This window comes from Bufo gargarizans, chromosome 1 (assembly GCF_014858855.1).
Source record: "Bufo gargarizans isolate SCDJY-AF-19 chromosome 1, ASM1485885v1, whole genome shotgun sequence".
NCBI classification, from domain to species: Eukaryota; Metazoa; Chordata; class Amphibia; order Anura; family Bufonidae; genus Bufo; species Bufo gargarizans.
In genome coordinates, this window is record NC_058080.1 from 700,332,045 (window position 1) to 700,476,223 (window position 144,179).

Genomic DNA, 144,179 nt, shown 5'->3' on the forward strand with positions numbered 1-144,179 from the left:
CCATCTTTATGTGGACAATTTCTACACAAGTGTGGCCCTCTTCAGGCATTTGTTCCTAGAACAGATTGGCTGCTGTGGCACCGCGCAAACTAGTCGCGCGGGCTTCCCCCAACGGCTCGTTACCACCCGTCTTGCAAGGAGATTTGTATAATAAAAAGGAAAAAGTTGTCTTTTGCCGAGATATTTCTCTCAACCAGCATGGGTATATGTAAAATGACACCCCAAAACACATTCCCCAACTTCTCCTGAGTGCAGTGATACCACATGTGTGACATTTTTTTTGCAGCCTAGGTGGGCAAATGGGCCCACATTCCAAAGAGCACCTTTCGGATTTCACAGGGCATTTTTTACAGATTTTGATTTCAAACTACTTCTCACGCATCTGGGCCCCTAAAATGCCAGGGCAGTATAACTACCCCACAAGTGACCTCATTTTGGAAAGAAGACACCCCAAGGTATTTCGTGATGGGCATAGTGAGTTCATGGAAGTTTTTATTTTTTGTTCCTTACTTTTCCATAATCATTCCGACTTTTTTAACATAAACTCCCCATTCTGGGACCCCCACAATATCCTGCTTTCTCTCTTTGCTATAACTTGACCACTGTGCTCCACAGCACCCCCAAATACTGTATTCCAGAAACATGTAGTTTCCCTGAAAATACTAGTGCCACACAAAAAGTGCTCCCACACAGTGCCCTCAAAAATAATTACCCAGGCAAATCGTGCCCCTGGCAGTAATAGTGCCACAAACATAATGGCATTTGAATGTGGATTAAAAGTACTTTTTCTCCAGCAGAAATGAGATCAGTAGTTGAGAGGTATCATTAGATTCAGCTGAGCTTCCGCCCTACAAGGCACTGTGCCTGGTGTGACAGTCAATTTCCTGGTGACTGACTCCCTCTAATGTTTGCCATGCATACTATTATACAGTACATGATCATGAGTCACCAGGGATCTTCTGCTATATCTAATAGTATGGAGTGATAGTCACATGGAGTAAAACATCACATGGAGTTGTATTGATTTTTTGGTTTAAGAAACAATAACTTGTCTGGTTTCAAACCATATAGCCAGGTGCCTCTACCCCAAAAGCATTTCTAGAATCCTTTATTTTCTCAACTTTAATTTAACAAAACTGCTAGTGCATGTCTTCATCTCCCACCCAGACTACTGCAACATCCTTATCTGTGGGAGATGCTGCCTGATACAAATACCTGTGTGTGGACTATAGTGAGGGTAAGAAGGCCATCCATGACCTGTCCACTCCATATACCTCTGGTCCAATCTCCCCTCCTCAACACATTATCTTCTGTTTCCCTACTGATTTCTCATTGAATCCCCTTGGGCTCATCTACCCCAGCACTTCAGACTATTCTCTACCATCTGAACCTTCGAAAGCAACCTGAAAACCCACCTCCAGAAAGTCTTTAACCTACAATAACCCTGCTGTCACTACGCACTCATCTGAGCAGCTTATACCCTCAGGCGTGGCCTCTCTCCCTTTGTACCTACAGTACCTGTCAGTAAGCACTTGTTTATTGTACTAGTTCCATTTGTTGTCTCATGTTAGGTACTGAAACCCTTTTTCGTATGTACACAACCCTGGGATTAAAGGGGTTGTCTCATCACATTCAATGGGGGCCTATCGCTAGGATATGCCCCCATTGTCTTATAGGTAGGTAGGACCACTGGTACCCGCACCTATATCGAGAATGGATGACGCAGCCTCCATCCATTCATTTTCTATGAGGCTGCTAGCTCGGTTATTTCTGTCGAGCCCTGTGGGGATTTTCTCTGGTAGACAGGCTTGTGGGCGCAGTATAGAGGCAACGACAACTTCTTTAACTGAAACAGTTTGGTGTTTAGTCACACATAAGGATAAGCAAAACAAAAAGTCAGTTTAAACGAAAACATTCACCTTGAGTCTGGTGTTTGTTCACACCATGCAGCAATGCAGAAGTCCTTGGACATAGCAGAAACCACCTGCTCTCACGCCAACAAGGTAGCAGGCCTTTACCCAGGCCCAAACTCCCAGGTTCCAACACAGAGACTTACAGAGCTTCACTGTCAGAGAGGAGTAAATTCCCACCACCTGACAGTGCTGCCTGTGTTTTATAGCCCAAACCAAGACCCGGCCTGGGACGTGGGGAGAAGCCACCCACCCTGCACTTTGGCTGCTCCCAGTAAGAGCTGCCGGATCGGCTTTACAGCCATAGTAAATAGCAAAACCATGTCACCCAGCTCTAACTGTTGCTGACACAGGAACTGTTTTCACTCAAGGCCAGAAGATGTCATGTTAGATTATGTATAAAATGTGCTCTTTCAAAAATTGTAAGACATTTTTTACCCTTTTATAGAATTTCCTTTGATCCATCTCTATTGGGGTTTTAAGGGTTTCTTGCAATCGATGAAGGTTTAACCCCTTCAGAACCCTGCCATTTTTCACCTTAAGGAGCAGGCCATTTTTTGCTAATCTGATGTGTGTCACTTTGTGTGGTGATAACTTTAAAATGCTTTTACTTATCCAGGCCATTCTGAGATAGTTTTCTCGTCACGTATAGTACTTCATGACAGTGGTGAAATTGAGTCAAAAAAAGTAATTAAAATTTTTTTTTCATTCCAAATTTACCCAAAAATTTCCAAATTTCCAAATTTCTATTTCTCTACTTTTATAATAGATAGTAATACCTCCAAAAATAGTTATTACTTTATATTCCCTATATGTCTACTTCATGTTTAGATCATTTTGTAAATGCCACTTTATTTTTTGGGGACATTAGAAGTTTAGAAGCAAAACTTTAGAAGCAGAAACCCACTTTTTCAGGACCAGTTCAGGTCTGAAGTCACTTTGTGAGGCTTACATAATAGAAACCACCCAAAAATGACCCTATTTTACAAACTAAACCCCTCAAGATATTCAAAACTGATTTTACAAACTTTGTTAACTCTTTAGGTGTTCTACAAGAATTAATGGAAAATAGAGATAACATTTCAAAATTTCACTTTTTTGGCAGATTTTCCATTTGAATCCATTTTTTCCAGTTACAAAGCAAGGGTTAATAGCCAAACAAAACTCAATATTTATGGCCCTGATTCTGTAGTTTACAGAAACACCCCATATGTGTTCATAAACTGCTGTATGGGCACACGGCAGGGCACAGAAGGAAGGAACTGCCATACGGTTTTTGGAAGGCAGATTTTGCAGTTTTTTTGACACCATGTCCCATTTGAAGACCCCCTGATGCACCTCTAGAGTAGAAACTTCAAAAAAGTGACCCTATTTTAGAAACTACACCCCTTAAGGTATACAAAACCAGGGTGGATTTGATTTAAATCAAACAGATTTAAATCACGATTTAAATCACTAGTCAGTAAGGCTTGATTTAAATCATAGTTTTCTACATAAAACTAATTATTGCTGGTATAATTTATTATATGCAAGTAGATGAAGATTTTTAGAATAACAACTTTTCATATTAGTTTGATTAGGTTGATTCTGTATTCATAGGTTTGAAGAAGTTAGGATTAAGTCTTTTTCTCAACTCTGTTCATGTTATAACATTTTTGCTGTGAAGAAAAGGCATGTGATCTCTGCTGAGTCAAATTCAGTTTTGAGAACTGCAAAAGTAAACCAAGCATCTGTGATAATATCTTGTAGGCAGAGAAACTGTCCAATAATCTTACAAAAACCTCTGGAAGAGGATGGATTAATGAATGGATTAATGGAATTTATTAATGAATGGATTAATGGAATTTATTTACCCAAAAAATTAAACATATATACAGCCTTATTCTACATAATTAAAAAACTAATCTTTATTTAATGATGGAATAACCTTTGGTTGGTAATATATTTTCCTCAAAAGGCATTTTATATAAAAAAAATCAGATTATTTTTTATTTTTAAAAAAATTATTGATTTCTATCCACCCTGTTTAAAACTGATTTTACTAACTTTGTTAACCCTTTAGGTGTTCCACAATAATTAATGGAAAATAGAGAGGAAATTTCAGAATGTCACTTTTTGGGCAGATTTTCCATTTTAATACATTTTTTCCAGTTACAAAGCAAGGGTTAACAGCCAAATAATACTCAATATTTATGGCCCTGATTCTCTAGTTTACAGAAACACCCCATATGTGGTCGTAAACTGCTGTACGGACACACAGCATTGCGCAGAAGGAAAGGAACGCCATATAGTTTTTTGGAAAGCAGGTTTCACTGGGATAATTTTAAAGGGGTTGTCCAAGTTATATTTATTGATGACCTATCCTCAGGATAGGTCATCAATACCAGATTGGCTGGGGTCTGACACCTGGCATCAGCTGTTTGAAGAGAAGGCACGCGCTGTGCCAGCGCCGCCTCCTCTTCAATGTTTACCTTCTCGCCATTGCATCTGCAGCGGTGAGCAGGTGTAATTACACCTAACCGTCCCATTCATTTCAATGGTACGGATCGCTGCTTGACACTTGTATAGGAGCGATCTGTCCCATTGAAATGATTGGGATGGCTTTGGTGTAATTACACCTGCTTACCGCTGCAGATGCAACAGCGAGAAGGTAAACAATGAAGAGGAGACAGCACTGGCACGGTGCGCGCCTTCTCTTCAAACAGCTGATCGGCGGGGGTGCCGGGTGTTGGACCCCAGCTGATCTGTTATTGATGATCTATCCTGAGGATAGGTCATCAATAAATTTGACTTGGACAACCCCTTTAAGCTGCCATGTCACATTTGAAGACCCCCTGATTCACCCCTAGAGTAGAAACTCCAAAACTGTGACCCCATTTTAGAAACTACACCCAGCAAGGTATACCAAACTGATTTTACAAACTTTGTTAACCCTTTAGGTGTTCCACAAGAATTAATGGAAAATAAAGATGAAATTTCAGAATTTCACTTTTTTGCAGATTTTTCATTTTAATCCATTTTTTACAATTACAAAGCAAGGGTTAACAGCCAAACAAAACTCAATATTTATGACCCTGATTCTGTAGTTTACAGAAACACCCCATATGTAGTCGTAAACTGCTGTACGGGGACACGGCACTGCGCAGGAGGAAAGAAACGCCATGCGTTTTTAGGGACAGATTTTGCTGGACTGGTTTGTTGACACCATGTCCCATTTGAAGCCCCCTTGATGCACCCCTAGAGTAGAACCTCCAAAAAAGTGACCCCATTTTGGAAACTACGGGATAAGGTGGTAGTTTTGTTGGTACTATTTTAGGGTACATATGATTTTTGGTTGCTCTATATTACACTTTTTGTGAGGCAAGGTAACAAGAAATAGATGTTAAGGCACCGTTTTTATTTTTTGTTATTTACAACTGACAGGTTAGATCATGTGGTATTTTTATAGAGCAGGTTGTCACGGACGTGACATTACCAAATATGACAACTTTTTTGGGTTGTTTAACCAGCTTCCGACCGCCTACGCAGGGATGCGTCCTGCGGACGGTCGGTCTGTTCCTCGAGACGCGAGATTTCCTGTGAACGCGCTCTCACAGGAGCGCACGTTCACAGGATCGGAAGGTAAACGAGCTGATCTACAGCCTGCCAGCGGCGATCATTCGCTGGCAGGCTGTAGATGCGATTTTTTTAACCCTTGAAAGGTATATCAGACGCTGTTTTGTTAATAGCGTCTGATATATCTGCTACCTGGTCCTCTGGTGGTCCCTTTTGCTTGGATCGACCACCAGAGGACACAGGCAGCTCTGTAAGTAGCACCAAGCACCACACTGCACTACACTACACCCCCCCGTCACTTATTAACCCCTTATTAACCCCTGATCACCCCACATAGACTCCCTGATCAACCCCCTGTCATTGATCACCCCCCTGTAAGGCTCCATTCAGACGTCTGTATGTGTTTTGCGGATCCGCGGATCCGCAAAACACGGACACCCCGGATCTGCAAAACACGGACACCGGCAATGTGCTCTCCGCATTTTGCGGATCCGCACATTGTCAGAACTATATAGAAAATGCCTTTTCTTGTCCGCAATTGCGGACAAGAATAGAACATGTTCTATAGGCTCTACAAAAAACGCAGTGTTCGCCCGATCAGGCCTGATCTTGTGCGCACACTTGCGTTCAGTCCGCCCCACCGCAGTGACAGAATTTTTTTTTTCTGATCACTGCAAAAACACAGTAAAATCGCTTTGGCGCTATAAAGATCACTTTTGAGGGGCATGATGAGTTCATAAAAGATTTTTTTTTCTGGGCACAAGTTAGCGGAAATTGATTTGTTTTTTCTTACAAAGTCTCATATTACACTAACTTGTGACAAAAAATAAAATCTTACATAAACGCACCATACCCCTCACGGAATCCAAATGCGTAATTTTTTTTTGACATTTATATTCCAGACTTCTCACGCTTTAGGTCCCCTAAAATGCCAGGGCAGTATTAATACCCCACAAGTGACCCTATTTTGGAAAGAAGACACCCCAAAGTATTTTGTGAGGGGCATGGCGAGTTCATGTAACATTCTATTTTTTGTCACAAGTTAGTGGAATATGAGACTATGAGAAAAAATAAATAAAATCATTTTCCACTAACTTGTGCAAAAATAATAATAATCTAGGAACTCGCCATGCCCCTCACGGAATACCTTGGGGTGTCTTCTTTCCAAAATGGGGTCACTTGTGGGGTATTTATACTGCCCTGGTATTTTAGGGGCCCTAAAGCATGAGAAGTAGTTTGGAATCCAAATGCGTAAAAAATGCCCTGTGAAATCCTAAAAGTACTCATTGGAATTTGGGCCCCTTTACACACCTAGGCTGCAAAAAAGTGTCACACATGGGGTATCGCCGTACTCAAGAAAAGTAGGGCAATGTGTTTTGGGGTGTATTTTTACATATACCCATACTGTGTGTGAGAATTTTTTTACGCATTTGGATTACAAACTACTTCTCACGCTTTAGGTCCCCTAAAATGCCAGGGCAGTATAAATACCCCACAAGTGACCCTATTTTGGAAAGAAGACACCCCAAGGTATTTCGTGAGGGGTATGGTGAGTTCATGTAAAATTTAATTTTTTGTCACAAGTTAGTGGATTATGAGACTTTGTAAGAAAAAAAAAGAAAAAAAATAAATAAATCGTTCCGCTAACTTGTGAAAAAAAATAAAAACTTCCATGAACTCACTATGCCCATCAGCGAATACCTTAGGGTGTCTGCTTTCCAAAATGGGGTCATTTGTGGGGTGTTTCTACTGTCTGGGCAGTGTAGAACCTCAGGAAACATGACAGGTGCTCAGAAAGTCAGTGTGTAAATTCACATTTTCGCACCATAGTTTGTAAACGCTATAGCTTTTACCCAAACCAATAAATATACACTTATTGCATTTTTTTTTATTAAAGACATGTAGAACAATAAATTTTGAGAAAAATTATATAGAAATGTAGTTTTAATTGAAACATTTTACAACAGAAAGTGAAAAATGTCATTTTTTTGCAAAAATTTCAGTCAATTTTGATTAATATCAAAAAAAGTAAAAATGTCAGCAGCCATGAAATACCACTAAATGAAAGCTCTATTAGTGAGAAGAAAAGTAGGTAAAATTCATTTGGGTGGTAAGTTGTATGACCGAGCAATAAACCGTGAAAGTAGTGTAGTGCAGAATTGTAAAAAGTGGTCTGGTCATTAAGGGGGTTTAAGCTAGGGTAGCTGAGCTGGTTAAGCTTTACATAACAAGGCATTTTTGAAAAAAAATATTTTTTTGTGTCTCCACTTTCTGAAAGCCATAGTTTTATAAATTTTTGGGGTGACTGTCTTGTGTAGGAGGGGCTAATTTTTTATCATGATGAGATGACGGTTTGATTGGTACTATTATAGGGTGCATATGACTTTTTGTTCGCTTGCTATCACACTTTTTGTGATGTAAGGTGACAAAAAATTGCTTTTTTTTTACAACTTTTTTTTTAATGGTATTCACCTGAGGGGTTAGGACATGTGATATTTTTTATAGAGCAGGTTATTACGGATGTAAGTTTTACACAAGGATTTCATTTGTGAAACAATTATTTTTTTCAGTTTTTGGGCGATTATCTTAGTTAGGGTATGATTTTTGTGGGATGAGATGACTGTTTGATTGGCACTATTTTGGGCTGCGTATGACTTTTTGATCACTTGCTATTACACTTTTTGTGATGTAAGGTACCCCAAAATTGCTCTTTTTAATTTTTTATTTTTTTTTACGGTGTTCACCTGAGAGGTTAGGTCATGTGCTATTTTTATAGAGACGGTCGTAACGGACAAGTTTTACACAATAATATAATTTTAGAAACAAAAAAAAAAATCATGTTTTAGTGTCTCCATATTTTGAGAGCCATAGGGCCAGATTTATCATTAGCTCAAGTCAGAATAATGGAGTGAAAAAGTCGCAAATTTTTGCGCCATCGCTTAAACTGCGCAAAAATGTGCGACTTTTTTCTGCTCTACACTATGCTCGCTAGTTTTCTGAAAGTGGGCGTGTTTTCTTATGTAAATGAATCTCTAGACAGATTTACTATTGGGACTATTTAAAAAGTCTCAAAAAAAGTCGCAATTTCACTCCAGTGAGGACCATGCTTATCTTATGAGACTTTTTAATAGAACATGCGACTTTTTCATAAAAACGTGCAACTTTTTCGTAAAGATGTGCGACTTTTGTAAAGCTGCTTACTGACGGATAAGCTGCTACTGTCAAACCACATTTATTACAGTCTTAAAGGGCCTATCATAAATTTGACTTGGCTAAAACTGACTTTAGCCATATGTTAAAGTGGAATGAGCTGTCAGAGTCGTGATAAATCTGGCCCATAGTTTTTTTTTCAGTTTTTGGGCGATTATCTTTGGTAGGGTACCATTTTCGCAGGATGAGATGACGGTTTGTTTGGCACTATTTTGGGGTGCATATGACTTTTTGATCGCTTGCTATTACACTTTTTTATACAAAGTTGGCACTTGACCAAGATATTTATCTCACCCAGCATGGGTATATGTAAAATGACACCCCATAACACATTGCCCAACTTCTCCTGAGTACGGCGATACCACATGTGTGACACTTTTTTGCAGTCTAGGTGGGCAAAGGGGCCCAAATTCCTTTTATGAGGGCATTTTTAGACATTTGGATCCCAGACTTCTTCTCACGCTTTCGGACCCCTAAAATGCCAGGGCAGTATAAATACCCCACATGTGACCCCATTTTGGAAAGAAGACACCCCAAGGTATTCAATGAGGGGCATGGCGAGTTCATAGAATTTTTTTTTTTTTTTGGCACAAGTTAGCGGAAATTGATTTTTTCTTTGTATTTTCTCACAAAGTCTCCCTTTCTGCTAACTTGGGACAAAAATTTCAATCTTTCATGGATTTAATATGCCCCTCACGGAATACCTTGGGGTGTCTTCTTTCCGAAAAGGGGTCACATGTGGGGTATTTATACTGCCCTGGCATTTTAGGGGCCCTAAAGCGTGAGAAGAAGTCTGGAATATAAATGTCTAAAAATTTTTACGCATTTGGATTCCGTGAAGGGTATGGTGAGTTCATGTGAGATTTTATTTTTTGACACAAGTTAGTGGAATATGAGACTTTGTAAGAAAAAAAAAATATATATATATATTTCCGCTAACTTGGGCCAAAGAAATGTCTGAATGGAGCCTGACAGGGGGGTGATCAGGGAGTCTATATGGGTGACCCCCCTGTCATTGATCACCCCCCTGTAAGGCTCCATTCAGACGTCCGTATGTGTTTTGCGGATCCGATCCATGTATTCGTGGATCCACAAAAATCATACAGATGTCTGAATGGAGCCTTACAGGGGGGTGATCAATGACAGGGGGGTGATCAGGGAGTCTATATGGGTGATCACCCCCCTGTCATTGATCACCCCCCGGTAAGGCTCCATTCAGACGTCCGTATGTGTTTTGCGGATCCGATCCATGTATCCGTGGATCCGTAAAAATCATACGGACGTCTGAATGGAGCCTTACAGGGGGGTGATCAATGACAGGGGGGTGATCAATGACAGGGGGGTGATCAGGGAGTCTATATGGGGTGATCACCCCCCTGTCATTGATCACCCCCCTGTAAGGCTCCATTCAGACGTCCGTATGTGTTTTGCGGATCCGATCCATGTATCCGTGGATCCGTAAAAATCATACGGATGTCTGAATGGAGCCTTACAGGGGGGTGATTAATGACAGGGGGGTGATCAATGACAGGGGGGGAGATCAGGGAGTCTATATGGGATGATCAGGGGTTAATAAGTGACAGGGGGGGGTGTAGTGTAGTGGTGTTTGGTGCTACTTATTACTGAGCTGCCTGTGTCCTCTGGTGGTCGATCCAAGCAAAAGGGACCACCAGAGGACCAGGTAGCAGGTATATTAGACGCTGTTATCAAAACAGCATCTAATATACCTGTTAGGGGTTAAAAAAATCGCATCTTCAGCCTGCCAGCGAACGATCGCCGCTGGCAGGCTGGAGATCCACTCGCTTACCTTCAGTTCCTGTGAACGCGCGCGCCTGTGTGCGCGCGTTCACAGGAAATCTTGCGTCTCGCGAGATGACGCATATATGCGTGACTGTGCGCAGAGCTCCGCCTCCGGACGGCGATCCTTCGTTAGGCGGTCCGGAGGCGGTTAAGTTTTACACAATAACAGCATTTTTAAAACAAAAAAAAAACTATGTTTTAGTGTCTCCATATTCTGAGCCATATTTATTTATTTTTTTGCGTGATTTTCCAAGGTAGGGGCTCATTTTTTGCGGGATGAGGTGACGGTTAGATTTGTACTATTTTGGTGGGAATACGCCTTTTTGATCGTTTGGTGTTGTACTTTTAGTGCTGTAAGGTGACAAAAAATGGTTTATTTAGCACAGGTTTTTTTTAAAGTGTTCATCTGAGGGGTTAGTTCATGTGATATGTTTATAGAGCCGGTCGATACGGACGCAGTGATACCTAATATATGTAATTTTCTTTCTTTTTTTTCCTATTTTTTACACTTTTTTTAACTTTATTTGGGGAAAATTCAAATTTTTATTTTTTACTTGAAACTTTTAATTTTTTGGGGGGAAAACTTTATTTTTTCAACTTTCTATTCACTAAAAATTTTTTCCCCACTTTGGGACTTCAACTTTTGGGGGTCTGATCCCCTTTACAATGCATTCCAATACTTCTGTATTGGAATGCATTGGCTCTATGAGTAATACAGTGTGTATTACTCATACAGGTTCCTGCCTGTGAGATACAGGGGGCTGGATCTCACAGGCTTTCCACTGGAAGGTAGCCTCGATGCCTAAGGAAGGCATCGGGCTGCCTTCCATGCCATCGGGTCCCTGTCACAGCAGCACAGGGACCCGATGGCAGCTCCGATCCCGGACCGAAATCGCACGTGCCGCTGTCAGCGCTGACCGCGGCACATGAAGGGTTAATGCGCAGAAGTCCGGCTATCAGTGACTGCCAGACCCCTTCTGCGGATCGGGCGGGAGCAGCTTCTGCACCAGCCTGATCCCCATAAAGTAAATGTACTTCATGGGTCTTTAAAGGGTTAAAGGGATTGTAAGCTATAGATATTGATGACCTAACCTCCAAAAATGCCATCAGTATCAGATAGGTGGGTGTTCCATACCAGACACTCCCCACTGATTAGCTCTTTCGGGTAGCCCCTGTGTCGGAAAATATACAGTATACAGAAGTGGAAACAGACTGCTCCGTACACTGTGTAGTGGTCATGTTGGGGTACTGCAGCTCAGCTCCCTTTCAAGTGAATCCAGAAACTACACAGTGTATGGAGCCTTCTGCTTCCACTCTGTACAATGTACATTTGATGGCAGCTACCTCAAACAGCTGATCGGTGGGGGTGTCGGGCCCGACTGATCTGATAAAGAAGATCGATCCTGAGGATAGGTTATCAATATCAACATCCTGGACAACCTCTTAGGCTCATCTTTAAACAAAAGGGTCAGATTAAGATTGGAAGTGGTCGCAAGCAAAACATAAAAACTTCTTAGAAATAACAACCCCTTTAATGTTCTCTTCACATTTCAGTTTTTTTCTTCCATCAGAGAGATATGTCAGGAATAGTTTAAGATGTATACTCCCGCCAGATACCTGTGGATATGTTTGAGCCTTCCCTCGGCACAAACAGAGTATGTGGTAAAAATGAGATATAAACGGTCACCGCCAAACAATGCTTAGAATTCTTTGGTGCATGACGGAAGAATTTGGAGTTCTTGTTAATCTTCAGTTGTGAGTCACTGAGAACAACGTTCAAATTAAAATATGATAGAGATCAGAGATACTGAGCTGAGGAAGCAGAGATACAGAGACATCCTGATGACTGTTGTGTCTTATGTTCTAACAGAGCAAGACCCAAGATGCCGCTGCCTCCTCCTCGTTTTGGTCTCATCGTTGTTGGTTCCAATCTTCCAGGTGAGAAACTTTTTTCCTGTTTTTGCCTCCCAGAAAATTTTATAATATCTCATTGTGGAGTCTTGGGTGACTTTTATTGTCGTCATGATCAAGGTTTATCCAACCATACTTTTATGGAATATTCATAGTGTAATGCAGTGATGCCCAACCTGTGAACCTCCAGCTGTTCTAAAACTACAATTCCCAGCATCCCTGGACAGCTTACAACTATCAGCCTACAGCAGGGCATGGTGGGAGTTATAGTTTTACAACAGCTGGAGGGCCAGAGGTTAGGCATCACTGGTGTAATGGATTAGGGTTGCACCGTATATCGAACTATCAATACCAAATCGATACCTTTAGACCAGTACCAATTCGATACCGGGTTTTAATATTTTCCGATACTAGACTGCGCTACGGCACAGCCTAGTATCAGTTCGAGAACATGGCACGTGTCGCTCTAAGCACGCGCCATGTTCTCCTTAGCAGCACAGTGGAGAAGGAGGCAGTCGCTCCCCCCCCCCCCCCCCCACTGTGCCGCTGCTGCCACTGCCACCAATGAGAAGACAGGGGAGGAGTAGGGGAGGGGCTGTGGCCACTGCACCACCACTGAAGATAATTAACCTATTAATAGAAATGTAGGATGCGGGTGCCAGCGGTATAACATACCCGGCACCCGTCCTCTATGACAAGGCGCTGTAACCGCGGCACCTGAGGTGTTAATTGACGGGGATTGCAGCACCTTGTCGTAGAGTGCCTTGTCATCCTATATTTGTATTAACAGGTTAATTATCTTCAGTGGTGGCGCAGTGGGCCCTCCCAGTATTATAGTTATTGATGGCAGCGGCCACAGGGTCCCCTCCTCCCCTCCTCATTTGTGGCAATGGTAGCTTCTGATTGGAGCCCCAGCAGTGAAGTCGAAGTCGTGGGGCTCCGGTCGGTTGCCATGGCGGCCAGGACGCTACTGAAGCCCTGGCTGCCATGGTAAGCCCCCTGCGGCTGTGTGCACAAAGCACAGGGCAGCAGGGAGAGTGTGAAGTCCTATTCACCCTAATAACGCATCGAATCCGCACTTGCTTCCGGATGGAATGCATTTTTCACTGAAGCCCCATTCACTTCTATGGGGCCAGGGCTGCTCAGCCCCATTGAAATGAATGGGTCCAGATTCCATGCCTAAGGCCCCTTTAACACAAGTGAGTTTTCCGCGGGGGTGCAATGCGTGATGTGAACGCATAGCACCTGCACTTAATCCTGACCCATTCATTTCAATGGGTCTGTGTACATGAGCGTTTTTTTTCACGCATCAGTTCTGCGTTGCGTAAAAAACACAGCATGTTCTATATTCTGCGTTTTTCACGCAGCCCTGGCCCCATAGAAGTGAATGGGGCTTCAGTGAAAAACGCATTTCATCCGGAAGCAAGTGCGGATGCAAAGCGTTTTTCACTGATGGTTGCTAAGAGATGTTGTTTGTAAACATTAAGTTTTTTATCACGCGCGTGAAAAATGCATCAAAATGCATTGGAAAAAACTGAACAACTGAACGCAATCGCAGGCAAAACTGACTGAACTTGCTTGCAAAATGGTGCGAGTTTCACTAAACGCACCCTAATCCGTCACGCTCGTGTGAAAGAGGCCTTAGGTCTCTTTCACACGGGCGTCACGGATTTGCTCCAGGTGCACTGTGGCAAACCCGCACGAGTAGGCATGCAATTGCAGTCAGTATTGAGTGCGATTGCGTTCCGATGTTCAGTTTTTTCCACGCGTGTGCAATGCGTTTTGCACACGTGTGAGAAAAAACTGAATGTGGTACCCAGACCCGAACCCGGACTTCCTCACTGAAGTTCAGGTTAGGGTTAGGGTTTCTATTCATTTTATTTTTTTCCCTTATAACATGGTTATAAGGGAAAATAATAGCATTCTTAATATAGAATTCTCACTAAAATGTGGCTTGAGGGGTTAAAAAATAAAAAAAAATTAACTCACCTCACATTAACCAATGACATAATCACAAGTTCTGGTCTGTCAGGTGAATGCCTAATTTTTGGGGCCTGCACTGGCCTACAGTAAAATTTTTATCTAGTGACCAATAAAAGCACACAGAGCTATGGGGACTGGGTATTGTGGATGTGCTAGCGGCCATCTAGCAGCCAGTGTCCTCAGGTCTATACACACAATCCCGGTGACAGGTTCCCTTTAAATTCTTAGAAATTGTAAATAAAGTTTTACAGGAGATTCTCCGTCCGTATACTATGAGGATACTTGGATGTCACAGACCTGGAAGCTACCCCCTCTGTTATCCAGATTGGGATTGTTTTCTGCGCAATGAACCAATTCTAGTCTTGAGAAATATCATCTTACCAAGGTTAAACCAATGCTACTTTAGTCTTGCATACTGTAGAAGATGCTCCACTTTTTCAGCAGCAATATTTTACAAAGAAATATAGGCCCATGTTTATCAACCAATTTCAACCAGATTTTGGCATAAATCTGTACCCAAAAAGTTGTCATTTGCAACTTTTCCTTCCCCACTCATCAGCTTTGAAGATTTGCCAGAAAAGTGGGCATGGTTTACTATGAGAAGGCATGGTCTACAACTTTCAGACAGATTTATTAATACTAAACTCAAATTTTGGCTCAAATCTACACCTGACCGTATTGTATCAATCAGTAGTTTGAAGAGGTCGTGGTGCTCCAGTGAGTGCTGCAGCCCCTTCCTAGACCAGTGATGTCGCATTCATCTGTCACATAGTCTTAGGTGCAGCTCATTCCATTCCAGTGAATCGGCCTTGAATGAAATACAAAGCACAGCTGCTATACAGCGTACGGTACCAGGGGCATAGCTAAAGCCTCATGGACACTGGTGCAAGAGTTCAGTTTGGGGCCCCCTTCCCTCAGTGCTTTGTGGACAGGGGCAGGAAAGCACGTGGCCATTATGCTGCCTGAGGCAAAAATTGAAATGGCACCTCCCCCCCTCCATGCCAAATTCTTGATCTAACCCCTTCCCTCCAGCCACAGGTATAACTTGCCCAGCATGCACTTTCTATAATATCAATGTCGTCTTATGCTCCACAAGGGTCTTTGGGCCTCCTCAGGCTCCTGGGCCTGGTAGCGACTGCTACCTCTGCACCCCCTATAGCTACACCCCTGTACAGAACTGTGCTTGGTACACATGTAGCAGGGGTAACACTCAAACACTTAACTCACATTTCATTATCTCATTGTGTTATCTTGAAACAAAAGCCATTGAAAAGCAATTGCTTAACGTATTTAGGTAACTTTAGTTTAGTTAACACATCTCATAAAACATACGTCATGGATTTAATTCGCTATTCCAGCGCCGCGGGGGTTAATCGGAACAGGATGCCGGCTGAAATCATTCAGCCGGCATCCCGTAACAACGGAGGGGGATCAATCGACCCCCCCCCCCCCCCCCCCTGTATCGGCGATCGCATTAAACCGCAGGTCAATTCAGACCTGCGGTTTTCTGCGTTCCCGGTCCATTCGGGTGTCCTGTGACCCGATGAACCGGAAAAAGACTGCGATCGGTGGCGTGATTACACACAACCAATCGCAGTACGAAGATTTGAAGAGGCGGTGCTGGCCCTGGTGCTGAACACCGCTGTCCAGGGTGCTGATTGGTGCAGGGGAGAGAGGCGCGAGATTCAAACTTCCTCAGCTCCTCTCTCCCCTCCTCTTCCTGTCCAGCACCGTTCATCACCAGCTCCTGCGTCCCCCTAATCGTTATCCATCACCCTCCTGCACCCATCGCCACCCAGGTAGGTTAGGGTCAGTGAGGGAGAGGCACCATTAGGAAAGGAAAGAAGGGAAAAGTTAGTTAGGAAAAAAAAAAGAACTTTTACCCTAAACTTTCTTTGATCCATCTATCAGACCCCAGACCCCCACCTGCCACTTGCAACCCCCCCCCCCCCCCCCCCACACACACACGCCCTGGAATCCTGGAATCCAGATTCCCACAGTGTGGTTTACTGAAATTGACTATTTTAGTTTTTTTTTTAAGTAACCCACTGGTGAATCTGATGGTGGAGCAGACGAATCTGTACGCCCAACAGTTCGTTGCTCAAAACCCAGGCTCATTTTTGGCTAGACCCGGTGGCTGGACGCCGGTCAGTGCAGCCGAGATGAGGACATTTTGGGGCCTCATGCTGCATATGTGTCTAGTCCAAAAACCCAGTGTCAGGCAATACTGGAGTGGGGAAGTCCTATACCAGACCCCACTGTACAGTATGGCCATGACACGTCCCCGGTTTGAGGCCATCCGGAAATGTCTGCATTATTCCGATAATGCAGCATGTCCCCCCCGAGGTGATCCTGCCTATGACCGTCTGTATAAGATACGGCCGGTCATCGATCACTTTGGGGCCAAATTTGAACAGGCCTACGCACCTGGAAGGGAGGTCGCGGTTGATGAGTCTCTCGTTGCGTTCAAGGGGAGACTCAGTTTCCGCCAATATAGTCCCACAAAGCGGGCGAGGTATGCCGTGAAGCTATACAAGATTTGTGAGAGTACCTCAGGGTACACTTACAAATTTCGTGTGTACGAGGGGCGAGATTCCCGTATTCAACCCCCAGAATGTCCCCCCACTCTGGGTGTTAGCGGGAAACTCGTGTGGGACCTTATGTACCCACTGCTGGAAAACGGTTACCACTTGTACGTGGCCAACTTTTATACCAGCATTCCCTTGTTCAGGTCCCTTGCCGCCCGATCCACGTTCGCTTGTAGGACCGTGCGGAAAAATCAACGCGGCCTCCCTGCCCACCCCCTCCAGGTACCTATCCCCAGGGGTGAGACCCGTGCACTTACCAGTGGAAACCTGTTGCTGGTCAGGTATAAGGACAAGAGGGATGTCCTTATGCTGTCCACAATCCACGGTAACAGCACCACCCCTATCCCTGTGCGAGGTACCGTGGCAACGGTCCTCAAGCCCGATTGTATCGTCGACTACAATCGGTATATGGGAGGAGTTGATCTCTCTGATCAAGTCCTCAAGCCATATAATGCCATGAGCAAAACCCGGGCATGGTACAAAGAAGTTGCCGTCTACTTGGTACAGGTTGCCATGTACAACTCTTTTGTACTATCCCGAAGCGCTGGCAGCACAGGGACATTCCTCCAGTTCTATGAGGCAGTCCTCAAAGACCTGATTTTTTCGGACTGGGAAAGAGCAGGCCAGAGTACCTCGGGAACTGGAGGCACCCGGATCGTCCCTGGCCAACACTTTCCAGGTGTGGTCCCCCATACTGGAAAGGAGGGACGAACCCAAAAAAGATGCAGAGTGTGTCACAAGAGGGGGATACGGAAGGACACCACCACTCAGTGTGACACGTGCCCCGATCATCCGGGCCTCTGCGTTATCGATTGCTTCAGGGAGTATCACACTTCCATGGAGTACTAAATTTTTATAATCCCCAACAGTCCACTAGAGAACATAAAAAACTATGGCTCTCAGACTTTGGAGACACGGAAAAAAAAAAATTCCCCAAAAAAATATTAGTTTTAGTGCAGGCATCCTCAAACTGCGGCCCTCCAGATGTTGTAAAACTATTTTCCCAGCATGCCCAGACAACCTACAGCCATCAGCAGGGCATGGTGGGAATTGTAGTTTTACAACATCTGGAGGGCCGCAGTTTTAGGATGCCTGCTTAGTGTCTCCAAAGTCTGAGAGCCATACATATTGGGCATCGTCGCGTGCGTAAAAGTCGTTGCTATAAAAATAACTTTTGACAAAATGCCTCGGATGAACGGTGTTAAAAATATAAAATAAAAACGGTGCCAAAACACCCATTTTTGGGCAAAATGTCCATTTGAATCCTTTTTTCCGGTATTAAAGCAAGGGTTAACAGCCAAACAAAACTAAATATTTATTGCCCCGATTCTGTAGTTTGCAGAAACACCCCATATGTGGTCGTAAATGGCTATATAGCCGCACGGCAGGGCATAGAACGAAGGGAACTCCATACGGTTTCTGGAAGGCAGATTTTGATGGACAGTTTTTTTTTTTTACACCATGTCCCATTAGAAGCCCCCCCTGATGTAGCCTAGACTAGAAACTCCAAAAAGTGACCCCATCTATGAAACTACACTCCTCAAGGTATTCAAAAGTTACTTTACAAACTATGTTAACCCTTTAGGTGTTCCACAAAACTAAATAGCGAATGTAGAAACAATTTTAGAATTTAAATTTTTTGTTACATTGCCTCAAAAAAGAGTAATATAGAGCAACCAAAAATCATATTTGCCCCTAAAATAGTCCCAAAACAACAACCACCTTATCCCTTAGTTTCCTAGATGGAGTCACTTTTATGGAGTTTCTACTCTAGGGGTGCATCAGGGGGCTTGAAAGGGTACATGGTGTAAATAAACCAGTCCAGCAAAATCTGCCTTCTAAAAACCATATGACGTTCCCCTTCTTCTATGTCCTGCCGTTTAGCCAAATAGTAGTTTACGACCACATATGGGGTGTTTCTGCAAACTACAGAATCAGGGCAACCCATTTTGAGTTTTGTTTGGCTGTTACCCATTTTTTCCAGTAATAAATTAAGGGTTAAAATGGAAAATTTTCCAAAAAATAGAAATTTCAAAATTGTTTCTCCATCTGCCATTAACTCTTGTGGAACACCTAAAGGGTTAACAAAGTTTGTAAACCCAGTTTTGAATACCTTGAGGGGTGTAATTTCTTAGATGGAGTCACTTTTTTGAAATTTCTATTCTAGGGGTGCAACAGGGGGCTTCAAATGGGACATGGTATAAACAAAACCAGTCTTGCAAAATCTGCCTTCCAAAACCCATATGGTGTTCCCCTCCTTCTATGTGCTCCCGTTTGGCCAAACAGTAGTTTACAACCACATATGGGGTGTTTTTGCAAACTACAGAATCAGGGCAACCCATATTGAGTTTTTTGTTGCAGTTAACCCTTGTTTTACTCCTTAAAAAATAGATTATATTGAAAAATTTTCATAAAAAATGAAATTTCTAAATAGTTTCTCCATCTGCCATTAACTCTTGTGGAAGACCTAAAGGGTTAATAAAGTTTTAAAAAACAGTTTTAAATACCTTGATGGGTGTAGTTTCTAGAATGGGGTCTGGGAGGTTTCTATTATCTAAGCCTCACAATATGACTTCAAACCTGAACTGGTCCATAAAAAGGGATTTTGAAGATTTCTGAAAAATTTCAAAATTTGCTTCTAAACTTCTAAGCCTTGTAACATCCCCAAAAAATAAAATATAATTCCCAAAATGCTACAAACATGAAGTAGACATATGGGGAATGTAAAGGCATCACAATTTTTGGGGGTATTACTATGTATTACAGAAGTAGAGAAACTGAAACTTTGAAATTTGCTAATTTTTCTAAATTTTGGGTAAAAATTGTATTTTTTTATGCAAAGAAATTACTTTTTTGACCCAATTTTAGCAGTGTAATGAAGTACAATATGTGACGAAAAAACAATCTCAGAACGGCCTGGGTAAGTCAAAGCGTTTTAAAGTTATGAGTACTTAAAGTGACACTGGTCAGATTTGCAAAAAATGGCCAAGTCCTTAAGGTGAAATAGGGCTGAGTCCTTAAGGGGTTAAAACAGCTGATCGTCAGGGGTGCCGGGAGTGGGAGCCCCACCAATCAAATATTGATGACCTATCCTAAGGAAAGGCCATTAGTATAGTACTTCTGGAAAACTCTGAAAACTCATGATCAAATGTAATATTGGGGAAACTAAAAGACCAGAATAGTGCACATAATCAGTTGAGTCCAGCCATATTTTGGGCTGTTTTTGCAGAGCCAGACACAATGTCGTGCGCTATGTGGACATGTTTAACATCTACAGACTGATGGCACCAAACAGAAAAGCGTAGCAGGCAGTTTGTTTTTATCTGGCGCAATTTGACATCACAGCTGATGCGCCAGAAGAAAATGAATGATCATCAATTCTAACTTCAATTTTCCCTTCGTGTTTTCTGCACCAAGCCGAAGAGAAACTGAGCCAGATTACCAGACGTCCAGTATGTGAAGAAGCCATTAAATACAACCCTAATGAACAAAACTATTAGATACTCTTCCCAAATAGCTGCAATAACAAAAGGCTTTTATAAGTACAGATGGGTCTTTCCTTACATTTTTTACATTATTTTCTTAACATGAGATGAGTCATGCGAGATGACCGGTTTTGAAAAACAAAAAAACTATTTGCGTTACATTGCAAATAACACAAATATCTATTTTTTTTAAACCTCACTCCTCGCGTAATATCTCAAGAAAGAGAAAAGGTAAGAGGGGCACAACAAAAATGTACAAAACTAAAAATAAATCTGAAATAATACAATGCAGAGTTTTATTTTGATGGCCTATTCTCAGGATAAATCATCAATGGGAGATCACGGGGGTCCGACTCCCAGCACCCCCGCTGATCAGCTGTTTGAGCACCACCGCACTCAATGGAGCTTCAGAGGACGCCTCCTTACAGCTTACCAAGCACAGTGCAGTCCTTGATAGCGGTTATGCTTGGTATCGCAGCTCATCCCTATTCACTTGTATAGTACTGAGCTGCGCCTATACAATGTCACCAATGAACATAACGCCACATGGCCTAGGAAGAGTTTCACACGGGCGTTTCACACGGGCGAGATTTCCACGTGGGTGCAATGCGTGAGGTGAACATATTGCACCCGCACTGAATCCGGACCTATTCATTTCTATGGGGCTGTGCACATGAGCGGTGATTTTCACGCATCACTTGTGCGTTGCGTGAAAATTGCAGCATGCTCTATTTTGTGCGTTTTTTACGCAATGCAGGCCCCATAGATGTGAATGGGGCTGCGTGAAAATCGCATTCATCCGCAAGCAAGTGCGGATGCAGTGCGATTTTCACGCATGGTTGCTAGGAGATGATCAGGATAGGGACCCGTTCATTATTATTTTCCCTTATAACATGGTTATAAGGGAAAATACTAGCATTCTTAATACAGAATGCTTAGTAAAATGTGGCTGGAGGGGTTAAAAAAATAAATTAAAATTTAACTCACCATAATCCACTTGTTCGCGCAGCCCAGCTTCTCTTTCTTCTTCTTTGCTTTGCAGGAGGAAAAGGACCTGTGGTGATGTTACTGCGCTCATCACATGGTCCGTCACATGATCCAACACCGTGGTGATGGATCATGTGATGAGCGCATTGATGTCATCAAAGGTCCTTTACCCAGGTCAAGAAGAAAGAAGAGAAGCTGGGCTGTGCGAACAAGTGGATTAAGGGGAGTTACGTTTTTTATTTTATTTTTTAACCCCTCCAGCCCTATTTTACTAAGAATTCTGTATTCAGAATGCTATTATTTTCCCTTATAACCATGTTATAAGGGAAAATAATACAATCTACACAACACCGATCCCAAACCCGAACTTCTGTGAAGAAGTTCGGGTCTGGGTACCACATTCAGTTTTTTATCACGCGCTTGCAAAACGCATTGCAGCCGCGCAAAAAAAACTGAACAACGGAACGCAATCGCAGTCAAAACTGACTGAAATTGCGTACCTACTCGCGCGGGTTTGCCGCAATGCACCTGTGCCGCATCCTGAGCCAAAACGAGTCGCCCGTGTGAAAGAGGCCTAAGTGTTCTGTAAGCACCATGTCCTCTTTGAACAGCTGATCAGTGTGGCTACCAGAAGTCGGACCCACACCAAACTGATATGGATGACCTGATCCTATGAAAATACAGGAAAACCCCTTTTATAAATTAAATAAGTAAACACAAAAGACTAAACCATTGCTGGGGTCTCATTCAGGCTACAAAGTCATAGTAGTGCCCTGTGCCCCTGCCTAACTCACCTTTGCCTTGACTAGTATGGGACATGGTATATGTTATTTACGTTATATTAGGCACTCAATCCTATCAAGAACATTACAGGTGGTTGATGCACATATTACTTCTTCAATTTCTTTGGGTCATTCAGTTCCTCTCAAGGGGATCTCTGTTGACGTCCAGGTGAAAGGCTTTGTGGCTGATGTGTCTGCTACGCTCAAGTACAAGAATGAGGAGGAGAAGGCTGTGGAGGCCATCTTTGTATTCCCCATGGATAAAGACTCAGCTGTCTACAGCTTTGAGGCCAAAGTAGAGGGAAAGACCATTGTAGCCGATCTCCAGGAGAAGAAACAGGTAATTTGTTGGTGCTTTTGAGGATATAATGAAAAGTGTAACAGTGGCAACTAATGGTACCCATACAAATTAGAGCAAAGTCTAAGGACACTAATTGCAGCTAAAGACACAGATTGCAGCAATTCTAACAATAATCTGATGTGTATGGGGTGCTCCAGAACTCTCCAGGACAGGTGATATCATTGGGAAAGAAGCATCAAGCATGCTAAATTTCAATATGTCCAATCCTTTGTTCTCAAAGAGCATAAAGTCCCCTTTACAAGGGCCGAGAATCTGCCATATAATTGCTAACAAGCATTCATAGGAACTTTCATTTAGCAATTATTTGGAAATGTAAAGGTCCCATTTAGACGGGACGATACAGCCGGCGATTGTCGGGAGGGAAGTGTTCCCTCCCTGGAAGCACCTGCTTTTCAGCAGAGGGGACCGCCACATTTACATGCAGCGATCTCCTCCATGGTATGGGGAAGAGCGATCGCTAATGCCATGGCTCGTCCCCATACAGACTTGTTGTTTGCTGACAGCAGAGCCGGTTTACACAACACAATCTGGCAAATGACAATTCTTGTGTCCACATGAATGATCTATTACCCGAGTAATTGGCGGTACTTTTACACCGCCAGATAGTCGATCATAAGAGTTCCTATGAACGCTCGTTAGCGATTTATCTGGTGGTCTCTCGGCCCTGTAGGGATTCGCTCTGGTAGGCAGGTTAAGCGGACGCAGTACAGAGGCAACAACACGGTAGTAAAGCAAAAGTCTGTGTTTATTCACACAACAAGGAAAAAAAATAACTCAAACACTTGGCTGAGTCCTGGTGTTAATTCACACCATAGAAATTCCTCGTGTTATTTTCACACTGCCAAAGTCCACAGAACTCAAACCAACCACGTCACCTGAATATCCACAGCAGGCTTTAGGGTGCCTGGCTTCCAGCTGGTGTCTCTCATGCAGCTCCCACAGACACAGAGCCTTCACAGCTCCACTCTCACTTGGAGGAACATGCCCCACCCAGCTGAGCTGCTGGCTGGGTTTTTAAACCCCAGCCCAAAACCTGGCCTGGACGCGGGGAACAGCCACCCACCCTGCTCTTTGGCTGCTCCCAATAAGAACCGGCCGGGATCGGCTTTTCAGCCACACTAAGAATAAACAGTGTCAGCGAGCACTAGCTGCGGCTCACACATAAAATAACCGGTTCTTATCTCACCGAGGCCAGGAACCTCGGTGACACGTACCTTCCGTCAATGACGGACCCTTGCACCTTCCTACAGCCCGTATAAAGATCCCTTAGGCTATCTCAGAGGTGTCTGGCAGAGGCTTAATCCCCTCCCTCATTGAAAACATGCACACATGGCCAAACCAAGCATGCATGTGTTTGAGGAGTTAAGAGGAATAGCTGCAGCCACTTAAAGGATTTTTCCAGGATTTTCATATTGATGGCCTATCGGTTCAATGGGCCATCAATATTAGACTAGCAGTGGTCCAACACCCAGGACCACCGACAGTCAGCTGTTTTGTTGTAACTCTGGCGCTGGAAGTGGATGTCGGAATTACAGAGCTCTCTCCATTGTATAGTGGATGGAGCTGGTTACTGTAGTGCTTCTCCCATTGAAGCGAATGTGCAATTACAATCTCCTTCAACTACACAATGGACAGAGCTGTGTAGTTCCAGCATTTCTGGCACGTAGAGCTGTGACAGGAAGTGAAGAGCAGAAGTGACCAGAATGGCATCGTCTAGGTTATTGGAAATTCAACATTTCCAATTCTTCCTTTCTATGATATACTGTAGCTAAAGAAATGTTGGTCAAACGTAAAATATTGAAATAGTCTAGTGTTTGTGGCCACTGTTAGTCTTCTTTCAAGGTGACTCCTGGGAGCAAGATATTCTATACCCAAAACAAACCTTAAAATTGACTTGCCTAGCAATTCTGCTTTGCTTAGACCTCCTATATGATACTATCATGTAGAGGAAACCTCTACTCTCTGCTGAACTGTGTGCCATAAACGTGAACATTGTCCTATATCTCATTCAGTTGATTGAGTACAACCTGGGGTCAGTACTGTGTATGTAGAGCCATATTAATATACTGTGCATCCTACCATGCAAATCGACAAAGCATGTTCTGTGCAGTCACTGTCCTAGCAGGGAATGAGGGAAAGTAAGCACTTAGTAGCTATGGAATAGTGAATAGTGTATAAGCTTTATTTATCAGAACAAGTAGCGTATTTGCAAAGTTGCTAAACTTTATGTTAATGTAAGCATGATATTCAAATATGAAAAAATAGTGCCAAAGTTAGAACTGATTTCAGCAAATAAAATGTTAAAAAGCCCCGAATATTCTGTTCTATCCCGTTAGGCTAAAGCAATGTGAACAAAAACAAATATGCTACATACCTTGATATATGTGTAATCGACTGCATTACATGCAATGCTGGAAGTGATCTCCGTTTTCTGCCAGACACATTTCAACTCAGCGCTCCATGTTCCTGATTGTATCAGCAGGCATATCGGAGGGGAATAACAGCAACCTCATGTTTTCCTTCAAATGTTCCACAGTGCCAAGCATGTTCTGAAAGACTTTTCCTTTCGACGGTGTTGGCCAAAGTTCCTTTGAAATTGCCCTGTCGCTGAAAAAGGACTTAAAGCGGTTGTCCGGGTTCAGAGCTGAGCTTGGACATATCCCCATCCTCACCTCTCCGGCCTCTCTTGCCCTGTGCTGAATCGCTCAGGGCAAAGTCTTTTTTTGGGAGTACCGGTAACAGTACCAGGCTCTCCATAAGGACTGCTAGCTGGAGGCTTCCGCCCAGCAGTGAGCCCGGGGAAGGAGCATGGCAGCACTAAAGTCCACCCATTAGAGCTGGTGACAGTCACCGGGAAGCCTCTGCCCAGCAGTGTGCCGATGTAAACATTTCTGCCATGCTCCTTTCCTATGTGTGACACGTTGCTCCATCTTGCTGGAAGTAACGCTCCTGTTAACTCACTACCATCTAGTCCAATGATTCACAAACTGTTCAAAAATATTCAGGTGCGCATTTTCCATGAAGATACACTGCTCGATACAGTAGACCACCATCCTGATGATAAGTCGAGTGACTAAGTGAAGAGGTACAGGGGTGTGCACCAGGAAGTCAAGCATCACTATGGCACCTACCTAATCGCTGTGACGCTGGGGCATCCCTACTTGTTCGTGGAGCACTTGTTCGAGGAGCACATTGCCTGTTGTTTAGTCAGATTGCTTAGTCCTAGCGACAGTTATTACAGAATATTTATATTTGGCCTTTTTTGAGTGAATCTTCCTGTAGAAAGATATTAAACATTATATTAGAAAAACATTCTCTGGTGGTATGATGCTTTACTGAGAAAGTGAGTCAAGGAGTTAAAAACAATAGTTCCCATAATGTAAATCTTAAATCAAGCTCTGTGCAGACCCTGAACCAGCAGAAATTACTGGAAAAATTAATTTGTGAAGTCTGTAAACTATATACCGTATAATATACCCAGCTAGCCGGATCTTGATGAGGTATAGCATAGCCCTCTTCTCCTTCCTCTTCCTCCAGGCTCATAGGACCTACGATGAGGCCATCAGCCAAGGCCGGCAGGCTTTTCTTCTGGAAGAAGACAGAAGCTCTGCTGATGTTTTCAGCTGCAATGTTGGGAACCTGCCACCTGGTCAGGAGGCTGAAGTGACATTAAAATATGTGCGGGAGCTTCCAGTCGAGGCTGACGGTGCCGTCCGATTTGTGCTTCCTGCTGTCCTAAACCCCAGATATACCCCAAAAGGTAAGGCAGTCAAGCTGACCCTCAAAAAATGTTCATTCTCTTATAAAGTAATTCACATGCATGCCTGCCATGTATGCACCATCCCAGCATGTGATATGGGTTCAACTGCAAGGGGTTTATCTTTTTCTACTCAGTCTTGCGCTCACCTTCAACTTAGGTTGCAAATTGAGCACAAATCACACCCCAAAACAGTCCATGCACCTAAAATATACGCTGTTGCTACGTTTACATTACAATGAGATGCCACTCTGTTAACACACACAAGTATATCCTTCTCTAAAGTATCAAACATTTAATTCTCGCATTGAAGGGCTATGGATTCTTAGAGCATACAAGGAGGAAACATTTAAGTTTCAAGCTTTAATACCAACAGGTGCAGTGCTAACAAAACACTGTACAGAAGGAGACAAAATGACATACAAACTGTTATAAAATAATTGGATAAAAACAGCTAAAGGCCTAAACCTGCAATCTTTAATCTCTTATGTTTCCTTGTGGGGAGGAGATGTAACAGATCCACATCTAGGTATCCAGTCCGGCCTCAGTCGTGTGAACCCCTTTATATTGAACCAGTCATGGTTTATCGTTTGAGGCCTTAGTTCGGGTTTCAGAACTATCCTTCTGATTCAATCTCCAAACCCCTTATACAGACGTGGACAAAATTGTTGGTACCCTTTGGTCAATGAAAGAAAAAGTCACAATGGTCACAGAAATAACTTTAATCTGACAAAAGTAATAATAAATTAAAATTCTATAAATGTTAACCAATGAAAGTCAGACATTGTTTTTCAACCATGCTTCAACAGAATTATGTAAAAAAATAAACTCATGAAACAGGCATGGACAAAAATGATGGTACCCCTAGAAAACACAGAACATAATGTGACCAAAGGGACATGTTAATTCAAGGTGTGTCCACTAATTAGCATCACAGGTGTCTACAACCTTGTAATCAGCCATTGGGCCTATATATATGGCTCCAGGTAATCACTGTGTTGTTTGGTGATATGGTGTGTACCACACTCGACATGGACCAGAGGAAGCAAAGGAAAGAGCTGTCTCAAGAGATCAGAAAGAAAATTATAGACAAGCATGTTAAAGGTAAAGGCTATAAGACCATCTCCAAGCAACTAGATGTTCCTGTGAGTACAGTTGCACATATTATTCATAAGTTTAAGATCCATGGGACTGTAGCCAACCTCCCTGGACGTGGCCGCAGGAGGAAAATTGATGACAAATCTAAGAGACGGATAATCCGAATGGTAACAAAAGAGCCTAGAAAGACTTCTAAAGAGATTCAAGGTGAACTTCATGCTCAAGGAACATCAGTGTCAGATCGCACCATCCGTCGTTGTTTGAGCCAAAGTGGACTACATGGGAGACGACCAAGGAGGACACCATTGTTGAAAACGAATCATAAAAAAGCAAGACTGGAATATGCCAAACTACATGTTGACAAGCCACAAAGCTTCTGGGAGAATGTCCTGTGGACAGATGAGACAAAAATCGAAGTTTTTGCCAAGGCACATCAGCTGTATGTTCACAGACGAAAAAATGAAGCATATCAAGAAAAGAACACTGTCCCTACTGTGAAACATGGAGGAGGCTCTGTTATGTTCTGGGGCTGCTTTGCTGCGTCTGGCACAGGGTGTCTTGAATCTGTGCAGGGTACAATGAAATCTCAAGACTATCAAGGAATTCTAGAGAGAAATGTACTAGCCAGTGTCAGAAAGCTTGGTCTCAGTCGCAGGTCATGGGTCTTGCAACAGGACAATGACCCAAAACACACCGCTAAAAACACCCAAGAATGGCTAAGAGGAAAAAATTGGACTATTCTAAAGTGGCCTTCTATGAGCCCTGACCTCAATCCTATTGAGCATCTTTGGAAGGAGCTGAAACATGCAGTCTGGAAAAGGCACCCTTCAAACCGGACACAACTGGAGCAGTTTGCTCATGAGGAGTGGGCCAAAATACCTGCTGAGAGGTGCAGATGTCTCATTGACAGTTACAGGAAGCGTTTGATTGCAGTGATTGCCTCAAAAGGTTGCGCAACAAAATATTAAGTTAGGGGTACCATCATTTTTGTCCATGCCTGTTTCATGAGTTTATTTTTTTACATAATTCTGTTGAAGCATGGTTGAAAAACAATGTCTGACTTTCATTGGTTAACATTTATAGAATTTTAATTTATTATTACTTTTGTCAGATTAAAGTTATTTCTGTGACCATTGTGACTTTTTCTTTCATTGACCAAAGGGTACCAACAATTTTGTCCACGTCTGTATGTGACTGGAAAGTATATTATATAAGGGGGTAAGTATTGTGAATATTGAATTGGCACTGTCACTTGATTCACCTCACTATATGTGTTTAGGGGGATAAACAGATGTCCTGTTAACCCTTGAATCTTGTAGAAGCCAGGGTGAAGTGTCAAAAGTCTCACTTTATTTTCCTCAAGAAAGCTCTGGGTCCTTTATCGCCATCTGCCAATAAGAATGCCCTAGGCAGTCCAAAATAGATTTATTCTCTTTGTAAAAATAACCCTTTAGATGCCACATATGTACAGACACGTTCCTTTTCATTACAATGCCAATACAAGTCAAAACATTTAAGTGAACCCTTTGAGTTGTTCTTGAAAATTGTGACAATATGTCATGGGTGAGATGAGTGATTGATGGTGAGGATTATGAAGCATGGTGAGACTTGATGAGGGTGAATGATAACAAGAATAATGAAGAATGACTGGACGGGGAAAATAATAGAGAATTAAGGTGATTGATGTCAACAATGGTGGATCAAGGGGATGATGGTAAATAATGGGGTATGAATGTGAATGGATGATTAGAAATGATGAAAAAGGGAATTATGAGGATGAATAGGAGCAGATGATGATACAACAGAAAATAATCGATTACAATGATAGTGGATGAAGAGGATGATGGTGATGGAGTAGATTATGATAAAGGGGTGTCCATAGATGATTAGGATGATGACAATATGGGATTATCCTGGATGAAAAGGATGACATAGACTGGATAATGATTTTGGATAATGTTCATGATGAATGATTTCAGGGTTAATGCATGAAGAGCTGATAATATACATATACTGTAGATGTCATACTGAATCACGAATGATACATAACAGTAGTCACATCCTGTTGTGATCTACAATGCATTCAGGAAGTCTTAGGCTACATGCACACGTTCAGGATTCATGTGCGGAGAATCCGCACTGAAATCCGCAGGTGTTCACAGGCAAATCCGTGCGGTCAATCCGCATTAATTGGTGCGGATTTGCATGCGGATTTGGTGCGGATTTTCCGCATGCAGATTTCACTAAGTGAATTAAGAAAATCCGGTCAGGAAAAATTTATTGACATGTCGCGGATTTTAAAATCCGCACTGCAGGTCAAAATCCGCGCGGAAAAAATCAGCATCGTGTGCATTGAGAATTTCAAATTCTCATAGAATACAATGTACATGACCTACGGTGCGGATTTTCCGCACGCAAATCCGCGCGGAAAATCCGCACGCAATCCTGATCGTGTGCAGGGGGCCTTATGACCCTTCTACTTTTTTCACATTTTGTTATGTTGTGGCCTTGTGCTAAAATAAAAAAAAATCAAGTTTTCCCCCATCATTCTGCACTCAATACTCCATAATGAGAAAGTGATAAAGTAATTTCTGTATTTTCTCCCATTCTTCTCTGCAGATCCTCAGTCAGGTTGGATGGGGACTGTCGGTGGACAGCCATTTTCAGGTCTATCTAGAGATGTTCGCTTGGGTCCAAGTCAGGGATCTAGCTGGGCCACTCAAAGAGATTCACAGAGTTGTCCCTAAGACACTCCTGTGTTGTATTAGCTTTGTGTGTAGATCATTGTCTTGTTTGAAGGTGAACCTTCCTCCCAGTCTGAGGTCCAGAGCACTCTGGATAAGGTTTTCATTAAGACTATCTCTGTACTTTGCTCCATTCAGCTTTCCCTCAATCTTGACCAATCTTTCTGTCCGAGCCGCTGAAAAACATTCCCATAGCATGATGCTGACACCATCATGCTTCAATGTAGGGATGGCATTAGTCAGGTGATAAGCAAATGCCTGGTTTCCCTCAGACATGACCCTTAGAATTGAGACCAAAAAGGTCAATCTTGTTTCATCAGACCAGATAATCTTGTTTCTCACAGTCAGAGACTCCTTTAGGTGCTTTTTTGCAAACTCCATGCAGCTTTCATGTGTCTTTTACTAAGCAGAGGCTTCTTTCTGGCCACTCTGCCATAAAGCCCAGATTGGTGTGGCGCTGCAGTGATGGGTGAACTTCTAGAAGTTTCTCCTATCTGCACACAGGGTTAGGAGCCCAGCCAGAGTGACCATTGGGTTTTTGGTCACCTCACTTACAAGACCCTTCTCCTCTGATTACTTTGTTTGGTGGGGCGGCCAGCTCTAGGAAGAGTCCTGGTTGTTCCAAACTTGTCATGAGTGGGAAAAACTTGACAGTTTTTTTTTTTGTTTTTGTTTTTCACTAAAGGCTGCAATATAACAAATGTGAAAGGGTCTGAAGACTTTTCATAATGCATTGTATCAAGCTTATTTTCTTTTCCTGCTTTTCTCCTTGTTCATCGTCCCCAATTCCCCATTCTAGACCAACCTGTGAGTGTGACTGCCACACGCCCACATGTGCCTATAGGAGAGATCCCGTACACCCTGAGTCTGAGCGCACACTTCCAGTCTGCATTCGGCATTGTCAAGATAGTATCCAACTGTGATATCAGCCCTGTGGAGTACACTAATGAGGACAAGACCGCAGCCAAGGTGAGGGGATAACAGAGCTGTGCGGACTGCATAAATCCATAGTAAATGTCCGACATAATGCATGTTTTTTTCCAGGTATCGCTGGCTGAGGGACACAACTTTGAGAGAGACGTGGAGCTCCTTGCTTATTACTCAGAGGTGAACAAACCGAGTGTGACTGTGGAGGCTGATGCTGCCAAGGAGCCAAAGTCATCAGGTGACTCAGATGCTCAATACGTTGACCATACCTGCTCTATGCACACGTCAAGTACATCCTCTAAGGAACTGTAGAGCTTTTCAATACTGACTCAAGAACCTCTCCATAGCATCCAAGAAGTTCATGAGCAGATGCATAGAAAAAAAACACTTCTAAACACTCTGTATAAATAAAATGCTAACCGTTTTCCATAGTACAATACCTATTAACTTAAAGAGGACCTGTCACCGCTCCTGACATGCCTGCTTTACTAACTACCTGCATTTCCCATGTAATAACAATACTGGAGCATCTATTCTTATGACTCTACACTCACCTAAAGAATTATTAGGAACACCTGTTCTATTTCTCATTAATGCGATTATCTAGTCAACCAATCACATGGAAGTTGCTTCAATGCATGTAGGGTTGTGGTCCTGGTCAAGACAATCTCCTGAACGCCAAACTGAATGTCATAATGGGAAAGAAAGGTGATTTAAAGAGGACCTTTCACCAGAATAAAACTTCTAAACTAACTATATAGACATGTAGAGCGGCGCCCAGGGATCCCCCTGCACTTACTGTTATCCCTGGGTGCCGCTCCGTTCTCCCGGTATAGCCTCCGGTATCTTCATAGTTAGGCTCCACCCAGGGGAACCTGCCGGCCTCTCATTCTCCCATGCTGTAGCGCTGGCCAATCACAGCGCTCAGCTCATAGCCTGAGAGGCTTTTTTCTCTCTCAAGCTATGAGCTGAGCGCTGCGATTGGCCAGCGCTACAGCATGGGAGAATGAGACGACGGCAGGTTCCCCTGGGTGGAGCCTAACTATGAAGATATCGGAGGCTATACCGGGAGAACGGAGCGGCGCCCAGGTATAACAGTAAGTGCAGGGAGATGCCTGGATGCCGCTCTACATGTCTGTATAGTTCGTTTAGATGTTTTATTCTGGTGAAAGGTCCTCTTTAAGCTATTTTGAGCGTGGCATGGTTGTTGGTGCCAGACTGGCCGGTCTGAGTATTTCACGATCTGCTCAGTTACTGGGATTTTCACGCACAACCATTTCTAGGGTTTACAAAGAATGGTGTGAAAAGGGAAAAACATCCAGTATGCGGCAGTCCTGTGGGCGAAAATGCCTTGTTGATGCTAGAGGTCAGAGGAGAATGGGCCGACTGATTCAAGCTGATAGAAGAGCAACGTTGACTGAAATAACCACTCGTTAAAACCGAGGTATGCAGCAAAGCATTTGTGAAGCCACAACACGCACAACCTTGAGGCAGATGGGCTACAACAGCAGAAGACCCCACCGGGTACCACTCATCTCCACTACAAATAGGAAAAAGAGGCTACAATTTGCACGAGCTCGCCAAAATTGGACTGTTGAAGACTGGAAAATGTTGCCTGGTCTGACGAGTCTCGATTTCTGTTGAGACATTCAAATGGTAGAGTCTGAATTTGGCGTAAACAGAATGAGAATATGTATCCATCATGCCTTGTTACCACTGTGCAGGCTGGTGGTGGTGGTGTAATGGTGTGGGAGATGTTTTCTGGGCACACTTTAGGCCCCTTAGTGCCAATTGGCCATCGTTTAAATGCCACGGGCTACCTGAGCATTGTTTCTGACCATGTCCATCCCTTCATGACCACCATGTACCCATCCTCTGATGGCTACTTCCAGCAGGATAATGCACCATGTCACAAAGCTCGAATCATTTCAAATTGGTTTCTTGAACATGACAATGAGTTCACTGTACTAAAATGGCCCCCACAGTCACCAGATCTCAACCCAATAGAGCATCTTTGGGATGTGGTGGAACGGGAGCTTCGTGCCCTGGATGTGCATACCTCAAATCTCCATCAACTGCAAGATGCTCTCGTATCAATATGGGCCAACATTTCTAAAGAATGCTATCAGCACCTTGTTGAATCAATGCCACGTAGAATTAAGGCAGTTCTGAAGGCAAAAAGGGGTCCAACACCGTATTAGTATGGTGTTCCTAATAATTCTTTAGGTGAGTGTATGTTGTGCCATTCCTTTATTATTCCTGCTAGAAGTTATGAATGAATTGCTAGCAGTCTGCAGTAAGGTTATAGAGGGGTCGTAACCAGTTGGGGGTGAGTACCTGCACTGTCTCACAATGGCAGCACTGACTGGATAGAGTGATACTGTGCAGAGACACCCCCCAACTGGTTACCTCCCCTCTGTACCCTTACTGCAGACTGCTAGCCATTCATTCATAACTTCTAGTAGAAATAATAAGGGAATGGCACAACATGGAGCCATAAGAATAGATGCTCCAGAATTGTTATTACATGGGGAATACATTAAAACAGGCATGTCAGGAGCAGGTGAAAGGTCCTCCTTAAAGTGGATCCATCAGATCCTGTATCAGAGAACAGCATAATATACTGTATATATGTATAAACTGAGCTTGGGAATATATAGTCTTCTAAGATTGGAATTAATATTTTCATGTGAAAAGTGGTTTAAAGAGAACCTGTCATTATGAAAATGCAGTTTTATGTACAGGCAGAATGTTATAGAGCAGGAGGAGCAGAGGAAATTGATGTATAGTTTTATGGGAAAAGATTCAGCAACTCTTGTAATTTAACTCCTTACAGACCGGGCCAATTCAGTTTTACATAATTTTTCCTCCCCACGTTCCAATAGCAATAACTTTTTTATTTTTCCATTTACATGGCCATATGAGGCTTAGAGGGCTCTTGCAGGACAAGCTGCATTTTTTAATGCCACCATTTAATTTACCATGTCTTGGGAAACAGGAAACAAATTCTGTGTAGAGTAAAATTGAAAAAACAAACAAACACAATTTTGCCAAGTTTTTTGGGGTTTTGACATCGCATTGTTCACTTTGCACTACGAATAACATGGCGGCCTTATTCTGTGGCTTCAATACGATTGCTGCAATAGCAAACTTGTATAGCTTTTATTTTAACTACTTTAAAAAAAAAAAAAAAATGGAAAAAAAAAATAAATTGTATGATACAGCCAGCACCCGCCACGTATGGAGCAGGACTCGCCACAGCAGTCTGCTCTATACAGATGCGGGCGCATAATGTCAGTCACCACCCACGTGACTCCTAAAATGAGCAGAGGATTAATTCAATATAATTAACCCTAAATGTCCCAGTGCATACAAACAGTATTCACCAACTTTAAACTATGCTGGACATAACATTAACTAATGGAATGAAAATTAATTTAAGTAAATACTATTGAAAAAGACAAAGACTAAATTCATATTATCATAAAAAACTACCGTAAACCACATAGGACCAATAAACAAGGACAGTGAGACATCTGGTGGTTGAAGTATGTATTGGCAGCCGGACAAATGATACTTAAAGGGATTCTGTCACCAGGTTTCACCCCTTTAAGATAAAAATATGCTTATGTTCAGGGTGCCTTCACGACTCCTAATGTGATCTTATAAATGTAATCTGTAGGCTCATTTTGCTAAAAAAACGCTATTACTAACCTGTCAGTCAAAAAAATAAGGTGCCCAAAGGGATGTAAATGGATCCAAGCTGTCGGCCGCACCCGCCACCGTTCATGCCCAGCGCCGCCTCATAATCTTCTGTGACGCCTCCCGCTCTCCCTCCCTCCCCCCTCTTCCTGCTGTAACATCGCTGTGACGCCTCTCGCTCTCCCTCCCTTCCTCCCCCCTCCTCCTGCTGTAACATCGCTGTGATGCCTCCCGCTCTCCCTCCCCCTCCTCCTCCTGCTGTAACATTGCGATGTTACAGCAGGAGGGGGGGGAGGGAGGGAGAGCGGGAGGCGTCACAGAAGATTATGAGGTGGCGCTGGGCACGAACGGCGGTGGGTGCGGCCGGCAGCTTGGATCCATTTACATCCCCTTGGGCACCTTCTTTTTTTGACTGACAAACAAACAAACATCATAATACAGTAGACTAAAAACAGAGAAGCCATAAGGAAACCAGGATGCCATGCACCATGTATGGTACTGCATGAGGAGTATGGTCAATAGGCCAAGAAATATAGTCAAGAATTCTTTAGAAGATGCAATGGGTCCTCTACAAAAAAAAAAAAAAGTCACTGCACGGAGGATGAGAATATCAAAATCTGTTGAGTGTTGTAATGTTGGCTTCTCTTGAAGCAACCACAGGATCCCTAGAGAAAGTATCACCAAAGAGTACAAAAGCAAAACCTGCATCAGCCAAGGCCATGCTTGAACTTATTTTGCCACGACGGTCATACCTTCAGGCTTTCTGATCTTCACCCGCAGAAGTCGCTTCTTTCTCAGGTCCCTGGAGCAGCGCATCATCCTGCCCAGCCTGGAGCTACAGTGGAGTCAGTGGTACTTTGCTGCAACTAGCAGGAAAACCTACCATACTCCTCCTATCATCAACTGGTACAACATTTTAACACATATCTAATATTTGGACACATATCTAAGGTTGTTGTGGTGACATTTCCTTCAAGCCAAAACTGAAGAAAGGGGCTGAGCCTTTAGGGTGGTTTGAACCCCTGCGGGTGCTGTGCTGCACCCAGTGGAGAACTACTTAAGAGGTCACCATGAAGTAACAGTTTGGATTATACAGTTTGATCAAACCTGATACAAACCTATACATTTTGCTTCGCACTATATGGGTGACTTAAGTGCTGAAGAATTCTGGTGGTAGGGAGGATGCATCCCCAATAACTCAGCAGACTTCTGACACCTCCTGTTTCCATATGGGCATCTCTTCCCAGTCTCCAACAGCCAGTCTCCAATGGATCCTTTCTGCCACTTACCCCAGAGCATCGTTTAGGCTAAATTCACATGACCGTATATGTTTTGTGGTCCGCAAAATGCTTTACATTTTTAGTGATTTTTTTAGTTTTCTTCTCTATGAACTCTTTTGACATGCCATTTACATATGGGTGAAATTATGGTCCTTCCAGATCGCATTTTACATGACAGGAATTCAGCAGGTATTTGTGGACAGCCAACATCCAGACAGAAAATAAGAAATTTAGACCCCCTCCTTGTCAAAAAGAGTGCAGTTGCTGCAACTTCTGATTCTACTACCAATCCAATAGGACAAAAGAACACACGAAAATAAATTATAGAAACTTGTTTTTCATCTTATGCAAATGGATTTACCATTATTCACCGGAATGCCAGTGAGAACAAGTTTAGCTTTTTTCTAATTACTACCTGGTTTCATTCCCTTCTAGTTTCCCACAAGTTATGGACTCTAGTTCAGCAAAAATTCAGCTCAAAACCTCACATTAGACTAAGTCATTTTGGGATAACTCAGGCTTATGTGATTTGATTATAGTACGGTAGATATGTTATAATAACTGGGTCATGTTGACCAGTCGAGGAGGTGACAGAGTTGCATACCAGATTTTTGCTGAGGTTGTCTCCCTTCCTGATGAGCTCTTCTCCAGTAGCTTTGCCGTGGTCATCAATCCATAAGTCAACTTCTGTCCAATAGTTTTTTATCTCATGGTCGTAGCATGAGGCTTTTTTTGGTTCTGGCTGGGTACATACATTTCGTTTATGGTTCAGCCCAAATCATGCCAACATGGACATCTGCATGGTTTCAACTGTATCATGGCTGCAACGTGTGAACTCTGACTTATTGTTCCTGGTTCTGGGCTCTGATACATTCTCCTGGGTTGTTTCTGATGATCTTATTAAGACCTGCCTATGTAAACCCAGCCAGGTTCCTCACTCAGTTCAACCCTTTTTCAGTTCAACCCTTTTTCGGTTCTGTCCTGGACTCTGTGCTAATGGCCCTTATATCCTTGTTCCTGGGATCTGGTTCCTGGCCTTGACCTAAACTGCCTTCACATGCTACTTCTCATACAATGATCCTGATTCTGGTCCTCCTTGCTCTGGCTCACACCTCCGTCCGACCATGGTCCATTCCTTTTTGGATTCGACCGATCTAACTTTGGCTCTATCTAACTACACTTCAGTTTTTTCCTCATTGATCCAATCCTTGGCTCCATCCCTGACTTCTCTCCAGACCATTGGGACCATTGGCCTGTCAGAGCCTCTCCACTCTTCTTGGCTTTGTTGTCCAAGTATACTCATCCTGAACTGTTACATGGGGTATCTCAATGGAAGACCTGTCCTGCAAACAGAGCATAGATTTGAATCGACACTGTAATCCTTAGTTTCCCCTGTAGGGTTTCTGTAGGAAATTTGAACACTGCCTGGTTTCCATATAAATTAAGGATAATATAAAGTGGAAAATCCCCTTAAAACATTCATAGTTCTACTGGCAGGAGATGCCTAATACACATGAAATTCTTCTTACTTCGCCATCTTTTGTGATTTCTAACTGATTTCTTTTCTTATTTTTTAGGATCTTTGATGACCGAGACTGTCGCCATGTTGAACTTCTATCCCAGTTTCCCAGCCATGCAGGAACATTCAAACTGTGGAGAATTTATATTTGTGGTGGACCGGTCCGGGAGTATGCAACGGGCAATGAATTCAGAGCCAAATGCTCTACGACGTATTGACAGCGCGAAGGTCCGTGAAATCATTCCAGTCCACCATTAAAAATGACCATCTATATAGCAGCCATTTGTAGTGATTTGAGAAATAGTCCATATGAGTGAGGACGTGGCTATAATCTATTGCTTTTTTTACTCTCTTATGCAGGAGACACTCATCCTTCTATTGAAGAGTTTGCCTCTTGGGTGTTACTTTAATATTTTGGGATTTGGTTCCCATTTTGAGTCTTTCTTCACGTGAGTTTAATGTGCTTTGCTTTGGTACTGTATGTAGACACATTTGTACTTTTTGGGGCCTGATAAAGGTTAGGTTGTGCTTTTTATTTCTTTTATACAGTAACACTAACCTTGTTTCTCTAATCAATCGTGTATCTGCAGCGAACCGGACCGCAGGGGCAACACATGAGGCACAGTGGGACGATGGGGGTAGTAATTGTTTGTATTCACGGGTAGCAGAGCCTCCCTGGGCTGGCGTGCAGTGATTGGGAAGACAGCACTAAATCCTCAGGGGCACTCTCTAGTACAGGGATCACCAGCCAGACGGTATTTTTCCTTTTTATTTTTACCCCAAAGTCCTCTGTCCTCCCCCGCCCCCCACCCCATAGGCAAGTGGGGAGAGAGAGGAATAGGAGAGAAGAGAGAGAGAGAAAGAGAAAAAAATGATAAAAATTAATAAGGTGAGAGGAAGAGGAGAGGGAGCCTATCAGAGCCTCCAAACTTCCTAGATCTTATTCCATTCTTCCAAGCGGGCCTCTATGCTTATACAGGATCCGTTCATAGTTTTTGATCTTAGTAACCAGATTTATCCAGTTGCTTATTTTCGGGGGGTCACGTGCAAACCAATTTCGACTGATCAATAATCTAGCTAGCAATAGTACTCTACCTAATAGAATCTTCAAATCGTTAAGTAGAAACAGCTGTGGGTCAAGAGAACATATGCAGATAATCCGCTCCTATATTATCACAACGGGGGCACTTAGAAGTATCTCTTAATCCACATCTGCTCAACCAAACGGGGGTAACATAAAGTCTGTGATAAATATAGAACTGTGTTAAAACATGATTGAAATGGTGAGAGAGTACGTCCGGGTTAGTAAAGATACTTCCCCATCCCACCAACTTTATATTTGGACAATCCACCTCCCAAGCCCTTTGACCTGGTGATTGTGTATCAGCAAAACGTGCCTTAATCAATAATTTGTATATATTTGAAATCTTCATTGTTAGTGGTGTCTTCCCTAACCATTGATTTAATGGTGACAAAATATCTATTTCCAGTCGTGCTTTATCTTCCAAACTAGAAAGTGCCAAACGAAGCTGAAGATACCTAAACCATGAGAAGTTCTGTACACTATGTGATAGTTCCGCAAATGTCTTAATTTCTTTATTCGTAACAACCTGTGCCAAATAAAAAATCCCCTTCTTTTGCCAAAATTGATCAGATGCTATGCTATCTAAGGACTTTAGGTGTTTATTATGCGAGAGAGGCGTGAAATGAAGTGATCCCTTAACCCCCAGCCATCCTCTAACGATAGCCCACATTTTGAAAAGTGCTTTTGTGATTTCTTTATAACCCCGATCCCCATCAAGCATTAACCCAGATTCTAGCCAGATGGTAGTTGAGGTGCCCTTGATGGTATAGGTGTTTAGGGTGCTTTGGTGGCTGGGACCCCGGTTGTTTGTGACGCCAGCACAATTAGGTGCACATGAATTTGGTAGAAAGAATGAGGAGTCAATTGTTATAAACAATATAACTTTTACTTGATCACTTGTCTTCAGGTAGTCAGTACAGTTCATGTAGATAGCAAAGCCATCATATAAATATGGATTCAGTTGTATTCCCTATAACAGGCTTGGTAATTGTAATCTGAGGAGTTTTCCTTCTTTCTCTTTATCTTTCTATACTTTGTCCACACTCTAGCACTCAGGTACTGAATATAATATCTCTTACTGGTCAGTAGCAATCCACAGGGCAACTCCCTAATGGCAGGCATCAGTCTTCTGCTCCATCCAAGTACTTTTAGGTTCCTCCTGGTCACTGTTACTTGTGAAGTCCATTGGCTAAACTAGCTCCAAACTTCACTAGACTTTCTCTATATCCAGACGTAGACTCACTGGTCTGTGCTATGCTGCTGGCTCACTGTTCTATATGCTCCCTTAGCTTGATCAGGACCAAGGGGATAAAATGGCAGCTACATTGTGGACTATGCCTTTTCTGCTCCTCCATTAAGTTACTCCCTTATCTTCTACTCTCCAAATCTAATCTCCTTCTACTCTCCCATGTAACAAACCCCCACTATTTATATAAGTGATGCCAGCACCACTTAGGGGCAAATAGATGTAATGACAACTAAACAGCCTGATAATAGGAATTACATATTGATATCACATCACATTAATATGACATTTAGCAAAAGTTTAAAGTGCCCACATGTAGCACATAGTGGGACACTGCATATCTATGAGTTCTTGAGACACAAGACAATATGGCATCTCTTACCCATTCTCTTAGCTCACTTATTTGTATTCTTCAGGGAGAGTAAGGAGTATACACAACAATCCATGGAAGAAGCTGTTAAGAAGGTCAATGAGATGAAAGCCAACTTTGGAGGAACAGAAATCTTGAGACCTTTGAAGAAAATCTATGATACCGCTGGAAGGCCAAACCACCCAAGACAGGTAAGTCACTCAAAAAATCTGCAAACCTTTTGTATTACTTACTGTATAATTGATAATCAGGTACCTGTCCACCACATTACATTTACTACGAGATTGTCCCCTAGCAGTGGGCATTTAATAGGTTCAACTCTGTATAGATTCACATGGGGAATAGCAGACATTGAGGCCTCTAGTATCTTGAAACTAGTATACCTCTTGAACACTTAGTTGAGCTAAGCATCCATATGTATGAGGGGTACGTAGAAATAGATGTCGGCTGAATGAGCATTCAGCTGTTAAAGGTGTACGACCAACTTCAGTACACAGCTCTACACCCTCAGTGCAATGCCAAGCTGCTCTGTCATACTCTGTGAGTACAGAGCTATCCTCCACTAAAAGCAATGCTAGAATATGTCCATGCATACGGCATGCAGTGGAGCATGCCATAATTTTTTTTTACATTGAATTCACATGGAGTCTAACAGAATAAAAACCTTTGTGTGGAATCAAAGGCATATGGTGTTAGAATAGTGACTTCATGAGAGCCCCGTTTTGGTTTCATACCAGACAGAGCCCTTAAAGGCTATATACACGTTCAGAGGCAATTTTTTTTAAATGATTGCATGTTACTCATTTTTGGCTAAAAATAAATTTTCAATTGGCCTTTATTAAAAATATTGAGCTGTTCTGTCACAAAGGGTGTTTTTCTAGCTGTGTGACTGGTACTTTCACTTTGTAGCTGTGTGACTGGTACTTTCACTTTCACTTTGTACTAGTAATCTAATAAACCTTATCTCTAAACTACTGAGAAATCATAAACACTTATTTAAGCCTCATTCTTATCAGTAAGATAAGGATTGAGCTTTAATGAGTGTTTTTAATGTAAGAGAGCTGAGATAAGGAGTGTGTCTGCTCCTGGTATGACGGAAAAGACTGAAAATCCAAAGGGTGCTACTAGAGCATGTCGGCTCAGCACAAAAAAAAAGACACCATATTTTTAATAAAGACCAATTTAAAAGTTATTTCTCGTACATTCAATTGGGGGATAGCTTAGAGGTATTACTAGGAGGGACACTATGCAAATACAAAAGAGAGCTTCTCCTCCTCGGGCTATACCCCTAGGCTCCACCAGGAGGAAGTCAGTCTTTGTTTAGTGTCCGGTGAAGGAGGATGACACTTGTGTTGATTTCTACTCCTGTTTTTTAATTTCTAGATGGGGACACAGGTCAGCATAGCGCTTTCCTGGTCCCCCGTGGAGTGCCCGCCGCCGTCTTTACGATGCTGCCTGGCCACCTCCATTTTCCCCCAAGAAGACAAGTGGATCCGGGCTCGACCTGTTAGCTCCGGCATCCCACCAGCTCCTGGGTCACCTGCTGCTGCCGTCCATCCAGAGCACCGGTGAGTCAGATGTAGAGGTGAGCCCTGCTGGTACTGAACAGAGAGAGAAGACTGCAGGAGCAGATAAGTATGGCTGCAATCCCCTCTGCTCCCCCCTCCCCCTTTTCTCCCTGCCTGATACCTATGGGCCGCCTGGGTGAGCTGGGGAATGGGTGTTTCTGTCTGGAGGTACTGGGGGCAACTGGAGGCACTATACTGGGACTTTATGGGGTGGTATCTTCTCTGCTGGGACTTCTCTCTCCCATCGAGGCCTTTTCTATGGGGCACGGCTGTTCTCAGCGCGGCACCGGTGCCGGCACCGCTCCTATTACTCTCCAGCAGCACCCGCCAGTGACAGGGCCCCTCGCTTCATTCGGGGGCCTCCGACACCATGCGTCGCTGTCCAGCCCTTCATTAACCCCCGCTACGCCGCGTTCAGCGCCGGGGGACATTTTTTCATAAAGTGTGCAAGCTATTTTCGTGCTTCTATGACGCGTCCTGGGGCGGAGCGCTTTGCTCTGGCGTCTTCCTCCGCTTGCTGAGAAGCTCATCGCACGCATGGCTGCTCCCCTGCTCCTCTCCGGTGGACTTCTGTGCTGTTGCCTGGGTGGTAGGATGTTTTAGCCTTCTTGCTGCAGCTGGTAGAGATCTTTTTTGTGGTTGCCATCATGCCTAAGCCTGGGGTCCCCCTTAAATCTGCCAAGACCTCTTCTCAGACCCCAAAGGGGTCCTGTAAGGAGTGTCTTCTGCCACTTTCTGTCACTGGTATCTGTGCCTCCTGCCCTGCCCCTGGACAGGATCGTACTTCTCCTCCTTCTCTTGCCCAGCCCAGTTCCCCCCTGTCCCTGCAGAGCCTGCGGTTCCTGCTTGGGCATCTGCCATGTCCAGTGCGGCCGCTGATTTGGCCTTAGTCGCCAAGGCAGTCATGTCCGTTTATGGAACGTATGGCAGTTTCCAATACTGTGGCGCCAACCACTCCATCTCCTCTCAGTGGTTCCTGCAGAGAACGCTTGACCGCTAAGAGGCAGCGTGAGCGGCAGCATCTCTCCTCGGATGACTCTGCTCCCTCCCCTCGTCTAGAGGCGCGTTCGGACGACTCCCTCCCCCCCCCCCAGGGAGCGCAAGTCTGAAGGGGAATTGTCCGGCTCGGACGAGGTCATGGAGCGGGACCCCCCCGCCTAAGCTCTGCACCATGGTGGCTGTCTTAGTGGCGGCTGTCCGTGACACCTTTAATATCCAAGAAGATTCTCTCCTTCCACTAGTCGGGAGTTCGCCCTTTTCCCGCCCAAGAAGCCGGAGGCTGCCGTGTTTCCTGTCCATGGGGAATTTTCCGCGGTCATATCCAGGGCCTGGGACCGTCCTAATCAAAAGTTCTCTGCCACTAAACGCATGGATACGCTTTATCCTTTTCCGGCTGACAGTGTGGAGAAGTGGTCTTCTCCCCCTAAGGTGGATCCCCCGGTGGCCAGGTTAGCCAAAAAACACGGCCCTCCCTGTCTTAGACGGCTCCTCTCTGCAGGACGCTGTGGATAGGCGCCTAGATTCTCTTTCCAAATTCATTTTCTCACTGGCAGGCACGTCCCTGTGGCCTGCTTTTGCCTTGGCATGGGTGGGCAGAGCCCTCTCGGTGTGGTTGCTGCACCACCACCAAGACCTGACGGAACAAGATGCATCTGCTGACACACTGGATTTGGTTCTCCAGATGTCTCAGGCTTTCAAGTTCCTTTGCGAGGCTTCCATGGACATTGGTTCCCTCTTTGCCCGCATTTCAGCACTCTCGGTCATTCAGCGCAGAGAGGTCTGGTTAAAGGTGTGGGACGCCGACGCTTCTTCCAAGCGTTCCCTTGCTAACCTCCCCTTTGAGGGTTCCAGACTTTTTGGGGCTCAGCTGGACGAGTTCATCTCTGCCGCTACAGGGGGCAAGAGCACTCATCTTCCCCAACCCAGGTCCAAGCGCCTTTTTCGGACCAGGTCTTCCGGGTCCCGGTACCAGTCCTTTCTACGCTTCTCTTCTAGCAGGGCGTTGTCTGTTTCCTCCGCTGGGGGGTCTCAGGACTCCCGCAAGAAGCCCTCCTTCAAGCGCCAGCCTTCCTGGCGCCCGATGGCACAGTCGGCCCGCCCTGCTGCTCCCAAGCAGTCTTCCACATGAAGGGACGCCCCCACCCCTCATGGTGGGGGGCTGTCTGCTCTCTTATCAGCAGGTTTGGAGAGCTCATGTTCAGGATGCCTGGGCTCTAGAAATTGTAATGTCGGGTTACAAGAAAGAATTTGCGTCCAGACCGTCGGAACGTTTTTTCCCTTCTCGCATTCTGGGGGATCCGGCCTGAACCTCGGACCTCTTGATGGCAGTTTCTTCCCTTCTTGACCAGGGTGTTATTACCCCAGTTCTCCCAGAGGAACAGGGCACAGGTTTCTATTCAAACCTGTTTGTGGTCCCAAAGAAGGAGGGGTCGGTGTGTGTGATCCTGGACCTGAAGCTGCTCAACAAGTTTCTGCGGGTGCGGAGGTTTCGAATGGAGTCCCTCTGCTCCGTTATTGTTTCTCTTCTTCCAGGGGAGTTCCTCGCATCCCCGGCTCGGATTACCGCTCACTCCACTATGGTGGTGGGAGCTTCCTGGGCAAGGCGCAATCGTTCCTCTGTGTCTCAGCTGTGTAAGGCGGCCACCTGGTCGTCTTTACATACCTTTACAAAGTTTTATCAGTTGCATTTGCTGGCTTCGGCTGATGCTGTCTTTGGCCGCAGGGCTTTGCAGGCTGTGGTTCCTGTTTGACCGTTGGACGTTCCTCCTGTAGGTGCTGAGGTTTTTTACCACCCCATGGACTGCTTTGGGACGTCCCATGGTCTGTGTCCCCCAATGGAATGTATGAGAAAAGGAGATTTTTTTGTGAAACTCACCTGTAAAATCTTTTTCTCGTCTTTTCCATTGGGGGACACAGCTCCCACCCATTCTGCCTGTTGCAGGAGGGGTTCAGTTCAGTTCTGTTTGTGGTTGGGCCTCATGGTTTTTGGTCTGATGGCTTCCATTATTTTTTATTTTCTCCTTCTCCTACTGCTTTTGCAACGCCCGAGGAGGAGGAGCTCTCTTTTGTATTTGCATAGTGTCCCTCCTAGTAATACCTCTAAGCTATACCCATGGTCTGTGTCCCCCAATGGAAAAGACGAGAAAAAGATTTTACAGGTGAGTTTCACAAAAAATCTCCTTTTTTATCTCAAAATGAGTATAATGCAATAATAATAAAAAAAAAAGCCCCAAAGGTGTACATAGCCTTTAAACTCTTTAAAAGATTAGTTATGTTACTATTAAACTCCCTTCCCCACCAAGATTATACTTGGTCTATGTTCACATTACAAATAGTCTTATTTGCTGTACCTGCAGGGCTCCAGATGGCGACCAAAATGGTCGCCAATACGACTTAGAATTGCTAAATGGCGACAAGACTTTGTAGTCTTGTCGCCATTTGCGCCTAGATCCTCCGCTGCTCTGCCTCTCACACACGAGGAACTGACATAGGACGTGCTGCTTTCAGCACGTGCCATGTTCTTCTCAACAGCACAGGGGAGAAGGAGGCAGTCCCTCCCCTTGTGCCGCTGCCACCAATAGGCTGATAGCAGGGAGGGGGAGGAGAGGGGCTGTGGCCACTGCACCACCAATGAATATTGTTTATGCTTAATACAAACACAGGCTGTGCTGCAGGTGTCGGCCATATCCCATACCCGGCACCCAGCCTCTGACTGCGCACAGCGATCCGCCGCTAATAACCCCTCAGGTGCCGCACTAGCGGTGGATTGCAGCGTGCAGTCATAGAAGCTGGGTGCTGGGTATGGGATATGGCCAGCACCCGCAGCGCAGCCTGCATTTGTATTAAGCATAAACTATATTCATTGGTGGCACAGTGCACCGAAACCCCACCACCACCCCAGTATTATAAAGTAGAATCATTGGTGGTGCAGTGTAATCCTGGGGCTCCGATCGGTTACCATGGCAGCCAGGACGCTATTGAAGCCCTGGCTGCCATAGTCGGCTCCCTGCTGCTGTGTGCACAAAGCACAGGGCAGCAGGGAGAGCGTGAGGTCCTATTCACCCTGATAGAGATCTATTAGGGTGAATAGGACAAGGGATGAAAGATCCCAGGTTGTAGCCCATAAGGGGGGAAATAGTTATTTTAAAAAAAGTTAAAAAAAAAACACTAATATTAAGTTTAAATCACCCCCTTGCCCAATTTTACATATAACATATATAAACAATAAAAAAAATACATATCGCCACGCCCAAAAAAGTGCGAACTATTAAAATATTTAAAAATATCTCCCATGCGGTGAACGCTGTAACAGAAAAAAAAAAAAGTACAATTTGCCTTTTTTTTTGTCAAAAAATTAGGTTAGGACTGTTCTATTATGGTCCAGACGTTTCATAAAATCTGGAATGCACACTTTTTTTGTTTTTTTTAAGTAGTATCGAGTATCGCAATACTTTTTTATGGTATCGAAATCGAGTCCAAATTTTGATATTGTGACAACCCTAGGTAAGACGTGTGTTTTTTTTTTTAATTATATGTATTTTAAATTTGGCGAATAAAAATGTAAATTTGGCTCCTAAATTTTTCAGGTTAGGAGCCAATGGCATCTTGATATTTTTTTTAGTCTGGAGCCCTGACCTATGCACAACACTGTACGAGGGTGGGGTAAAGTGAGCTCATCTCTTTTGTTCCCTCTGGCTTTTCATTTTGCATTACTAACAAGTTAGCGTAATCTGTTGTAGAATGTTTTATTTTGAGGGGTAGTTTAATTTAGAATATGTGACGCTTTTAAACTCTTTCAATTTATGGTCTTTTAAGCTTTTTCTCTTCACGGATGGTGAGGTTGGGAACACAAAAGAAGTGATTGATGAAGTCCAGAAAAATTCTAATAATCACAGGTAATATCAACAATCCTGCAGTGTTATTGTGCCAGTCTCAACCCGTTCTATCCCTAATACACTGACATATCCCTAATATTTGTGCCATTGAGTAACCATGGATTTTTTTTAACCAACTCATTGAATCCTTTGGCTTACTCCTACCTCAAATAAGCCTAGTCAGGTAATGGACAAGACATTGCATGTTGCTCGGCCATTCCTGTCTTCTTGCACAGATTTGTTGAATACTTTAGAAAAAAACTAAATAAAGAGCTCCAAAAAATTCCCATAAAAAAATAAATGTATTAAATATACATGATTAAAAATACAAACATTTGTTCCCCCAATAAAGACAATGCTACCTTTTCTATTGCATTAATATGGAGAGCAGTACCCAGTTACCATTATGATATTAATATTAAGACTAGTGTTATCTTTAGTAATTGTTGAATACTTTGCCTGACCTGACACATACCATCATTGAGTAGGCAGAAATCCTAAATTCCTTAGAATAAAAGTCACATCTCTTGTGGCTTCTGTTTTACATTGATTTTCTGACCACGTTCCATGAATCACCAAGGTTTTCTGAAACATGATTGGGAAACATTCTCAGAAAAAATATTCACCTCATTTGTGAGGGCCTGCTGTTGTCACGGAAGGTGTATAGAAAACTAGAAGACACAAAATGAAGATCCGACTGACTGGATCCAAAACTAAGGAACAAAAGGGAGAGCCCTGCAACAGACCTGGCTCTCTCCCTAACTGCTCAGCCTATGCAAAAATCTCAATGGTAGATGATCGCATATCCTCGTACCTCGACTGTATAACACCTGAACACCCTATAATAGTGAGGGGACACGACCACCGGCTCCCTACACTTGATACGGAGGGAGTCAGGGTCACCTGGGATCCAGCAAACAGGAAAACACAAATGAATGAACAAAACTTATCTGTAGAAGACTCAGTAGAAGCATCCAGCATGCATACACTCCAGGAAGTTGTATAAACCGCAAAGTGATGCAGTATGGGAAGGGATTTAAAGGGATGCAATCAGTGCAACTACATGACAGCTGAGAGAGGCTAACGAGATGAGAAAAGGAAAGCAAAACAAAAGGAACCTCAAGGAGGAGGTTCTGAAGGACGTCTGTCAGAGCTTCTCAGATGTCTGGTGGTGACAGCTGTTTATACTTTATCTGCTGGGTCGAGGTCAGCATGACTGGCACCCATTTTTTGGTGTATTCACCATATAGGTCCTAGTATTCAACCCACTACCTTGTGGTGGGAAGGTTTAGTTAACAGTTGATTTATCATGAAGGCCCAATAGTTATATAATGTTTTATCCATGATGGGCCATTTCTGACTTTGTTTCTTCTGTTGTGAATATAAGGAACCATTTTAAGGTCCAGATACCAGTTTTTTAGTACTCAATTTTTGTATGGTTTAATTATGTATGACATATCACATTGTGACCTACATATTCTTGACTTTTGTGTAGATGCTTCACATTTGGGATTGGTGAGGGCGCCTCCACATCCCTCATCAAAGGTATGGCCCGAGCAGGTAGTGGAACATTTGAGTTCATCACCGGCAAAGACAGAATGCAAACCAAGGTGAGTGCTGGCCTTCTTGGTTGGGCTTTTTTCTCGAAGTTCCAAGTAAGGATCATATCTGGGGGAAACATGCATCATTTCAGTGTTCACATTGTACCCCTCTGCTGATGGACATCCTGATGAAGTGCTGAAGTGGATTGTAGATGTTGACCCTCGACAGACTTCCCAGGACCACAATGCTACTAGACTATTGTGCTTCACAAACAAATGCATTGTATAGGGGTTGTCAAGATTTTGATTTTGATGACCTGTCTTCAGGATAGGCAATTAATATCAGATTGGCGGGGTCTGACTGCTTCAATGAATGCCGCAGCCTCTTCGTAGGTCAGGGTCTTCACGTTCATCGATCGCACGGCCTAGGTGCAGCTCAGTCTCATTCAAGTGAATTTGACTGAGCTCCAATACCAAACACAGCCGCTATTGAAGAGCACCGCTGTGCTCGGTAAGCTGCAAGGAGACCATAGCGCTCCACTGAGTGCCGCAGCTTTCTCAAACAGCTGATTGGTAGGGGTCCTGGGTTTCCAACCACTGCTCATCTGATACTGATGACCTATGCTGAGGATGTGTCTGTACTTTTGCAACCAATGCAAAGGTAGAAAGCTGCTATGCAGACCTATGTCTTTATGGTTACAGTTTATAAGTAAATCTGCCCTGTACTTAATTCTGCAGTCATGTCATTGTCATCTGCCCCCTCTACTACTACAAGAACAGAGAGAAATAACGCATGACTGCAGGATCAGACTACACGCAGGTTTGGTACTCTGCAGCTATGGAGCAAGCAGATCTGCAGTGATGAGCGAAGCGAGCTTCGGATCCTAGATCCGAAGTCACTTCGCTGAAAACTTCAGATTAATGCATACGGAGATCTGTCTCCGTACAGCATCAATATGTATGGCCTCCGATGAGGCGAAGTCAGTTATTCCCAAAATCTCTCAAGACTTGGTGAATAACTTTGGTATTTGATTTGGATCCGAGGTACCATTCGGAACCGAAGCAGAGTTCATATCCAAGTTTTAAAGTGGCTTTCCAAATCAAATACCAAAGCTATTCACGGACTTCGCCTCATCGCAGACCATACATTTTAATGTTCTACGGAGACCGATCTCCGTACAGAATTAATCTGAAGTGTTGAGCGAAGCGACTTCGGATCTAGGATCCGAAGCTTGCACACTCATATAGGAACTGTATACACAGAACACCGGGGGATTTTTAATAAAGACCATTAGCATAGTTGCTTCATTGTTTATTTCAGATACATTGGAGGAATACAAAACTGGTTGCAAAAGTCTACATACCCTTTGAGGGAATAGCTCTTAAAAGGGGTATTCCAGCAAATGTTAAGATGAAATATGGTAACTGTGTAATGGATCTTATTGTTAACTAATTATAATAGTATTAGGTTAGGTGTGTTTTACAAGGGTACTTTTATGAGTCAAGTTGATTAAAATAGGTTAAAGCAATTGATTTAATGGGGCAGTAATACAAACAGATACAATAAATCTCAAGTAATAGAGAATACTACTTAGCTTGTGATTTATGAGGAGTCCGTAATTCTGAGCAGCAACTATGAGGAGGAAGGAACAGATGATATGGAATCTCTGTCTGCATCCTTCCGCAATAGATGAGCTCCTACTAACTAAAGCTTAAAGGGGTTGTCTCACCTCAGCAAATGGCATTTATCAAGCCCCTTACTAATGTATTGTTATTATCCATATTGCCTCCTTTGCTGGCTGGATTAATTTTTCCATCACATTATACACTGCTTGTTTCCATGGTTACGACCACCCTGTAATCCATCAGCGGTGGTCGTGCTTGCACACTATAGGAAAAAGTGTTGGCCTCTCTGATAACCAGGACAGTGGGAGCGCCTATAGGCTAGTGATTTTTCCTATAGTGTGCAAGCATGACCATCATTGCTAGATTGCAGGGTGGTCGTAACCATGGAAACATAATATGATAAAAAAAATGAATCCAATATGGATAATAACAATAGATTAGTAAGTGCCATGTATTAACTTTCTCTACATAATAAATGCAATTTGCTGAAGTGAGACAACCCCTTTAATACTGTATCATATATAGTTTCCTAATGACAACCCACCCCTTCTCCCAGTAATGACCGGTTTAAAAAAGAATAATTGATTTTGAAGGATACATCAGCGTGGCTAGCTCAGCTGAATGTAATGATATCTTTCACTTTAGTGATCAGGTCTGCTTAATTCTGGATAAAAAATACTTTTAATCCATATGCTAATGATCAGTTAAGTGCACTGAGGGCGGATCCAAGTCACTCTGTGCACCCTTGCTCCTCCTGCTCCCTCTGCCAATCCCTCCCTTTTCATCCTGATTGACAGAGCGAGGAGAGATGACTATGCAGCTATCATCCCCTCTGTATGGGGACTTGCAGTCAGTACATCTCTGTTCATACCAGGGCAATCTGCTGCTGCTAAAGAATGATTTCTTTACCTTCAAAGTATAAGTCATTAGCTAAGAACATTAAAAAATTAGCACAATTTGACATACAAGCAGGTGAACCCAAGTAACATTTTCAATAAAGAAGTCCAATCATCAGAAAGTTTTTTTGTTTTGTTTTTTGCCTACTAGGTTCTTCGGGCTCTAAAATGTTCCTTACAGCCCACTGTGAAGAATGTCTCCCTGACTTGGTCTCTTCCCTCTGGCATGGAAGCCATTCTCCTGTCTAAGGTCCCCACCGCCATCTTCCAGGGACAAAGGTCCATTGTGTATGCCCAACTGAAAGGAAAGGTAGGTATGATCGGGTCCAAAGCTCTAGATCCCAAACACCCCACTGTCGTATATCTTCTATATAAAAATAATCTTCATATAAAAGAGAGGATCAAAAAAAAAAAATATATATATATATATATATATATATATATGCAAATTATATGTTCTTTTATCGAGTATCTTAATTAGTTTTGTGCAGTGAAACAAAGGGACACTTTTTTATGTAAAAATATATGTAATAATTTATTTATGAATGATTATAAATCCAATACAAATACCGACATAAGATAAATGATGAGTAATAATGTACTATCAACAAACCACCACTAGATGGTGCGGTAACCAAACACTATTACCTCACCAGCACAGTACAACTTAAAGTTACCTATGAAAAAATGCAAATGCTAAACTTTTAACAAGCAGACCAATGATTTATATACCAGGAGAAACTTAGGATCTTCTGTTTAGCAAACAGGACTATAACATGATAAAACACGGATTAATACAGGAAAAATAAATGTTATCCCTGGACTCTGTTTCCCTAGGACCAATCAAAAATATATGACATTAATATGACAAAGTATACAATCAGACTATGGAATATAACTTCCCAAGGGTTTAGTCCTCTTTTCAAATAATGTCAGATCTTCCATTAGCAATATGCATCTTTGCTAAGAGAATAATCATCATTACGGAGGCGCCTACCACTATATAGTCCCACAGTATGGGGACATGTGGCTATATACCGAGAGAAATATCTTATTAATATCACGAGCAATAAGCACAGTATACGTTACCGGGTCAAAGTTAGACAGAGTTTTGGATAGGACCAGTTCTCAAGAACTTTCCTAGTAGTCAAAATATAATCCATGTTTCTTTTGGTATATCTTTCTTGTGGTCAGATTCCTTCGTGAGTTTTTCTTCTGGTGAGAGCCCTTGATGCTCCACACTCGAGTAATTATTCCCCACCTTCTCTAAGAATCATCCCCTTGTGGATTAGGGATGTCCAATCGGGTAAGGTGGGTGTATTCGTATGCTAATAACACAATGATATCAAATTAACCGTTGACATGGTATAAAAAAAATTGTAAAATAATATAATATTGTCCATCTGCCTCCAGATGGCACTGTTGTATAACATATTAACATCAGATTTTTAAGTGAAAACTTATATAACATGGCTTTATTTTATATATGTACCTTTTAACCTTTCTAAACTTATATCAATGAGGAGGGATACTTCTTTGACAATCTGAAGTAATCTTTCCCAGACTTAGAGGGACCTTCATTATTTTTCCAGACTCTTGAATTTATGGGCTTTGATAAGAAATACAATGGGCCTTACACTCGCACCGTGGGTTTGTATAATCTAACTGTCCAAGCTATTGAGTAATGACGCCTGGAATAACATTAGCTTTTCTGAGAAACTTCCATTAGCAGAAAACCTTAGTGCACATGAATATATATAATACTTATGAATATATGAATAGACATCACACACCAGATGTGTCTTAAGGATATAAATTCTTATCTTGTCATGGCTGATCCATGACACAGACATTGTTTCCTTCAGAGAGACATGTCTGGAGAAGCCAGTATATTCCCTATAGATAAACCCATATCTTTTAGCAATAACTGTTAAAATACAATGTTCTCTATATTCACTATGACTCTTTTATAAACTGAACTTGCCATGAACTCATCTTGGCCTCTTCAGCCACATAACAGGACTTTGGTTCAAGCTGATTTCACTCTTAAAGGCAATGAGCATTCATTTTGGCTATAATATCCTCAGATAATATTATACACTCATGAAAATGCACTACACCACTCATAACATTCTCACCATTATTTGTAATAGCTAGCAGAAAAATAAGGCCCCTTGCAGACGAGCGTGTCTGGATGCGTTGCGGATGCGTTCAGTGAAAACTGTGCGATTTCCCAAAGCCATTTAGTTTTTTTTGCGATCGCATTCAGTTTTTACCCCGCGGGTACAATGCGATTTACTGCGTTTTGCACGTGCGTGATAAAAAAGTGAATGTTTACAAACAACATCTCTTAGCAACCATCCGTGAAAATCGTATCCGCACTTGCTTGTGGATGCGATGCGATTTTCACGCAGCCCCATTAACTTCTATGGGGACAGCTTTGCGTGAAAATCGCAGAATATAGAACATGCTGCAGTTTTTCACACAACGCAAAAGTGATGGGTGAAAACTACCACTCATGTACACAGACCCATTTAAATCAATGGGTCCGGATTCCGTGCGGTCGCAATGCGTTCGCATCATGCATTGCACCCACGTGGAATTCTTGCTCGTGTGAAAGGGGCCTAAGAATATACATAACCATTTGCCAATCACGTCTTAAGAGTGAATCCACTCATGACACAAGAAGTGCTTATTTTAGGCAAAATGCCTTTGGTAGGGGTGAGTCTATGCTAATTTCATAATAGAAGCCTCCTCTGCGCACCTTTTATTGGTTGACTACATAGAAAGTATTCAGACCCCTCAACCATTTGACCATGTACATGTACTGTGTAACACCATTGATAAGTCATTTAAGCTTACTTTGGCACTTTCTAGGTGGAGACTGAAGCGGAGGGTGAGGTTTGCCTGCAGTACAACTTTAAGGATGAGCTTTTGAAGAACAACATTCGTTTCCCTCTTAAAGTGGAGAAAGCTGAAAGGTAATTCAAGGATAATTCACTGTCAAACAGAACAAACCCACAGAGTAATGGGGTGACACAAATAATTAAAGCCACCGGTGCATTGTGGGAAAAGATGCTAAAAACAGCCTTCATAAGACGGAATTCAAAATGGAAACCTTTTAGAGGCATTCCATTTTGACCCGTGAGAATAGAGGTCTATGGGCAAGCATAACGGAACCGTCTGGACAGGCAGTGGATACGCACCTCTACATAACTTAGGCACATTCAGTGCAAGGGGTATTAAGGCTCCATTCACACATCCGCAATTTCGTTCTGCATTTTGCGGAACGTAATTGCAGACCCATTCATTCTTATGGGGCAGCAAGATGTGCTGCCTGGACACGGAATTGCGGATCCGCACTTCCGGATCCGCACTTCCGTTCCGCAAAAAAATAGAACATGTCCTATTCTTGTCCGCAATTGCGGACAAGAACAGGCATATTCTATTAGTGCCGGCAATGTGCGGTCCGCAAAATGCGGAACGCACATTGCCGCTTTCCGTGTTTTGCGGATCCGCGGCTCCGTGTATCCGCAAAACACGTTGCGGACGTGTGAATGGAGCCTAAGCCCGGTGTCTAAAATACCAGTCTTAATTACCCTTATTGTTTTTTTTTTTTTTTTAAATGTCCATTTATTACACCAGATCTCTGCTTCTTAGTATAAATATATACAGTATATATGTATGGGTGTGTGTACTTTTTCAGACATTTTGTTATACTTTGCTTCATGAATTACCTAACTTGTTTTGAAAGCTTGTTATGTTAAATTGGTTATATTTTATTAGACATTAAAGGGGTTTTCTGGGAGTTTTATACTGATGACTTATCCTCTAGAAAGGTCATCAGTATCTGATTGGTGGGGGTCAGACATCATCCGATGATCAGCAGTTTGAGAAGGCACCGTCGCTCGCAGTGGTGCCATGGCCTTCTCTCAGCTCATGAACCACAGCACCGTACATTGTATAGCGGCTGTGCTTGGCATCGCAGGTCAGCCTCATTTACTTCTATGGGGCTGAGCTGCACCTAGGCCGATAAACCGATGAACGTAGAGTCACCTGGCCTAGGCAAAGCTGGAGTAGGCCGCGGTGCTACTGCGAGCACCGCTGCCTTTTCAAAAACCTGATCGGCTGGAGTCCCAGGTGTCAGACCTCCACTGATCAGATACTGATGGCCTGAGGATAGTCATCAGTATAAAACCTGGAAAACCCCTTTAAAAGGTATGACACCTGCTATTCCTGGTATGATTATTTTATTCCTCTTAGGCCTTATGCACACGACCGTTGTGTGCATCCGTGGCCGTTGTTCCGTTTTCCGTGATTTTCTGCGGACCCATTGACTTTCATCGGGTCAGTTGAAAACTCGGAAAATGCACCGTTGTTCATCAGCGGCCGTGATCCGTGTTTCCTGTCTGTCAAAAAAATATGACCTGTCCTATTTTTTTGACGGACAACGGTTCACGGACCCATTCAAGTCAATTTGTCTGTGAAAGAAAACGGATGCACACAAGATTGGCATCCGCGTCCGTGTTCCGTGGCAGTAGGTTACTTTCATACAGACAGATCCGAAGATCCGCATAAAAGCACCCGATCTCTTACAGGGGGCTGTGATCCGTACAATTAACCCCTTAGGTGCCGCACCTGAGGGGTTAATTGTGCGTATCATAGCCCTCTGTAAGAGATCAGGGGCTGCCAGGCAGCAGGGGGCAGACCCCCCTCCCTCCCCAGTTTTAATTTCATTGGTGGCCTGTGCGGGCTCCCCCCGACCCCCCCTCCCTCTATTGTATTAATTTCATTGGTGGCCAGTGTGCGGCCCCCCTCCCTCCCTCTATTGCATTAGTTTCATTGGTGGCCAGTGTGCGCCCCCCCCCCCTCCCCGATCATTGGTGGCAGCGGAGAGTTCCGATCGGAGTCCCAGTTTAATCGCTGGGGCTCCGATCGGTAACCATGGCAACCAGGACGCTACTGCAGTCCTGGTTGCCATGGTTACTTAGCAATATTAGAAGCATCATACTTACCTGCTGCGCTGTCTGTGACCGGCCGGGCGCTCCTTCTACTGGTAAGTGACAGATCATTAAGCAATGCGCCGCACATACCTGTAACTTACCAGTAGGAGGAGCTCCCGGCCGGTCACAGACAACGCAGCAGGTAAGTATGATGCTTCTAATATTGCTAAGTAACCATGGCAACCGGGACTGCAGTAGCATCCTGGTTGCCATGGTTACCGATCGGAGCCCCAGCGATTAAACTGGGACTCCGATCAGAACTCTCCGCTGCCACCAATGCTCGAGGGGGGGGAGAGGGGAGGCCGAACACTGGCCACCAATGAAATTAATACAATAGAGGGAGGGGGGGCCGCACACTGGCCACCATTGAAATTAATACAATAAAGGGAGGGAGGGGGGGCCGCACACTGGCTACCAATGAAACTAATACAATAGAGGGAGGGGGGCCGGGGGGGTCCGCACACTGGCCACGGACCTCCTACGGACACCGTTTTTGCGGACGTTAAAAAAAAAAAACGGTTGTGTGCATGAGGCCTTAATGTGATCAATAAAACATGTTTTTCTACGGGCTTAAAGAGTACCAGATTTTTTCTTCTGATTTAACTTCTTATCATATTGCTTTTTGATCTTGAGCATGGATTCTTCTTGAAACCACTGTAAACAATGACCACACTGACAGCAAACCAATCATAGATCTACCCATCTACTAAATCCCATTCTTTTCTCAGACCCACCATCCATAGACTGGCAGCCAAGTCTCTGATCTCGGAGCTGGAATGTGGAAAGGACTCTAGATCCGAGGATGGGAAGAAGAGGATCCTGGAGGTCAGTCTAGAGTCTGGAGTCATCTCCTCACTTACTGCCTTTGTTGCTGTTAATAAAGACACCAAGACTCCAGTGGAAGGTCCTCCAGTACGAAGAGACATCCCTGCTCCAGGTTTTATGCATGGTAAAAATACCAAGTATATGCTTATATTCAAGTACTAGCCATATTAGTACCCCTATATTATAACCATCCATATCAACCTACATATTGTGTAACAAAATCAGTGCTTATATAATAGAACCAGCCATGCCAGGTCTCATGCAATAGAACTGGCCATATTAGTACTTATATAAAAGAACTTGCCATATCAGTGCCTTATATAATAGTACTGGTCATATCAGTTCTCATATAATAGAACTGGTCATATCAGTGCTCATATACACTGCCTGTCTAAAAAACAAGTCGCCACCAAAAAAGAAAAAGTTCAAACACTCTGATATTTAGTTGGACCGCTTTTAGCTTTGATTACGGCACGCATTCGCTGTGGCATTTTTTCGATAAGCTTCTGCAATGTCACAAGATTTATTTCCATCCAGTGTTGAATTAATTTTTCACCAAGATCTTGCATTGATGAAGGTAGAGTCTGACCGCTGCGCAAAGCCTTCTCCAGCACATCTCAAAGATTCTCAATGGGGTTAAGGTCTGGACTGTGGTGGCCAATCCATGTGTGAGAATGATGTCTCATGCTCCCTGAACCACTCTTTCACAATTTGAGCCCGATAATTCCTGGCATTGTCATCTTGGAATTTGCCCGTGCCATCAGGGAAGAACAAACCCATTGATAGAATAACCTGGTCATTCAGTATGTTCAGGTAGTCGGCTGACCTCATTTTTGGAGCACATACTGTTGCTGAGCCTAGACCTGACCAACTTCAGCAACCCCAGATCATAGCACTGCCCCCACAGGCTTGTACAGTAGGCACTAGGCATGATGGGTGCATCACTTCATCTGCCTCTCTTCTTACCCTGATGCGCCCATCACTCTGGAACAGGGTAAATCTGGACTCATCAGACCACATGACCTTCTTCCATTGCTCCAGAGTCCAATCTTTATGCTCCCTAGCAAATTGAAGCCCTTTTTTCTGATTTTCCTCACTGATTAGTAGTTTTCTTACAGCTACACAGCTGATCAGTCCCAATCTCTTGAGTTCCCTTCGCATTGTGCGTGTGGAAATGCTCTTACTTTCACTATTAAACATAGCCCTGAGTTCTACTGTTGTTTTTCTTAGATTTTATTTCACCAAACGTTTAAGTGATCGCCGATCACAATCATTCAGGATTTTTTCCCCCGCCACATTTCTTCCTCGAATGCGATGGGTCCCCAGTTTTTAATAATGCGTTGGACAGTTCTTAACCCAATTTTAGTAGTTTCTGCAATCTTCTTAGATGTTTTCTCTGCTTGATGCATGCCAATGATTTGACCCTTCTCAAACAGACTAACATCTTTTCCACAACCACGAGATGTGTCTTTCGACATGGTTGTTTAAGAAATGAGAAGCAACTCATTGCACCAGTTGGGGTTAAATACCTTATTGCCAGCTGAAAGATAATCGCCAATGCAGTAATTATCCAATAGGAGGCTCATAACTATTTGCTTAGTTGAATCCAGGTGGCAACTTTTTTTTTTGGACAGGCAGTGCAATAGAACTGGTCATATCAGTGCTCATATAATAGAACTGGTCATATCAGTGTTCATATAATAGAACTGGCCATATCAGTGCTCATATAATAGAACTGGTCATATCAGTGCTCATATAATAGTGCTGGTCATATCAGTGCTCATATAATTGAACTGGCCATATCAGTGCTCATATAGTAGAACTGGTCATATCAGTGCTCATATAATAGAACTGGTCATATCAATGCTCATATAATAGAACTGGCCATATCAGTGCTCATATAATAGAACTGACCATATCAGTGCTCATATAATAGAACTGGCCATATCAGTGCTCATATAATAGAACTGGCCATATCAGTGCTCATATAATAGAACTGGCCATATCAGTGCTCATATAATAGAACTGGCCATATCAGTGCTCATATAATAGAACTGGCCATATCAGTGCTCATATAATAGAACTGGCCATATCAGTGCTCATATAATAGAACTGGCCATATCAGTGCTCATATAAAAGAACTGGTCATATCAGTGCTCATATAATAGAACTTTGCAGTGTCCATATAGTAGTGCCTGTCATAAACTTTATCATTTAACATCGCTAACCATGTCGGCAGCACCCTTTTAAGGGTTCCTGCACACGGTGTGGATTACGCGCAGTTCTTCAGCCCAGTGAAAATCAACCCACTGAAATTTGCAGCGTGTAAATTGTTGTGGATTTTACATTTTCCAATGGAAACTGCATAAAACACATCAAAATCGTGATAAATAGTGTGGATTGATGTACAGTACAGACCAAAAGTTTGGACACACCTTCTCATTCAAAGAGTTTTCTTTATTTTCATGACTATGAAAATTGTAGATTCACACTGAAGGCATCAAAACTATGAATTAACACCTGTGGAATTATATACATAACAAAAAAGTGTGAAACAACTGAAAATATGTCATATTCTAGGTTCTTCAAAGTAGCCACCTTTTGCTTTGATTACTGCTTTGCACACTCTTGGCATTCTTTTGATGAGCTTCAAGAGGTAGTCACCTGAAATGGTTTTCACTTCACAAGTGTGCCCTGTCAGGTTTAATAAGTGGGATTTCTTGCCTTATAAATGGGGTTGGGACCATCAGTTGAGTTGTGGAGAAGTCAGGTCTACTAAATAGACTGTTAGAATTTGTATTATGGCAACAAAAAAAAAGCAGCTAAGTAAAGAAAAACGAGTGGCCATCATTACTTTAAGAAATGAAGGTCAGTCAGTCCGAAAATTTGGGAAAACTTTAAAAGTGTCCCCAAGTGCAGTCACAAAAACCATTAAGCGCTACAAAGAAACTGGCTCACATATGAACCGCCCCAGGAAAGGAAGACCAAGAGTCACCTCTGCTGCAGAGGATAAGTTCATCCGAGTCACCAGCCTCAGAAATCGCAGGTTAACAGCAGCGCAGATTAGAGACTAGGTCAATGCCACACAGAGTTCTATCAGCAGACACATCTCTAGAGCAACTGTTAAGAGGAGACTGTGAATCAGTCCTTCATGGTAGAATATCTGTTAGGAAGCACTGCTAAGGACAGGCAACAAGCAGAAGAGACTTGTTTGGGCTACAGAACACAAGGAATGGACATTAGACCAGTGGAAATCTGTGCTTTGGTCTGATGAGTCCAAATTTGAGATCTTAGGTTCCAACCACGTGTCTTTGTGCGACGCAGAAAAGGTGAACGGATGGACTCTACATGCCTGGTTCCCACCGTGAAGCATGGAGGAGGAGGTGTGATGGTGTGGGGGTGCTTTGCTGGTGACACTGTTGGGGATTTATTCAAAATTGAAGGCATACTGAACCAGCATGGCTACCACAGCATCTTGCAGAGGCATGCTATTCCATCCGGTTTGCGTTTAGTTGGGCCATCGTTTATTTTTCAACAGGACAATGACCCCAAACACACCTCCAGGCTGTGTAAGGGCTATTTGACCATGAAGGAGAGTGATGGGGTGCTGCGCCAGATGACCTGGCCTTCACAGTCACCGGACCTGAACCCAATCGAGATGGTTTGGGGTGAGCTGGACCACAGAGTGAAGGAAAAAGGGCCAACAAGTGCTAAGCATCTCTGGGAACTCCTTCAAGACTGTTGGAAGACCATTTCAGGTGACTACCTCTTGAAGCTCATCAAGAGAATGCCAAGAGTGTGCAAAGCAGTAATCAAAGCAAAAGGTGGCTACTTTGAAGAACCTAGAATATGACATTTTCAGTTGTTTCACACTTTTTTGTTATGTATATAATTCCACATGCGTTAATTCATAGTTTTGATGCCTTCAGTGTGAATCTACAATTTTCTTAGTCATGAAAATAAAGAAAACTCTTTGAATGAGAAGGTGTGTCCAAACTTTTGGTCTGTACTGTACGTTTTTTTGGTGAGGTTTTGGTGCAGATTTCTTGCAGCTTTTCTGCACACAAATGTGCACCGTGTGGAGGCACCATAACACTGCCTACCTGTCACGGAAGGTGTACAGAAAACTAGAAGACACAAATGAAGATCCGACTGACTTGATTCAAAACTAAGGAACAGGAGGGTAAGCCCTGTAAGAGCCCTAGCTCTCTCCCTTACTGCTCAGCCTATGCCAGGCATGTCCAAAGTGCGGCCCTCCAGCTGTTGCAAAACTTCAACTCCCAGCATGCCCTAATAGCTGTAAGCTATCCAGGCATGCTGGGAGTTGTAGTTTTGCAACAGCTGGAGGGCCGCACTTTGGACATGCCTGGCCTATGCAAAAATCTCAATGGTAGAAAATTGCATATCCTCGTTCCTCAACTGTATGCACCAGAACACCCTATAATAGTGAGGGGACACGACCACCGGCTCCCTACACTTAATACGGAGGGAGTCAGGGTCACCTAGGATCAAGCCCACAGGCAAACAGAAATAAAGAAAACAGACTTATCTTGTGAATGCAGTAGTAACAGCTTCTAGCATCAGCACAATCCAGGAAGTTGTATAAACCGCAAAGTGATGCAGTATGGGAAGGGATTTAAAGGGATGCAATCAGTGCAACTACATGACAGCTAAGAGAGGCTAACGAGATGAGAAAACAAAAGCAAAACAAAAGGAACCTCAAGTAGGAGGTTCTGAAGAACATCTGTCAGAGCTTCTCAGATGTCTGGTGGTGACAGTACCCCTCCTTCTACGAGTGGACTCCGGACACTCAGAGCCCACCTTCTCAGGATGGGACCTATGGAAAGCCTTGATGAGACGAGTGGCCTTAATGTCCGTCACTAGGACCCACATCCTCTCCTCAGGACCATAACCCTCCCAATGAACGAGGTACTGGAGAGAACCGCGGACAACACGAGAATCCACAATCCTAGAGACCTGAAATTCAAGATTACCATCAACCACAATCGGAGGAGGAGGCAAAGACGATGGTACAATAAGTTGGACATAAGGTTTTAATAAGGACTTATGAAAAACATTATGGATCTTCCAAGTCTCAGGAAGATCAAGACGGTAGGCAACAGGATTGATGACGGACAAGATTTTGTAAGGCCCAATAAACTTAGGACCCAACTTCCAGGAGGGAACCTTCAATTTGATATTCTTAGTAGACAACCACACCAGATCACCAACATTCAGGTCCGGACCAGGCACACGTCTCTTATCCTCCACACGCTTATATCTCTCACTCATGCTCTTTAAATTATCCTGAATCTTTTGCCAAATAGATGACAAAGACGAGGAGAATCTGTCCTCATCAGGTAAACCAGAAGACCCCTCTCCAGAGAATGTCCTAAACTGCGGATGAAACCCATATGCACCAAAAAATGGTGACTTATCAGAGGACTCCTGACGACGGTTATTTAAAGCAAACTCAGCAAGGGACAAAAAAGAACACCAATCCTCCTGATTCTCCACCACAAAACAGCGCAGATATGTCTCCATATTCTGATTGACGCGCTCTGTCTGGCCATTCGACTGCAGGTGGAAAGCAGAAGAGAATGACAACCGAACCCCCAAGCGAGAATAGAAAGCCTTCCAGAATCTGGAAACAAACTGCGTGCCCCTATCAGAGACTATGTCTGAAGGAATACCATGCAATTTCACAATGTGATCAATAAATGCCTGTGCCAGCGTCTTAGCATTGGGCAAGCCAGGAAAAGGAATGAAATGCACCATTTTGCTAAAACGGTCCACCACTACCAGAATCACAGTCTTCCCCGAGGAACGAGGCAGGTCCGTAATGAAGTCCATGGACAGATGTGTCCAAGGACGGGAAGGAATGGGTAACGGAAGAAGAGGACCTGATGGCCGTGAATGAGGGACTTTGGCACAAGCGCAGGTCTCGCAGGCTGCCACAAAACCCTCAACCGACTTACGAAGCGCCGGCCACCAGAATCTCCGAGCGATGAGATCCACTGTGGCTCTTGCCCCCGGGTGCCCAGCAAGGACAGTATCGTGGTGCTCCTTAAAAATCTTGTGTCTTAAAGCGAGAGGTACAAACAACCTCCCAGGAGGACAAAGATCAGGAGCCTCTGACTGGGCTACCTGAACCTCTGCCTCCAATTCAGGATAAAGAGCAGAGACCACCACACCTTCAGCCAAAATGGGACCCGGGTCTTTAAAATTCCCACCTCCCGGAAAATAACGTGACAGGGCATCCGCCTTCACATTCTTAACCCCAGGGCGGAACGTGACAACAAAATTAAACCTTGAAAAGAACAAAGACCATCTGGCCTGTCTCGGGTTCAGACGCTTGGCTGACTCCAAGTAGGCCAGATTCTTATGGTCAGTAAACACGGTAATAGGGTGTCTGGCTCCCTCTAGCCAATGGCGCCATTCCTCAAAATCTAACTTGATGGCCAACAACTCCCTATCTCCCACATCATAAGTTCTCTCTGCGGAGGAGAGTTTCTTCGAGAAAAAGGCACACGGTCGCCATTTGGCAGGAGAGGGATCCTGAGACAAGACCGCACCCACACCCACCTCAGAAGCGTCCACCTCAACTATGAAGGGCAGAGAGATATCAGGTTGTACCAAGATGGGAGCGGAAGCAAAACTCTCCTTGATACTAGAAAAGGCCTTACGTGCCTCTACCGACCAGGAGGAAAAATCTACCCCCTTTCTAGTCATATCAGTGAGTGGTTTAACAGAGGAATAATTCAAAATAAACTTCCTGTAATAATTGGCAAAACCCCAAAAACGCATCAGCGCCTTCTGATTCTCAGGAAGCTCCCACTCAAGCACAGCGCGGACCTTCTCGGGGTCCATGCGAAAACCAGAAGCGGAGAGAAGAAACCCCAGAAATTGAATTTCTGGAACCACAAACACACATTTTTCCAGTTTAGCGTACAATTTATTCTCCCGCAGGATGAGCAAGACCTGACGTAGGTGGTCCTTATGAGTTTTGAAATCAGGAGAAAAAAATCTAAATGTCATCTAGATACACTAATACAAATTTCCCCATTAAATGATAAAAAATGCTGTTCACAAAATGCTGAAAGACGGCTGGAGCATTCATCAAACCAAAAGGCATAACCAAATTCTCAAAATGGCCCTCAGGGGTATTGAAGGCCGTCTTCCATTCGTCTCCTTCTCTGACCCTGACCAGGTTGTATGCCCCTCTTAGATCCAACTTGGAAAAAACTTTAGCCCTAACAATCTGGTTAAACAGGTCTGGGATCAGAGGAAGCGGATAAAATCCAGACATGGTCTTAAAGAACCATCTTTTTTCTTAACAAAGAAAAAAACAGCGGCGACAGGTGACTTCGAGGGTCGTATGTGTCCCTTTCTCAGACTCTCAGAGATATAAGCATGCATAGCGACCCTTTCAGGTTGGGAGAGATTGTATAAACGAGATTTAGGCAGCTTGGCGCCTGGGGTGAGATTAATAGGGAAATCGTACTCCCTGTGAGGCGGCAAGTCCTGAACACCACTCTCAGAAAACACATCCGAAAATTCAGAGAGAAAGATGGTACAGTCTTAGTAGAAACCTCAGAAACAGATGTTGTGAGGCAATTCTCTCTGCAAAAGTCACTCCAACCATTTATTTGCCTCGCGTGCCAATCAATGGTGGGGTTATGTTTAGTGCCCCAGAGTAGCCCCAACACTAGAGGAGTAGGCAATCCGCTTAGGACGAAACATGACACATCCTCAACATGAGTATCTCTCACAATCAAACGGATATTGTGAACTATGCCCTTTAACGATGTCTGAGAAAGTGGAACGGAATCAATAGCAAAAACAGGTATATCCTTTCCCAAAGTGCATACCTGGAAACCATGAGTTATAGCAAATTGATTATCAATGAGATTGACAGCTGCTCCACTATCTACAAAAATCTCACAAAAAATGTTCTTGCTCTCTAGTGCCACCCTGGCAGGTGGCAAACGGAAAAGCTTCAATTTCCGCATCAACCTTGCCAATAGTAACAGATGGAATGTTTTTAGAGGATTTTTTCTTTTTGTTTCTTTATTACTCTCAAAAAACTGCCTGAATCTCCTAGAGGGACAAACATTTGCCAAATGATTTATACCTCCACAACAGAAACAAACCTTCCTATGAGAGCTGAATCCTCTATTGTCAGAGGCAAGCAAACCCAGCTGCATGGGATCCTGCTCAGAGGGGATTGAGAGCGACTGAGACCCCTGTGCACTGAATGAGACCGCCGCACTGTCCTTGGACTGAGTATGACAGGAAGGAGTGATCTCTCCTCTCTCTCTAAGACGCCTGTCAATACGAACGGCCCGAGACATGGCAGAGTCCAAGGATGTAGGTCTCTCATGAAAGGCAAATGTATCTTTCAATCCCTCTGAAAGACCATAGCAAAATTGACTTCGGAATGCAGCATCATTCCAACCAGTATCAGCTGCCCATCTCCGAAATTCTGAACAGTATATCTCTGCGGACTGTTTACCCTGGCATAAAAGACATAGTCTAGACTCAGCCAGAGCAATACGATCCGGATCATCATATATCTGACCCAGGGCTAAAAAAAAAATCATCCACTGAACAGAAGGGCCATGTCCCCAACGGCAGCGAAAAGGCCCAGCACCGAGCGTTATCCCTGAGCAGCGAGATGATGATCCCCACCCTCTGCTCCTCATCACCAGAGGAATGGGGAAGTAGGCGAAAATGGAGTTTGCAAGCCTCTCTAAAACGAACAAAATTCTCACTACCCCCGGAGAACGTATCTGGGAGCGAGATCTTAGGCTCAGAACAAACTCCATGAACGCAAGCTGAATCGGTCACCTGAAACTGAGAAACAGTTTTACGGAGATCTGCTACCTCCAATGAAAGACCCTGCATGTGTTCAGTCAAAAGTGAAACCGGATCCATGCTTGAGACGGTTTTGGCGGTTTATAATGTCACGGAAGGTGTACAGAAAACTAGAAGACACAAATGAAGATCCGACTGACTTGATCCAAAACTAAGGAACAGGAGGGTAAGCCCTGTAAGAGCCCTAGCTCTCTCCCTTACTGCTCAGCCTATGCAGAAATCTCAATGGTAGAAAATTGCGTATCCTCGTTCCTCGACTGTATGCACCTGAACACCCTATAATAGTGAGAGGACACGACCACGGCTCCCTACACTTAATACGGAGGGAGTCAGGGTCACCTAGGATCAAGCCCACAGGCAAACAGAAATGAAGAAAACAGACTTATCTTGTGGATGCATTAGTAACAGCTTCTAGCATCAGCACACTCCAGGAAGTTGAATAAACCGCAAAGTGATGCAGTATGGGAAGGGATTTAAAGGGATGCAATCAGTGCAACTACATGACAGCTAAGAGAGGCTAACGAGATGAGAAAACAAAAGCAAAACAAAAGGAACCTCAAGTAGGAGGTTCTCAGATGTCTGGTGGTGACACTACCCGAATAACCTGAGTCTTTTCTAAGAAATGTCATTGTCAACATAACCAAAGGCTTCAGAGAGCTTTGTGCATTCGATCCTTTGGTTAAATAGGCTGATGCACAACAAGAAGCTTTGGACACTTTCACTCAGTCACACTAAAGATTTTACAGTAAATACCTGAATGCTCTTGAGAAGGAGTTTTGGATGTTGCTAAAGAAGATCTGCTCTCTTCAATAATTCATTGTCTCACAGTGGAAGTTTGAGAAGAGTTTATCTAGAATAGAGGGGTTACACTAAGAAGAGTCTGAGAGAAGCAAATAAATAATGAGAATACGTTCACACATTGCCTCCAGCACAGAGAAGACCACCATAGACCTAGCTCGGGTCTCAAAACATGGGTCTTATAAGCCATTTTTATGTCCAACTTCCATTAGGGCATTCTTCTTACAATTTTCAGGCCAACATTAAGAGTTATCACATTATTATTAACAAGGATTGTGTTGTCTCGAACGCCATTACCGTCTTCAATAAGTTTGACTGTCTTGTCTGGGTATGACCTAGCTGCAATCCTGCATCATGGGGGCAGCAACAGATGTCACACCATGAAATCTTTTCTAGTACAGCAAGATTATGTGAAAACCTTTTGGTACATCAAAAGTAAGTTTTGCTGTGTATTCTGACATTATTAAAGGTCCTTTTGCATGGACTGATATTATAAGCAATTATCTGGAATGATCCATTCTTTCCTGATAATTGCTTGATCATCAGGGAGAAGTGAGCGTCAGTTACATGCAGCAATCACCTCCACTGTATGAGGACTAGCAATCACTACTGCAATTGCTTGTCCCTATACAGAGCAGATCCCTGTCTACATGGAGCGATCTACTGAGACTGTCACCCAATGAATGAGCACCTTTACACAGAGCAATTATCAGCAATGAGCATTTCTACAAATACTAATCCCCATTTATTTGTCCATGTGAAATGACATAACAATCATGTTTTTTTTAAATGTTGTTTTCCTTCATTTATTTCCCCAGGTGTGAGGAATCGCTCGTATGGCTCGTCAATGCCACTAATGGGTAGTGGTGAACCATTACTTATGAGCGGTCATAGTATGTCTCAGCAAGCAGTGTGTGAGTAGTGTTACTTCTTTAAACTTTTTGGGAATGAAAGTTACTTCTGTGCCTTCTAGAATGACCCGCCCACATGACATGTACAGACATCCCAACCTGCAAAAACTAATTTCAGGGAGATGCACTTCTCATTTCCGGGAGGCTTTCTTTTAACCTGTAGACTCATTCGATTCTTAGACTCCCTGTACTGTGTGACTCAGTGCTGCTAGTGCTTGCGTCAGCTTTGATTGGTTGCAGGCCGGGGTGGGCGGGGAGGGGCGGGGCTGGCTTCCACTCTTGGATCAGAATACGCTCCTCCCTGCTGCCAGCGTCTCTCTGCTCTGCTATCTGACTGAGCTGTTCAAACGGATCAGCTCAGTCAGAGGAATCGACTCCTCCGGTTCAGTAAACTGAATAGATTCAAAAGAATGATTCGTTCATGAACTGGACATCACTAGTATCCGGGACATATTGTTTCACATGCTGGCGTCAGGGAGCCGCTATCTAATAGCGGGAGACTCCCTGAACGTCCGGGAGACTTGAGATCCCTACATGTATATATCATTTATCATTGGTATTGCGTCATGGTGTTCAGCAGAGGGATAAGGCATTGAGTGCTACATCTGCAAATCATTATCAAGACGCTGTACGGGTAGCTTGTTTTTCCCTTAGCAGCATGTCTGCTATACATTACAGACCAAAAGTTGGACACACCTTCTCATTCAAAGAGTTTTCTTTATTTTCATGACTATGAAAATTGTAGATTCACACTGAAGGTATCAAAACTATGAATTAACACCTGTGGAATTATATACATAACAAAAAAGTGTGAAACAACTGAAAATATGTCATATTCTAGGTTCTTCAAAGTAGCCACCTTTTGCTTTGATTACTGCTTTGCACACTCTTGGCATTCTCTTGATGAGCTTCAAGAGGTAGTCACCTGAAATGGTTTTCACTTCACAGGTGTGCCCTGTCAGGTTTAATAAGTGGGATTTCTTACCTTATAAATGGGGCTGGGACCATCAGTTGCGTTGTGGAGAAGTCAGGTAGATACACAGCTGATAGTCCTACTGAATAGACTGTTAGAATTTGTATTATGGCAAGAAAAAAAAGCAGCTAAGTAAAGAAAAATGAGTGGCCATCATTACTTTAAGAAATGGAGGTCAGTCAGTCTGAAAAATTTGGAAAACTTTGAAAGTGTCCCCAAGTCCAGTCACAAAAACCATCAAGCACTACAAAGAAACTGGCTCACATGCGGACCGCCCCAGGAAAGGAAGACCAAGAGTCACCTCTGCTGCGAAGGATAAGTTCATCCGAGTCACCAGCCTTAGAAATCACAAGTTAACAGCAGCTCAGATTAGAGACCAGGTCAATGCCACACAGAGTTCTAGCAGCAGACACATCTCTAGAACAACTGTTAAGAGGAGACTGTGTGAATCAGTCCTTCATGGTAGAATATCTGCTAGGAAACCACTGCTAAGGACAGGCAACAAGCAGAAGAGACTTGTTTGGGCTAAAGAACACAAGGAATGAACATTACACCAGTGGAATGAGTCCAAATTTGACATCTTTGGTTCCAACCACCGTGTCTTTGTGTGACGCAAAAAAGGTGAACGGATGGACTCTACATGCCTGGTTCCCACCGTGAAGCATGGAGGAGGAGGTGTGATGGTGTGGGGGTGCGTTGCTGGTGACACTGTTGGGGATTTATTCAAAATTGAAGGCATACTGAACCAGCATGGCTACCACAGCATCTTGCAGCGGCATGCTATTCCATCCGGTTTGCGTTTAGTTGGACCATCATTTATTTTTCAACAGGACAATGACCCCAAACACACCTCCAGGCTGTGTAAAGGCTATTTGACCATGAAGTAGAGTGATGGGGTGCTGCGCCAGATGACCTGGCCTCCACAGTCACCGGACCTGAACCCAATCGAGATGGTTTGGGGTGAGCTGGACCGCAGAGTGAAGGCAAAAGGGCCAACAAGTGCTAAGCATCTCTGGGAACTCCTTCAAGACTGTTGGAAGACAATTTCAGGTGACTACCTCTTGAAGCTCATCAAGAGAATGCCAAGAGTGTACAAAGCAGTAATCAAAGCAAAAAGTGGCTACTTTGAAGAACCTAGAATATGACATATTTTCAGTTGTTTCACACTTTTTTGTTATGTATATAATTCCACATGTGTTAATTCATAGTTTTGATGCCTTCAGTGTGAATCTACAATTTTCATAGTCATGAAAATAAAGAAAACTCTTTGAATGAGAAGGTGTGTCCAAACTTTTGGTCTGTACTGTATATATATATATATATATATATATATATTATACATATACGGGGTGGATTGACAACTCATGGGGACCCCTGACAATAGGAGATTATGGGGACCCGGTGTCCCCGCCCACCCTTAAGCCACACCCACACACAGCCACACCCACATATCGCACAGCCCACATCACCTACAATTGGTACAGAATTTCTCTTCACTATGTTTTTAGGGAATTTTGCCAACAGGGCGAACAATACAAAAGCCCCCCCCCCCCCCCCCCCCCCAATCACGTTTAAAGTGACCTTACTTTCTAATGAAGAGAATAAAACACATTTTAAAAGAATCAGTTACCCAAGGTAAACCCAGTGACTTACAGGAGACGTCTCCACAGATTTCAGTTTGTTCACTTTCCTTTTCTTTTGAATTTGTTTCCAGAAGCTCATGCGCAGACGTCTTCGGCCAGGGGCGCAGCGCCCTCTGTCACATAAAAAGACACCAGTATTAATATATGACACAGGGTAGAGGAGGTCTGTTACAGATTTTGCATTAGGGACCAGGGAATTTAGCTGATACCTTTGACTTTGGCTTGTTGTTTCTGCAGTCCACCCCAACCCTCTATAGCAAATAACCCCCTATATAGCTGCCCCCTTTAACACTGCTACCCTGTAGTGTCCACCAATACTATGCCCCGTGCTGCCCCATGTGCCTACATTAGTTTACTTTCAAACTGCTGAGAACATGATAACATAATAAGTTGTGAAACTTTTTTGATCCCACCACTCACAAAATTGCAGTGGTCTCATGTCTCAGTGGAGGGGGACATAGAAGTACATAGACCAGGATACGGGAAGTAGTGGAAGAAGTGCGTCAGAGATCAGAGATTGATCACTACTTTTTTTTTTTCACATTCAAATCCGTTTTCAAAAATAAATTCCACACGGCTAGATAAACCCTACTTAACACATGAGCCCAAATGAGATCCGCAAATAATGCAGACCTCCAGACCAGATCTCAAAATTAATCCAGATCAGCCCCCAAATTCATACAGACCCCAAATCGGCGCCAATTCCATTCAGACCCGAGAACAACCTCCAAATTCATACAGATCAGCCCCCAAATTTATATAGGCCTCAAATTTATCCAGACCCCTGTCACCCCTAGAACATCCACCTCACTCCCTAGTAAACTAAATGCAGCCCTCAGAGTAGAAAATATATATATATATATATATATATATATATATATATATATACAGTGTATACTCCCCTCTCTGCTTCTCCTCCTCTTAGTTTAGCGATGTGTCCTGGCGCCAGTGCTGCACTATGTCCTGACATCACACAGCGCCAGGCCATTTGCGCAACAGTATTGCCGCCACAGTATCTACCCACATACATTGAGAACCCCCATCCTTCACAGTATCTCCCCTCATACACTAAGCACCCCCATCATCCACAGTATCTCCCCTCATACACTGAGCACCCCCATCCTCCACAGTATCTCCCTCATACACTGAGCACCCCCATCCTCCACACAGTATATCCCCTCATACACTAAGCACCTTCATCATCCACAGTATCTCCCCTCATGTACTGTGCACCCCCATCCTCCACACCATCTCCCCTCATACACTGAGCACCCCCATCCTCCACACAGTATCTCCCCTCATACACTGAGCACCCCCATCCTCCACAGTATCTCCCTCATACACTGAGCACCCCCATCCTCCACACAGTATATCCCCTCATACACTAAGCACCTCCATCCTCCACAGCATCTCCCCTCATGTACTGAGCACCCCCATCCTCCACAGGATTTCCTCTCATATACTGAGCCCCCCAGCATCTCCCCTCATGTACTTAGCACCCCCCTGCCCCAGCATCCTCCCCTCATATATTGAGCACCCCCCCCAGCATCTCCCCTCATATACTGAGCACCCCCCCTGCCCCAGCATCTCCCCTCATATAGTGAGCACCCCCCCAGCATCTCCTCACATCAACTGAGCACCCCCCCCCCCAGGATATCCCCTCATGTACTCAGCACCCCCCTGCCCCAGCATCTCCCCTCATGTAATCAGCACCCCCCTGCCCCAGCATCTCCCCTCATATATTGAGCACCCCCCTGCCCCAGCATCTCCCCTCATATAGTGAGCACCCCCCAGCGTCTCCCCTCATATAGTGAGCACCCCCTTCCCCCCCAGTATCTCCCCTCATACACTGATCATCCCTCATGCACAGGCTCCAGCACATGTACATTATGGTTTGTACTCACTGTGAAGAAAGTTCCTCACAGGTCAGAGCTGCCTAAATCCCCCCTTCCTTCAGCCTCCTCCATGCGGTGGCAGCCCTGGCCCGGCTCTAGAAACGGCCCTGCTGGCAACCAATTTAAGGTACCAGGAGCTTCTCACGGGACCCCTAGTGGCCACGGGCCCTCGGTCCATGCCCGAGTGCCCGATTGGTCAGTCCGACCTTGTATATATATGTAATCAATCCTATTTTTTGCTTTATAAGACACACCCCAGATTTTAGAGGAGGAAAATAAGAAAAAATATATTTTTCATCAAACCTCAGATCAGATCCTCAGATCAGACCCCCATAAATATCAGGACATCACATCAGACCCCCATATCAGGACATCATATCTGACCCCCATATCAGCCTTCTATGTGAGACCCCCCATCAGACCTCAAATTATACCTTTGTTTCTGACCCCCATCAGACCCCAGATCAGAATAAAATAAAAAACTCCTCTTACCTCTCCTGCGCCGCAGCTCCTCTTCATCTCCAGCAGAGAGGGTGAGTACCGGAAGCACCTGCAGCGCTTCTTCCCCACTCCCGGCACCTAATGCATACTAGTGAGTGTTTCCATAATGGAAGCGCTCACTAGTATTCACTTTATAAAACACACGGCCATTTTCCCCCCACTTTGGGGGGGGGGGGAGGTGTTTTATAAATATATATTTAGCCGTATTCCCATCATCACCAGGCAGGAGTGCACCCATCCTTTCTGCAACCTGAAGAGAACAGTAAATTGACAACCCCCACACACTATAGAGTGGACATTGGGCAACATGGTGCCTTGCAGCGCTCAGGTCCTAGGTTCGAATCTGCATGGAGTTTGTATGTTCTCCCCGTGTTTGTATGGGTTTCCTCCGGTTACTCCGATTTCCTCCCACACTCCAAAAACATACTGATAGGGAACTTAGATTGTGAGGCCCATTGGGGGTTCAGAACATCCACAGATAGGGTTATAAAAATCCTGATTACATGCTGTGTAAAATGTGCAGTGTACTTGCATGCAGATAATTTAGATCCCTTCCTACCTGCACTCACAATATTAAACTCATCCATAAGTGTGCGCTGGAAGAAACAAGAATCAGAACCAAGCACATAAATCGGGCACCAGAACAAAGCTTGTTACATCAATGCAGAACCAGAACAGAGCACAATACAGCACATGTTATGTCAGAACCAAGTTCATATCATACATATGGCGGGTTGCTCTCAGTGGCTAATACTCAGGTTGTACCATGCCCTGGAACAATTCCAAAATCCCACCCTATGATTCTTCTTCAGGGAGAGGTGAATGGAGCAGGAGTTGTAGTATATTATCTTATTATAACAAAAAAGTATGTCTCACCTGGGAAGTGCCCCACCGCTGCGGTTTTCCCACTGTGGCTGTCCTGCAGCTATGATGCTGAGACCACCTCACGTGACTGCTGCAGCCAATCAGCTGACACAGACCTGGGCAACCCTTTTAAATATATGGATCCAGGACACTCATGACTAGTTCTTGTAATTCTCATCTGTTTTTGTTTCAGGTGGAGGTCTGGATTTAACATGTTCAGGTATGCTATAGCCTAAAGGAAATGCTGCTCATGTATTTAAAGGGCTTCTCCGAGTTCAGGGCTGAACCGGGATATAAAGCTATTCTTTATTCTTTTACTATATATGAGTGGAGCAGGGTCTAGGCTGTTTTGGAGGCAATGTAGCATAGTACCCACCTGCAAAACTGCCCACGACAGCGCTAAAGACCGTCTGTGCCGGTGACGTCACTGGGCTCACTGAAGGAAGAAGTCTCTGCTCAGCATAGTGATGTAAAGCCCGGTACGTCACCGGCAGTAAACAAAGAGACCTTGCGCTGTGTGATGCAGCACAAGGCAAGGGGGGGCAAGGAAATGTTCCTATGCGCCACTCATATATAGTAAAATAAAAACTTATACCGGGTTCAGCCCTGAACCCGGAGAACTACTTTAATTTTACTTTTAGGACTGTTATGTAAGTCTTTTGAAGAGGAATAATGGAGAAAATTTATACAGCCCAGCGCGACAGAATTCTGGCTTCAAAAAGTCGCAAAAGTGGCCGTGTTTAGCCTGCCGAGATGATTTAAGGCAGAATTATCAATTGAGCCTTTTAAAAAGAGCCAAAAAAATGTTGCGTCCCAGTAAAGGATGGGTTCACATCACGTTTTTGCCATCTGTTTAATGCATACAAAAAAATTATACATTAACGGATGCCATATAGTTCCATACAATTTAGATAACCAATGGCCAAACGCTTTCTAGGCAGTCAGCTCTCCCTTCCAACTCCCCCATATGCATGCACCCTCAAAGAGGACCTGTCACCTCTCCTGACAGTTTTAGGCTAGTTTCACACCAGCGGCAAGGAATTCCGGCAGGCTGTTCCGGCGGGTGTCGTAGTTTTATTCCGGCTGCCTCTCGACACGTTTGCAGTGATGCCGCCGGAACTCCGGCCCGCCCCCATTATAGTCAATATGGCCGGAGCGGTAGTCCGGGGCACGCGTTCACTAGTGTGAAATTAGCCATAGCAACTATTTGCATTCCCCATGTAATAACAATTATGGAGCATCTATTCTTATGACTCTATGCTGTGCCATTCCTTTATTATTCCTGCTAAACGTTTACAAATAAATTGCCAGCAATGTACAGTAAAGGTACTGCTGGGCGTTACCAGTTGCTGGTGTGTCTGACTCTGTCCAATCAGTGCTGCTGGTGTCAGACTTTGCAGAGACACCCCCCAACTGGTAACACCCATCTGTACCTTTACTGCAAGCTGCTGACAATTCATTCATAAACTTCTAGTAAAAATAACAGAGGAATGGTACAACATAGAGCAAGAATTGTTATTAAAGAGGAATTACTACAAGTAGTTACTACAGCGGACATGTCAGAGGAGGTGACTTTTCCTCTTTAACTGAAAGCCACACTGCAAAAAATCTACAAAACACCATGAGGCAGATTATACGAAGGCTGATGTTTCCTACGCCAGTGTTACAACTGTGTTAGTTTGCAACTAAATGAAAAACAATAGCAGCTATGAGGTATCAGATTGTGTTCTGCTCACAAGGAAGAGATCAGAAATTCTCCCCCCACTCACATCAGAAACATACAAGCCTCTAAAAAGCTAAAATCTGCATTAAAATTGCACAAATCAGCACTATTTATCGTGGTTTTGGTGCATCTTTGGGCAGTTTCATGTGTTTTTTGCTGCAGATTTTCAGTTTTTTTTAGCAACCCTATTGAAATCTATGAGAAAAAAAAACACTGTGTATGGGGCGGAATCTCACAATTAATATACAGCGGAGTTTAAAAATGTTAAAATCCTCATGGCAGGTCAATTCCGTTCGTAAAAGATACACAAGTGTACATAAGACTTGTCAAATTCCATCCACTTTGCTGGTACTGTATTATGCTGTGGTTTTTCCGAACAAAAATCCATGTGGAAAAAACAAGTGTAATCCACAAATTTTGTAGGTAATGCAGTAACATCAGTCATTTACAGTATGTAAGTTTCCAACCCAACTGGCCACCAGTGAGTGATAAAGTGAATGTTCCAAGAAGACTGAATAACAAATTAAAGTTTTTTTTCTTAGATTCTGATATTGATGACCTAATCAGGGCTGGCAACCAGAATTTTATTTTTTTCCGGAAAACTTATCCCAAAATCAGACAGCCAACATTTTTTACAGACAAACTGGAAAACCATAATGAATGATAAAGATTCTAAGTAATTCTTTTCTAAAGCTCCATATACTGATAAGAACTTATTACCAGCATTTACTGTGAGCTGTAAAACGATAATTAACACCAAAATAATCTAGTCAAGAACCACCAGCCTCAAAAAAAGTGCAGTGGGGAGAGGAAGTGCAGTGAAGATGGTATAAGGAATCAGGCCAGAAGTAGAAGAATAAAAGTCTGTTTTTACTTAGTGCAAAATTGAAGCTGTAGTACAGGGATGTCAAACTCGTGGCCCTCCAGCTGTTGCAAAACTACAACTCCCATCATGCCTGGGCATACTACAGCTATCAGGGAATGATGGGAGTTGTAGTTTTGCAACATCTGGAGGGCCATGAGTTTGACATCCATGCTGTAGTACATCCAACAGTAGTAGTATACAGTACAATCCCTCTCTCCAGATGATGAGGTATGGTGGCTGGCAGAGGGGCAGATCATGGCACCGCTAGTATGCTATCTTGCGGATATATCTCTCCTAAACTGGCTGGAGGTGTCCACTTGGTGAAATTACAGGCTTTTACGAGTTGGCCTGGCTTGTATGTGATCTAGCTGATGAGTGTCTCAGCTGTAGTCCCTCACCTGCAGCACTGTCAGTATAGCTATCAGTGCTGCTCAATCTGCTGACTGTAAGTGCTGTTTTAAAGATATCTATAGCAATGAACCTTGCAATCTCCCTGGAGTAGTGTTCCTCACAGATAGAGTTGGATCTCTGGACCCTGAAAGAGGACCTTTCATCCGATTTTATTAAGGGAGATATATACCTGTACTTGCGGGGTACCACCCGCTGACGCTGCCACCCTGCTTGGATTTTTTAAATATGCCTCCTATGCCCCGCTGGTTTTCTCCTGCTTAGTATGCTAATACTGAGCATCGGCGCAATGAGGAGGAGACTACAATTTTCTCTGTGGGCGTCTCCTTCTCCCTGGCTGTAGCGCTGTCCAATTACAGTGCAGAGCGTCACAGCCAGGGAGGTTTTTTCTCCTCCTCATTGCTCCGATGCTCAGTATTCGCATACTGTGCGGGGCATAGGAGGCATATTTTAAAAAATCAAGCAAAATGCAGCAAGTACAGGTACTTTATACATCTCCCTTAATAAACTCGCATGAAAGGTCCTCTTGAAGCCCTATGGAGTGGGAGCAGCTAGTCCTCCTCCCTTGCTATTCTAGCTCTCCCCTCTAGTACTGCACTACCTATAATTTTTTGCAATAAATGTAGACAATAAATAATTAGCTAAAATGATTATGATTACACATCATAAATATCATTAGAAAACACTTATTGTAATCTGCACGTCTTCTGCAGCTTCAGACCTCTTGGTACACATGGCACATTAGTCGCCACCCAGGGAGACATACTACAAGCCTGAGTCAGACTCAGGGCCTCAGAGCTGACAATTTAATACCCCAAACCATATGTAATCACCTCAGTCCATATATTATCACCATATGTAAAATGTAATGACAGTCCATTCAGGTCTCTTCAGCCTTATGGGAGCTGTGTGGACGCAGCAATCCGTGCTTACTGCTCAGGCTTTAGTTCTAGGCTAGCCAGGGCCCAGGGGCAGGAGGTGGCGGCACCCTCACAGGCAGGTAGGCGAGTTGGTAGTCACACTGCTCCTACTTCCCCCTTTGGTTGCACCGATGGTGTCCGTCACTGCTGGAGTGTGTGACAGAACTAGTAGTTCCCACTCACTGCTGCTCCGCCAATCAGTATAACACTTAGCACCGCAGTTAGGGTGGCCACATAACTCCCAAAATGAGGACATCCCACCTGAGACAGTGGGGCAGGATACTACAATACACACAATGGAAACCTTGATCTATATAACATATTGTTTTACTCCCCAAACTTGACGCCTACTTGCGATATTTAACTCCTCCTTTCTTTGCTACCGCCAAGAGTTTTCTATTTGACATTACAGGGAAGAGGTATAACCGAAATAATCCTCAACATAAAAGCTTTGTGCATTTGATCCTTTGGTTAAATGGGCTGATGCACAACAAGAAGCTTTGGACACTTTCACTCAGTCACAATAAAGATTATACAGTAAATACCTGAATGCTCTTGAGAAGGAGTTTTGGATGTTGCTGAAGAAGATCTGCTCTCTTCAATAATTCCTTGTCTCACAGTGGAAGTTTGAGAAGAGTTTATCTAGAATAGAGGGGCTACACTAAGAAGAGTCTGAGAGAAGCAAATAAATAATGAGAATACGTGCACACATTGCCCCCCGCACAGAGAAGACCACCAGAGACCTGGCTCGGGTCTCAAAACATGGGTCTTATAAGCCATTTTCATGGCCAACTTCCATTAGGGCATTCTTCTTACAATTTGCAGGCCAACATTAAGAGTTATCACATTATTATTAACAAGGATTGTGTTGTCTCGAACGCCATTACCGTCTCCAATCATTTTGACTGTCTTGTCTGGGTATGACCTAGCTGCCATCCTGCATCATGGGGGCAGCAACAGATGTCACACCATGAAACCCTTTCTAGTACAGCAAGATTATGTGAAAACCTTTTGGTACATCAAAAGTGAGGACTCATACACTGCACAGAATATGATATTGGCAACTGATTATTAGTTTCCTCTAAACAGGGATCTTCTCAGACTTCCTGTGAAATTTTGCTGTGTATTCTGACATTATTAAAGGTCCTTTTGCATGGACTGATATTATAAGCAATTATCTGGAATGATCCATTCTTTCCTGATAATTGCTTGATCATCAGGGAGATGAGAGCGGCAATTACATGCAGCAATCACCTCCACTGTATGAGGACTAGCGATCACTACTGCAATTGCTTGTCCCTATACAGAGCAGATCCCTGTCTACATGGGGCGATCTACTGAGACCATCACCCAATGAATGAGCACCTCTACACAGAGCAATTATCAGCAATGAGCATTTCTACAAATACTAATCCCCATTTATTTGTCCATGTGAAATGACATAACAATCATGTATTTTTTTCATGTTGTTTTCCTTCATTTATTTCCCCAGGTGTGAGGTATCGCTCGCATGGCTCGTCAATGCCACTAATGGGTAGTGGTGAACCATTACTTATGAGCGGTCATAGTATGCCTCAGCAAACAGTGGGTGAGTAGCGTTACTTCTTTAAACTTTTTGGGCATGAAAGTTACTTCTGTGCCTTCTAGAATGACCCGTCCACATGACATGTAAAGACATCCCAACCTGCAAAAACTAATTTCAGGGAGATGCACTTCTCATTTCCGGGAGGCTTTCTTTTAACCTGTAGACTCATTCGATTCTTAGACTCCCTGTACTGTGTGACTCAGTGCTGCTAGTGCTTGCGTCAGCTCTGATTGGTTGCAGGCCGGGGTGGGCGGGGAGGGGCGGGGCTGGCTTCCACTCTAGGATCAGATTACGCTCCTCCCTGCTGCCAGCGTCTCTCTGCTCTGCTATCTGACTGAGCTGTTCAAACGGATCAGCTCAGTCAGAGGAATCGACTCCTCCGGTTCAGTAAACTGAATAGATTCAAAAGAATGATTCGTTCATGAACTGGACACAGGGCCGGACTGGCCTACCGGGATACCGGGAAATTTCCCGGTGGGCCGCTTTAAGATGTGTCTGCACCTCTCTCGGCGGCCGGCAGGCCGAATCTGAAAGCTCTGTAGTGGTGGCCGGTGGGTGGAGCTGAGCAGGCCGGCGGCCGGCCTCCGTGGGAGCGGCACTGCTCCCTCCGACCACCTGGTGTCACTGTGAGCAGCAGCCCGTGATCCTCCTGGCTGGCTGTCCTGTGTGTGGCCGCCCCTCTCTTCCTGCAAGTGGCCTCACCTCCAGATTCAATATGCCAGAAGCAGAGCCCAACCCCTGTGTCTGCCGCCCGCCGTCATGACCGATGCAAACAGCCCTGAGAGGACTTGAGGAGCCGCAAATACTGGGGGTAAGAAGGGCCAGGCTGTGCCTACATGCGACTGTGCAGGCTGTCAGGGTTATGTAGTGTAAATTATTTACATACAGTCTTGTAAATTATAAGAAATGTATGTACACTAATATACACTACATAACCCTGACAGCCTGCACAGTCACATGTGGGCACATCCCTGGCATCCAATATATATCACAGAGAGCTATACTGTGCAGTATAGCTTATAATGCACAGTATAGCTCTCTGTGATATGTATTGGATGCCAGGGCTGTGCCCACATGTTACTGTGCAGGCTGTCAGGGTTATGTAGTGTATACTATTAGTTTACATACAGTCTCCAGTTTATAGTAATCTCCAGGAGTGGCATCGGCTGGGCAAATCAGCTTCTAGGATCTGGGCTCCATGGGCACTCTGTACCCTCACATGCTTCTTTATGCATTACAGCAAGGAGATTGGGGCAGTTGACAGCAGGGCTCTGGCTGGAGGTAGCACTTTGTGAAAGGTTGTCAGGGGCTGGGAGTGGAGAACATCTTGGTGTGTAACCTGGTGTCACTGTGCTGTACAAAGGACCTGCTGGGCATGGTGCCTCCACTGAGGGCAGGGAATCAGATTGACTGAGCAGGGCTTGTACTTTGGAGGAGAATATGTGGCTTCATGTGACAGAGCAGAGGAATCGCACAGAAGAGTGTGTGGATGAGGATACGTCGTGTCTCCAGGAGCTCTGCCGCTGACAACTCCAAGTGACAGACACTGCTGGACCCCCTGGCACCCTGCACACATTATAAATGCACAGTATAGCTTTCCCTGATATGTATTTGATGTCAGGGCCATGCCCACATGTGGCGAGTGGCGGTGCATTATACACAGCAGCACGGTGTCCGGTACTCACAAAGACGTGGTAGACAAATGACCAGCCCTGGGGTCTCTCCAGCACGTTGCACAGGTAGTTATGCAGCCTCCGGTACTTCACGTTCCTCCGGCAGCTCTGGCTGCTGTTGTACGACAGCGGCTTCCCCAATAAGCTCATGCGAGCTCCCTGCTTCCCCCGGCGGCTCTCCTGCAAGCCCCCTCCTGGTCCCACACCGCTGCCCCTGCCAGTGTCACCGGTGCCCAGGAGAAGCAGCCCGTCCCCTCTACTGGAGTTCAACAGCACCCTGTTGCCCCGACTCCACATCTTTCGTGCCGTAGTAACGGTCCCTGCCCCTGCCTTTACCTCCAGAGCTGCTTTTTATCCAGAGCCCAGAGCCTCCCACATCACCTCCCACGCAACTATGGTTGCGGGACATGGCATCACCGGCGTGGGCACAGAGGGCTCTGGGTGCATGCACAGAGCAGACCTGGGGACAGGGTGGCAGTGCTTCCTGGCTTCAGACTGTCAGATCTGATCACAAGTTGGCACCAGCCATACATACAGGAAGGCTCTGTGTGCAGGGTGCCAGGGGGGTCCAGCAGTGTCTGTCACTTGGAGATGTCAGGGGCAGATCTCCTGGAGACACGACGTATCCTCATCCACACACTCTTCTGTGCGATTCCTCTGCTCTGTCACATGAAGCCACATATTCTTCTCCAAAGTACAAGCCCTCCTCAGTAGGGATGAGCGAACTCGAACTGTATAGTTCGGGTTCGTACCGAATTTTGGGGTGTCCGTGACACGGACCCGAACCCGGACATTTTCGTAAAAGTCCGGGTTCGGTGTTCGTCGCTTTCTTGGCGCTTTTGTGACGCTTTCTTGGCGCTTTTTGAAAGGCTGCAAAGCAGCCAATCAACAAGCGTCATACTACTTGCCCCAAGAGGCCGTCACAGCCATGCCTACTATTGGCATGGCTGTGATTGGCCAGAGCACCATGTGACCCAGCCTCTATTTAAGCTGGAGTCACATAGCGCCGCCCGTCACTCTGCTCTGATTAGCGTAGGGAGAGGTTGCGGCTGCGACAGTAGGGCGGGATAAGGCAGATTAACTCCTCCAAAGGACTTGATTAATCGATCGATCTGCAGCTGTGCATCATTGAGCTGCTGAAATTCAATTGCTCACTGTTTTTAGGCTGCCCAGACCGTTTGTCAGTCACTTTTTTCTGGGGTGATCGGCGGCCATTTTGTGTCTTGTGCGGTGCTGCGACCAAGTGCATCCAAGCTGCGACCAAGTGCATTTAACCCTCAATGGTGTGGTTGTTTTTTGGCTAAAGCCTACATCAGGGTGAAGCTGTCACACCAAGTGCATTTAACCAGCAATAGTCTGTTTATTTTTTGGCCATATACTACATCAGGGGCAAGCTGCGCCTGTCACCAAGTGCATTTAACCCTCAATGGTGTGGTTGTTTTTTGGCTAAAGCCTACATCAGGGTGAAGCTGTCACACCAAGTGCATTTAACCAGCAATAGTCTGTTAATTTTTGGGCCATATACTAAATCAGGGGCAAGCTGCGCCCGTCACCAAGTGCATTTAACCCTCAGTAGTGTGGTTGGTCAAGCTGTCACACCAAGTGCATTTAACCAGCAATAGTCTGTTCATTTTTTGGCCATATACTACATCAGGGGCAAGCTGCGCCCGTCACCAAGTGCATTTAACCCTCAATGGTGTGGTTGTTTTTTGGCTAAAGCCTACATCAGGGTGAAGCTGTCACACCAAGTGCATTTAACCAGCAATAGTCTGTTCATTTTTTGGCCATATACTACATCAGGGGCAAGCTGCGCCCGTCACCAAGTGCATTTAACCCTCAGTAGTGTGGTTGGTCAAGCTGTCACACCAAGTGCATTTAACCAGCAATAGTGTGGTTATTTTTTGGCCATATCCCAGTCTAATTCTGTCACTAAATCCATACCGGTCACCCAGCGCCTAAATACTAGGCCTCAAATTTATATCCCGCTAAATCTGTCGTTACCGCTGTACTGTTGTGGCTGGGCAAGTTATTTAGTGTCCGTCAAAGCACATTTTTTGTTCAGGGTTGAAATACAATTCCCAATTTAGCAATTTCATAATTTAGTGGTTTCTGCTATATCAGAGCTATTTGAAATCTATCCCTAAAAGGGTATATAATATTCAAGGTGCACATAGGGTCATTCAGAATAACTTCACACACACGCTACTGTGCATTTCCAAGTCTAATTCTGTCAGTAAATCCATACCGGTCACCCAGCGCCTAAATACTAGGCCTCAAATTTATATCCCGCTAAATCTGTCGTTACCGCTGTACTGTTGTGGCTGGGCAAGTTATTTAGTGTCCGTTAAAGCAAATTTTTTGTTCAGGGTTGAAATACAATTCCCAATTTAGCAATTTCATAATTTAGTGGTTTCTGCTATATCAGAGCTATTTGAAATCTATCCCTAAAAGGGTATATAATATTCAAGGTGCACATAGGGTCATTCAGAATAACTTCACACACACGCTACTGTGCATTTCCAAGTCTAATTCTGTCACTAAATCCATACCGGTCACCCAGCGCCTAAATATATAGGCCTCAAATTTATATCCCGCTAAATCTGTCGTTACCGCTGTCCTGTTGTGGATGGGCAAGTTATTTAGTGTCCGCCAAAGCACATTTTTTGTTCTGGGTTGAAATACAATTCCCAATTTAGCAATTTCATAATTTAGTGGTTTCTGCTATATCAGAGCTATTTGAAATCTATCCCTAAAAGGGTATATAATATTCAAGGTGCACATAGGGTCATTCAGAATAACTTCACACACACGCTACTGTGCATTTCCAAGTCTAATTCTGTTAGTAAATCCATACCGGTCACCCAGCGCCTAAATACTAGGCCTCAAATTTATATTCAGCTGAATTTGAATACAATACATTGGGCCAAATAATATTTTTGTTGTTGTGGTGAACCATAACAATGAGGAAAACATCTAGTAAGGGACGCGGACGTGGACATGGTCGTGGTGGTGTTAGTGGACCCTCTGGTGCTGGGATAGGACGTGGCCGTTCTGCCACATCCACACGTCCTAGTGTACCAACTACCTCAGGTCCCAGTAGCCGCCAGAATTTACAGCGATATATGGTGGGGCCCAATGCCGTTCTAAGGATGGTAAGGCCTGAGCAGGTACAGGCATTAGTCAATTGGGTGGCCGACAGTGGATCCAGCACGTTCACATTATCTCCCACCCAGTCTTCTGCAGAAAGCGCACAGATGGCGCCTGAAAACCAACCCCATCAGTCTGTCACATCACCCCCATGCATACCAGGGAAACTGTCTCAGCCTCAAGTTATGCAGCAGTCTCTTATGCTGTTTGAAGACTCCGCTGGCAGGGTTTCCCAAGGGCATCCACCTAGCCCTTCCCCAGCGGTGAAAGACATAGAATGCACTGACGCACAACCACTTATGTTTCCTGATGATGAGGACATGGGAATACCACCTCAGCATGTCTCTGATGATGACGAAACACAGGTGCCAACTGCTGCGTCTTTCTGCAGTGTGCAGACTGAACAGGAGGTCAGGGATCAAGACTGGGTGGAAGACGATGCAGGGGACGATGAGGTCCTAGACCCCACATGGAATGAAGGTCGTGCCACTGACTTTCACAGTTCGGAGGAAGAGGCAGTGGTGAGACCGAGCCAACAGCGTAGCAAAAGAGGGAAGCAGTGGGCAAAAGCAGAACACCCGCCGCCAAGAGACTCCGCCTGCTACCTGACCGCCGCCATCTGGGACCGAGCACCCCAAAGGCAGCTTCAAGGAGTTCCCTGGCATGGCACTTCTTCAAACAATGTGCTGACGACAAGACCCGAGTGGTTTGCACGCTGTGCCATCAGAGCCTGAAGCGAGGCATTAACGTTCTGAACCTGAGCACAACCTGCATGACCAGGCACCTGCATGCAAAGCATGAACTGCAGTGGAGTAAACACCTTAAAACCAAGGAAGTCACTCAGGCTCCCCCTGCTACCTCTTCTGCTGCTGCCGCCTCGGCCTCTTCTGCTGCTGCCGCCTCGGCCTCTTCCTCCGCCTCTGGAGGAACGTTGGCACCTGCCGCCCAGCAAACAGGGGATGTACCACCAACACCACCACCACCTCCGTCACCAAGCGTCTCAACCATGTCACACTGGCAGCGTTCAGCTCTCCATCTCACAAACATTTGAGAGAAAGCGTAAATTCCCATCTAGCCACCCTCGATCCCTGGCCCTGAATGCCAGCATTTCTAAACTACTGGCCTATGAAATGCTGTCATTTAGGCTAGGTGGACACAGACAGCTTCAAACAGCTCATGTCGCTTGCTGTCCCACAGTATGTTGTTCCCAGCCGCCACTACTTCTCCAAGAGAGCCGTGCCTTCCCTGCACAACCAAGTATCCGATAAAATCAAGTGTGCACTGCGCAACGCCATCTGTAGCAAGGTCCACCTAACCACAGATACGTGGACCAGTAAGCACGGCCAGGGACGCTATATCTCCCTAACTGCACACTGGGTAAATGTAGTGGCAGCTGGGCCCCAGGCGGAGAGCTGTTTGGCGCACGTCCTTCCGCCGCCAAGGATCGCAGGGCAACATTCTTTGCCTCCTGTTGCCACCTCCTCCTTCTCGGCTTCCTCCTCCTCTTCTTCCACCTGCTCATCCAGTCAGCCACACACCTTCACCACCAACTTCAGCACAGCCCGGGGTAAACGTCAGCAGGCCATTCTGAAACTCATATGTTTGGGGGACAGGCCCCACACCGCACAGGAGTTGTGGCGGGGTATAGAACAACAGACCGACGAGTGGTTGCTGCCGGTGAGCCTCAAGCCCGGCCTGGTGGTGTGTGATAATGGGCGAAATCTCGTTGCAGCTCTGGGACTAGCCAATTTGACGCACATCCCTTGCTTGGCGCATGTGCTGAATTTGGTGGTGCAGAAGTTCATACACAACTACCCCGACATGTCAGAGCTGCTGCATAAAGTGCGGGCCGTCTGTTCGCGCTTCCGGCGTTCACATCCTGCTGCTGCTCGCCTGTCTGCGCTACAGCGTAACTTCGGCCTTCCCGCTCACCTCCTCATATGCGACGTGCCCACCAGGTGGAACTCCACCTTGCACATGCTGGACAGACTGTGCGAGCAGCAGCAGGCCATAGTGGAGTTTCAGCTGCAGCACGCACGGGTCAGTCGCACTACAGAACAGCACCACTTCACCACCAATGACTGGGCCTCCATGCGAGACCTGTGTGCCCTGTTGCGCTGTTTCGAGTACTCCACCAACATGGCCAGTGGCGATGACGCCGTTATCAGCGTTACAATACCACTTCTATGTCTCCTTGAGAAAACACTTAGGGCGATGATGGAAGAGGAGGTGGCCCAGGAGGAGGAGGAGGAGGAAGAGGGGTCATTTTTAGCACTTTCAGGCCAGTCTCTTCGAAGTGACTCAGAGGGAGGTTTTTGGCAACAGCAGAGGCCAGGTACAAATGTGGCCAGCCAGGGCCCACTACTGGAGGACGAGGAGGACGAGGATGAGGAGGAGGTGGAGGAGGATGAGGATGAAGCATGGTCACAGCGGGGTGGCACCCAACGCAGCTCGGGTCCATCACTGGTGCGTGGCTGGGGGGAAAGGCAGGACTGATGACGATACGCCTCCCACAGAGGACAGCTTGTCCTTACCCCTGGGCAGCCTGGCACACATGAGCGACTACATGCTGCAGTGCCTGCGCAACGACAGCAGAGTTGCCCACATTTTAACCTGTGCGGACTACTGGGTTGCCACCCTGCTGGATCCACGCTACAAAGACAATGTGCCCACCTTACTTCCTGCACTGGAGCGTGATAGGAAGATGCGCGAGTACAAGCGCACGTTGGTAGACGCGCTACTGAGAGCATTCCCAAATGTCACAGGGGAACAAGTGGAAGCCCAAGGCCAAGGCAGAGGAGGAGCAAGAGGTCGCCAAGGCAGCTGTGTCACGGCCAGCTCCTCTGAGGGCAGGGTTAGCATGGCAGAGATGTGGAAAACTTTTGTCAACACGCCACAGCTAACTGCACCACCACCTGATACGCAACGTGTTAGCAGGAGGCAACATTTCACTAACATGGTGGAACAGTACGTGTGCACACCCCTCCACGTACTGACTGATGGTTCGGCCCCATTCAACTTCTGGGTCTCTAAATTGTCCACGTGGCCAGAGCTAGCCTTTTATGCCTTGGAGGTGCTGGCCTGCCTGGCGGCCAGCGTTTTGTCTGAACGTGTATTCAGCACGGCAGGGGGCGTCATTACAGACAAACGCAGCCGCCTGTCTACAGCCAATGTGGACAAGCTGACGTTCATAAAAATGAACCAGGCATGGATCCCACAGGACCTGTCCGTCCCTTGTCCAGATTAGACATTAACTACCTCCCCTTAACCATATATTATTGGACTCCAGGGCACTTCCTCATTCAATCCTATTTTTATTTTCATTTTACCATTATATTGCGAGGCTACCCAAAGTTGAATGAACCTCTCCTCTGTCTGGGTGCCGGGGCCTAAATATATGCCAATGGACTGTTCCAATGTTGGGTGACGTGAAGCCTGATTCTCTGCTATGACATGCAGACTAATTCTCTGCTGACATGAAGCCAGATCCTCTGTTACGGGACCTCTCTCCTCTGCCTGGGTGCTGGGCCTAAATATCTGACAATGGACTGTTGCAGTGGTGGCTGACGTGAAGCCTGATTTTCTGCTATGACATGCAGACTGATTCTCTGCTGACATGAAGCCAGATCCTCTGTTACGGGACCTCTCTCCTCTGCCTGGGTGCTGGGCCTAAATATATGCCAATGGACTGTTGCAGTGGTGGCTGACGTGAAGCCTCATTCTCTGCTATGACATGCAGACTAATTCTCTGCTGACATGAAGCCAGATTGTCTGTTACGGGACCTCTCTCCTCTGCCTGGGTGCTGGGCCTAAATTTATGAAAATGGACTCTTACAGTGGTGGGTGACGTGAAGCCTGATTCTATGCTATGACATGAAGACTGATTCTCTGCTGACATGAAGCCAGATTGTCTGTTACGGGACCTCTCTCCTCTGCCTGGGTGCTGGGCCTAAATTTATGAAAATGGACTGTTGCAGTGGTGGGTGATGTGAAGCCTGATTCTCTGCTATGACATGAAGACTGATTCTCTGCTGACATGAAGCCAGATTGTCTGTTACGGGACCTCTCTCCTCTGCCTGGGTGCTGGGCCTAAATTTATGAAAATGGACTGTTGCAGTGGTGGCTGACGTGAAGCCTGATTCTCTGCTATGATATGAAGACTGATTCTCTGCTGACATGAAGCCAGATCCTCTGTTACGGGACCTCTCTCCTCTGCCTGGGTGCTGGGCCTAAATATCTGACAATGGACTGTTGCATTGGTGGCTGACGTGAAGCCTGATTCTCTGCTATGACATGCAGACTAATTCTCTGCTGACATGAAGCCAGATTGTCTGTTACGGGACCTCTCTCCTCTGCCTGGGTGCTGGGCCTAAATTTATGAAAATGGACTGTTGCAGTGGTGGGTGACGTGAAGCCTGATTCTCTGCTATGACATGAAGACTGATTCTCTGCTGACATGAAGCCAGATTGTCTGTTACGGGACCTCTCTCCTCTGCCTGGGTGCTGGGCCTAAATTTATGAAAATGGACTCTTACAGTGGTGGGTGACGTGAAGCCTGATTCTCTGCTATGACATGAAGACTGATTCTCTGCTGACATGAAGCCAGATTGTCTGTTACGGGACCTCTCTCCTCTGCCTGGGTGCTGGGCCTAAATTTATGAAAATGGACTGTTGCAGTGGTGGGTGACGTGAAGCCTGATTCTCTGCTATGACATGAAGACTGATTCTCTGCTGACATGAAGCCAGATTGTCTGTTACGGGACCTCTCTCCTCTGCCTGGGTGCTGGGCCTAAATTTATGAAAATGGACTCTTACAGTGGTGGGTGACGTGAAGCCTGATTCTCTGCTATGATATGAAGACTGATTCTCTGCTGACATGAAGCCAGATCCTCTGTTACGGGACCTCTCTCCTCTGCCTGGGTGCTGGGCCTAAATATCTGACAATGGACTGTTGCATTGGTGGCTGACGTGAAGCCTGATTCTCTGCTATGACATGCAGACTAATTCTCTGCTGACATGAAGCCAGATTGTCTGTTACGGGACCTCTCTCCTCTGCCTGGGTGCTGGGCCTAAATTTATGAAAATGGACTGTTGCAGTGGTGGGTGACGTGAAGCCTGATTCTCTGCTATGACATGAAGACTGATTTTCTGCTGACATGAAGCCAGATTGTCTGTTACGGGACCTCTCTCCTCTGCCTGTGTGCTGGGCCTAAATTTATGAAAATGGACTCTTACAGTGGTGGGTGACGTGAAGCCTGATTCTCTGCTATGACATGAAGACTGATTCTTTGCTGACATGAAGCCAGATTGTCTGTTACGGGACCTCTCTCCTCTGCCTGGGTGCTGGGCCTAAATTTATGAAAATGGACTCTTACAGTGGTGGGTGACGTGAAGCCTGATTCTCTGATATGACATGAAGACTGATTCTCTGCTATGACATGCAGACTGATTCTCTGCTGACATGAAGCCAGATCCTCTGTTACGGGACCTCTCTCCTCTGCCTGGGTGCTGGGCCTAAATATCTGACAATGGACTGTTGCATTGGTGGCTGACGTGAAGCCTGATTCTCTGCCATGACATGCAGACTAATTCTCTGCTGACATGAAGCCAGATTGTCTGTTACGGGACCTCTCTCCTCTGCCTGGGTGCTGGGCCTAAATTTATGACAATGGACTGTTGCAGTGGTGGCTGACGTGAAGCCTGATTCTCTGCTATGACATGCAGACTGATTCTCTGCTGACATGAAGCCAGATCCTCTGTTACGGGACCTCTCTCCTCTGCCTGGGTGCTGGGCCTAAATTTATGAAAATGGACTGTTGCAGTGGTGGGTGACGTGAAGCCTGATTCTCTGCTATGATATGAAGACTGATTCTCTGCTGACATGAAGCCAGATTCTCTGTTACGGGACCTCTCTCCTCTGCCTGGGTGCCGGGGCCTAAATATCTGAGAATGGACTGTTCCAGTGGTGGGTGACGGGAAGCCAGATTCTCTGCTATGGGACCTCTCTCCAATTGATTTTGGTTAATTTTTATTTATTTAATTTTTATTTTAATTCATTTCCCTATCCACATTTGTTTGCAGGGGATTTACCTACATGTTGCTGCCTTTTGCAGCCCTCTAGCCCTTTCCTGGGCTGTTTTACAGCCGTTTTAGTGCCGAAAAGTTTGGGTCCCCATTGACTTGGGGTTCGGGTTCGGGACGAAGTTCGGATCGGGTTCGGATCCCGAACCCGAACATTTTCGGGAAGTTCGGCCGAACTTCTCGAACCCGAACATCCAGGTGTTCGCTCAACTCTACTCCTCAGTCAATCTGATTATCTGCCCTCTGTGGAGGCACCATGCCCAGCAGATCCTTTGTACAGCACAGTGACACCAGGTTACACACCAAGATGTTCTCCACTCCCAGCCCCTGACAACCTGTGTGACAACCTTTCACAAAGTGCTACCTCCAGCCAGAGCCCTGCTGTCAACTGCCCCAATCTCCTTGCTGTGATGTATAAAGAAGCATGTGAGGGTTACAGAGTGCCCATGGAGCCCACATCCTAGAAGCGGATCTGCCCAGCCGATGCCACTCCTGGAGAGTCCCTTGCTGCTCTCTGTACAGGAGGGGACAGTGATCACACAGCTCTCTGCATCCAGCAGGCTGCTCAGCCTCCACACAGGCAGCTCCCAGCAGTCTACTGTGCCTTCATACATAGAAGCCTGGAGGTCACTTCCAGGCAGCTGAAACTCCATGCATGATGGTCAGAGTGGCTGTGAGAAGCTTGAAGCCCACCACCTCCAGGCAGCTGCACTTCAACAACTTTTCCAAGAGAATCCAGCAACTCTGTGACAGCAGGAAGGGGTTGCCAGTCACTCACTTGTCCCTGTGCAGCCTGCAGCTCCAGTCCTTCTCCTGGTGCTGCTGCTGACATACATTCAAGGAGGACAGAAGGAGAAGGGGGTGAGGAAGAGGAGGACAGAGGGGGAAGGCCAGGTACTTACAGGAGGACTATATCTGAGTATAAATTAAAGGGGTTGTTCGGGTTCAGAGCTGAACCCGGACATCCCTCCATTTTCACCCAGGCAGGCCTTCTGACTTGAGCATCGGAGCAGTTCATGCTCCGATGCTCTCCTTTGCCCTGCGCTAAATCCCGCAGGGCAAAGGCATTTTTTGAAGATCTGGTGACGTGCCAGGGCTCTCCATGGGGCTGCCAGGAACCCCGGTGACGTCAACGGCACTGATGGCTGGGATTTAGCGCTGCCCTAGCCAGTATAACGGTAATATGAACAATGGGGTTCTACAAAAGAGCTATTGTGGGGCAAAGTTCATATTCGTGTTTACACACGTGTTTTAAAATGAATACTTTCTCCTTTTATAAACAAGTAAATAATGACGCAACGTTGTGGGGCTGGTGTGCAACTTTTTCCAGGGCTGGTTTTTATCCCCAGTCCGGCCCTGACTGGACATCACTAGTATCCGGGACATATTGTTTCACATGCTGGTGTCAGGGAGCCGCTATCTAATAGCGGGAGACTCCCTGAACGTCCGGGAGACTTGAGATCCCTACATGTATATATCATTTATCATTGGTATTGCGTCATGGTGTTCAGCAGAGGGATAAGGCATTGAGTGCTACATCTGCAAATCATTATCAAGACGCTGTACGGGTAGCTTGTTTTTCCCTTAGCAGCATGTCTGCTATACAGTACAGACCAAAAGTTGGACACACCTTCTCATTCAAAGAGTTTTCTTTATTTTCATGACTATGAAAATTGTAGATTCACACTAAAGGCATCAAAACTATGAATTAACACCTGTGGAATTATATACATAACAAAAAAGTGTGAAACAACTGAAAATATGTCATATTCTAGGTTCTTCAAAGTAGCCACCTTTTGCTTTGATTACCGCTTTGCACACTCTTGGCATTCTCTTGATGAGCTTCAAGAGGTAGTCACTTGAAATGGTTTTCACTTCACAGGTGTGCCCTGTCAGGTTTAATAAGTGGGATTTCTTGCCTTATAAATGGGGCTGGGACCATCAGTTGCGTTGTGGAGAAGTCAGGTAGATACACAGCTGATAGTCCTACTGAATTGACTGTTAGAATTTGTATTATGGCAAGAAAAAAGCAGCTAAGTAAAGAAAAACGAGTGGCCATCATTACTTTAAGAAATGAAGGTCAGTCAGTCCGAAAAATTTGGAAAACTTTGAAAGTGGCCCAAAGTCCAGTCACAAAAACCATCAAGCAGTACAAAGAAACTGGCTCACATGCGGACCGCCCCAGGAAAGGAAGACCAAGAGTCACCTCTGCTGCGGAGGATAAGTTCATCCGAGTCACCAGCCTTAGAAATCGCAGGTTAACAGCAGCTCAGATTAGAGACCAGGTCAATGCCACACAGAGTTCTAGCAGCTGACACATCTCTAGAACAACTGTTAAGAGGAGACTGTGTGAATTAGTCCTTCATGGTAGAATATCTGCTAGGAAACCACTGCTAAGGACAGGCAACAAGCAGAAGAGACTTGTTTGGGCTAAAGAACTCAAGGAATGGACATTACACCAGTGGAAATCTGTGCTTTGGTCTGATGAGTCCAAATTTGACATCTTTGGTTCCAACCACCGTGTCATTGTGCAACGCAGAAAAGGTGAACGGATGGACTCTACATGCCTGGTTCCCACCGTGAAGCATGGAGGAGGAGGTGTGATGGTGTGGGGGTGCTTTGCTGGTGACACTGTTGGGGATTTATTCAAAATTGAAGGCATAGTGAACCAGCATGGCTAGCACAGCATCTTGCAGCGACATGCTATTCCATCAGGTTTGCGTTTAGTTGGACCATCATTTATTTTTCAACAGGACAATGACTCCAAACACACCTCCAGGCTGTGTAAGGGCTATTTGACCATGAAGGAGAGTGATGGGGTGCTGCGCCAGATGACCTGGTGTCATGGAACCATGAACCAGACGTACAACAAGAGATGAGTGGAAATAAGAAGGCTTTATTGAAAATAAAGCTGTAAGGCAAAAGTCCAAATGGATGGCTAAACCGAAGCAGGGTCTTGTGAAACCAGAGATCAGGAACCAGAAGGGTAGTCAGATGAAGCCAGGATCAGGAACCAACAGGGTAGTCAGACGAAGCCAGGATCAGGAATCAGCAGGGTAGTCAGACGAAGCCAGGATCAGGAACCAGAAGCAGCAGCAGTCTTAGAAGCATGTGAGCACAGGAGGACCAAGCAGGGAACTGAAGCCACAGACCTCCTATATATATGAGCTAGGCATCCAGCTCCTCCCAGTGGGAAGGAGGAGCCGCAGGGTGGGAGGCTACAAGAAACCCAGAAACCAAGATGGCCGCCAGCACATGTCAAACGAAGGAGAACAGCAAGGAGGTAAGACCATGACAGTACCTCCCCCTCAAGGGCCCCTCCTCCGCGGAGTAAGGAACGGTTTCTGAGGGAAGCGTGCGTGGAAGGCTCGGAGCAAGGCAGGAGCATGGACATCTGCGGAGGGAACCCAGGAACGCTCCTCTGGACCATAACCACGCCAATGGACCAAAAACTGCACCCGGCCGCGGACCAGGCGTGAGTCCAGGATATTGCTCACCTCATACTCCTCACGATTGCCCACTTGGACCGGACGAGGCCGAGGAATCGAGGAAGTGAAACGATTACACACCAGTGGCTTCAAGAGGGAGACATGAAACACGTTGGAGATCCGCATGCCAGGAGGAAGCGCAAGGGCATAGGCTACCGGGTTTACCCTGCGAAGCACTCGGAAGGGACCAACAAAGCGAGGCGCCAGCTTGGGAGTGGGCACTCGAAGGTTGAGGTTGCGGGTGGACAACCATACGCGGTCTCCGACCTGGTAGGAAGGAGCGGGCGCTCGTCTGCGATCAGCCTGGAGTCTCTGGCGCTGCGCAGAGACCTCAAGGGACCTCTGGATCTGTACCCAAGAAGCACGTAGGACGGAAAGGTGATCCTCCACAGCCGGAATATCCTGGGGAGAGAATACCTCCGGTAACACGGCAGGTTGGAACCCATAATTGGCCATGAAGGGAGACGTCCCAGAGGAAGAGTTCACCGCCGTGTTCCTGGCAAACTCAGCCCAAGGCAGGAGGTCAACCCAATTGTCTTGGTGATCGGAGACATAGCAACGAAGGAATTGCTCCAAGGCCTGATTGGATCGTTCTGCGGCCCCATTGGACTGAGGGTGGTAGGCCGATGAGAAAGAGAGATGAATCCCCAACTGGGAGCAAAAGGCGCGCCAGAACCTGGACACAAACTGACTCCCCCGATCCGACACAATCTCCTTGGGCAAACTGTGCAACCGGAAGACCTCCCTGGCAAAAATCGAGGCCAACTCTTGTGCAGAGGGTAACTTCTTGAGAGGTACACAGTGGCACATTTTGGAAAACCGATCCACTATCATGAGAATGACCGTATGGCCTCGGGATGCAGGGAGGTCCACAATGAAATCCATCCCCAGGTGTGACCATGGACGCTCCCCGGTGGCTATGGGTTGCAAAAGGCCCAACGGAAGGTGCCGAGGGGACTTACTCTGGGCACAAACGGAGCATGCCGCTACATATGCGGCGATGTCGGAACGTAGAGAAGGCCACCAGAACAGACGTGAAACAGCCCAGGACAGCTGATTCTTTCCAGGATGCCCCGCGGCCTTGGAGTTATGGTAGGTTCGCAACAACCGAGTGCGCAACTCCTCAGGCACAAAACACCTGCCGTTGGGTCTCCCAGAGGGAGCACTAGATTGAGCCGCCAAAATCTGCTCACCCAGGGGAGAGGTCAGGCTGGTGCGAATGGCGGCCAGGATCTGATTCGGAGGTATGACCGAAGTCGGAATCGACTCCTCCCCGGACAGCTCGGAGTACTGCCGTGATAAGGCATCCGCTCTGATGTTCTTGGAACCGGGTAGGTAGGAGACCACGTAATTAAAACGTGACAAGAACAGAGCCCATCTGGCCTGACGTGGTGTCAATCTCTTGGCCTCAGAGAGGTAGGTCAGATTCTTGTGGTCCGTCAGGATGACAGTTTCCGGGAGTAAAACCCACAAGGAAGCAGAGGACCCTCTGGTGTTCTACGCTGAGACAGGAGGGCGCCTACTCCCGTCTCAGACGCGTCCACCTCAAGGACAAACGGCAACCCAGGGTTGGGATGCGACAGAATCGGAGCCGACACAAAGGCGGACTTTAGAGCCTCAAAAGCTCGGATGGCCTCGGGCGGCCAGACCTGGGGATTACTGCCCTTCCTGGTCAGATCCGTGAGAGGCTTGGCTAGCATGGAAAAGTCTCTGATGAACTTCCGATAATAATTGGCGAAGCCCAAAAAGCGCTGCAGGGCACGAAGACCACTGGGCTGGGGCCACTGTAAGACAGCCGAAACCTTCTCAGGATCCATGGAGAACCCCTCAGCGGAAATGATGTAACCTAAGACGGTTACCTGGGATCGGTGAAATTCGCATTTCTCAAGCTTACCGAACAGCTTGTTCTCTCGTAACCGTTGCAACACTCGTCTGACATCCTGAATGTGGGCCTCCATGGATTCAGAATATACCAAGATGTCATCCAAATAGACCACCACACACTGCTGCAACAGGTCACGGAAAACATTGTTGATGAATTCCTGGAAGACTGCGGGCGCATTGCACAACCCAAAGGGCATAACCAAGGATTCATAATGACCGGTCCTGGTGTTAAACGCGGTCTTCCACTCATCGCCCGCCTTGATCCTTACCAGGTTATATGCCGCCCTCAGGTCGAGTTTGGTAAAGACCGTGGCCCCTTTGAGGCGATCGAACAGCTCGGAAATCAAGGGTATCGGGTAAGCGTTCTTGATCGTGATGCGATTGAGACCCCTGTAATCGATGCAAGGCCTCAACTCACCGCCCTTCTTTTTCACAAAGAAAAATCCAGCCCCTGCCGGAGACGAGGATTTGCGAATGTGTCCGCGTGAAAGCGCCTCCCTCACGTACTCCTCCATGGCCTCATTCTCCGCTACCGACAGTGGATAGACTTTGCCACGAGGAGGAACGGCACCAGATTGTAACTCTACATCTTAGCGAATACATCCCGGTACTCCTCGTATTCAGGAGGCAACAGAGAGTCCGAGGAAGTACACAGCAACTTGACAGGCCCATGGATGCAACTAGCCCCACACTGCGGTGACCACGAGAGGATCTCGGCCGATTTCCAATCGAAAGTCGGATTATGCTTCTGGAGCCAGGGGTACCCCAAGACCACCGAGTAGTGTGGAGACGAAATAACCTGGAGACAGACTGACTCTCTGTGAACGGCACCAATGGCCATCCCCACTGGAAGGGTCTCATGAGTCACGTGTGGCGGCAGAAGGGGTCTGCCGTCTATCGCCTCAAGAGCCAGTGGGGAACCTCGAGGCTGCAGAGGAATGGAATTGGCGGCAGCGAACACACTATCAATGAACAAACCACCAGCACCAGAGTCCACCAACGCCTGGGTCGTCACCGAGCCCCCGACCCAGGAGAGGACAACAGTAATCAGTGGTTTGTCAACACGGGAAACCGGGGACGAGGAGACTCCACCCAAGATCTGCCCCCGACAGGATCTCAGGTGCGAGCGTTTCCCGGACGGTTCGGGCATGCCAACCGAAAATGCCCACCGAGACCACAGTACATGCATCGGCCCTCGCGTCTCCGGAGTACCCTCTCCCCCTCGGACAGGCGAGCAAACCCCAGCTGCATGGGTTCACCCCCAGACAAGTCATCCCCAGGAGGCGTGGGAGGAGAGGGAGGCACGGGTGGGACAGCAAACGTAGGCGCCAATCTGTTAGAAGGCCTCCGCAGGCTCTCCTGAAAGGAAGGTCTCTCCCTGAGTCTGGTGTCAATCAAAATCAGGAAAGAAATAAGAGACTCGAGCTCCACAGGTAGGTCCTTAGCTGCAACCTCATCCTTCAAGGCATCCGAGAGACCATGAGAGAAAGCAGCGACCAGAGCCTCATTATTCCAGCCCACCTCTGCTGCCAGGGTACGAAACTCAATGGCGTATTCAGCTACGGATCGTGAACCCTGTCTGATGGACATAAGGAGCCTCGCAGCAGAGGCAGCACGAGCCGGCACATCGAATACCTTCCGAAGAGAAGCAACAAAACCGGAAAACTCGGCAACCACCGGATTGTTGTTCTCCCATAAAGGGCTGGCCCAGGCCAAGGCCTTGTCCGAGAGCAGCGAGATCAAGAAGCCCACCTTTGATCTCTCAGTAGGAAAGGCATGTGGCAACAACTAGAAGTAAATGCCCACCTGGTTAAGGAAACCTCGGCACTGAGTTGGCTCTCCCCCAAAGCGCTGTGGAAGGGGGGCAGAACCGGTCATACCCCGAAACACCGCAGGCGCAGCAACAGGTGTCGGGGTAGACTCTGGCGCAACAACCGGAGCGGCAGTAGGAGCGGGCCCAGGAGCGACAACCGACCCATCGGCAACGGAAGCTAAATGAGCCGTGCGTTCAAGCAGGGTTTGCAACGCCACAGCGAACCGACCCAACAGGTGATCCTGCTGATCAAGTCTGGCAACCAGCGTAGGTAGCGAGGATGGCCCTGTACCGTCAGAATTCATGGCTTGGTCCTAATGTCATGGAACCATGAACCAGACGTACAACAAGAGATGAGTGGAAATAAGAAGGCTTTATTGAAAATAAAGCTGTAAGGCAAAAGTCCAAACGGATGGCTAAACCGAAGCAGGGTCTTGTGAAACCAGAGATCAGGAACCAGAAGGGTAGTCAGATGAAGCCAGGATCAGGAACCAACAGGGTAGTCAGACGAAGCCAGGATCAGGAATCAGCAGGGTAGTCAGACGAAGCCAGGATCAGGAACCAGAAGCAGCAGCAGTCTTAGAAGCATGTGAGCACAGGAGGACCAAGCAGGGAACTGAAGCCACAGACCTCCTATATATATGAGCTAGGCATCCAGCTCCTCCCAGTGGGAAGGAGGAGCCGCAGGGTGGGAGGCTACAAGAAACCCAGAAACCAAGATGGCCGCCAGCACATGTCAAACGAAGGAGAACAGCAAGGAGGTAAGACCATGACACCTGGCCTCCACAGTCACCAGACCTGAACCCAATCGAGATGGTTTGGGGTGAGCTGGACCGCAGAGTGAAGGCAAAAGGGCCAACAAGTTCTAAGCATCTCTGGGAACTCCTTCAAGACTGTTGGAAGACCATTTCAGGTGACTACCTCTTGAAGCTCATCAAGAGAATGCCAAGAGTGTGCAAAGCAGTAATCAAAGCAAAAGGTGGCTACTTTGAAGAACCTAGAATATGACATATTTTCAGTTGTTTCACACTTTTTTGTTATGTATATAATTCCACATGTGTTAATTCATAGTTTTGATGCCTTCGGTGTGAATCTCCAATTTTCATAGTCATAAAAATAAAGAAAACTCTTTGAATGAGAAGGTGTGTCCAAACTTTTGGTCTGTACTGTATATATATTTATATATACGGGGTGGACTGACAACTCATGGGGACCCCTGACAATAGGAGATTATGGGGGCCCGGTGTCCCAGCCCACCCTTAAGCCACACCCACACACAGCCACACCCACATATCGCACAGCCCACATCACCTACAATTGGTACAGAATTTCTCTTCACTATGTTTTTAGGGAATTTTGCCAACAGGGCGAACAATACAAAAGCCTCCCCCCCCCCCCCCCCCCAATCACGTTTAAAGTGACCTTACTTTCTAATGAAGAGAATAAAACACATTTTAAAAGAATCAGTTATCCAAGGTAAACCCAGTGACTTACAGGAGACGTCTCCACAGATTTCAGTTTGTTTCCTTTTCTTTTGAATTTGTTTCCAGAAGCTCATGCGCAGACGTCTTCCACCAGGGGCGCAGCGCCCTCTGTCACATAAAAAGACACCAGTATTAATATATGACACAGGGTAGAAGAGGTCTGTTACAGATTTTGCATTAGGGACCAGGGAATTCAGCTGATACCTTTGACTTTGGCTTGTTGTTTCTGCAGTCCACCCCAACCCTCTATAGCAAATAACCCCCTATATAGCTGCCCCCTTTAACACTGCTACCCTGTAGTGTCCACCAATACTATGCCCCGTGCTGCCCCATGTGCCTACATTAGTTTACTTTCAAACTCCTGAGAACATGATAACATAATAAGTTGTGAAACTTTTTTGATCCCACCGCTTACAAAATTGCAGTGGTCTCATGTCTCAGTGGAGGGGGACATAGAATTACATAGATCAGGATACGGGAAGTAGTGGAAGAAGTGCGGCAGAAATCAGAGATGGATCACAACTTTTTTTTTTTACATTCGAATCAGTTTTCAAAAGTAAATTCCACACGGCTAGATAAACCCTACTTAACACATGAGCCCAAATGAGATCCCCAAATTAATGCAGACCTCCAGACCAGATCTCAAAATTAATCCAGATTCCAGATCAGCCCCCAAATTCATACAGACCCCAAATCGGCCCCAATTCCATTCAGACCCCAGAACAACCTCCAAATTCATACAGATCAGCCTCCAAATTTATATAGGCCTCAAATTTATCCAGACCCCTGTCACCCCTAGAACATCCACCTCACTCCCTAGTAAACTAAATGCAGCCCTCAGAGTAGAAAAAAAAAATATATATATATATATATATATATACAGTGTATACTCCCCTCTCTGCTTCTCCTCCAGGCGCCATCGCTCTTAGTTTAGCGATGTGTCCTGGCGCCAGTGCTGCACTATGTCCTGACATCACACAGCGCCAGGTCATTTGCGCAGCAGTATTGCCGCCACAGTATCTACCCACATACATTGAGAACCCCCATCCTTCACAGTATCTCCCCTCATACACTAAGCACCCCCATCATCCACAGTATCTCCCCTCATACACTGAGCACCCCCATCCTCCACAGTATCTCCCCTCATACATTGAGAACCCCCATCCTTCACAGTATCTCCCCACATACATTGAGAACCCTTATCCTTCACAGTATCTCCCCTCATACACTGAGCACCCCCATCATCCACAGTATCTCCCTCATACACTGAGCACCCCCATCCTCCACACAGTATATCCCCTCATACACTAAGCACCTCCATCATCCACAGTATCTCCCCTCATGTACTGAGCACCCCCATCCTCCACACATTCTCCCCTCATACACTGAGCACCCCCATCCTCCACACAGTATCTCCCCTCATACACTAAGCACCTCCATCATCCACAGCATCTCCCCTCATGTACTGTGCACCCCCATCCTCCACAGTATTTCCCCTCATATACTGAGCACCCCCCCAGCATCTCCCCTCATGTACTTAGCACCCCCCTGCCCCAGCATCTCCCCTCATATATTGAGCACCCCCCCAGCATCTCCCCTCATATACTGAGCACCCCCTCAGCATCTCCCCTCATGTACTTAGCACCCCCCTGCCCCAGCATCTCCCCTCATACCCCCCTGCCCCAGCATCTCTCCTCATATACTGAGCACCCCCCCGGCATCTCCCCACATCAACTGAGCACCCCCCCGCCCCAGCATTTCCCCTCATGTACTCAGCACCCCCCTGCCCCAGCATTTCCCCTCATGTACTCAGCACCCCCCTGCCCCAGCATCTCCCCTCATATACTGAGCACCCCCCTGCCCCAGCATCTCCCCTTATGTACTCAGCACCCCCCTGCCCCAGCGTCTCCCCTCATATAGTGAGCACCCCCCCCCCAGTATCTCCCCTCATATAGTGAGAACCCCCCCCCAGTATCTCCCCTCATACACTGATCATCCCTCATGCACAGGCTCCAGCACATGTACATTATGGTTTGTACTCACTGTGAAGAAAGTTCCTCACAGGTCAGAGCTGCCTAAATCCCCCCTTCCTTCAGCCTCCTCCATGCGGTGGCAGCCCTGGCCCGGCTCTAGAAACGGCCCTACTGGCAACCAATTTAAAGTACCAGGAGCTTCTCACGGGACCCCTAGTGGCCACGGGCCCTCGGTCCATGCCTGAGTGCCCGATTGGTCAGTCCGACCTTGTATATATATGTAATCAATCGTATTTTTTGCTTTATAAGACACACCCCAGATTTTAGAGGAGGAAAATAAGAAAAAATATATTTTTCATCAAACCTCAGATCAGATCCTCAGATCAGACCCCAATAAATATCAGGACATCACATCAGACCCCAGATCAGAATAAAATAAAAAACTCCTCTTACCTCTCCTGCGCCGCAGCTCCTCTTCATCTCCAGCAGAAGTCAGGCTCCCCGTCTTATCCGGCCCTCGCTGCACTGTCACCTGACAGTGTGTAGCGTTAGGTCTAGTGCACGCACTACGTCCTGAAGCTCTACGGGGTCAGGACAGTGCAGCGCCGGCCCCAGAAAAGAAGACCAGGGAGGGTGAGTACCGGAAGCACCTGCAGCGCTTCTTCCCCACTCCCGGCACCTAATGCATACTAGTGAGTGCTTCCATAATGGAAGCGCTCACTAGTATTCACTTTATAAAACACACGGCCATTTTCCCCCCACTTTGGGGGAGGGTCTTATAAATATATATTTAGCCGTATTCCTATCATCACCAGGCAGGAGTGCACCCATCCTTTCTGCACCCTGAAGAGAACAGTAAATTGACCATAGAGTGGACATTGGGCAACATGGTGCCTTGCAGCGCTCAGGTCCTAGGTTCGAATCTGACCAAGAACATCTGTATGGAGTTTGTATGTTCTCCCTCTGTTTGTCTGGGTTTCCTCCGGTTACTCCGATTTCCTCCCACACTCCAAAAACATACTGATAGGGAACTTAGATTGTGAGGCCCATTGGGGGTTCAGAACATCCACAGATAGGGTTATAAAAATCCTGATTACATGCTGTGTAAAATGTGCAGTGTACTTGCATGCAGATAATTTAGATCCCTTCCTAACTGCACTCACAATATTAAACTCATCCATAAGTGTGCGCTGGAAGAAACAAGAATGGTATCAGAACCAAGCACATAAATCGGGCACCAGAGCAAAGCTTGTTACATCAATGCCGAACCAGAACAAAGCACAATACACCACATGTTATGTCAGAACCAAGTTCATATCATACATATGGCGGGTTGCTCTCAGTGGCTAATACTCAGGTTGTACCATGCCCTGGAACAATTCCAAAATCCCCACCCTATGATTCTTCTTCAGGGAGAGGTGAATGGAGCAGGAGTTGTAGTATATTATCCTATTATAACAAAAAAGTATGTCTCACCTGGGAAGTGCCCCACCGCTGCGGTTTTCCCACTGTGGCTGTCCTGCAGCTATGATGCTGAGACCACTTCACGTGACTGCTGCAGCCAATCAGCTGACACAGATCTGGGCAACCCTTTTAAATATATGGATCCAGGACACTCATGACTAGTTCTTGTAATTCTCATCTGTTTTTGTTTCAGGTGTAGGTCTGGATTCAACATTTTCAGGTATGCTATAGCCTAAAGGAAATGCTGCTCATGTATTTAAAGGGCTTCTCCGAGTTCAGGGCTGAACCGTGATATAAGCTATTCTTTATTCTTTAACTATATATGAGTGGAGCAGGGTCTAGGCTGTTTTGGAGGCAATGTAGCATAGTACCCACCTGCAAAACTGCCCACGACAGCGCTATAGACCTCCCATCTGTGCTGGTGACGTCACTGGGCTCACTGAAGGCGGAAGTCTCTGCTCAGCATAGTGATGTAAAGCCCGGTACGTTCCCGGCAGTAAACAAAGAGACCTTGCGCTGTGTGATGCAGCACAAGGCAAGGGGGAGCAAGGAAATGTTCCTATGCGCCACTCATATATAGTAAAATAAAAACTTATACCGGGTTCAGCCCTGAACCCGGAGAACTACTTTAATTTTACTTTTAGGACTGTTATGTAAGTCTTTTGAAGAGGAATAATGGAGGAAATTTATACAGCCCAGCACGACAGAATTCTGGCTTCAAAAAGTTGCAAAAGTGGCCGTGTTTAGCCTGCCGAGATGATTTAAAGCAGAATTATCAATTGAGCCTTTTAAAAAGAGCCCAAAAAAACTGTTGCATCCCAGTAAAGGATGGGTTCACATCACGTTTTTGCCATCTATTTAATGCATACAAAAAAATTATACATTAACGGATGCCATATAGTTCCATACAATTTAGATAACCGATGGCCAAACGCTTTCTAGGCAGTCAGCTCTCCCTTCCAACTCCCCCATATGCATGCACCCTCAAAGAGGACCTGTCACCTCTCCTGACAGTTTTAGGCTAGTTTCACACTAGCGGCAAGGAATTCCGGCAGGCTGTTCCGGCGGGTGTCGTAGTTTTATTCCGGCTGCCTCTCGACACGTTTGCCGTGATGCCGCCGGAACTCCGGCCCGCCCCCATTATAGTCAATGGGGCCGGAGCGGTAGTCCGGGGCACGCGTTCACTAGTGTGAAATTAGCCATAGCAACTATTTGCATTCCCCATGTAATAACAATTATGGAGCATCTATTCTTATGACTCTATGCTGGGCCATTCCTTTATTATTCCTGCTAAACGTTTACAAATAAATTGCCAGCAATGTACAGTAAAGGTACTGCTGGGCGTTACCAGTTGCTGGTGTGTCTGACTCTGTCCAATCAGTGCTGCTGGTGTCAGACTTTGCAGAGACACCCCCCAACTGGTAACACCCATCTGTACCTTTACTGCAAGCTGCTGACAATTCATTCATAAACTTCTAGTAAAAATAACAGAGGAATGGTACAACATAGAGCAAGAATTGTTATTAAACAGGAATTACTACAAGTAGTTACTACAGCGGACATGTCAGGGGAGGTGACTGCTCCTCTTTAACTAAAAGCCACACTGCAAAAAATCTACAAAACACCATGAGGCAGATTATACGAAGGCTGGCGTTTCCTACGCCAGTGTTACAACTGTGTTAGTTTGCAACTAAATGCAAAACAATAGCAGCTATGAGGTATCAGATTGTGTTCTGCTCACAAGGAAGAGATCAGAAATTCTCCCCCCACTCACATCAGAACCATCCAAGCCTCTAAAAAGCTAAAATCTGCATTAAAATTGCACAAATCAGCACTATTTATCGTGGTTTTGGTGCATCTTTGGGCAGTTTCATGTGTTTTTTTGCTGCAGATTTTCAGTTTTTTTTAGCAACCCTATTGAAATCTATGAGGAAAAAAAACACTGTGTATGGGGCGGAATCTCACAATTAATATACAGCGGAGTTTAAAAATGTTAAAATCCTCACGGCAGGTCAATTCCGTTCGTAAAAAATACACAAAGTGTACATAAGACTTGTCAAATTCCATCCACTTTGCTGGTACTGTATTATGCTGGGGTTTTTCCGAACAAAAATCCATGTGGAAAAAACAAGTGTAATCCACAAATTTTGTAGGTAATGCAGTAACATCAGTCATTTACAGTATGTAAGTTTCCAACCCAACTGGCCACCAGTGAGTGACAAAGTGAATGTCCCAAGAAGACTGAATAACAAATTAAAGTTTTTTTTCTTAGATTCTGATATTGATGACCTAATCAGGGCTGGCAACCAGAATTTTATTTTTTCCCAGACAACTTATCCCAAAATCAGACAGCCAACATTTTTTACAGACAAACTGGAAAACCATAATGAATGATAAAGATTCTAAGTAATTCTTTTCTATGGCTCCATATACTGATAGCCAGCATTTACTGTGAGCTGTAAAACGATAATTACCACCAAAATAATCTAGTCAAGAACCACCAGCCTCAAAAAAAGTGCAGTGGGGAGAGGAAGTGCAGTGAAAAGGTGGTATAAGGAATCAGGCCAGAAGTAGAAGAATAAAAGTCTGTTTTTACTTAGTCCAACAGTAGTAGTATACAGTACAATCTCTCTCTCCAGATGATGAGGTATGGTGGCTGGCAGAGGGGCAGATCATGGCACCGCTAGTATGCTATCTTGCGGATATATCTCTCCTAAACTGGCTGGAGGTGTCCACTTGGTGAAATTACAGGCTTTTACGAGTTGGCCTGGCTTGTATGTGATCTAGCTGATGAGTGTCTGAGCTGTAGTCCCTCACCTGCAGCACTGTCAGTATAGCTATCAGTGCTGCTCAATCTGCTGACTGTAAGTGCTGTAGTTTGAAAGATATCTATAGCAATGGACCTTGCAATCTCCCTGGAGTAGTGTTCCTCACAGATAGAGTTGGATCTCTGGACCCTGAAAGAGGACCTTTTATCCGATTTTGATAAGGGAGATATATACCTGTACTTGCGGGGTACCACCCGCTGACGCTGCCACCCTGCTTGGATTTTTTAAATATGCCTCCTATGCCCCGCTGGTTTTCTCCTGCTCAGTATGCTAATACTGAGCATCGGCGCAATGAGGAGGAGACTACAATTTTCTCTGTGGGCGTCTCCTTCTCCCTGGCTGTAGCGCTGTCCAATTACAGTGCAGAGCGTCACAGCCAGGGAGGTTTTTTCTCCTCCTCATTGCTCCGATGCTCAGTATTCGCATACTGTGCGGGGCATAGGAGGCATATTTTAAAAAATCAAGCAAAATGCAGCAAGTACAGGTACTTTATACATCTCCCTTAATAAACTTGCATGAAAGGTCCTCTTGAAGCCCTATGGAGTGGGAGCAGCTAGTCCTCCTCCCTTGCTATTCTAGCTCTCCCCTCTAGTACTGCACTACCTATAATTTTTTGCAATAAATGTAGACAATAAATAATTAGCTAAAATGATTATGATTACACATCATAAATATCATTAGAAAACACTTCTTGTAATCTGCACGTCTTCTGCAGCTTCAGACCTCTTGGCACACATGGCACATTAGTCGCCACCCAGGGAGACATACTACAAGCCTGAGTCAGACTCAGGGCCTCAGAGCTGACAATTTAATACCCCAAACCATATGTAATCACCTCAGTCCATATATTATCACCATATGTAAAATGTAATGACAGTCCATTCAGGTCTCTTCAGCCTTATGGGAGCTGTGTGGACGCAGCAATCCGTGCTTACTGCTCAGGCTTTAGTTCTAGGCTAGCCAGGGCCCAGGGGCAGGAGGTGGCGGCACCCTCACAGGCAGGTAGGCGAGTTGGTAGTCACACCGCTCCTACTTCCCCCTTTGGTTGCACCGATGGTGTCCATCACTGCTGTCTGACAGAACTAGTAGTTCCCACTCACTGCTGCTCCGCCAATCAGTATAACACTTAGCACCGCAGTTAGGGTGGCCACATAACTCCCAAAATGAGGACATCCCACCTGAGACAGTGGGGCAGGATACTACAATACACACAATGGAAACCTTGATCTATATAACATATTGTTTTACTCCCCAAACTTGATGCCTACTTGCGATATTTAACTCCTCCTTTCTTTGCTACCGCCAAGAGTTTTCTATTTGACATTACAGGGAAGAGGTATAACCGAAATAATCCTCAACAAAAAAGCTTTGTGCATTCGATCCTTTGGTTAAATGGGCTGATGCACAACACAAAGCTTTGGACACTTTCACTCAGTCACACTAAAGATTTTACAGTAAATACCTGAATGCTTTTGAGAAGGAGTTTTGGATGTTGCTGAAGAAGGTCTGCTCTCTTCAATAATTCCTTGTCTCACAGTGGAAGTTTGAGAACAGTTTATCTAGAATAGAGGGGTTACACTAAGAAGAGTCTGAGAGAAGCAAATAAATAATGAGAATACGTGCACACATTGCCCCCCGCACAGAGAAGACCACCAGAGACCTGGCTCGGGTCTCAAAACATGGGTCTTATAAGCCATTTTCATGGCCAACTTCCATTAGGGCATTCTTCTTACAATTTGCAGGCCAACATTAAGAGTTATCACATTATTATTAACAAGGATTGGGTTGTCTCGAACGCCATTACCGTCTCCAATCATTTTGACTGTCTTGTCTGGGTATGACCTAGCTGCCATCCTGCATCATGGGGGCAGCAACAGATGTCACACCATGAAACCCTTTCTAGTACAGCAAGGTTATGTGAAAACCTTTTGGTACATCAAAAGTGAGGACTCATACACTGCACAGAATATGATATTGGCAACTGATTATTAGTTTCCTCTAAACAGGGATCTTCTCAGACTTCCTGTGAAATTTTGCTGTGTATTCTGACATTATTAAAGGTCCTTTTGCATGGACTGATATTATAAGCAATTATCTGGAATGATCCATTCTTTCCTGATAATTGCTTGATCATCAGGGAGATGAGAGCGGCAATTACATGCAGCAATCACTTCCACTGTATGAGGACTAGCGATCACTACTGCAATTGCTTGTCCCTATACAGAGCAGATCCCTGTCTACATGGGGCGATCTACTGAGACCATCACCCAATGAATGAGCACCTCTACACAGAGCAATTATCAGCAATGAGCATTTCTACAAATACTAATCCCCATTTATTTGTCCATGTGAAATGACATAACAATCATGTTTTTTTTTTAAGGTTGTTTTCCTTCATTTATTTCCCCAGGTGTGAGGTATCGCTCGCATGGCTCGTCAATGCCACTAATGGGTAGTGGTGAACCATTACTTATGAGCGGTCATAGCATGCCTCAGCAAACAGTGGGTGAGTAGCGTTACTTCTTTAAACTTTTTGGGCATGAAAGTTACTTCTGTGCCTTCTAGAATGACCCGTCCACATGACATGTACAGACATCCCAACCTGCAAAAACTAATTTCAGGGAGATGCACTTCTCATTTCCGGGAGGCTTTCTTTTAACCTGTAGACTCATTTGATTCTTAGACTCCCTGTACTGTGTGACTCAGTGCTGCTAGTGCTTGCGTCAGCTCTGATTGGTTGCAGGCCGGGGTGGGCGGGGAGGGGCGGGGCTGGCTTCCACTCTAGGATCAGATTACGCTCCTCCCTGCTGCCAGCGTCTCTCTGCTCTGCTATCTGACTGAGCTGTTCAAACGGATCAGCTCAGTCAGAGGAATCGACTCCTCCGGTTCAGTAAACTGAATAGATTCAAAAGAATGATTCGTTCATGAACTGGACATCACTAGTATCCGGGACATATTGTTTCACATGCGGGCGTCAGGGATCCGCTATCTAATAGCGGGAGACTCCCTGAACGTCCGGGAGACTTGAGATCCCTACATGTATATATCATTTATCATTGGTATTGCGTCATGGTGCTCAGCAGAGGGATAAGGCATTGAGTGCTACATCTGCAAATCATTATCAAGACGCTGTACGGGTAGCTTGTTTTTCCCTTAGCAGCATGTCTGCTATACAGTACAGACCAAAAGTTGGACACACCTTCTCATTCAAAGAGTTTTCTTTATTTTCATGACTATGAAAATTGTAGATTCACACTGAAGGCATCAAAACTATGAATTAACACCTGTGGAATTATATACATAACAAAAAAGTGTGAAACAACTGAAAATATGTCATATTCTAGGTTCTTCAAAGTAGCCACCTTTTGCTTTGATTACTGCTTTGCACACTCTTGGCATTCTCTTGGTGAGCTTCAAGAAGTAGTCACCTGAAATGGTTTTCACTTCACAGGTGTGCCCTGTCAGGTTTAATAAGTGGGATTTCTTGCCTTATAAATGGGGCTGGGACCATCAGTTGCGTTGTGGAGAAGTCAGGTAGATACACAGCTGATAGTCCTACTGAATAGACTGTTAGAATTTGTATTATGGCAAGAAAAAAGCAGCTAAGTAAAGAAAAACGAGTGGCCATCATTACTTTAAGAAAAGAAGGTCAGTCAGTCCGAAAAATTTGGAAAACTTTGAAAGTGTCCCAAAGTCCAGTCACAAAAACCATCAAGCACTACAAAGAAACTGACTCACATGCGGACCGCCCCAGGAAAGGAAGACCAAGAGTCACCTCTGCTGCGGAGGATAAGTTCATCCGAGTCACCAGCCTCAGAAATCGCAAGTTAACAGCAGCTCAGATTAGAGACCAGGTCAATGCCACACAGAGTTCTAGCAGCAGACACATCTCTAGAACAACTGTTAAGAGGAGACTGTGTGAATTAGTCCTTCATGGTAGAATATCTGCTAGGAAACCACAAGGACAGGCAACAAGCAGAAGAGACTTGTTTGGGCTAAAGAACACAAGGAATGGACATTACACCAGTGGAAATCTGTGCTTTGGTCTGATGAGTCCAAATTTGACATCTTTGGTTCCAACCACCGTGTCATTGTGCAACGCAGAAAAGGTGAACGGATGGACTCTACATGCCTGGTTCCCACCGTGAAGCATGGAGGAGGAGGTGTGATGGTGTGGGGGTGCTTTGCTGGTGACACTGTTGGGGATTTATTCAAAATTGAAGGCATACTGAACCAGCATGGCTACCACAGCATCTTGCAGCGGCATGCTATTCCATCCGGTTTGCGTTTAGTTGGACCATCATTTATTTTTCAACAGGACAATGACCCTAAACACACCTCCAGGCTGTGTAAGGGGTATTTGACCATGAAGGAGAGTGATGGGGTGCTGCGCCAGATGACCTGGCCTCCACAGTCACCGGACCTGAACCCAATCGAGATGGTTTGGGGTGAGCTGGACCGCAGAGTGAAGGCAAAAGGGCCAACAAGTGCTAAGCATCTCTGGGAACTCCTTCAAGACTGTTGGAAGACCATTTCAGGTGACTACCTCTTGAAGCTCATCAAGAGAATGCCAAGAGTGTGCAAAGCAGTAATCAAAGCAAAAGGTGGCTACTTTGAAGAACCTAGAATATGACATATTTTCAGTTGTTTCACACTTTTTTGTTATGTATATAATTCCACAGGTGTTAATTCATAGTTTTGATGCCTTCGGTGTGAATCTCCAATTTTCATAGTCATAAAAATAAAGAAAACTCTTTGAATGAGAAGGTGTGTCCAAACTTTTGGTCTGTACTGTATATATATATATATACGGGGTGGACTGACAACTCATGGGGACCCCTGACAATAGGAGATTATGGGGGCCCGGTGTCCCCGCCCACCCTTAAGCCACACCCACACACAGCCACACCCACATATCGCACAGCCCACATCACCTACAATTGGTACAGAATTTCTCTTCACTATGTTTTTAGGGAATTTTGCCAACAGGGCGAACAAAAGAAATCAGTTACCCAAGGTAAACCCAGTGACTTACAGGAGACGTCTCCACAGATTTCAGTTTGTTCACTTTCCTTTTCTTTTGAATTTGTTTCCAGAAGCTCATGCGCAGACGTCTTCGGCCAGGGGCGCAGCGCCCTCTGTCACATAAAAAGACACCAGTATTAATATATGACACAGGGTAGAAGAGGTCTGTTACAGATTTTGCATTAGGGACCAGGGAATTCAGCTGATACCTTTGACTTTGGCTTGTTGTTTCTGCAGTCCACCCCAACCCTCTATAGCAAATAACCCCCTATATAGCTGCCCCCTTTAACACTGCTACCCTGTAGTGTCCACCAATACTATGCCCAGTGCTGGCCCATGTGCCTACATTAGTTTACTTTCAAACTGCTGAGAACATGATAACATAATAAGTTGTGAAACTTTTTTGATCCCACCGCTTACAAAATTGCAGTGGTCTCATGTCTCAGTGGAGGGGGACATAGAATTACATAGATCAGGATACGGGAAGTAGTGGAAGAAGTGCGGCAGGGATCAGAGATGGATCACTACTTTTTATTTTCACATTCAAATCAGTTTTCAAAAGTAAATTCCACACGGCTAGACAAACCCTACTTAACACATGAGCCCAAATGAGATCCGCAAATTAATGCAGACCTCCAGACCAGATCTCAAAATTAATCCAGATTCCAGATCAGCCCCCAAATTCATACAGACCCCAAATCGGCCCCAATTCCATTCAGACCCCAGAACAACCTCCAAATTCATACAGATCAGCCCCCAAATTTATATAGGCCTCAAATTTATCCAGACCCCTGTCACCCCTATAACATTCACCTCACTCCCTAGTAAACTAAATGCAGCCCTCAGAGTAGAATATATATATATATATATATATATAGATATATATAGATATATACAGTGTATACTCCCCTCTCTGCTTCTCCTCCAGGCGCCATCGCTCTTAGTTTAGCGATGTGTCCTGGCGCCAGTGCTGCACTATGTCCTGACATCACACAGCGCCAGGTCATTTGCGCAGCAGTATTGCCGCCACAGTATCTACCCACATACATTGAGAACCCCCATCCTTCACAGTATCTCCCCTCATACACTAAGCACCCCATCATCCACAGTATCTCCCCTCATACACTGAGCACCCCCATCCTCCACAGTATCTCCCCTCATACATTGAGAACCCTTATCCTTCACAGTATCTCCCCTCATACACTGAGCACCCCCATCATCCACAGTATCTCCCTCATACACTGAGCACCCCCATCCTCCACACAGTATATCCCCTCATACACTAAGCACCTCCATCATCCACAGTATCTCCCCTCATGTACTGTGCACCCCCATCCTCCACAGTATTTCCCCTCATATACTGAGCACCCCCCAGCATCTCCCCTCATGTACTTAGCACCCCCCTGCCCCAGCATCTCCCCTCATATATTTCGCACCCCCCAGCATCTCCCCTCATATACTGAGCACCCCCCTGCCCCAGCATCTCCCCTCATATACTGAGCACCTTCCCGGCATCTCCCCACATCAACTGAGCACCCCCCCCCCCCGCCCCAGCATTTCCCCTCATGTACTCAGCACCCCCCTGCCCCAGCATCTCCCCTCATATATTTCGCACCCCCCCCAGCATCTCCCCTCATATACTGAGCACCCCCCTTGCCCCAGCATCTCCCCTCATATACTGAGCACCTTCCCGTCATCTCCCCACATCAACTGAGCACCCCCCCCCCCCCGCCCCAGCATCTCCCCTCATGTACTCAGCACCCCCCTGCCCCAGCATCTCCCCTCATATACTGAGCACCCCCCAGCGTCTCCCCTCATATAGTGAGCACCCCCTCCCCCCCAGTATCTCCCTTCATATAGTGAGAACCCCCCCCCAGTATCTCCCCTCATACACTGAACATCCCTCATGCACAGGCTCCAGCACATGTACATTATGGTTCGTACTCAATGTGAAGAAAGTTCCTCACAGGTCAGAGCTGCCTAAATCCTCCCCAGATAAGCTCCTCCTCCTCCCTCATGCAGCTCCACACAGCCCTCAGTGCCCTGTCCTCTTCTCACACAGGCCCCGCCTCCTTGCCTGACACGCTCCCACAGGCCCCGCCTCCTCCCTCACACACTGCACATGCTGCTCTAGTCTCTATCCCAGGAAATACTGCAGCCATAAAGAATAGGACCAGCGGTTAGTGCAGCTAGTGCTGGGAGCGCGGTAGTCACTGTTCCTTCAGCCTCCTCCATGCGGTGGCAGCCCTGGCCCGGCTCTAGAAACGGCCCTGCTGGCAACCAATTTAAGGTACCAGGAGCTTCTCACGGGACCCCTAGTGGCCACGGGCCCTCGGTCCATGCCTGAGTGCCCGATTGGTCAGTCCGACCTTGTATATATATGTAATCAATCGTATTTTTTGCTTTATAAGACACACCCCAGATTTTAGAGGAGGAAAATAAGAAAAAATATATTTTTCATCAAACCTCAGATCAGATCCTCAGATAAGACCCCCATAAATATCAGGACATCACATCAGACCCCCATATCAGGACATCATATCTGACCCCCATATCAGGACATCATATCAGACCCCCATATCAGCCTTCTATGTGAGACCCCCCATCAGACCTCAAATTAGCCCTTTGTTTCTGACCCCCATCGGACCCCAGATCAGAATAAAATAAAAAAAACTCCTCTAACCTCTCCTGCGCCGCAGCTCCTCTTCATCTCCAGCAGAAGTCAGGCTCACCGTCTTATCCGGCCCTCGCTGCACTGTCACCTGACAGTGTGTAGCGTTAGGTCAAGTGCACACACTACGTCCTGAAGCTCTACGGGGTCAGGACAGTGCAGCGCCGGCCCCAGAAAAGAAGACCAGGGAGGGTGAGTACCGGAAGCACCTGCAGCGCTTCTTCCCCACTCCCGGCACCTAATGCATACTAGTGAGTGCTTCCATAATGGAAGCGCTCACTAGTATTCACTTTATAAAACGCACGGACATTTTCCCCCCACTTTGGGGGGAGGGTCTTATAAATATATATTTAGCCGTATTCCCATCATCACCAGGCAGGAGTGCACCCATCCTTTCTGCACCCTGAAGAGAACAGTAAATTGACCATAGAGTGGACATTGGGCAACATGGTGCCTTGCAGCGCTCAGGTCCTAGGTTCGAATCTGACCAAGAACATCTGTATGGAGTTTGTATGTTCTCCCCGTGTTTGTCTGGGTTTCCTCCGGTTACTCCGATTTCCTCCCACACTCCAAAAACATACTGATAGGGAACTTAGATTGTGAGGCCCATTGGGGGTTCAGAACATCCACAGATAGGGTTATAAAAATCCTGATTACATGCTGTGTAAAATGTGCAGTGTACTTGCATGCAGATAATTTAGATCCCTTCCTACCTGCACTCACAATATTAAACTCATCCATAAGTGTGCGCTGGAAGAAACAAGAATGGTATCAGAACCAAGCACATAAATCGGGCACCAGAGCAAAGCTTGTTACATCAATGCAGAACCAGAACAAAGCACAATACAGCACATATGTCAGAACCAAGTTCATATCATACATATGGAGGGTTGCTCTCAGTGGCTAATACTCAGGTTGTACCATGCACTGGAACAATTCCAAAATCCCCACTGTATGATTCTTCTTCAGGGAGAGGTGAATGGAGCAGGAGTTGTAGTATATTATCTTATTATAACAAAAAAGTATGTCTCACCTGGGAAGTGCCCCACCGCTGCGGTTTTCCCACTGTGGCTGTCCTGCAGCTATGATGCTGAGACCACCTCACGTGACTGTGCGTAAAAAATACAAAGTGTACATAAGATTTGTCAAATTCCATCCACTTTACTGGTACTGTATTATGCTGTGGTTTTTCCGAACAAAAATCCATGTGGAAAAAACAAGTGTAATCCACAAATTTTGTAGGTAATGCAGTAACATCAGTCATTTACAGTATGTAAGTTTCCAACCCAACTGGCCACCAGTGAGTGATAAAGTGAATGTCCCAAGAAGACTGAATAACAAATTAAAGTTTTTTTTCTTAGATTCTGATATTGATGACCTAATCAGGGCTGGCAACCAGAATTTTATTTTTTTCCGGACAACTTATCCCAAAATCAGACAGACAGCATTTTTTACAGACAAACTGGAAAACCATAATGAATGATAAAGATTCTAAGTAATTATTTTCTAAAGCTCCATAAACTGATAAGAACTTTTTACCAGCATTTACTGTGAGCTGTAAAATAATAATTACCACCAAAATAATCTAGTCAAGAACCACCAGCCTCAAAAAAAGTGCAGTGGGGAGAGGAAGTGCAGTGAAAAGGTGGTATAAGGAATCAGGCCAGAAGTAGAAGAATAAAAGTCTGTTTTTACTTAGTGCAAAATTGAAGCTGTAGTACATCCAACAGTAGTAGTATACAGTACAATCTCTCTCTCCAGATGATGAGGTATGGTGGCTGGCAGAGGGGCAGATCATGGCACCGCTAGTATGCTATCTTGCGGATATATCTCTCCTAAACTGGCTGGAGGTGTCCACTTGGTGAAATTACAAGCTTTTACGAGTTGGCCTGGCTTGTATGTGATCTAGCTGATGAGTGTCTGAGCTGTAGTCCCTCACCTGCAGCACTGTCAGTATAGCTATCAGTGCTGCTCAATCTGCTGACTGTAAGTGCTGTAGTTTGAAAGATATCTATAGCAATGGACCTTGCAATCTCCCTGGAGTAGTGTTCCTCACAGATAGAGTTGGATCTCTGGACCCTGAAAGAGGACCTTTCATCCGATTTTGATAAGGGAGATATATACCTGTACTTGTGGGGTACCCCCCGCTGATGCTGCCACCCTGCTTGATTTTTTTAAATATGCCTCCTATGCTGTGCCCCGCCGGATTTCTCCTGCTCAGTATGCTAATACTGAGCATCGGAGCAATGAGGAGGAGACTAAGATTTTCTCTGTGGGCGTCTCCTTCTCCCTGGCTGTAGCGCTGTCCAATTACAGTGCAGAGCGTCACAGCCAGGGAGGTTTTTTCTCCTCCTCATTGCTCAGATGCTCAGTATTCGCATACTGTGCGGGGCATAGGAGGCATATTTTAAAAAATCAAGCAAAATGCAGCAAGTACAGGTACTGTATACATCTCCCTTAATAAACTCGCATGAAAGGTCCTCTTGAAGCCCTATGGAGTGGGAGCAGCTGGTCCTCCTCCCTTGCTATTCTAGCTCTCCCCTCTAGTACTGCACTACCTATAATTTTTTGCAATAAATGTAGACAATAAATAATTAGCTAAAATGATTATGATTACACATCATAAATATCATTAGAAAACACTTCTTGTAATCTGCACGTCTTCTGCAGCTTCAGACCTCTTGGCACACATTGCACATTAGTCGCCACCCAGGGAGACATACTACAAGCCTGAGTCAGACTCAGGGCCTCAGAGCTGACAATTTAATACCCCAAAGCATATGTAATCACCTCAGTCCATATATTATCACCATATGTAAAATGTAATGACAGTCCATTCAGGTCTCTTCAGCCTTATGGGAGCTGTGTGGACGCAGCAATCCGTGCTTACTGCTCAGGCTTTAGTTCTAGGCTAGCCAGGGCCCAGGGGCAGGAGGTGGCGGCACCCTCACAGGCAGGTAGGCGAGTTGGTAGTCACACCGCTCCTACTTCCCCCTTTGGTTGCACCGATGGTGTCCGTCATTGCTGGAGTGTGTGACAGAACTAGTAGTTCCCACTCACTGCTGCTCCGCCAATCAGTATAACACTTAGCACTGCAGGTAGAGTGGCCACATAACTCCCAAAATGAGGAGATCCCACCTGAGACAGTGGGGCAGGATACTACAATACACACAATGGAAACCTTGATCTATATAACACATTGTTTTACTCCCCAAACTTGACGCCTACTTGCGATATTTAACTCCTCCTTTCTTTGCTACCGCCAAGAGTTTTCTATTTGACATTACAGGGAAGAGGTATAACCGAAATAATCCTCAACAAAAAAGAGAAAATCATGTGTGAGCACAAGCTCAATAAATCCAATAACAAGAACACACATATACATGAATGACAAAAATATTTTATTGAATAGTCACATAAAGGACACCAAATAGACAATAATAAATATAATAAATATGAAGCAGTAATGTGGTGGCGCTGCGAATCTGCTCCCCACCAAGGCTACACCGGATCACTGTACCCCCTTAGTACACCCCTCCTAATGGCCTGAAATTGCTATATCAAGATAACGTATCTCACCCACAGGTCAAAGGAAAACGTGCACCAGAGTAATCATGCAGGTGATATCATGCCAACCAAATTATAATGGTTAATGGACATAGTGTATGAATGTACTATCCAAGACATCAGACACATATGTGTGCCACATCCACCCAACACACAGGCATGTAAAACACCAATCTGAAAATAATGAGGAACCAACCTTAGAGCCTTGGTGAGCGCACCCAGACGCGCGTTTCGCTCAGCTTTTTCAAAGGGGCGTGTCTATCCTGCCTGCATCCTCATTTTATACTGAATGGTGGGAAGCTGGAAAAACAAAAACACAATTCCGCCACAGTATAATCGGTTTATTTTTACGGTGTTCCCTATGCTATAAAAATGACTTGTTACTTCCATTCTCTGGATCAGTACGATTACGGCGATATCACATTTTTATAGTTTTTCTTGTGTTTTGATACATAAAAAAATATATGAAAACTTTGGTAAAAAAAACTTTTTTTTATTTTCATCGCCATATTCTAAACTCCCATTATAGTTATGTGGAGCAGTGTGAGGGCTCATTTTTGTGGGACTATCTGTAGTTTTTTATTGATACAACTGGAGTGTGTATAACTTTTTTATCACTTTTTTATAATTTTTTGGGGGGAGGTGAAGCAATGAAAAAATGGCATATTATGGTTATTTTGATTTGATTTGTCGTTCACAATATGGGATAAATATTCTTTTTATATTAAATATTATTTTTATAGTACAGGCGTTTTTTGGGAGCACTGATACTTATGATGTTGATTTTTTAATTGTGTTTATTTTAACTTTAAGGAAAGGAGTTGATTTGAATTTTTATATACCTTATATTTTGTATATACACTCCCAGCATATCCAGGCTGTTATTATATGCTATCAGAGGACATAACAGGGAAGAGATATAAGACAGAACTACCACTCCGCAGGATTTCTCTGGGTCTCATACGGAATCCATTGTTTACCTCCACACAAAGCTCTCCTCATGACATCATCACGCGTCCTTCATCACCTCTTCTCTCCACTGCTGAGCTCTGCTACCTCCTGCACTGATCACATGGCAGTGATGTCATCACAGGTCCTTCACCACCACTTCTCTTCTCCACTGCTGAGCTCCACCTCTCCTGCACTGATCACATGGCAGTGATGTCATCACAGGTCCTTCAGATCTTTCCCCCCCAACGTTAAAGAGAGTACACCACACAAATGTCGCCATCCTCTATTCACTGCTATGGAAGTTTAAAAAATAGAGGATCACTGGCTCAGCTATTTCTGGCAGTTTTATAGATGTGAATAAAGAGAGGGATCTGTTCATGCATAGTGCGCTTTCCATTCACCTACTATGGAACTTTCAAAAATAGCCAAGCGTGCTCGCTTGGCAATTTTCAGGAGCTTCCATAGCAGTGAATAGAGAGCACGCTGCGCTGGTTGCCATGAGTGGGCATGGTCTGGCCACACGCAGCCACATTCCCCGTGGAGTTGCACCCTGACTGTCTCCAGAAAGTGATGGCACACACCTGGGACACCAGGGACTGACATGGGAGCTGTATGAAGAGCCGTGTCTGTATGTATAGTATTACTGTTGTGTCTTATCTAATCCTTTATCAGTACAACAGGAGTTGTCAAATAACTGACCACTCTCTTATAATAATGAGATTACTCTGATTCTGCCCAGGCTGTAGACTAAAGCTGAAACATTTCCTTTTGCCATTGCAGTAACCTATGACATATTGCATTACAAATCAGCATATCCTGACCAGGTGATGTGCAGCATGGTACCATTCAATCAATGGGGCTGATCTGCATTTCTTTAGCAGCTAATAGACTGCTGTACCTTACTTGGGCTGAAGCTCCTTATTATGCAAGGGTATTGAAGGGATCACAGCAGTCGGACCTGATGATCAGTAATATATTGCATATCCTAGTGTACAGTATGTCATAACATATAGAAAAAGATTAAAAATGACACGTGGCAGTCTTCTAATGGAAGTTACGCCAGCTCTAATTATTTTTTTCTATTTTACTTTTTTAATTAGCACTTCCCAAGATGAGCATGCCCGATTATAGAAGTGCCCGTATGTAAAATCTTTTTTTCTCCTTATTACATTATGGAAAAGTGAAACACTATCCTTATCCAATATCATAACGACTCAACACACTGATCTCCAGACAACCTCATGCAGCTCCATCGTATCCCATCTCTACCCACTATTATCCATATCTAACATCTTCCTAATGCAATCACTGCCAAACATAAAGCACAACCAGCGCTATTATGACCATTACTACCTTCATCCAACACCATCACCTCTTCAGAACTCTTGCATTCTCCCCAGTTGATGGTATATCCCAGCAATATGCCCAGGTGAAATGGGAACCTAAAGTGACCCTGGAACAATGTAAAAGTGTCCTCATATTGCAGAAAGGTCCAAACAGGCAGAAGGCCTGGCCAACGTAAGTAGGTGAAGTCAGGAAAACCATTAGTCATATCCACATTGGTGACAAGTGACGCCAACACAATGGGGCAAATGTGTTACCTGAGAAATTTTTTCTTTTATTGGGTTTTGTTTTTACAACGATCCCTATGTGGTAAAACTAACCTGTTACCGTAATTTTGGGTCAGTGCGATTATGGTAATACCACATTTGTATATATATTATATTTTTTTATTGTAATTTTCAATTACAGTATATATAAATAAAAGGTATAACTTTATTGTACTCTACACCAAGTCAGAGCAGTGTAGTCTAGTTTGTACACTGCGACTTGCTTTTGCTGCCAGGTTTATTTCAGTAGCAGCTGAGAGTATACTGTGATTACATTTTCGTATTTTTATTTTTTTCTCTTCCTTCTCCAGGTATTTACACAGGTGAGTAATTAGGGTGTTGCTATCTAATTAGGAGAAGTTAAATAGCTAGTCTAGAGGGCAGCTCAGTCCTTTGAATCCAGAGGAAAAAAATCAGTCTGGTTTGAGAGCTGCACTTACACAAGCAGACAAGCAACGAAAGTTTGTGAGCGTTCGCGTGTTTGAGTTCAAGTGTGTGTTTGTATTAAGTGTGTGACTTTAGATTACGTGACTTCAGGGACTTTAGGAGGGGACTACAGTAAGTTAGAGTCTTATCACTGCACTATATTGTATTTTTTCTCTTTTCTTGCGTAATCCCCATTTAGTATGTGTTCCATTATTGTGCACATCTTGTCTAATGTATGCAGTTCTGGAACAGCCTTTTGAGGGTGCATACCTTTGTTCAAAATGTGAGCAAATTGCCTGTTTGGAATCGCACATCGTGTACCTAACAGGCGAGTTTCAACACTGAGAAGCATTGACAATTTGTAAAAGAGTTTGCTGCTCACTGAGCAAGCACTCTATGGGGTAGATGTGGGGGAGGGTGGTAGCGAGGAGGCTCAGGAAAGTGAGGTAGCTAGCTGGATAACAGAAAGCAGGGAAGAGGGAGGCTAGCCCTGATCTGACACACTCCAACAAGTTTGCAAGGTTGGCAGATGAGGGGGATGTCAGTTCAGGGAGAGCACTGCTGCAGCCGGACCCTTCCTCTGCCAGTCAGGGGAATGTCAGCTCCAATAAGCAGAAGAGCAGGGCAGGCCAGATAGATGCTGGTAGTGGGAGACTCAATTATTAGGGGTACAGATAGGGTGATCTGTCACAAAGACCGGGATCGTCAAACGATGTGTTGGCTTCCTGGCGCTCAAGTTGACACATCGCGGATCGGGTTGACAGATTACTGGGAGGGGCTGGAGAAGATCCAGCAGTCATGGTCCATATCTGAACAAATGACAGTTAGAGGTAGGTGGAGTGTCCTTAAAAATGATTTAAAAGATTTAGGTCACAAGCTTAGGGCAATGACCTCAAAGGTAGTGTTTTCCAAAATATTACCTGTACCACGAGCCACACAAGCAAGTCAGTGGGAGATTAGGCAGGTTAACAAGTGGCACAAGAACTGGTGTAGGAAGGAGGGGTTTGGGTTCCTGGAGAACTGGGCCGACTTCTCTGTCGGCTACAGACTCTATCATAGGGATGGGCTGCACCTCAATTGGGAAGGGGCAGCTGTGTTGGGGGAGAAGATGGCTAGAAGGCTGGAGGAGTGTTTAAACTAGGGACTAGGGGGCATGGTAATTACATTATATGATGGGAAGATAGTGCAGATAGAGACCAGGGGCAAGGTAATGGGACTGTGGGAGGAATGGAAGGAGGGACTAGAACAGTTCAGAAGGAAAGGAGTAGGGTAAAAAATATACATAAACCTCTTAATTGTATGTATACTAATACCAGAAGCCTTACTTATAAAACTGGTGAACTGGAATTAGTGGTGTGTGAGGACTATGACATAGTAGGAATAACTGAGACATGGTGCGATGATAGCTATGACTGGGCAGTTAATGTACAGGGTTACAGTCTGTTTAGAAAGGATCGCCAAAACCGGAAAGGGGGAGGGGTCTGCCTTTATGTAAAGTCCTGTCTAAAGCCCACAGTCCGAGAAGATATAAGTGAGGGACATGAACATGTGGAGTCACTGTGGGTAGAAATACATGGAGGCAAAAACAATAATGAAATACTAATAGGAGTTTATTATAAACCACCCAATATACCAGAGTCCACAGAAAATCTGCTACTAAACGAGATAGATGAGGTTAGATCATAATGAGGTGGTTATTATGGGGGACTTCAACTACCCAGATATACAGGTTTCAGTTTCCCAGTCTATATCTCATAAAGAAAAGAGGTTCTTGGCAATAATCAAAGAAAATTACCTTTCCCAACTGGTTCAGGACCCGACCTAGAGGGACAGCCATACTGGACTTAGTATTAACAAATAGACCTGACAGAGCAACAGATGTGCAGGTTGGGGGACACCTGGGAAATAGTGACCATAAAGTAATAACATTCCAATTGTTATTCAAAAGAGGGTTTCCTCAGGGAGGAACAAAAATACCAAACTTCAAAAAAGCTAAATTTAGCAAACTAAGAGAGGCCATAGGCCTAACTAACTGGGACAATGTCCTCAAAAATAAAAATACAGCCACAAAATTGGATATTTTTAAAAGCATCCTAAAATCTAATTGAGAGGTACATACCTTTATGGGAATAAAAGGTTAAGGAACAAGAAAAAAACAATGTGGATAAATAGAATTGCAAAGAAAGCAATAGATGACAAAAAGAAAGCATTTAAATCAGTAAAACAGGAGGCTTGCGAGGAAGCACTAAAAAACTATAAGGAAAAAAAATAGAATATGTAAAAAGCAAATAAAAGCAGCCAAACTAAAGCAAAACTAACCCTAAAATGTACTTCAATTAATTAAATGGTAAAAAGTATAAATCTGAAGGTGTCGGCCCTCTACAAAGTAATGAGGGGGGAGTTGCAGAGAGCGATGAGGAGAAAGCAAAGCTATAAAATATATTTTTTCTCCACTGTATTCACTGAGGATAATAAACTTGATGAAATGCAGAATGTAAAAGTAAATTCCCTATTAAAAGTGCCTTGTCTGACCCAGGAAGAAGTACAGTGGCTTCTTAAAAAGATTAAAATAGACAAATCGCCAGGACCAGATGGCATACACCCCTATATCCTAAGAGATTTAAGTAATGTCATAGCCAGACCCTTATTTCAGATTTTTAAGGACTCTATACTGACAGGGAGTGTTCCGCCGGATTGGCGCATAGCAAATGTTGTGCTAATATTCAAAAAGGGTCCAAAAACACAGCCCAGAAACTATAGGCCGGTAAGTTTAACATCTGCCGTGGGTAAACTGTTTGAAGGTTTTCTAAGAGATGCTATCTTGGAGTACCTCAATGAAAATAAGCAAATAATCCCATATCAGCATGGCTTCATGAGGGATCGGTCATGTCAAACTAATTTAATAAGTTTCTATGAGGAGGTAAGTTCTAGACTTGACAGCAGCGAATCAATGAATGTCGTATATCTGGATTTCTCCAAGGCATTTGACACTGTACCGCAAGAAAGGTTAGTATATAAAATGAGAATGCTCGGACTAGGAGAAAATGTCTGTATGTGGGTAAGTATATGGCTCAGTGATAGAAAACAGAGGGTGGTTATTTATGGTACACACTCAGATTGGGTCACTGTCACTAGTGGCGTACCCCAGGTGTCAGTATAGGGCCCTATTCTCTTCAATATAATTATTAACGATCTTGCAGAAGGCTTGCACAGTAAAATAAAAAATGTTGCACTAAACTGTGTAAAGTAATTAACACGGAAGAGGACAGTATACTGCTAACAGATGGATCTAGATAGATTGAAGGCTTTGGCAGATATGTGGCAGATGAGGTTTAACACTGACAAATGTAAGGTTTTGCACATGGGAAGGAATAATGCAAGTCACCCGTACATACCAAATGGTAAAATACTGGGTAACACTGACATGGAAAAGGACCTAGGAATTTTAGTGAACAGCAAACTAAGCTGTGGAAACCAGTGTCAGGCAGCTGCTGCCAAGGCCAATAGGATAATGGGTTACATCAAAAGGGGCATAGATGCCTGTGATGAGAATATAGTCCTGCCACTTTAAAAATCACTGGTCAGACCACACATGGAGTACTGTGTACAGTTCTGGGCTCCTGTGAACATGGCAGACATAGCAGAGCTGCAGAGGGTTCAGAGGAGGGCAACTAAAGTAATAACTGGAATGGTTAGACTCCAGTACCCTGGAAGATTATCAAAATTAGGGTTATTCACTTTAGAAAAAAGACAACTGAGGGGAGACCTAATAGTTATGTACAGGTAAAACAAAAAAAATTTGAATGTCATGCAAAGTTCATTTATTTCAGTAATGCAACTTAAAAGGTGAAACTAATATATGAGATAGACTCATTACATGTGTGACAGAGTGTCTGGAGAAGTAGTGGACGGGGTCTATGTGTGCCCAAGATTTCTCACTTTTGTCATTTAAAAGCAACCAGGGAAATGTTCAGGAGAGGTCTCTGCAACTCGGGTTTGCATAAAACCTGTTCTTAGGGCCTGTGTTGCTGGAGTGGGGAGAGAAGGGTGGGCCCCACTCCATCCGGACAGTCCGGGTTTTGGACTGTCAGGTAATTACTCCTCAGGTGTGCTAGCCTGATATAAGGCTGAGAATGCAGACACAGCTCTCTCAGCCTGGGAACAGGTTACCTGCATGGAGCCTGTGAGAGCACTTCAAGAGGTATGGACTTTGCTATTTTGTTTAGGTGCTTGGTATTAGGCTGGCACTTGGTCAGGGAGGGTTCATGCTGTATAGTTAGAGCCGGACAGGCTTAGGATTTTTGTTTGTTATGTTTTATGTTCTGTACCTCAACCTGACAATATAACTGGCTGAGGTCAGTTAGACAAAGTTCCTGCTGTGTGGACTGCAACTTCTTCGGTGTGCCTGCTAAACTGTGCCTGTCTACCCAGGAGACGACAGCCCTGCTACCTAATCCCTTACATGTGGTGGAGGATGCGGGCACTCCAAATTCTGGCATAAGAAAAAAAAAAAAAAAGCTGAACATTTAAAGGTACAGAGTCCAAAGACTGTTTTCTGCCTCTTGGAAAATGGAGGATGTGGTTAAAGCTATGTTGCAAGCTGTTGCATCTCAACAGGAGGCTACCCAAGTACAGCAAAAGGCGCTTGAGGAAACCAGCCGCAGGCTGACGGCCCAACTGGAGGCTGCACAAGAGGCGCAAAGAAAAGACAGGGAGACCAGTATCGCTGGACGGGTCCCAGGTATGGCAGAGGCCCCTCATGCCGCCATAAGGGCTAGTCACTTTCTGCAAAAGATGACAACTGCAGATGACGTGGAGGCCTACCTGACCACCTTCGAAAGGACTGCCGAGCGAGAGGGTTGGCCAAAGGCACAGTGGGCCGGACTCTTGGCCCCCTTCCTTTCAGGAGAACCCCAAAAGGCATATTTTGACCTGGAGAATCAGGATGCTATGGACTATGTTATGCTAAAAAAGGAGATCCTTACACGCCTTGGGGTTACTCTTTCGGTCCGTGCACAGTGTGTGCACAACTCGGACTACAGTATGGATAAACCTCCAGGTTCCTAAATGCACGACCTCATACACCTGACCAAGAAGTGGTTGCAGCCGGAGTTCCTGACAGGCCCTCAGATGGTGGAACATGTTGTGATGGACCGGTACTTAAGGGCCTTCCCCGTTACCTTGCGCAAGTGGGTGAGCCATGGTGACCCCAAGAATGCTGACCAGATGGTGGAGAGGTACACATCCGCAGAGGAGCTACTGAGTCTGCCGCAGCGCCCCCCAGCCCCGCAGCGGAGATCTCCGGGACTACCTGGTAAGACTGTTCTAAGGGAAAAGGGGGCTGGCAGAAGCGATGTATCTGTGGGTGCAAGTGGAGAGACTGGAGGCCCAGGCTCTAGAAGCTGGCAAGCCGTGCCAGGGAGGTCTGTGGCCTATAAGAGACTTAATAGGGACTTAAAATGTTTCAGATGTCAAATGCCAGGTCATGTTGTTGCCAATTGCCCAATGTATGTTGAACCAATGCAATCTGATGCCTCATATAGAAACCGCCATTTATCACTGCATGCCCAGCCTGCGTGCGTAGCATTACTAAATACTGGGGGGGAGAAACAAATGTGTGTTATTACGGTGGAAGGTAAAGATGTGAGTGCCTTGTTGGACTCAGGCAGTCTGGTCACCCTAGTAAAAACGGATTTGGTAAACCCCAGGAAATGGCAAACGAAAACCATGGCGTTAACCTGCATACATGGAGACACCCGTAATTATTACACTGCTGTGGTAGATGTAAATACCCGATTCGGGGCAGAAAACTGTATGGTTGGTTTAGTGCCTAGGTTAATGCATGATGTCATCATGGGGCTGGATTTTCCACATTTCTGGCAGCTATGGGAACATAAACTTTCAAATGCCTGTCAGGAAGGAGATGACCTTCCACCGGGTACCGAAAGGTGTGGGTATTTAAGAGAGACTTCTGTTGATGGTGAATCGTTTCCCTTGTCTGTCATGGTAGGGGAGCCTGAGGTCTCTGACCTAAGTGATGGGTTAGAGCAGTCCAGAGAGGGAACACTCCTTTAATGACAATTTGCCAGACCTGGCAGTACGGAAAGAGCAGTTTGGTGCTGAGCAATTAAAAGATCCCACCCTTACTAGAGCCAGGGAAAATGTGAAGTCTATTGATGGTGAACTGGTGGAACCGGACGGCAGACTTTGTTTCCCGCATATGGCTGTGAAACATGACTTGTTGTACCAGGTGGTAAAAAGGGGAGAGGATCAGGTGGAACAACTGGTGGTTCCTAAAGTGTACCGATGAACGGTACTAGATATTGCTCATGGTCACCTTATGGGGGGGGGGGGGGCATTTGAGAGCTGAAAAGACTACAGACAAAGTCCTTCAAAGGTTCTTTTGGCCTGTGGTCCATAAAGATGTTAAAGACTAAATTTTGGCTCCTAGGCCACACTATCGTAGTCCCCTGGTACCTCTACCAATAATTGAGATACCATTTGAGAGAATAGCCATGGATCTGGTGGGGCCCCTTGTAAGATCTGCTTGAGGCCACCAACATATTCTCGTAATCATGGACTACGCTACTCGTTACCCGGAAGCTATACCCTTACGTAATACGTCATCGAAGGCCATAGCTAAAGCGTTGGTGCAAGTGTTCAGGCGCGTGGGACTACCAAAAGAGATCCTAACAGATCAGGGTACCCCCTTTATGTCACGCATCATGAAGGAGTTATGTAAACTGTTCAAAGTTAAACAGCTGCGTACCTCTGTTTACCATCTACAGACTGATGAACTGGTAGAGAGATTTAATAAAACTCTAAAAGCCATGCTTAAAAAAGTGGTAGACAAAGATGGGAAAAACTGGGATTTCCTTCTCCCTTATCTCATGTTTGCCATCCGTGAGGTGCCTCAGTCCTCTACAGGCTACTCCCCATTTGAATTGCTATATGATCGCCACCCTAGGGGTCTGCTAGATATAGCAAAAGAAACTTGGGAAGAAGAAGCTACCCCCTATAGAAGTGTCCTAGAACATGTGGCACAAATGCAAGATCGTATATCTACGGTGATGCCTATTGTACGAGAACATATGGCCCAGGCTCAGAGGGCATAACAAAGGGTGTATAACTGCAGTGCCAGAGTACGTACCTTTGCGCCAGGTGACCGGGTTATGGTACTGATCCCTACAGTAAAGAGTAAGTTCCTGGCTAAGTAGCAAGGCCCCTTTGAGGTGATAGAGAAAGTAAATGAGGTAAACTATAAAATCCGTCAACCAGGTAAGAGGAAGCCTGAGCAAATATACCACGTCAATCTTATAAAACCGTGGAAAGATCGACTATCACTTGCAGCTGACACCTCCTTCCCACCAGAGCAGCGGTGCTCTGGGAAGCCCCTGTTGCCAGAGGTAACAGTACCCAACTCCCTGGCCAAGACACAAAAGGTAGAAGTGCAGGGATTCCGCTTTAAGAATAGGGATTTTTTCTCGGAGATCCCAGGTCGCACCTCTGTCATAAAACATGACATCATTACAGAACCATGGAAAAGGGTTAGGCTGCGGCCCTACAGAATACTAGAGGCCAGGAGAGGGCTTATCTCTGAAGAGGTGAGGAAAATGTTGGAACTTGGGGTAATTGAAGAGTACCATAGCCAGTGGTCCAGTCCTATAGTTCTGATCCCCAAACCAGATGGCAGCTGGAGGTTTTGCAATGACTTCCGAAAGTTGAACACCATACCTAAGTTTGATGCTTACCCAATGCCCCGTGTTGATGAGCTCATTGACAGGCTCGGAAATGCCAGGTACAGTGGGATGCGAAAGTTTGGACAACCTTGATAATTGTCATGATTTTCCTATATAAATAGTTGGTTGTTACGATAAAAAATTTCAGTTAAATATATTATATAGTAGACACACACAGTGATATCTGAGAAGTGAAAAGAAGTTTATTGGATTTACAGAAATTGTGCTAAAATTGTTTGAACAAAATTAGGCAGGTGCATAAATTTGGGCACTGTTGTCATTTTATTGATGCCAAAACCTTTAGAACTAATTATTGGAACTCAAATTGGCTTTGTAAGCGCAGTGACCCCTGACCTACATACACAGGTGAATCCAATTATGAGAAAACGAGTATTTAAGGGGGTCAATCCTCCTCTTTTAATTTTCTCTGAAGAGTAGCAACATGGGGGTCTCAAAACAACTCTCAAATTACCTGAAGACAAAGATTGTTCACCATCATGGTTTAGGAGAAGGATACAGAAAGCTGTCTGTTTCTACAGTTAGGAACATATTAAGGAAATGGAAGACCACAGGCTTAGTTCAAGTTAAGTCTCGAAGTAACAGACCAAGAAAAATCTTGGCTAGACAGAAGCGACGAATGGTGAGAACAGTCAGAGTCAACCCATAGACAGAAGCGAGGAATGGTGAGAACAGTCAGAGTCAACCCATAGACAGAAGCGAGGAATGGTAAGAACAGTCAGAGTCAACTCACAGACCAGTACCAAAGACCTACAACATCATCTTGCTGCAGATGGAGTCACTGTGCATGGTTCAACCATTCGGCGCACTTTACACAAGGAGATGCTGTATGCGAGAGTGATGCAGAGGAAGCCTTTTCTCCGCCCACAGCACAAAAAGTGCCGCTTGAGGTGGGCTAAAGCACATTTGGACAAGCCAGCTTCATTTTGGAATAAGGTGCTGTGGACTGATGAAACTAAAATTGAGTTATTTGGCCATAACAAGGGGCGTTATGCATGGAGGAAAAAGAACACAGCATTCCAAGAAAAACACCTGCTACCTACAGTAAAATATGGTGGTGGTTCCATCATGCTGTGGGGCTGTAAGGCCAGTACAGGGACTGGGAATCTTGTCAAAGTTAAGGGACGCATGGATTCCACTCAGTATCATCAGATTCTGGAGACCAATGTCCAGGAATCAGTGACAAAGCTGAAGCTGCGCCGGGGCTGGATCTTTCAACAAGACAACGACCCTAAACACTGCTCAAAATCCACTAAGGCATTTATGCAGAGGAACAAGTACAACGTTCTGGAATGGCCATCTCAGTCCCCAGACCTGAATATAATTGAAAATCTGTGGTGTGACTTAGAGAGCTATCCATGCTCGGAAGCCATCAAACCTGAATGAACTAAAGATGTTTAGTAAAGAGGAATGGTCCAAAATACCTTCAACCAGAATCCAGACTCTCATTGGAACCTACAGGAAGCATTTAGAGGCTGTAATTTCTGCAAAAGGAGGATCTACTAAATATTGATTTAATTTCTCTTTTGTGGTGCCCAAATTTATGCACTTGCCTAATTTTGTTTAAACAATTATAGCACACTTTCTGTAAATCCAATAAACTTCATATAACTTCTCAAATATCACTGTGTGTCTCCTATATGATATATTTAACTGACATTTTTTATCGTAACAACCAACGATTTATACAGGAAAATCATGACGATTAACAAGGTTGCCCAAACTTTCGCATCTCACTGTATATAACCACGCTAGACCTAACCAAGGGATACTGGCAAATTCCCCTGACAAATGAGGCCAAAGAGAAAACTGCCTTTGCCACTCCTGATGGGTTGTTTTATTATGTGGTCTTGCCATTTGGTCTGCAACCTTCCAGAGGACGATGGATAAGATTTTAAGACCCCACAGACGGTACGCAGCCGCATATCTGGATGACATCATCATCCAAAGTCCAGACTGGGAATCCCATCTATCTAGGGGGCAGGCAGTTATCAATTCCCTGTGTGAGGCAGGCTTCACAGCCAATCCCAAAAAATGTGCCATTGGTCTTGAAGATGCTAAGTATCTAGGTTACATCATAGGCCGAGGCCTAGTAAAGCCCCAGTTAAACAAAATGGAAGCCATACAAAGGTGGCCTCAACCGGTAAACAAGAAGCAAGTCCGTGCCTTCTTGGGGATTACAGGCTATTACCGGCGATTTATACCTAATTTTGCTTCCCTTGCAGCCCCATTAACGGACCTGACAAAAGGAAAAGACCCTGTCATGGTCAAGTGGTCACAAGAGGCTGAAAAATAATTTTAGACTTTAAAAACCCTCCTGTGCGCTCAGCCGGTGCTGATAACCCCAGATTTTAAGAAAGGGTTTGTCCTACAGACTGATGCGTCTGAGGTGGGACTGGGGGCAGTACTGTCACAGGTAAGGGATGGAGAGGAACACCCTGTACTGTATCTGAGCAGAAAACTTAATGACCATGAGTCTGAAACAGGGGGGGGTGATATGTGACAGAGTGTCTGGAGAAGTAGTGGACGGGGTCTATGTGTGCCCAAGATTTCTCACTTTTGTCATTTAAAAGCAACCAGGGAAATGTTCAGGAGAGGTCTCTGCAACTCGGGTTTGCATAAAACCTGTTCTTAGGGCCTGTGTTGCTGGAGTGGGGAGAGAAGGGTGGGCCCCACTCCATCCGGACAGTCCGGGTTTTGGACTGTCAGGTAATTACTCCTCAGGTGTGCTAGCCTGATATAAGGCTGAGAATGCAGACACAGCTCTCTCAGCCTGGGAACAGGTTACCTGCATGGAGCCTGTGAGAGCACTTCAAGAGGTATGGACTTTGCTATTTTGTTTAGGTGCTTGGTATTAGGCTGGCACTTGGTCAGGGAGGGTTCATGCTGTATAGTTAGAGCCGGACAGGCTTAGGATTTTTGTTTGTTATGTTTTATGTTCTGTACCTCAACCTGACAATAAAACTGGCTGAGGTCAGGCTACTTTCACACTAGCGTTCGGGTGTCCGCTTGTGAGCTCCGTTTGAAGGGCCTCACAAGCGGCCCCGAACGCATCCGTACTGCCCTAATGCATTCTGAGTGGATGCGGATCCGCTCAGAATGCATCAGTCTGGCAGCGTTCAGCCTCCGCTCCGCTCAGCAGACGGACACCTGAACGCTGCTTGCAGCGTTCGGGTGTCCGCCTGGCCGTGCGGAGGCGTGCGGATCCGTCCAGACTTACAATGTAAGTCAATGGGGACGGATCCGTTTGAAGATGACACACTATGGCTCAATCTTCAAACGGATCCGTCCCCCAATGACTTTACATTGAAAGTCTGGACGGATCCGTCTGAGGCTACTTTCACACTTAGAAATTTTTTAACAATATAATTCAGACGGATCCGTACTGAACGGAGCCACCGTCTGCATTATATGAGCGGATCCGTCTCCGCAAGTGTGAAAGTAGCCTCAGTTAGACAAAGTTCCTGCTGTGTGGACTGCAACTCCTTCGGTGTGCCTGCTAAACTGTGCCTGTCTACCCAGGAGACGACAGCCCCGCTACCTAATCCCTTACACATGAAAAGCGAGATATTTCAAGCCTTTATTTGTTATAATTTGGATGATTATGGCTTACAGCTTATGGAACCCCAAAGTCACAATCTCAGGTCCCCTTTGCTCAAGGGGTATGGATTAATTAGCTGACTAGAGTGTGACACTTTCAACCTAGAATATGGAACCTTTTCACAATATTCAAATTTTAAGTTGCATTACTGAAATAAATGAACTTTTGCACGATATTCAAATTTTTCGAGTTTCACCTTTATAAATATATCAGGGGTCAGTACAGAGATCTCTCCCATTATCTATTTATGCCCAGGACTGTGACTGTGACAAGGGGACATCCTCTGCGTCTAGATGAAAGAAGGTTTGTACACAAACATAGAAGAGGATTCTTTACGGTAAGAGCAGTGAGACTATGGAACTCTCTGCCTGAGGAGGTGGTGATGGTGAGTTCACTAAAAGAGTTCAAGAGGGGCCTGGATGTATTTCTGGAGTGTAATAATATTACAGGATATAGCTTCTAGAGAGGGGTCGTTGATCCAGGGAGTTATTCTGATTGTCTGATTGGAGTCGGGAAGGAATTTTTTTTCTCCTTAAGTGGGAAAAATTGGCTTCTACCTCACAGGGTTTTTTTCTTTTTGCCTTCCTCTGGATCAACTTGCAGGATAACAGGCTGAACTTGATGGACAAATGTCTTTTTTCGGCCTTATAAACTGTTACTAGTGGTAGAGTTATTTTCCAGTGTGCTTCTATATATTGTTGGATGTTATGCCAGAAGTTTTAAATGTTGTTACAAGTCCATAATCCATGCCATAGGTCTGTGATTGATGCTTTACATTTAGGACAGTTTGTTATTCTTTTTTGGATTTTTATCATTTTTTGGGATGTTAAATCCTAGATATGCTTTATGTCTTATTTTGAAGAAGGGTCCATGTCTTAAAAAGTTTTTGGATATGTGTATGTGAAATGGCTGGATTATTTTGAGGTGTTTTCAATAAAAGATCAAATGTTGTTTCTGCAGCTTCTTTACCTAGATTAATCTAGATTGGATAAAAGGGGATATTTCTGTGTAGGTGAGGAACTGGATATTTTTTGGGTTATATTTCATTATTATTTCTTTTTCTGTAAGCCATCCTTTATCAGATTCATGCATTAGTTTGACCCGCTGTGTGGGTTCCCTTTTCTTTTCATTCTTTAAATAAAGGCCTGTCTTTTCCAGGAGTAAATTCTATGTGGTTCCATAGCGGCATGTGTTTACATAATAGATACGGTAGTTTGTCTATTTTTCGGATCTCTTTACATGTTACCAATGTGTCTCTTAGGACTATTGATCTCTTTGCTGTGGTCGGCCATTAGGTGTATTTTGTGTGTAAGAGACTTTTTTAAGATTTTTCTGGAGCTATTAATGCATTTTCTAAAGGAGTGTTGGAGTAATGCTGAGACTCAAACAGGCAAAATATTGTAGTTTTAAATATTCAGTAGGATTATTTCTCCTTCCTCTTTTAGTAACATTAGTTTTTTAGTGCCATTTTTTTTTATTTTGCTTTGCCATAGAAATTTTGAACAGTTTGTTTGTTATATCTGTATGTTTTAATAATATAGTGATGGTTTGAAGTGGATATATAATATATAATTTTGGAAAAGTTATAATTTTTTATATTTGACATCGTCCCATTGATAGTGATAAATGTTCCCATTTTTGTAATTCTTATTGGGTTTTTTTAATAAAGGGGGGCAGTTTAACATATATTGTGTCAGGGGTATGTCCAATTTTTATCCGTAAATCATGTGTGTGGATACTGGTTTTAGATTTATGCCTTTCTGACACCAGAACTGTTCAGATTTGGGATTTTTTAGTGCTGATAATTCACTTTTAGATATGTTAATATATAATCCTGCTATTATACCGAAGTCTTGAATATGTGCCAGTACTTTTTTTTAAATTGTTTTTGTGGTTGAGACATAAATATTGTCTTCTGCAAACATAGCTAATTTTACTTCTTTTTTTGTCAATATTGATCCCTTGTATAGTTCTGATTCTTCTAATGATCTTGCTAATGGTTCTCTGGCCAAATCACATAGAAGTGGGGATAGGGGACATCGGGACATCCCTGTCTTAGGCCTCATGCACACGACCGTTGTGTGCATCCGTGGCCGTTGTGCCGTTTTCCTTTTTTTTTCGCGGACCCATTGACTTCCAAAGGGTCCGTTGAAAAATCGGAAAATGCACCGTTTTGCAGCCGAGACCGTGATCCGTGTTTCCTGTCCGTCAAAAAAATATGACCTGTCCTATTTTTTTGACGGACAACGGTTCACGGACCCATTCAAGTCAATGGGTCCGTGAAAGAACACGAATGCACACAAGATTGGCATCCGTGTCCGTGATCCGTGGCCGTAGGTTACTTTCATACAGACGGATCCGAAGATCCGTCTGCATAAAATCTTTTTAGAGGCGAGTTTTCACTTCGTGAAAACTCAGATCCGACAGTATATTCTAACACAGAGGCGTTCCCATGGTGATGGGGACGCTTCAGGTTAGAATATACTGAAAAACTGTGTACAAGACTGCCCCCTGCTGCCTGGCAGGTGCTGCCAGGCAGCAGGGGGCAGACCCCCCCCCTGTTTTTAACTCATTGGTGGCCAGTGCGGCCGCCCCCCCCCCCCCTCCCTCCCCTGTAGTTAACTCATTGGTGTCCAGTGGGCCCCCCTCCCTCCCCTGTAGTTAACTCATTGGTGTCCAGTGGGCCCCCCTCCCTCCGCTGTAGATAACTCATTGGTGTCCAGTGGGCCCCCCTCCCTCCGCTGTAGATAACTCATTGGTGTCCAGTGGGCCCCCCCTCCCTCCGCTGTAGATAACTCATTGGTGGCCAGTGGGCCCTCTCCCCTCCCTCCCCCTCCTAATTAAAATCGCCCCCCCTTTCATTGGTGGCAGTGGAGAGTACCGATCGGAGTCCCAGTGTAATCGCTGGGGCTCCGATCGGTAACCATGGCAACTGGGACGCTACTGCAGTCCCGGTTGCCATGGTTACTTAGCAATTTGTAGAAGCTTCATACTTACCTGCGAGCTGCGATGTCTGTGACCGGCCGGGAGCTCCTCCTACTGGTAAGTGACAGGTCTGTGCTATAGGCAATGCGCCGCACAGACCTTTCACTTACCAGTAGGAGGAGCTCCCGGCCGGTCACAGACATCGCAGCTCGCTGGTAAGTATGAAGCTTCTACAAATTGCTAAGCAACCATGGCAACCCGGACTGCAGTAGCGTCCCGGTTGCCATGGTTACCGATCGGAGCCCCAGCGATTACACTGGGACTCCGATCGGTACTCTCCACTGCCACCAATGAAAGGGGGGGCGATTTTAATTAGAAGGGGGAGGGAGGGTAGAGGGCCCACTGGCCACCAACAAGTTATCTACAGCGGAGGGAGGGGGGGCCACTGGACACCAATGAGTTATCTACAGGGGAGGGAGGGGGGCCCACTGGACACCAATGAGTTATCTACAGTGGAGGGAGGGGGGCCCACTGGACACCAATGAGTTATCTACAGGGGAGGGAGGGGGGCCCACTGGACACCAATGAGTTAACTACAGGGGAGGGAGGGGGGGCCCACTGGACACCAATGAGTTAACTACAGGGGAGGGAGGGGGGCCACTGGACACCAATGAGTTAACTACAGGGGAGGGAGGGGGGCCCACTGGACACCAATGAGTTAACTACAGGGGAGGGAGGGGGGGGCCCACTGGACACCAATGAGTTAACTACAGGGGAGGGAGGGGGGCCCACTGGACACCAATGAGTTAACTACAGGGGAGGCAGGGGGGGGCAGCTGCACTGGCCACCAATGAGTTAACTACAGGGGAGGGAGGGGGGCGGCCCCCCTGCTGCCTGGCAGCACCTGCCAGGCAGCAGGGGGCAGTCATGTACACAGTTTTTCAGTATATTCTAACCTGAAGCGTCCCCATCACCATGGGAACGCCTCTGTGTTAGAATATACTGTCGGATCTGAGTTTCACGATGTAGCTCATATACGACAGTATATTCTAACATAGAGGCGTTCCCATGGTGATGGGGACGCTTCAAGTTAAAATGTTCGGGTGTCCGCCTGGCCGTGCGGAGGCAAGCGGATCCGTCCAGACTTACAATGTATCCGTCTGAGGCTACTTTCACACTTAGAAATGTTTTAACAATATAATGCAGACGGATCCGTTCTGAACGGAGCTACCATCTGCATTATATGAACGCAAGTGTGAAAGTAAAGGGACTCCTGACTTTACATTGAAAGTCAATGGGGACGGATCCGTTTGCAATAGCACCATATTGTGTCAACGTCAAACGGATCCGTCCCCATTGACTTGCATTGTAATTCAGGACGGATCCGTTTGGCTCCGCACGGCCAGGCGGACACCAAAACGACTTTTTTTTCATGTCCGTGGGTCCTCCAAAAATCAAGGAAGACCCACGGACGAAAAAACGGTCACGGATCACGGACCTACGGACCCCGTTTTTGCGGACCGTGAAAAAAAACTGTCGTGTGCATGAGGCCTAATTCCTTTATATAATTGAAATGTGGGAGATAAGAACCCTGGTGTATGTATTCTGGCCATGGGTTTTAAATAAAGGCCGTTGAGAAATTTTCTAAAGTTGTTCTGTAAGTTCATTTTGTCGAGCACTGCCCCCAACCAGGACCACCTTATACTGTCAAATGCTTTTTCAGCATCGAAGGTTATTAATGTTGGATGTTCATCTGATTTGGGACAGTGCTTTGTTCTGTCTATAATAGTTAAAACCTTTCTAATGTTGGTGACTGCTGCTCGTCCTTTGATGAATCCAACTTGTGCAGGTTTTAAGGTCCCTTTCACACGGGCGTCAGTTTTTTTGCCCGGATAAGAGGCGGGTGCGTTGCGGGAAAATGCACGATTTTTCCGCATGAGTGCAAAACATTGTAATGCGTTTTGCACTCGCGTGAGAAAAATCGCGCATGTTTGGTACCCAGACCCGAACTTCTTCACAGAAGTTCGGGCTTGGGATTGATGTTCTGAAGATTATATTATTTTCTCTTATAACATGGTTATAAGGGAAAATAATAGCATTCTGAATACAAAATGCATAGTATAATAGCGCTGGAGGGGTTAAAAAAATTAACTCACCTTCTCCTCTTGATCGCGTAGTTCCCGGTCTCTTTACTTCTTGAATGAACTGTGGGCTAAATGACCTGTGGTGATGTCAGATCACATGCTCCAATCACATGGTCCATCACCATGGTGATGGAGCATGTGATCTGACGTCACCACAGGTCCTTTAGCCCACAGTTCATTCAAGAAGTAAAGAGACCGGGAACTACGCGATCAAGAGGAGAAGGTGAGTTAATTTTTTTTAATTTTTTTTTAACCCCTCCAGCCCTATTGTACTATGCATTCTGTATTCAGAATGCTATTATTTTCCCTTATAACCATGATATAAGGGAAAATAATACAGTGAATAGACTGTCACCTAGCAACCATGCGTGAAAATCGCACCGCATCCGCACTTGCTTGCGGATGCTATGCGATTTTCACGCACCCCATTCACTTCTATGGGGCCTGCGTCGCGTGAAAATTGCACAATATAGAGCATGCTGCGATTTTCACTCAACGCACAAGTGATGCGTGAAAATCACCGCTCGTGTGCACAGCCCCATAGAAATAAATGGGTCAGGATTCAGTGCGGGTGCAATGCATTCACCGCACGCATCGCACCCGCGCGGAAAACTCGCCCGTGTGAAAGGGGCCTAAGAGTTTTGGCATCAGAGAGGCTAGCCTATCTGCAATTTTTTGGGATATTATTTTATCTTGGTCTATTAGAGAAATCAGTCTGTATGGTCCAGGAATTGTTGGGTCTTTGCCTATTTTTGGTAGTAATTTTATGTGAGCAATATTAGAATATAGTGGTAATTTTCTAATATACAGGTAATCTGTGTAATTGGGATAAATATTCCTATATTTTTATAGTATGGGTGTTTTTCGTGTGTGCGATGCCTATGATGTTTATTTTTTTAATAGCTTAATTATTTTCATTTTGGAGAAATTGGGTTGATTTGAATATATATACACTCACCTAAAGAATTATTAGGAACACCTGTTCTATTTCTCATTAATGCGATTATCTAGTCAACCAATCACATGGCAGTTGCTTCAATGCATGTAGGGTTGTGGTCCTGGTCAAGACAATCTCCTGAACTCCAAACTGAATGTCAGAATGGGAAAGAAAGGTGATTTAAGCAATTTTGAGCGTGGCATGGTTGTTGGTGCCAGACGGGCTGGTCTGAGTATTTCACAATCTGCTCAGTTACTGGGATTTTCACGCACAACCATTTCTAGGGTTTACAAAGAATGGTGTGAAAAGGGAAAAACATCCAGTATGCGGCAGTCCTGTGGGCGAAAATGCCTTGTTGATGCTAGAGGTCAGAGGAGAATGGGCCGACTGATTCAAGCTGATAGAAGAGCAACGTTGACTGAAATAACCACTCGTTACAACCGAGGTATTCAGCAAAGCATTTGTGAAGCCACAACACGCACAACCTTGAGGCGGATGGGCTACAACAGCAGAAGACCCCACCGGGTACCACTCATCTCCACTACAAATAGGAAAAAGAGGCTACAATTTGCACGAGCTCACCAAAATTGGACTGTTGAAGACTGGAAAAATGTTGCCTGGTCTGATGAGTCTCAATTTCTGTTGAGACATTCAAATGGTAGAGTCCGAATTTGGCTTAAACAGAATGAGAACATGTATCCATCATGCCTTGTTACTACTAATAAATACAGGATAGAGAATAACTTTACGTAACCGGAATACCCCTTTAACAATAGCTTATGCTCAAAAATTATATGCACACCCCAGATGCTGCAGACCCTAGAAATACACACCTCAGATGCTGCAGAATGTTATAATACACACCTCAGATGCTCCTGCAGAACATCATACTGCAAACATCAGATGCTGCAGAACATCATAATGTACAGAACATCACCCGCTACTATCCTTATCCAACACATCATGAGTCAACAGAATCTTCATCTTACATTATCGTCATAGAACATTTTGCTTGTCCAACAGTATCCTCGTACTACAAGTGCTTCAATACTGTAAACCTAGCGCAAAAAGGACAGGACAAGATAAACATCTGTAAGAGAAGGATAGACTTCAAATTGCAGAAGAATCAGTCTTCTTTTCCATTTATTTGGCCCTGGTTTAGAGTAGTAACAGGGAACATGGGACCTCCATTTTCTTCATCAGTGGAGGATGTATTATGGTCAATACAGGTTGAGAACCTGAAGTCTGGACCCTAGAGAACATATAAGAACATGAACATACACGGGAGATTAAAGGGGTTATCCCACTTAGCGTTTTTATACTTACCTGCTGCCACCGCGCGTTCACTTCCTGGATTCTGGCTGGGGGCGGGCTTCATCTTGATTGAAGTCTTCTCCCGGCCGTGCCGCGCGCTGGACTGAATGCGCACGCCGCCGCGCATGCGCAATGGTGACTTATTCCTACAGAGCCGACGTGCGCGTTCGCAGCTCTGTACTATTCTGGCCGGAAAGAATTCATCGTCGCGCATGCGCGGCAGCGTGCGCGTTCAGAACAGCGAGCGGACCGGCCGGGAGAAAAGGAGTCTTCTGGGCAAGCGCGACCTTCCGGCTTTTGGAGAAGAGCGGAGGTCGTAACCAGGGGAGACCGAGTCACAACAATCAGATAAGTGGGGATGAATTTTATCCTAATCGGTGGGGATTTGTTAATAAAGTATATTTACAAAAATGATCACTGTCAAATCATTAACAGATTTAACAGTGATCATTATGATGGGATAACCCCTTTAAGCATGAAGTTTATCGGGGGCTCTTTTTTAATTATAAGATGTATGACACATGAAGCATATAGTGACCAGATAAGGAGCGCATATAGCGACTGGATAAATATCACATGTAGTGACCAGATGAATATCAAATATATGGGCAACATGATGGCTCAGTGGTTAGCACTGGTGGCTCAGTGGTTAGCGTTGTTGCCTTGCAGCCCTGGGTCCTGGGTTTAAATCTGACCAAGAATAACAACATCTGCATGGAGTTTGAATGTTCTCCCCGTGTTTGCGTGGGTTTCCTCTGGGTTCTCTGGCTTCCTCCCACATTCCAAAGACATACTGATAGGGAACTTAGATTGTGAGCCTCATTGGGGACAATGCTAATGCCTGTAAAGTGCTGCGGAATATGTCAGCGCTATATAAGTGCTAAGTGCGCTATATAAGTGCATAAAATAAATATAGCAATATCATACAACATATAGTGGCCAGATAAATAGGGCAGAGGGCAACCAGATAAAAAGAGCAGTAACACAGTCCTGATCAAAAGTTTAAGACCACTTGAAAAATGGCAAAAAATCATATTTAGCACGGCTGGATCTTAGCAAGGTTCCAAGTAGAGCTTCAACATGCAACAAGAAGAAATGGGAGTGAGACAAAACATTTTTTGAGCATTCAATTTAATGAAAACAATGAATAAACTGAAACAGGCTGTTTTTCATCTGATCAAAAGTTTAGGACCACACCTCCAAAAAAATTAATAAATCCCCCTAAAACAGAAATCCAACTTCCAAACATGAACTCAGTAATGAGTAGCTCCGCCGTTATTGTTTATCACTTCAAAAATTCGTTTCGGCATGCTTGATGCAAGCATTTCCATGAGGTGAGTGGGAACATTTCTCCAAGTGGTGAAGACGGCCGCACGAAGGCCATCTACTGTCTGGAACTGTTGTCCATTTTTGTAAACTTCCCTTGCCACCCACCCCCAAAGGTTCTCAATTGGATTTAGATCAGGGGAACACGCAGGATGGGCCAAAAGAGTGATGTTATTCTCCTGGAAGAAGTTCCTTGTCCTGCGGGCATTGTGTACTGTAGCGTTGTCCTGTTGAAAAACCCAGTCGTTACCACACAGACGAGGGCCCTCAGTCATGAGGAATGCTCTCTGCAACATCTGGACATAGCCAGCGGCCGTTTGACGCCCCTGCACTTCCTGAAGCTCCATTGTTCCACTGAAGGAAAAAGCATTATGTCGCCCCCTCAACTGTGGCGCGTAGAAAACATCTCAGGTGGGATCTGCTTGTCATGCCAGTGATGTTGGAAACCATCAAGGTTACATTTTTTTTCTCATCAGAGAATAAAACTTTCTTCCACCTTTGAATGTCCCATGTTTGATGCTCTCTTGCAAAGTCCAAACGAGCAGTTCTGTGGCGTTCAAGGAGACGAGGTCTTTGAAGACGTTTTTTGTTTTTGAAGCCCTTCAGTCTCAGATGCCGTCTGATGGTTGGGGCTGCAGTCAGCACCAGTAAGGGCCTTAATTTGGATCGAGGATCGTCCAGTGTCTTGACGGACAGCCAATTGGATCCTCTGGCTCAGTGCTGATGACATTTTTTGAGTCTTCCACTTGACTTTTTTGTTCCATAACCCTCAGGATCATTTAAGAAATTCCAAATGACTGTCTTACTGCGTCCCACCTCAGCAGCGATGGCGCGCTGTGAGAGACCCTGCTTATGCAGTTCATCAACCCGATCACGTTCAAAAAGGGAGAGTTTTTTTGCCTTTGCCATCACAACGTGTGACTACCTGACAGAAAATGACAATAATCCACATCTTTGCACAGATTTGACCTTTTAAAGGCATGTGGTCCTAAACTTTCAGTTTAATCGTTATTTTCAATTAATTGAATGCTCAAAATTATTTTTGTCTCACTCCCATTTCTTCTTGCTGCATGTTGAAGCTCTACTTGGAACCTTGTTTAGATCCAACAATGTAAAATATGATTTTTTTCAATTTTTCAAGTGGTCTTAAACGTTTTATCAGGACTGTATATAGCACATCCTAGTGTAGTAATAGTATTATAAGCTAAGAATTTTATTTCTCTAGCATTTCCCCTCTGTAGTTATTAATCACAGTGTGGACAGTAGTGTGTGGTATATGGACTAATATTCTGTAATCATTTGCTTTTCTTTCACAGATTCTGGTCCCGTTTTGGGTAAGGTCCTCTTTATTCTACTTCAAGGGGTTGTGTCACTTCAACAAGTAGCATTTATCATGTAGAAAAAGTTAATACAAGGCACTTACTAATGTATTGTGATTGTCCATATTGCCTCCCTTTGCAGGCTGGATTCATTTTTCCCTGCAATCCATCAGTGGTGGTGGTCGTGCTTGCACACTATACTGTAGGAAAAAATGTCGGCCTCTCTGGTGACCGGGACCGTGGGAGCGCACATAGGCTGGTGCTTTTTCCTATAATATACAAGCACAGCCATGCTGATGGATTGCAGGGTGGCCGTAACAATGGAAACAAGCCGTGTATAATGAGATAAAAAAATGTATTCAGACAGCAAAGAAAGCAATATCGGTAATAACAATACATCAATAAGTGGAGTGTATTAACTTTCTCTATATAATAAATGCCATTTGCTGAAGTGACAAAACCCCTTTAAGTTCTCCTTTTTAACCCATCTGTGTGAATTCAATGAACTGTATGTGATTGCTGCAAAAATTGCTAGTTGTTGCAAAATGTGCCGCTCAATGCAATCCTCTGGATGTGTCTGCTGGTAGTTGTTGACTAGGCCTAATCAAAGCAGTGACATTTCCATCTGTTGTGCCCCGTTCTGTGTGAGAAATACACTGCTGGAAAATGGAAAAAAAAACTTGAAGGAGTGAAGATAAAACGCCTATTACAATATGTCCTGGAAGGTGTTACATGTAGTGATCCAAGTTCCAAGATCTTTACCTTACATATAGATGCTCGATGGACTTTTTTTTTGACAGGAGGTTCTCTTTTAATTCTAAGATATATGACACGAGCATAGAGCGACCAGATAAAGGGCATATATAGGGGGAGATTTATCAAACTGGTGTAGAGTAGAACTGGCTTAGTTGCCCATAGCAACCAATCCGATTCTACATTTCATTTTCCAAAGGAGCTGTCAAAAATGAAAGGTGGAATCTGATTGGTTGCTATGGGCAACTAAGCCAGTTCTACTCTACACCAGTTTGATAAATCTCCCCCATAGTGTCTATATAAATATCACATGCAGTGACAGATAAATATCATATATAGGGGTCCGTTATTAAGACAGGCGTTTTAGACGCTGGTGTTAATAAAGCCCTATAGCTAGCGATGGATCTGCCACAGTTAAGAGGCGCAGCCCTCTAAATAACTTCCGCGGATCCTCCGCCAGTTCTAAATGTAAGACAGGTTCCTATTTGTCTTACATTTAGACCTTTTTTCTACGCCTGAAACAAGTGTAGAAAATGGTAAATGAGACGGGCCTACTGGCCCATCCCCTTCCCCGCCCACAGCGCGCCTACTTTTTTAGACCTGGCGTGAGCGGGGAGAAGTCGCAAGTTGCAGCAACAACTAACCTCTGCGCTGCAATCTGCGCCTGAAATACCCGTAATTTAGGCAGAATTCAGCATGATAAATTACCACCATAGTGTCTAGATAAATATCACGTGTAGTGACCGGATAAATATCACATATAGTGGCCAGATAAATATCACACCATGTACTATGGTCAATACAGGTTGAGAACCTGAAGTCTACAGTCGTGGGCAAAAGTTTTGAGAATGACACAAATATTAGTTTTCCCAAAGTTTGCTGCTAAACTGCTTTTAGATCTTTGTTTCAGTTGTTTCTGTGATGTAGTGAAATATAATTACACGCACTTCATACGTTTCAAAGGCTTTTGAAGACATTTACATGACATTTATGCAAAGAGTCAGTATTTGCAGTGTTGGCCCTTCTTTTTCAGGACCTCTGCAATTCAACTGGGCATGCTCTAAATCAACTTCTGGGCCAATTCCTGACTGATAGCAACCCATTCTTTCATAATCACTTCTTGGAGTTTGTCAGAATTTGTGGATTTTTGTTTGTCCACCCGCCTCTTGAGGATTGACCACAAGTTCTCAATAGGATTAAGATCTGGGGAGTTTCCAGGCCATGGACCCAAAATGTCAAAGTTTTGGTCCCCGAGCCACTTAGTTATCACTTTTGCCTTATGGCACGGTGCTCCATCGTGCTGGACAATGCATTGTTCTTCACTAAACTGTTGTTGGATTGTTGGAAGAAGTTGCTGTTGGAGGGTGTTTTGGTACCATTTTTTATTCATGGCTGTGTTTTGGGGCAAAATTGTGAGTGAGCCCACTCCCTTGGATGAGAAGCAACCCCACACATGAATGGTCTCAGGATGCTTTACTGTTGGCATGACACAGGACTTATGGTAGTGCACACCTCTTTTTTTCTCCGGACAAGCCTTTTTCCTGATGCCCCAAACAATCGGAAAGAGGCTTCATCGGGGAATATGACTTTGCCCCAGTCCTCGGCAGTCCATTCACCATATTTTGTGCAGAAGATAAATCTGTCCCTGATGTTTTTTTTTGGAGAGAAGTGGCTTCTTTGCTGCCCTTCTTGACACCAGGCCATCTTTCAAAAGTCTTTGCCTCACTGTGCGTGCAGATGCGCTTACACCTGCCTGCTGCCATTCCTGAGCAAGCTCTGCACTGGTGGCACTCCGACCCCCCAGCTGAATCCTCTTTAGGAGACGATCCTGGTGCTTGCTGGACTTTCTTGGACGCCCTGAAGCCTTCTTAACAAGAATTGAACCTCTTTCCTTGAAGTTCTTGATGATCCTATAAATTGTTGATTGAGGTGCAATCTTAGTAGCCACAATATCCTTGCCTGTGAAGCCATTTTTATGCATCGCATTGATGGCTGCACGCGTTTCTTTGCAGGTCACGATGGTTAACAATGGAAGAATCGTTAATTTCTAACGATAATTTGTTTTCCCTTAGTCCTAACAGCAGCACAGATGGGGTTAACTGCCCCCCGTGGACTGGTAGGACCGGCGGAATTTTTAATGAGCCCAAAGACCTAAACCAATAAAAGAACTCCAGCTCCCTTAAAGGGAGGGGTTCATCCCCCAGCCCACCGTGTATGTCACAAGAAAAAAAGTACTTTAGGGCGGGAAATTTGTGTGCTGCTGTTAGGACTAAGGGAAAACAAATTATCGTTAGAAATTAACGATTCCCTTACGTCCTACCAGCAGCACAGATGGGGAGATAGCAAGAAGAATCCCCTAGGGAGGGTCCTCATGCTCGGCAGAAGTAAGGACTGTCTGCCCAAAGGCCGAGAACTCAGATATCCTAGCATCGATCCTATAATGGGAGATGAAGGTAGACTCCGAGCTCCAGGAAGCTGCCTTGCAGATCAACTCTAGGGGAAGAAGATTTCTCTCCGCCACAGAGGTAGCTACGGCCCTTGTAGAATGGGCCCTCACAAACTCCGGAGGATCTAAGGCTTGGGAAATGAAGGCTTCCCTAATGGCTTCCTTAACCCAGCGACTAATGGTCGTCTTAGACGCTTTACGGCCTTTTGACTTACCGGCAAACAGGATAAAGAGATTTTCATCCATCCTGAACTCTTTGGATCTATCCACATAGATCTGAAGGCATCTAGCTATGTCCAGTGGATGTCGGACTGGAGCATCTGGGGAGGAGGCAGAGAGTAATACAGGAAGAGAGACTACCTGATTAATATTTTGAAAGGTAGAAACCTTAGGTCTAAAGTAAGGTAGAAATTTCAAAAGGACCCTATCTTGTAAAAACATGGTATAAGGGTATAACGCGGAGAAAGCTTGAAGCTCCGAAACTCTTTTGGCCGAAGTTATGGCCAGAAGAAAAACCATCTTAAGTGTTAAGAGTTTAAAACTTGCCTCCTCCAAGGGTTCAAAGGGGGGAGATGCTAGCCCCCTAAGAACAACTGACAAATCCCATTGAGGAACGGGTCTCAGTATTGTAGGCTTCAATCTTTCCGCTCCTTTAAAGGGGTTGTCCAGGTTCAGAGCTGAACCCGGACATACCCTTATTTTCACCCCGGCAGCCCCCCTGAGCCTAGCATCGGAGCATCTCATGCTCCGATGCGCTCCAGTGCCCTGCGCTAGATCGCGCAGGGCACGGGCTCTTGTGTTTTCAATAACACACTGCCGGGCGGTAACTTCCGCCCAGCAGTGTGTTCGGTGACGTCACCGGCTCTGAGGGGCGGGCTTTAGCTCTGCCCTAGCCGTTTTACTGGCTAGGGCAGAGCCAAATCCCGCCCATCAGTGCTGGTGACGTCACCGGGGTTCCTGTCAGCCCCATAGAGAGC

General features: G+C 45.0%; 1 protein-coding gene across 1 annotated transcript; it reads left to right on the forward strand.

The window, feature by feature from the left end:
• The first annotated feature begins 12,192 nt into the window (after positions 1–12,192).
• Positions 12,193–56,794, forward strand: LOC122929661 (von Willebrand factor A domain-containing protein 5A-like). The gene is made up of 14 exons (XM_044283300.1): positions 12,193–12,230; positions 12,346–12,413; positions 22,349–22,551; positions 26,110–26,332; positions 30,971–31,140; positions 31,216–31,336; positions 37,658–37,827; positions 37,960–38,048; positions 40,346–40,490; positions 46,683–46,762; positions 48,237–48,351; positions 50,956–51,114; positions 53,682–53,785; positions 56,536–56,794. Exons 1-14 carry the CDS (start codon positions 12,193–12,195, stop codon positions 56,792–56,794), a joined length of 1,944 nt encoding a protein of 647 aa, XP_044139235.1.
• Positions 56,795–144,179: the final 87,385 nt, after the last annotated feature.

What these genes read in the sequence shown, in the direction of transcription:
- LOC122929661 (XM_044283300.1), top strand. Translation starts at nt 12,193, where the DNA reads ATGACGGAAGAATTTGGAGTTCTTGTTAATCTTCAGTT. An exon ending in AGGACAAGACCGCAGCCAAG is followed by an intron (nt 31,141 to 31,215) that starts GTGAGGGGATAA and finishes GTTTTTTTCCAG; the next exon opens with GTATCGCTGGCTGAGGGACA. An exon ending in CATTTTGAGTCTTTCTTCAC is followed by an intron (nt 38,049 to 40,345) that starts GTGAGTTTAATG and finishes TGTATTCTTCAG; the next exon opens with GGAGAGTAAGGAGTATACAC.